Here is a 144,179-nt window from a genome sequence, read left to right as displayed (position 1 = left end):
AATGATGATAAAATGTCTCATTCCTGCCCCATATATGTGAGGTTTCCATAAACATTTACTGTGTGGTCAAGGTGGCTAAAATCATGTAAATGACCACAGTGCCATGGTCAAACAACCTTATGTATGCACGATGTAAAAGATTTTATCACAATTATCAACACTCTTCACCGATTATTGGTAGCTCATGCTGACATGATACTGACCAGCATTTGAGCCCTTTTTGACTCATCAAAGCATGCGAGGTCTCTCTCTTAGCTGATCTCTCCACTAATTGGAGATTCCTAGGGTCCATGGTCACTGGTCAATATTGAGGGAAACGTGGTCAAAATGACCACAGGGTCCAATAGTTATGGTCTGTGTGGAATAATTTCATTGATTTCCACCAAGAAGCTTTCAAACTTCCGCATTTAACAATAATTGATGCTAATATTAACGCAATCCAAAATTTCTCCTCACCATGTTCGATATCACCTGAATTAACATACACAATGAGCAGGGCTGGCCGGGGGGTCAAAGTGGCCAAAATGACCAAGGTAGTCAACTTTGGGGATGCTCAATTTTAAGGATTCATTCACCAGTGTTGGGTATTACAGCACACCCTTGTTAAGATTCTGGTAACATTCGAAGTATTTCTGGATAAATTGAACTGATGTTATTGGCCATTTTAAGGGCCATAAGTGGCCAAAATAACCTAAAGCTGTTAAATAGGGTCATTAAGACTGATATATTTGGAATCAGCATCACATTTTACACAAGATGAACTTTTGAATGCATTTCCATGTTATATGGAAAGAAGATAAAACACGCTGAAGTCCTCAAATTCCTGTCTATTTGCAGTTTATGCAAAACTGCGTGAATGGTCAGTTGTGGCTAAAGTACGCCAAGTGACCCTCATAGGTCAAAACTGATGGAATAAACAGCATGAGGTCAAAATACTTTTGAGATTTTCAATTTCAAGGATTTATACACCAATGCTAGGTGTCAGAGTATGCCCTTGTAACGATTCTGGTAACATTCAAAGTATTTTTGGATAAATTGAACTGATGTCATTGGTCATTTTAAGGGTCATAAGTGGCCAAAATGACCTTAAACTGTTAAATAGGGTCATTTAGACTGATACATTTGGAATCAGCATAAAATTCTACACATGGACATTTAAATGCATTCTCATTTTATAAGGGAAGAAGATAAAACATGTTGAAGACCTCAATTTCCTGCCTATTTGAACAGTTAATAATGCAAAACTGCGCATGGTCAGTTATGTCTAAAGTACCCAAAATGACCTTCACAAGTAAAAGCTGACGGAATAAATTACATGAGGTTGATGGTTATGATCCAGCGCACATTTTGAAAATAAATGTGGATTTCTAAAAATATCCAGTCGTAGCTCTGATCAATATTTGTAACACATTTCGGCCAAAAAATCATGAAAATTGTCATTTTTGGCCAAATTATGGCCAAAATGACCACTGCTAATGTGATTTGGCAAATGAAAACACTTTATCCGAAATCTGTGTGCATTTTTACTTAAGATAGACCCTTTTAATTGCATGTGGCTACAAAAGCAGTCTGTTAAGGGACCATTTTCCAAAGAGTGGTCAAAATGGTAATTTTTGGTCAAAATTTGGCCAAAATGACCAAAATGACGTGAGTACGGTCAATAAGAGTGACATTTTTGGAATCAGCGCACAATTTTACCCGGATAAGCTTGTCAAACCTTCCCCACCAAAAATTCTGAATAAAGCCCCCTGTTTCCTAGACTACATGCATATATATTGCAAACGAACTGACAGTGACCTGTGCGTGGCAGCGAGCTACTAGCTATAGGCATGATCGAAGCAGATTCTCAATAGTGCAAACAATCTCACATGATAAACAGTTATTCCACCAAAATAATAAAAAAAAAATCGGTGGGATTTTTTTTATAATTATCTTCCGGATTCTCAGATTGGTGATTTGGAAATGTAATCGGAGGAACAAGTTATTGAGTTTTCATAACTAGATCTAGTCGTTTCAGCTTTCGTTTTGAGACTTGGTGTGTATGATATTCCTTCTATCAATTCAATTTCAATTTTATTTATTTCATTTTCAACAGAACAAAGTAAGGTCAAAATAATTACATAAAGACAAAATAAATTCAGGTATGTACAGTATATGATATGTATCTAAATAAGAAGTAAAACAAAACATAGTAATATATATATATAAGCAAAATGTCATAACCATTATAAAATAAAATTCTGAGAAAATGGAGGGATCCACTAAAAAAGCAGTGCTTGTATTGTGTGGACCCCTCTAAATAATTATCTTAGAATTGCCTACGAAGACAAACACGAAGGTGACAAAATAGAGAACAGCAGAACAAACAAAACAAAGAACAAGAAACAAAAGGAAAAAAAGGAAACACACATAAGGAATACGAAAATAAAAAGGGAGAAAGAGATAAGGAAAGGTAATAGAGATAATGGAGCAGGACTTCAACGCGGGATAATAAAAAAAGAAAGAAAATAAGTTAAGGAGGCATGAAATGGTGAATCTAAAGATAAAATTATTTAGAATTGAGTAAATGATGACCTGTATGATTTCAGAAAATTATTTTTAAGTTTCATTTTAAAAGAACAGAGGGATGGGCTTTTAATTATATCTTCACTAAGGGAGTTCCAGAATCTCGGGCCATCGTATATAAATGTTTTTTTTAGCTAATAATGTTCTTAAAAGAGGTAAATGGAACTCATTATCCTTCCTGCTTGCCCCTTTTTGTTCCATTTATTTTTATTTCCTATCTTTCTTTCCGACCCTTTTTATCTCTCTCTCTATCTGTTCATTTTATTTCTTTCCTTCTTTCTCTTACTTTGCTTTTTTGTATTATAAATTTCCTTTTTTTTATTTCCTTCATTCTTTCTTTCCTTAAACTTTTCTTTGCTTCCTTCTCCCTTCCTCGATTTCCTTTTGTTTTCGTAGCTCCTTCCACTATTTTCTTCTTTCTTTCATTCTTTTCTGTTTATTTTTCCTTCTAATTCTTTCCCCTTATTCTTTCTTTCCCTTCCTTCCTTTCGGTCCTTCCAGCTTCTTTGTTTGTTTCTTTCTTTCTTTAAAAATGAAAGAAACAATTTTCTTTATTTCATTCTTTCTTTCCTCCCTTTTTCTTGCTTTCTTTTTTCCTGTCTCTCCTTTACTTTGTCTCTCACACATTTGTTCATCTTCCCTTCCTTTCTATTTCCTTTTTTCTATATTCATTTCAAAGCAACTATGACCGAAACATTTTATTCTCTCTTTTATTCTTTCCTTCATCCTCCTTTTATTCTAACTTTCTTTTATTTTTGTCCCTTAATTTTTCCTTTCTTTCTTCTCAATTCATTTATTTTCTTTCCGCATCTTTCTTCCTCTCCTTCGTTGTTTCGGCCAGCTCCCTTCCAAATCTTTATATATTTTTTTTTGCAAGTGTGTTTTTTCACACTGTAGACGTCTTTGTTGATCTTTGTTTGTCGATTGTCCCTTATTTTATTTTGTAAAATCTGGTCACCCTGCGTAGGGTGTTTGCGAGAACGGGGGTGAAGTTTCCTGCATGCGGCCGGCACTGTACTCTACGATTGGTATGAATAGGTCCTAATCTGCCTAGAATACTCCAAATGCCTCCCAAAATCCAACCGAATTCCATCGTATTATAATGTGGCCCGAATGAAATTTGTCGCGGCCACATTCGGGAGCCATATATTGGAGGGTATTCGGCTGGTTTTGAACATTTTCAAAACGAGCCGAATTCCTCCAAGAACGTTCTCTAATCCTTTCTGAACTTTCTTGCACTCGGGAAAAGAGAAGAGATTGCTCCCGAATCCATCCTAATAAGTGTATTCGGATGGATTTGCAGCTGAGTTGATTCCCGTGTAACCCATAAGGTAGGCAATCCGTTTCTAGACGACAAACCAGAATAGGATGTTACTGTGGTAAACACTGCAAAACATTCAGAGGATAACCGAAGTACATTCGCGAGAATTCATCACGTCAGTCCTGATTTAAACTAGGTTTACACCAAAACCGAATTTTTCCGAATAAATTGGAACTGATTCTGCCCGATTATGGCCTGATTCTGATGGATTCGGGGAGTTTCCCCAAATAGAGAAGAATCGGTCCGGGATAGGTCCCGATTCAGCGCAGAATTGCAAAAAATGGACCAAATTTTGGCCCCTGGCTATTGTTATAGAGTATCAGTCGTTGCACAAAATAATAATCATTGGTATTTCTGTTGGAATGAACTATTTCAAACAAGACATTTCCGTAATATATTAAAGAACAAAGAATAAGCCTATCACCAAAACAAATGATTACAGGCTATGATATGAAAAGTATGGTAGGGGAAACAGCATATTTTTCCGAGCTTGTTTTTTAATCAAAATAATACTTGGATAGTCGCGATTAGCTTTCACCACTTCCACTCATACTCTATAGGCAAGTTTAATAGCAGACGTATTTGCTGGTACGATAATGTCGTGAATTAGACATCCTCGTTCCTATTACATCCATTTCATGTCGATAGGGCATGGTAACGTGAAACTACCTGCACTTTGCCAGGGAACGGCGAAAGAAATACTTATCAATCTATAAAGCATATTATTGTAGCCTTTGAGCAAACGTGGAATGATTATAACACAGTCCTTGGTCCTTAGAATTAGCTGTACTGACGACGTGTTAACGATTATCTTTTCACTTTCGAATCCTGCACGAGGACCATGATAACTATATAAATAACGGAGAAGGAAAAGTTTAATGAAGGCAGAAGTCCGTGGCTTAAATGCATATACTACTTCAGAATATATACTCGAATTGAACGGGTAAGTTTTTAAATATGTTTTGTGGGTTAAGTCTGTCATGAGGTTCAAAATTCACGCTATAGTGAAACATTTTTTGTACTAAAACCGATTACAAAGATATCAAAAGCTTTAGAAAGTATAATACTATCTACTTTAAGCAAGATCATTATTTATACAGCGCGTCCCCCAAAAAGTCACTCTGATATGCGGCTAAATAACTTCCAAAAATAAAAATTATTCTCAATGAAATGTATGGATATAGGAAGCCCATCTTATGTTCTCGCTTCTATAAAAATTGCATTGGTCTCGCTTCAGTGGTTTTGAATACACAGCCTATTATGTAATAGTGGTGCTTTTCAGCCCATTCCAAGTTTGCATGCATGCAGCACTACTTTGTGTTCTGCACTTTCTTGCATATCAACCCCCTTTGACTATTCTGACCAAGGAGATATCACCTCTATCTCCTTGTTCTGACCAAGGAATTCCCTGATCTGACCAGGGAAATCTCCATGATCTAACCAGGCTCATCAAATTACAACCTTGAGCATGTTTAGAAGGGCAAAAACAGTATCTGACAGGACATTTCATGTTTGATAAACGGGAGATGCACAATGATTGAGACAACAGGTCATGTCTGTTTCATGCCTAATTCCAACAATACTGCATTATTGTTTTCATTACCTTTTTTTAGTTAATAAGCTACTGAGGTCAAGTTTAATAATTCAATGTAACTTTTTAAAAGAAAAAAGTCAAAATTTTCTTGGTTAAAGTTCCTTTTCGCAAAGGGTGATTAACTTGTGGATTCCCCTTTTTCCAGCTTATTTTATTCATCCATCATTCACATTTTCTTTCAAGTTGGTGCACTGATTCCCCTTATCAATTATCAAACAATCTTAATTTTTTATGTTTCTTGTCCTTCTGAACATGCTCAAGTTTATGATTTAACAAACCTGGATATGATTTGGGAAATATCCCTGCTCAGATCCTGGATGTAAGAATGGGGGTTAACGTGCCATAGACAATTAAGAAATGCATCAATGCTGCAAACTTCGAATGGGCTAAAATGCACAACAGAGTGTGTATTCAAAACCACTGAAGTGCGACTAAAGAAATTTTCATAGAAGTTAGATCATGAAATGAGCTTTCTACTCATGAATATTTATTTGAGAATCCTACCACATTTGGGAATTAATTCAGTCCTATGTCAGAGGGCCATTTTTGGGGACGCGCTGTTTGCACACACCATAGTGAGATCATTAAAAAAGATCGGTCTTAGAATGTGCCTGATTTGGTATAAACTGCATGGTATATTGTTCATGATCATGTTAAACACAATACGATACAAAGTCTAGGTAATGTAGATCGTGGGATATTAATATTGATGATTATTGTAACAAGAAACTTCGTGATATAACCATGATAATGATATCATTCAATTCAATTCATTTATTTGACATCCTTTAAAAAACATACAAACATAGGCCTATATACAAGTATACAACAAAGGAGTAAAAAGAATTTAAATTACAATATAAGCAATAATACGAAAATAAAAATGGTAGAAATATAAAAGAAATGGAAATAAAATGCAGCGGATGTAGGAAGTCAGAACGGCCATTGACCTGTCAAGCCGACTCCCTTGATTACTACATTATACGAATAAAAACACAAATAGAATAGTGGCCAAAAACAAAACAAACAATACTCGAACATATTGACATCAACCCCCCCCCCCACACACACACATTAGATAGGCAGTTGGAATTATTTACTATACGCAGACAGTTGGTTTTGTTTCAATCTCTGTTTCAATGATGAGAATGTAACAGATGATTTTAAAGTATCGGGTAAATTATTCCACAAGTTTGGCCCTTTATAACGAATTGTAGATTTAGAAAGCGTATAACGAAAGAACGGTATATATAATTTGTTTGAATTTCTCATTACATAATCATTTATACTGCTATTAAATATAAAATAACTATTAAAACAAGATGGAAAAGTAGAATTTAAATTGAAATATTGGTACATAAATAAGATAATTTGCGATTCATAAAGTTCATTTAGCTTTAAAATTTTTAGCTTAAAAAATGAAATCTGTGTATGAGCTCTAAAAATGAATTTGTTATTACCCTCATTGCACGTTTTTGAATCACATATATCCTTTGGAATAAATATGAGGCACAGCCACCCCAGATAATCAGACAATAATTCAAATGTGGCAAGATCAAGGTATTATATATATTTACAAGGATGCGTATTGGTAAATTTTTTTTTACTCTGTTCAATACTCCGATTACTCTAGAAATCTTTTTACAAAAGTAATCTATGTAATATTTCCATGTCATATTTTTGTCAAGAATTACTCCTAAGAATTTTACTTGATTAACCTGCTTTATTGCTTTATTGGCAATTGTTATTCGTATTGCACCGTTATCAATATGTTTATTGTGTGTTTTAAAAATAACATAATTTGTTTTTTCGAAATTAATAAAAAGTTTATTGGCAAGAAACCATCGTTGAATTTTGGCTATTTCAGTATTTAATATAAAATTCATATTAAAAGGATCATTACCAGATAAAAATATTGTTGTGTTGTCAGCAAAAGAATAAATGATAAAATACTGCTAACACTTGGCAAGTCATTTACATACAATAAAAATAACAATGGGCCTAGATTAGATCCCTAAGGTACACCCATTTGTATATTGCTATATGCTGATGAATTATTGCCAATGCTCACATATTGGTTACGATTCAATAAATAACTTTTCAATAATAACAATGGGGTCCCTCTAATTCCATAAAAATACAATTTATGGAATAAAATATCAAAATCAATACAATCAAAAGCTTTTGATAGATCTAAAAATATACTGATTAAAATTCATTGCACTCAAAAGCCTGAGATATGCTATCAACAAATTTTAAAAGTGCATGGCAAGTAGTTTGGTTTTTTCTAAATCCAAATGCTTTTCGAATAAAATGTTATTATTTTCAATAAAAACAATCAACTTATCATATATAATTTTTTCAAAGATCTTACTGAAAATTGATAATACTGATATTGGTCTATAATTATTTAGTGAAGAGGTATTACCACTTTTCATAGCATTATGAATATGAATGGTGAAATGGGTTATTGACGGTGTATGTATTCTACTTCATATATTTATACATATGGAAATTACATGGTTTATATTCCATATCACACGTAATTATGAATGCTGGAATGGAATATTGACCGTTTATGCATTCCACTACATATATTTACATATATGTGGTGGAATGCACATTGCATTCCATGTTATACATTTTCCTGAAAAAGGATACATGGTCGGACTGTTTATGCATGCTACTCTATACTTATACAAATTGAATGTTGACTAGTTGTATTCATATATTTTCGAAACAGTGATATGAATGCTGAATAGGGGTATTGGCTGTGTATGTATTATACTTACATGGATTTACATACATATATGGAAATTGAATGTTTTCTATTCTATACCATATATTTACATAACATTATGAATGCTTGAAAAGGATATTGACTGTGTATATATTTTACTTCATGTATTTACATAAACATAAACTGAGTATTGACTGTCTACATGGTTTGTGTTCAATATCACATATTTACATGATTGTGAATCCCTAAAAAGGATATTGACCATTCATGCATTCCGCAACATGTGTTTACATATATGGAAACTGAAAATTCGAAGCTTGTATCCCATATTACACATTTACTGAACAGGGATATTGACTGCTTATATGCTACTTCATACTTTGACATACTTATATTTACATATATGGAAATTGAATGTTTACTATTTGTATTCCATATCTCATCCGAATACTGCAAGATGGTCAATCTCCTTTTTTGATTATACAAAGTTTTTCTCCTCTATTGAGAGCTCAGCAGCATGTACACACATGTATCATTTTTATAGAAGAGCATTTACGAAAATCAACTCTTGTTCCACTATGTATGTATTCTGCTTCATATAAATACGCACGGAGACTGAATATTGACTCTTTGAATTCCATATTTTTCCATATACTTCTATATATGGAAATTGAATATTGACCATTTACATGGTTCGTATTCTATATCACATATCCACAGAATACTGAAAAGTATATTGTCAGTTTAAGCATTCCAATTAATATACCTACATGGAAAATTAATATTCGACAGTTTGTATTCCATATCATACATTTACTGAAAAGGGATATGAACTACTTATGCATGCTACTTCATACTTCTACATACTGAATGTTGACTGTTTGTAATCATAGATTTATTTACATAACAGTGATATGAATGCTGAAAAGGGTATTTGTTGTGTACATATTCTACTTCATATACATGTATTTATACATGTGCAAATTGAATATCGACCGTTTACATGAATTAAATTACATATCACACATTTACATTTCTACATATATACATATGTATTTATATATGTGCAAATTGAATATTGACCGTTTACATGAATTAAATTACATATCACACATTTACATTTCTACATATGGAAATTGAATATTGACTGTTTATAAAGTCTATACTCTATATCACATATTTACAGAATACTGAAAAGGGATATTATCTGTTCATGCATTCCTTACATATACAGAAACTGAATATAGAGTATTTGTATGCCATATCACACATCTACTGAAAAGGAACATGGACTGCTTTTTATGTATGCTAAGTTCATACCTTTACATGCATACATGTTAATTGAATGTTGACTTTTATTCCATATCATATATTTCATAGCATTATGAATATGAATGGTGAAATGGGTTATTGACGGTGTATGTATTCTACTTCATATATTTATACATATGGAAATTACATGGTTTATATTCCATATCACACGTAATTATGAATGCTGGAATGGAATATTGACCGTTTATGCATTCCACTACATATATTTATATATATGTGGTGGAATGCACATTGCATTCCATGTTATACATTTTCCTGAAAAAGGATACATGGTCGGACTGTTTATGCATGCTACTCTATACTTATACAAATTGAATGTTGACTAGTTGTATTCATATATTTTCGAAACAGTGATATGAATGCTGAATAGGGGTATTGGCTGTGTATGTATTATACTTACATGGATTTACATACATATATGGAAATTGAATGTTTTCTATTCTATACCATATATTTACATAACATTATGAATGCTTGAAAAGGATATTGACTGTGTATATATTTTACTTCATGTATTTACATAAACATAAACTGAGTATTGACTGTTTACATGGTTTGTGTTCAATATCACATATTTACATGATTGTGAATCCCTAAAAAGGATATTGACCATTCATGCATTCCGCAACATGTGTTTACATATATGGAAACTGAAAATTCGAAGCTTGTATCCCATATTACACATTTACTGAACAGGGATATTGACTGCTTATATACATGTATGCTACTTCATACTTTGACATACTTATATTTACATATATGGAATTTGAATGTTTACTATTTGTATTCCATATCTCATCCGAATACTGCAAGATGGTCAATCTCCTTTTTTGATTATACAAAGTTTATCTCCTCTATCGAGAGCTCAGCAGCATGTACACACATGTATCATTTTTATAGAAGAGCATTTACGAAAATCAACTCTTGTTCCACTATGTATAATATTACAGTTATGTAGCCATGTTCACTCACCCCCCCCCCCCCCCCCATTCTGATGCTGGTAACATTCCCCTCATGCCACTGATCATGTACAGATGTACAACTGCAATCGTATTCTCTTCTCCTTTTTCAACCATAGGGTTAAAGACTACCTTAACAAATACGTTTCATGATGATCATGTATTCAAATTCTCGTTTTTGTTATAGCTATCAACTGCTAAGCAAGCTACTGTACACTCAAACGTCAAGGGATGCTCTTTTCTTGTAGCTGCTCTTTGTTATTCAAATCTTTTCAAAATAACGTTTGCTTTCTCAATGATGTATTCGTTAACCATTCATGACAAATTTAATTGTCTCAATCTTGTATACATCATGAAATACCCTTCCTTGCGTATTCGTGCAAGTTCACCATTCACTTCACTTTTTCAATCTTGAATGTTATTGTTAGCAAAACTTAGCAATATCCAAGCAGGTGGAAATACCTATGATGTAACACTCGCAGAATAATATTCTCATACATAATGAGAAAAGTTGTTATAGTTGGAAATTCACAGATAAGTGGGATTGATCCTGATAAGTTTTCCCAAAATGTTAAGTTACATAAAGTAATTAAATACACAATGGATGATGTTGAGTCTTGGTTGAAATCTAGTGAGGCAAAGCAAACTCTAAGCGATGCAGAAACCGTGATAATCCACGAATTAACGAATGACGTTAAACGGTCTAGTGCACTAGATTGTGCTTGTAAAATGAACAATCTCATTGGTCTGATCAAAGTGTCCTTCAAATCAATTAAGATAGTTATATCTCTCGGCACGCCCCGAGATGATAACCAATTGTATCAGCAGCGTGTGGACATGGCCAATAGTATGCTGATGGCTGATGCATTATATGACAGAAGAGTTAAAACTGTTCATCACAGAAACCTGCTCTACCGTGGAACAATTAACACTAATCTGTATAGTGATGATCGTTATCACCTTAGCAAGAATGGAACTAGAGTTTTAGCAGGAAATCTCCGGTGGGCAATTGAAAGGAGCTCTTCACGAAATAAACGATAGACTTCTTGTTTAAGGTCTATCTGAGGACCGAGAAACGTGAATACACCTTATGACTGAAAGAAAAAATATTCAAATTTGTTATTGGAATGTAAATGGGATACATAAGAGATGGGACGGGGTTAAATCTTCCTCAAAATTGGAAGAAGAGGATTTTGTCAACGTTTTTAATTCATATGATATTGTTTGTCTGGCAGAAATAAAAATAGGGCCGAAGGAAAATATGTCTTTACAAGGATATGTCAATAAAGTAATATGCAGGAAGAAACATAAAAATGCTAAAGCTGACTCAGGGGGCTTGGCCCTGTACATCAAAGAATCTATTAAGCACCAGGTTGCAATTATCAATAATACCTCAAGCGAATTTTGTTGGATAAAGATAGGCAATAGTATCCACGACTCATTTGAGGAGCAGTATATCTGTTTTGTTTATTTAAGCCCAGAAAACTCCACCTTTTCGTCAAAAGTAGATTTAATCGATGCAATCATGAAAGATATCGCAACTTATAAGAACCGAGGTAAATGTATGATAATGGGTGATCTAAATGCTCATACTAATACCTTACCTGACGGCATTGAATACGATTCAGAACGTGATGGTAGGGTATTACCAGTGCCTTTCACGCTCGATTGTTCAGAGGCCTATACAAGGGTAAATCAAGACACAAGGCCCGTGAACAAAAGAGGCAAAGATGTGATTGAACTTTGTAAAGCATGTGATCTAAGAATAGTAAATGGACGTAAACTTGGAGATTTGACTGGGAAATTTACTTGCTATGAGGCGAATGCCAGAATTCCCAGTGTATTAGATTATGCTCTTGTTGAAAATGGTGCTTTGGATGATATATCATACTTCTATGTTGATGATCTCAATATATTTTCTGATCATTGCCCAATTGTCTTATCTTTAATGTCATCCACACTTGAACGTCAAAGACCGTGTGAAATAGAAAAACAAGCTTTGAACCCCCATCCTAAAGCTTATATATGGGAACCGCATGTAAGTGATGCAGCCTTTGCTAAAACGCTACAAACACCTGAGATATTGACCATAATAAAAGAAATAAAGGAAAAGGTATATTGTACAAATGACATTGATATTGAAAACGCAGTCAATGATGTAACAAACTGTATCTTAACTATCGCAGATAAAGCGAAAATAAGAGTCAAAATACCTCGGGTAAAAAACATAAAGAAAAAGAACAAAAAGAAAATATTTAAAGCTGGTGAATGCCTTGCTCTTCGGCGTCGCGTAAAACTATTGTGTAGACAAGTGTGTAAAAATCCATTTGATAGAGGCCTCAGGCAGCAATATTACACCATGAAGAAAAGATTGAAAAGAAGGTTAAAAGAAATTGTACGTAATAAGAGAAATCATATAATTGACAAACTAGACAATCTCCAAAGTGAGAACCCTAAACTTTATTGGGACCTGATTAACGACCTAGAAAAACTGCACACTGATAGAAAAAGTCCAGTTAATAACATACAACCAAAGCGATGGTTCGAGTATTTTAAAGAACTCATGAATCACAAACCCCTACTTTCGAAAGATCAAAATGAAATTAAGAATCATGTAAATAACCCAAAACTGCATGACACGTTTTCATCTCTTGATTTTAAGATCACTCCCAATGAAGTGTTAGAGTGTATTCAAACTTTGAAGAGAAAGAAAGCCCCAGGAAATGATGCTATTTTGAACGAAATGTTGAAAGCTGGAAAATTTGTGTTGTCACCAGTTTTGTCAAAGGTATTTAATTTAATCCTTATCAGTGGTCATTTTCCCGATAATTGGTCAGGAAGCCTTTTAAAGCCTCTTTACAAAAGTGGCTCAGTTTGCGATCCCTCAAATTATCGAGGAATATCCCTCTCAAGTTGTCTTGGAAAGGTTTTCTGCTCAGTTCTAAACCGTCGCTTGGTATCATTTCTAGAAGAATATAAATTCAATACAGCCAATCAAATTGCTTTTAGATCAGGTTATAGAACGTCAGACCACATGTTCGTTCTAAAAACTATTCTTGATAAATATATAAGATGTAAAATAGATGATAACTATAATAAATTATATGTATGCTTTGTAGACTTAAGAAAGGCTTTTGACAACGTTTGGAGAGATGGCCTCTGGTACAAACTACTAGAACATGGTATTGGTGGCAATTTCTTAAGAGTCATCCGTGACATGTATTCAAAATGTAAAGTATCGATCAAATTAGACGAAGGTGTTACCCCATATTTTTATACTAATGTTGGAGTAAAACAGGGTTGCGTAATTAGTCCAACTTTATTTAATTTATTTCTTAATGACATAACTAATATATTTGATACATCAGTAAGCGATCCAGTAACACTTTTTGATAAAGAACTAAATTGTATAATGTACGCTGATGATCTCGTTATTGTGTCGAAATCCCCTAAAGGTATGCAACACTGTTTAGATAAATTCACCACATACTGTAAATCCTGGATGCTAAACATAAATGTATCTAAGACTAAGATTATGGTGTGCTCAGGGAGATCAAACGAACAGGTTTCATTTGAAATTAATGGAGAAATACTATGCACTGTTAAGGAAATGAAATATCTTGGTATTGTTTTCGCAAATAATGGATCACTTAAAGTGGCCGCAAGGGATTTAGCTGATAAAGCGAGAAGAGCATTGTTCAAATTGTACAAATCTTTTGGTTCCTATACTCCAAGCACTAAAACCTTGTTGCATCTTTTCGATGCAACGATACAGCCGATATTACTTTATGGATCTGAAATATGGGGTACAAATGTTATAGACATGGAAAAAAATCTACAATTAATTGATGGGAAAACAGGGCTATATTTTAAACATGAATCTGAAAAGGTGCACATTCAATTTTGTAAATATATTCTTGGGGTAAACCGCAAATGCAGTAACTTAGCAGCGACAGCTGAAATTGGTAGATATCCAAAAGTCATCCAAATTGCAATAAATATACTTAAATATTGGATTCGAATACGTAATATGGACGAAGATAGTTTGGTTTACAAAGCTTTTGTAGAAAATGTAAGTCTATTGAATAACGGAAACAACTGCTGGCTTAAGACAATTCAGGATATTTTTAACATATTAGATATTTGTCGGAAAAATGACACCCCCATACTCGATCCAGAAAATATACCAATTTCCCAAAAAGAATTTATTACAATATGCAAAACATCCTTGGAACGGAGATTTGATGAACAGTTTAAATTAGATTTATTTAACGACAGGGACAGTAGGGAAGGAAATAAACTAAGAACTTTTAGGCAATTCAAACTCAATATAAGGCAAGAAAATTATTTATGTTCAATACACAATGTCAATTTGAGAAAAAATATAACCAAGCTCCGACTGAGCGCTCATAATCTACCAATAGAAACATGGAGGTACAAAAGACCGGAGAAGATACCATCTAACCTGAGATTTTGTGAGGATTGTAATTTGAATTTGGTGGGGGATGAGTTTCACATTATAATGAAATGTAATAAATATAATGATTTGCGCAAAGATTTTTTTGAAAAGATAAGTACCCTTAATATTAGGTTTTCTGAAATGGAGTACCAGGAAAAATTTATTTACATCATGAAATTGGAAACTGATGCATTAATTAAATTATTTTGTTCTTTTGTCCAAAACATAATTAATATTAGGGGGGAATTCTGAGTACTAAAAATATCAACCGGCAAACACTTTGAATTTATACACTCGCAATATTCTTACACAATAAGTTTACATGTGATGATGCCATTCTTCTCACTCTTCCTCTCTCCCGTCCTCTCTATTTTCGAACTTCTTTCCTCTTTATTTCCCTCTCCTCTCCCACTTTCCTTGTGTTTTCCTTGTCCTCTCTTGGACATCAGCTTTTTTTTCTTTTTTACTCATTGTTAAAATGAGTACCCGAATAATGCCTATGTTTATGGTGTATATTTTTATATATAAGTTGCTTTGTTATATTTTGTTTTAATTTTGTTTTTGTTTGACAAAAAATACTATTTTGTCTTTGTTTATCTGTTTATGTATATATTTTCTTCTTTTGAACAAAATGTTGGCAATTGCCGGTGACGTTCTGTAATAAATTCAATTCAATTCAATTCATAATCACTCATGTACCATAACCTACATTGCACCCATTCAATCTATCCATCCGCTAGATGAGAGCAGTTTTTCCCTTATGACAGATCACCTATTTATTAACCGGTGTTTTGTCCAGTATAGGCTATACCTATGCGTAGTATGTTGTGTGTGTTATGACACACGCGATTGCTCAGTTTGTCCTAATCTGACTGAGTTTTCTTTTATTTTGTTCTTAAACACACAGCGGGGATGGTTTATTCACTCTTTATTTTATTTTTTATTTTTTTTTCACGCTTTCCTTTTTTTTTTTTTTTTTTTTACTTCTTCTGAAATCTGGTATAGGAATGTACAGCCATTCCCATTTAATGTTATTTCTATGTTGATAACGGTTGGGCTCCGCTCAGTCAAGCTCGTCCTATGTGGGTCATGACAGGTGTTATCCATTCACAGATAACTCTTGCTTTTCATATTCGCATATGCACCTGCACGCAACTGCACAAGCACCTACACATGTTTTCTTATCTGCATTTCCCTTCTGGGGTTTCAATAATTTATCATGGCGATGAATAACAATCCTTTTATTTTTTACAACGCTACAAATGAATATCCTTTTGAGAGCAAATATTATACTCCTACTGAATTCAGTGAAACATTTCAAGATGATATAGAAGATGTTAAATTATTGCATATCAATGCCAGAAGCTTAAACAGGAATTTTGATGATCTTCAAAATCTTCTCGATTCATTGAAACATTTTAGATTCACTGCAATTGGAATAAGTGAAACTTGGTTACACCAATCTTCCCCACCATTGTTTAATTTACCTAACTATAATTTAGTCAGAGCTGATCGTATAGGAAAGAGAGGCGGTGGCGTCGCATTTTATGTAGCCAATCATTTAAATTTCAAAATTCGAAATGATATTAAATTTGATCAAACAGAAGTTCTCTTTATTGAAATTGACAATCTTCAATGCAAAAACTTAATTTTAGGTGTAATATATAGAGCTCCTGATACTCACTTTGATCTATTTTATGATAATTTCGAGCAATGCGTTAGCAAATTAGCAAACGAAAATAAGCAGATATATTTTCTTGGTGATTTTAATGTCAACTTTCTTCCATTGCATCAGAACAATCTCTCTAATAGGTTTCTGCAACTGATGAATTCATTTGGATTTTATTCTTTCATTAACAGACCAACTAGAATTAACATACACTCCTCAACCTTAATTGATAACATATTTTCTAATATACACGACAAAAAGATAACTGGAGGATTGCTGTATTCCGAAGTATCTGATCACTTGCCTATATTTACTGTGTGTGGAAAATCATTGACTCGTTTTAAACCACCACAGCATTTGATGTATCGGAAAGAAACCCCTCGTAATATTGAAATGTTAAAACAAGATTTATTATTCGAAGAATGGAATGATATCCTAAATACAAATGATGTGAATACTGCATATGAAAATTTTAATTCAAAGCTACAATTCTATTACAATAAAAACATTCCACTTGTAAGAAATAAACGTAAACGTAATACACCCATAAACCCATGGATAACGAAAGGTATACTTAAATCTATAAAAACAAGAAACCGACTTTATAAACAACATTTGAAAAACCCTACGGATACAAGTCTAGTTGTGTACAAAACGTATCGTAACAAATTAACAAAGTTAATTCGTTTTTCTCGCAAGTTACATTTCTCAAACAAATTACAAAAGGTAAAATCCAACTCAGGAGCTACATGGAAAGTTATAAAAGAAATTATGGGAACAAAAAACGAGACTATACCTAAAGATAACCTTACTTTCAATGGTAACAAAATCACAGATTCTAACAACTATGCCGATAGCTTTAATTCTTTCTTCACTAATATTGGTCCTCAACTTGCCACCCAAATTGCTACTCCGAATAATGCTCATTTTACTGAATTCTTTTCAGAACCGATTCAAGACTCTTTATTTTTAAGACCGACAAACCCGAATGAAATCATTAATATTGCTAAATCATTAAATTCTTCGAAATCCAAAGGTCATGATAACATTAACACTTCACTTTTAAAGGAAATAATCCATTTCATTGCTGATCCACTAACACACATATTTAACCAGTCTTTACAATCCGGTATTTTCCCAGACTTGTTAAAAATAGCCAAAGTAACCCCAATTTTCAAAAAAGATGACCAACATGAAATCACTAATTACCGTCCTATTTCCATTCTCCCTAGTATATCAAAAATTTTAGAAAAAATTGTTTATAATAGATTATATAATTTTCTAAACTTTCATAAAATATTAAATCCAAACCAGTATGGTTTTCGAAAAAATCATTCCACGGATCTAGCTCTGGTTCAGATATATGATAAAATTACAGAAGCCATGGCCAAAAAAAGAACACATTATTGGTATTTTCTTAGACCTTAGTAAAGCGTTCGACACTCTTAATCATGATATATTGTTTTCGAAATTGTATTCCTTTGGTGTTAGGGGCTCGGCGCTCGTATGGTTTAAAAGTTATTTAAGCAATCGAAAACAGTATGTGACTTTTAATGGTATTAACTCACGGTCTCTTCCAATCAAATGTGGTGTCCCCCAGGGATCTATCCTGGGTCCACTTCTGTTTTTATTATACGTCAATGACATAATCAATACATCATCACTGTTATCTTTTGTCCTATTTGCAGATGACACTAACATTTTTTATTCTCATAAGAGCCTTAAGTCTCTAGAAAATATCTTGAATGCCGAACTAATAAAAATTTCGAAATGGTTCAAATGCAATAAACTTTCTCTCAATATCCAGAAAACCCATTTTATACATTTCAAGCATAACAATATCCATGTGAATAATAATCCAATTAATATTAACATTGACAACAATACAATCGAAGAAACGAAGAGTTCGAAATTCCTGGGTGTCATTATTGACGAGAATTTAACTTGGAATAATCACATAAATCATGTTACACTATGTATTTCTCGAGGCGTGGGAATTATTAATAAGTTAAAGTTTATGTTACCACGAGCAACTCTGTTTTTACTATACAATACACTAGTACTTCCTTACATAACATATTGTAATATTGTTTGGGCCAATTGTGGAACTACCAAACTCAACCCTATTCTCACCTTACAAAAGCGAGCTCTTCGTATCTGTACAGGATCGTCTTATTTTTCTCATTCTGATCCACTATTCTGTAAGCTCAAAACATTGAAGGTTTCTGATTTGAATGTCATGCAAGTTGCAGTTTTTATGTTCAAATACAAAAAACATCAACTTCCCTCCTCCTTTCAAAATTTATTTAATCTAAACAGTACAATTCACACATACCCTACCCGTATTTCTGGAAATTTTCACCTAACAAACCCAAAGTTATTAATAACTCATAAATCAATTAGACACCATGGCCCCGACTTATGGAATAATTTACCCGAAACTACAAAAATGTGTTCCTCACTTTATTCCTTTAAAGCCACTATGAAGCGCAACCTAATATCATTGTATTCAAATCCGCCACATTGACTATACTTGTATTTTTTTTAATGATGAATTTTGACCCCTCCTCTTCTAATGTAATTGCACTACACTTGCACTTGCACTACACATGCACTTGCACTACACCCTCATGACCTCTTGTTAAAAAATGTGTAAGTTTTACATGTCGCTTTTTTTACCTTGAGGCCGTCGTCAACATCAAGCAGGTCGCTCATGACGACGGTCTCCTGCGTTCTGAAATTGAGTTAAATAATATTTTCATATGCTTTTTTTTATATTCAGAAAGAGATTGTAAACATGATACGTGTGTCTAAAATGTATATATATGTAAAATCTATGTAATAATTGATTATGTTGTATTATGTTGAACATGTTGAACGCAGAAATAAATTTCAAGCAAACAAAAAAAACAAAAACTTTTAAAAACCGGAGTTACTCGGGCGATTTTGAGTGCATCAGGAAATATACCACGTTCTATGGCCAAATTAGTGATATTACAAAGAGAAGTGAAGACTATATGAATAGATTTCTTCAAGACTTTGGGGTGAACGTTATCATACCCTGGACCTTTACTTACATCAAGTTTCAGGACAACGTTTAAAATATCCCTCTCCGTAGCAGGATGTAAAACAACGACTTTTCAAAATGACCAGTCATACCCTCTCTAAATGAGTTTTCTGTGCTATTACTGTTGATGTTTTCTCTTAGCTTCACACCTACTGAAGTGAAATGGTCATTGAACTCATTGACTATTTCCTGTTGATCAGTTATTGTACTAGTACTACCATTTATTTCTAACTCGCTTACAATTGTTTTCGATATATTTCTGTTTAAAGTCTGGTTTATGACATTCCATGTCCCTTTCATATTACCTTGTAGTTTGGCAAATTTTGTGTGAAAATACTCGCGTTTCTTTTCTCTTATCAAGCTACCGAGATCATAACGGCACCTTTTATAGGCGTTTTCACATGAATTAGATTCTCTCATGAATTAGATACTCTTCAGGTATTTTTTGTACAAAGCATGTTTTTGTTTACTTAGGTTTATGATATCTTTCGTTATCCATGGTTTTCTTGTTGCGTTTACTTTCTTTTTCTTTATCCTTGTACTAAAATATATATTATAAGCATCTCTATACAGCTTCAGAAAACAATCATACCTTGTATTTACATTGTCAATTGCGTTCAAAACATCCCAATTTACTTTGCTTAGTTCACTACAAAATAAATTTATATTTTCATCACTGTAGTCTATTTTTTTTAATTTCAATATCCTTTTCCTTATTAAAGCTATTTTCCAGAACAATAAATGGTGTCAGATGATCACTAACGTCCGTATAACAATACCACTTTGAATAACCTTTTCAGGAAAGTTATAAAATATATTATCGACAGTTGTCGCACTAGTGTTGGTAATTCTTGTTGGGTTATGAATAAAAGGTAAGTATGAGAAAGTTACGAAGCTATTGAAAAAGTCTGCAGTGTGAATGTTTTCATTTCTTTTCAGAAAATCGACATTAAAGTCTCCCATTATTATGCATTCTTTACTTTCTCCTGCAATTTTACCCATACTTACACTAATATCGTTTAAAGCGTCTACAATTTTCCGACTTGGCGGACGATACATCACAGCTACAATGTAATTCTTGATCTTATTTGGAATTTCAATAATCAGGCTTTCGATATTTTCAGTAAATGTGACCAAGTCTGGGCTTCTAATATATTTTATGTTATCATTTATATATATGCCTACGCCTCCTCCTCTTTTGTTATATCTGTGTTTGCCTACAAATGTATAACCTGGAATCATACATTCATGTTCTTCCTCATTATTGAGCCACGTTTCACAAGTACCAATAAATGACAATTTCTGACCCATTTCATGAAGACAATTAGTAAATGTCTCAAAATTACACTTCAAACTACGGCAATTAAAATTTGCCAAAATCAGATTTTTCTCACCATGTAATTTCAAGGCATTTCCGAATTCCGTAGGGGTATAATATTTATTATTTATCAAATTTTCAAAGTACCCATCATTTTCATCAAAACTAGTTTCAGATTCTTCTTCATATCTTAAAGGTCTACATTAGAAACAATCATTACACGTTAAGTTACATTGCCTGCTACATAATACACAGCTACAGTTAGAAGACATTGGCATTACTGAAGGAAAAATATACAAAAAAAATATATGTATAACAAAGAAAAAATAAAAGTCTATGGAGTATTCTGTTCAAATTCAACAACTTCCAGAGTTAATTGCATTTCATCTGTCATACCAAATCTCTATTTTGATCTAGTAGATGATGAGAGTTGCTTCGCTTCCTCTAGTGATCTAACAAGTTCATAAAACTTGCAATGTTCAAGACAATACAACACTATAAATTGCATGCATGTTATTTCTTGAATATGAATTTACATAGTTCAGTCAATTTTATATAATGATAATAATATGGAGTATTTTTAAAGCGCCATATCCACATGGATTATGTGCTCAAGGCGCTGCGAAAAGGAAATAAGAGATAAAAATTACATGGAACAGGAAGGGACAACGATGCAAGGAAACTACTAGAAGGCAATTTTAAACAAGTGGGGTTTTAGAGTGATTTTGAAATTATCGATATTTGAAATACTACAAATGGAGTAAATATTGATATTTTTGCAGATATTTGATTGGCATAAGAAATTTATTCCGTATATGTCATTGCAGTTTACCATGAAAATCGACAAATAGTTATTTTTAAATTTGTAAATAAAAAATACAATAATTGTGAGGTGGTTTTGAAAAACAGAATATATATATATATATATATATATATATATATAGAAGCATAATGTTTTGAATTTCATCAAACTCGGATGTAATTCAATTCAATTAGGTTTATTGCCCCCCCAAAAAAAAAAAAAAAAAAACAAGATTCACAGACTGACTTGTTCATGTTCACACAATGCTAGTAAAATATGATTAAAAAATTATTAAGATTCACAATTAATATACAATGAAAATTGCATATGTGCAGTTAAAATAGAATTAAAAAGGATATAAAGATAGATAGCACAATATTGTTAGAGTTATCTCACAAATTATTTTCACAAAGCGAACACAGGCGTTTTGGAAATGACAGAACCGGCGAAATCACACACTAACTATATAATTGTGTGTGCTATTACGTAAAATATGAACCGTCCACAATTAAAAAACCATAATGTAATTCATCTGATGAACATGTAAATATTATATGAAGGTAAATGTGAGAAAAATATATATTCAGTAAAGGATTGTGTGGGGGGGGGGGTGTCTGTGAAAAAGCCCAGCTGGACGGTCCCTATTCTAATGTTATTTTGCAGTTATTCCCACGTGAGGAAATACACGACCGTCTCTGAACCGGACTTAACTCCTACACAGGTACATTGGTAATTTCAAACCCCTGGTTGATCAATCATAGCATGACGTAATTTGAGCGGGTAAGAAAAAGGGAAAGGTGATGTAAAGTGCCATTAAATGAGGGATTTTCCATGTATAGTACAAAAGATAAATGATATGATTACTTTGCGATAAAGTTCTTTTGTTTTGAATGATAATTTCCATACTCTTAATCTAGGACTTATGAAATTAAAAAAAAACAACATATTATGTTTATTATGTCATGACAATGTATCACATGAATCGCATGAATAAAAAGAAAAAAAAACTAGTCCAATCAAATGTAATAGTAATTAATCTGCTGAACAGCGATGCAAGATGAACAAACTAGGAAGCCTGTTGTTTAGAATGTGATGTTGATTCGAGGTACAAGCAAGGCTAGTACACATTTAAAACGTTGGGCAACATATATTGTCCACTGTGCTATATATTCTGGGCAATTATTATCCAATCGAGCAAATTTATTACCCAATTATAAGTTTTTATTACCCAATTTGGACAGACTTTAATCAATAGTTGTGTGGACAGTATGTTTCTTAGAATTGATTAGAAGCTAGGCATTTTCCCCAACTATTTTAAGAGTGCTTTTAAAATGAACCACGGGCCTTTATCAGTGGAAGTATAGACCGATCAATGATTTTAATAATTACAAACTGGCATGATTCAATTACCCTACCCAAGTTACCTGCCTTAACCCTAAAAAGACGGGGGGGGGCTGATTCAGCCCCCCTCGACATTTTTCGCGATAAATCCACCGCGCGAATTTTTTTGACCGCGTCGCTCACTGACATTTTACTTTCAAGTCTCGCGCAACTTTTGAGACCAAAATTGTTACCCCCGGGTACGCGGTTCCAAAATTACGCAACATTTCGTAAGTGCATGCAGACCCCAAATTACTCAAAAACGTGAATTTGTGTACAAATCCAATGCAAATAGTGTTCTTAGCCAAAATTCATAAATGTATCATTATTTTTCCTTTTACTGCTTAAAATCAATCGATTTCATCTTTTTTATGCTCAAAATAAATTCCCCAACAATTTCCATTGAAAAAACAAAGTAAAAAAACAAAGAAATACATAAGAAATTTAGAAAACAATAGAATACATAAGAAAATAAATGTGATTTTGAAATTTTTTTAAAATCAATTTGATCAGATGCCTATCTAGAGTATGTGAAAGAAAAATTAGCATTACAGGGGCATTATTTTATTAATTAGAGCAAACTTATAATTTTACGCATAAATTAGCATAATTAATGAGACATGGGATTTTTTGCAGAATTTGATGTTATAGTTTTGTAGATAATGCCATGGGTAACGCGTGTGCCAATTTTCGTCGCGATCGCGCGATCGACGGCCGAGATCATAAGGGGGGGGGGCTGGATCAGCACCCCCCCCCAGTCTTTCTTAGGCGTCGAAATAGCCCAGTCTATTTAGGGTTAAATTGACTAGAACTTGGTATATAATGTATGACCATGTCCCGTCTTACAAAAAGTTACGATAGAGCTAATCAATCTCAACTGTATGGAAATCCATACAAAAAAGTAAGTCCCCCTAAATCAAAATAACTTTAGAACGGAATTATTTTGAGATATGATATTTTGTAGGTGGTTTGCTACATTCATTAAGCAACTTCTGGGGGAAAATGAGATTGATTGGTTGAGTCACGCATGAGTAAATAAAGATTGAATTGAAAATGACAATTTTTTAAAGTCACAAGAGTCGATTTTCAGATTGTGCAAACACATAAATGGGCAAAAGTTGTTTTAGGTGAATTTTATGGTGTTCATGCTGCTTTACTATCCATCATTTAGCCACTCCACACACAATTTTGATATCGTATGTTTATGGTTGAGTGAGCACAATGTATTGCAGGTGCCGCGGGGGGGGGGGAGGGGGTTCACCCCTCCACTGAAAACTGCTCCGCGGCCCCTGTATTGTGACGCATTCTCATAGGGGTTTATGGTAGTATCCACTACAACTTGCTAGATAATGTTACAATTTGACAATGTTGGTGGCTCCCCCGATAATAGGCCCCTCCCCCATTCAAAAATTCTGGATCCATGCAAAGATTTGTCCATTAATTAAACTGATCCTGAGAAATTGTTAGGAAAAGAATACTAAAAGAGTATTCATTCCTAAGTGTTCGAATGTGCTCGCTCAACCATGAAAATGTTAAAAGTTCGGAGAGTGTGTGGTGATAGAAATGATGGGTGATAAACACAACAGCAATTAAAGTCACATTTGAAACCAAATTTGCCCCCTAATATTCACTTTAATACCCTTTAAAGTGAGTCTGTGACATTGAAAATACCCCTTTATTCATTCGTAAGTGTTCGAATGTGCTCGCTCAACCATGAAAATGTTAAAAGTTCGGAGAGTGTGTGGTAATAGGAATGATGGGTGATAAACACAACAGCAATTAAAGTCACATTTGAAACCAGATTTGCCCCCTAATATTCACTTTAATACCCTTTAAAGTGAGTCTGTGACATTGAAAATACCCCTTTATCCACTTTGATGCGTGCTCATTCATCCAAAAAAACAAATCGATTTCATTTTTGCACAGAATTCTGCCCATAGGTTGACATACATTACTGCCAAATGACATTGCAAAAGACAGCCTTGCAAAAAGTTCCACCATATTGAATATTGCTCTGCCAACTGTATTTCATGAAACTTCGCACATTGCTTCGGAGTAACACTATCCAAAAGAGACGCACACTAAAATAACTATTTGATACGGCAGAGAGTGAGGCAAAGGCCTTGAAGTTTCTTCTCATTTGCATAATTATTCAATATTGTGTGATCACTGATGCATTAAACATCGGGATTTTCATAAAAATCAAATCAAATTAACTGTGCAAGGAGGATTGTGACAGAAGGCCTTGAACTTTCTTCTCATTTGCATAATTATTGAATATTGTGTGATCACTGATGCATTAAACATCGGGATTTTCATAAAAATCAAATCAAATTAACTGTGCAAGGAGGATTGTGACAGATATCCATAGTTACAAATTGCATTTTTCCAATAACGTAAAAAAGAGCTTATCACATTCCACATGTTCATTTAAGCATGAATGTTAAATTAAACGCCTTTGAATCATTCAAGCATGTTAATTGGTCATGAACATAACAAAACAGTTGAGAAAATATCATTTTAAGTCACCAAAATGAAATAATATCTGCCTATGATATTTGAAAATCAGATTTTTGTTTTCAATAAATGTTCATTTAACCGTGAAACGATGAATATTGTTGAAGATACTCTTCTCCACATAACTTTCATCCATTCGATCATTTTTTTAGAAATGTGTACAGAATAAAATCCTAGCAAATTTGGACTTGTGTTTATTCAACCGTGAAATTTAGCAAAAAGGTTGTATCTTATTTTAGAATGTACCTTTTACAAGCCTTCTGACTATTTTTCATGATTAGAATGTAGAATTGGTTCCAATAAAATGGAATCAAAGTCATGATATTTGGCTTGTGACTTTTGAAAAGTGAAATTTTTGCCTTCTGACAGTGCTCACTGAAGCATGATGTAAAATACTTCCATAACATTTACTCAAATGGTAGCTTATAAAATTATCTACAGGCTCATGTAAAAATATATTAAAAGTTCGGAAATTATTGATGTTTGTTTAAGGGGGGACTTTTTGTTGTGTCTACATACCATACCATTTTTACAAAGGAAATTTGTGCAATTTGTACAATCTCCTCAGTAAAAAAAGAGAATTACTCTGAACTTCCAAGAGAATGATCAATGTATGCATACACATCACCGTATCAGGACAACTACCCCCTGGACAATTACCCCCCCGTAAAACTTCCCACGGACAATTCCCCGAGGACAATTACCCCGGACAATTACTCCCCGAGGACAATCACCCCCGAGGACAATAACTCCCCGGACAATCACCCCCTGGGGCGGTATTCTGAAAGCTCAATTAGCGGTCAATTAGCGCTCAATTAGCAATTTGGTATTCTGAAAAGTCACTTAAGTGCCCTATTCCTTATTTGGCAGGGTTGCGTTGCGCGCACTTGCAATAGTACGCGTTATGACCGCGCGAAGACTTATACCCTTTTTACACAGGCTAAAATTTCCTTAACCCCGTACTATAGGTGCGGCTAAATTGCCATTTAAGCTTAGCCCACTTTCTTTTTACACATCATTTTTGCAAAGTGGGTAACCCCACCTATAGTACGGGATTATTTGGCCCTGCAAAAAGGCAGGGTTATCCCAGCAATTGCGGTGCTAAGAGCGATAGTACGGGGTTAAGATCGCTAGTGTAAAACGAAAGTGGGCTAAGCTTAACCCCGTACTATAGGTGGGGCTAAATGGAAATTTAGCCCCACCTATAGTACGGGGTTAAAAAAATTTTAGCGTGTGTAAAAAGTGTACGAGTGAAGTACTTGTACTACGAATGATCGAAAAAAACCACTCGTCCGGGGTTAGCGAGTTTCGTGTGTGAAAAGCAAGCATTCCTTATCCGGGGTTAGCAACAACAATTTGGCATGTGTGAAAAGGAAAAAAAATAGTACGGGGTTAAGGATAGTACGGGGTTAGCGATAGTCCGGGGCTAAGAAAATCCTGTGTAAAAAGGGTATTAATTATTGAGTAGTTACGAGACTTTTGGTATTCTGAAAAGTCTCATAGCGCTCAATTAGCGGACTTTCCAGTGGGGAAAGATAATGGTGATAAGAGGTCTATTAAGTCTCATCATATCTTGCTAAATGTGGCTTTCATTTCGTATAAATATCGTCAAATCGGTTTAATACTAGGAGGGAGGAAGGAGGAAGGAAGAGAATAAAGGAGAGAGCTAAAAATGGAATAGAATAAAGGGTGAAAAGGGGGTGTATAGAAACAAGTAAAAGAAGGAATATAGCCTAGGGACTATATTTGGTAATGAATAAATTAGAAAAGGGGGAAAAAGGAGACAGAAATATTTGTGTTCTTATAAGGGAAAATATGACTATTATTTTTCTACATTTTCTTTTATTATTAGCATCATGAAATATTTTGTTTTTGCACACTTTTTTTTGACAATAATGAAATTGCCAACTCACGGTAAAGGCAGCAATGTGCAGGGATGAATTAAACCTTGTTTTTGACATTGAAAAAATGAGCATAGGCCCCTTTAGTATTTAAAAAAATGTAGAATAAAATACAAAAGAAAAAAATAGAGTGATGCCATCGTTTTGCCCACCTATAAAAACCTATAAATGTCATAACGTTTGTGTGATGGTGGGCCCCAAGTCTGCGCACCTAACAATTTGAGTTAAGATTTAACATGAATTTCTTCTTATTTCACAAAATATTTTGGTTAAAAGTGTTCCTTACATTATTAAGAGTAAGTGTACCAAATTTCTCATTAAAAAAAGAAAGAAAATATAAGATTTTCTTGAAAAAAACTCGGGCAGTCATTTTCAGATTGAAAAAAAAATGGTACCCAATGTCTGCGCACTCATTCACTTTGCACACGATTCGGGGATTTTGATGACAAAAGCTGCATTTTGAGGCTGTCACATGAAATGCCATGAATTCATTATTTTTCCACCATTTTGAGTCGAATTTTTTAATGAATACCTGCCTATGTATTGCATGTGTAAAGTTCGTGCCCGTTGCGTATCTTCTTTTACTAATCGCGCAGATACGCGGGTGCGCAGACTTGGGAGACCGCGCAGACATGGGGGAACTGACCATACATCAAATTTCAATAAAATTTCGGCTTTTTTTAAATTATGCTTGTTTGATTTTTAAAATATCATATGTTTATTAAAATTTTGTTGGAGAAGATTTCTCATATAAGTGAAAGTCATTTTTAAAATAAGTAGGAATTAAGTTAAAGAAGAACCCCCCCCCCCCCCGCTATCATGGCCCGAGACAGAGGCAAATAAAATATTGTAAAAAAAAGAAAAAGAAAGCTACAAATGGATTCAAATAGGAGGTTGTGAAAATCAGAACGCGTTCGAAAAAAAGAGAAAGGCACAAAGGTAAAATAAATGAGAGAGAAAGGGAAAAGACAACAGTTAATTTCAACAACACAACAAAGCTCTAATCTCAGATTGCAAAAATTCTTTTTATCAAGATCGTGGTGCAGTGCACCTGCAGCAGCCGGGCGCTGCGCTGCAAGGCAGCAAAGTGAAGAGGAGACAATTTTACGTTGTAAGAGCGCATTTGATTGGCTAATTGGGCTCAGTAGATGAGTTGCCTAAAGGGACTTAATTGAGCGCTAATAGAAATTTCAAAATACGAATTTGGAGGTACACTAGCGCTCCATTAAATGGGTTACTTAAAAGGAAATTTAAGTGGAAACTTACGAGACTTTTCAGAATACCACCCTGGACAATTACCCCCGAAAACATTTGCCATGGGGAACAATCCCCCCCCCCCCGGCACTCTTCGCAGTAGCGTAGCTACGTGGGCCAGGGGGCACGTGCCCCTCATGGAATTTGATGTGTGCCCCCCCCCCCGAAATAATTGACGGAGCCAAAAAGGGGGAGAGAAAGATGAGATTCATATCTTGCTCAATATAAGCTGATAGAGAGCTTAAAGTCAAATTTTAAAGTCAATATACAAAACTCATTTTAAGGTCGGATATCGAGCTTTCATTATTTTTTTCACTTACAAATTGATTTTTTTTCAAGTGCTCTGTAAAATGTCCGTTTTATGGTCTGAATATTAATATTTTCAGCTCACGCTGGGCGGTCGCATTATTTGATCATGCCAAGTTCCTATTGTTTAGTACATGTATATGTATATATTAGATAGCCAAGACAGATAGCCAAGCGCGATTGGTCCATAGCGCGTCACGTGATATGATCGAAATCAATGTATTTTCCCAGCCGGTCCACCTTCGATGAATATATTGACCAATCGGTCCCTGAATATATTTTTCTATGTATATGGCGCCCTCTTGTGGATTAGATGTTACCATGCATCATCGGCCTGCCTTGGGACCTGGACCGAGCTCGAACTTAGATTTAGATCTAGGGCTAGGCCTAAACAAAGTTGATTTCAATAGAATAGGGTCATTCACTGCGTTAGACTAACGTTACTTAGAAATCTATAGATCAAGATCTAACGTTAGATCTATACCAGTTCAATCTATACCAGTTCAATCAATCACTGTGAATATCATAAACATGCTGCACGCATCGTTAGGCCTAACTTTATCTTCATCATTAGAGGCTATCTAATATAACATATATTGACTGATGGGATGTGTAAAAAAAACATTCTTTGGACCACCGAAATCCGGCGGTCCAAAGAATGTTTATATTACACACCCTATTAGTCAATATCTGTATAATACTTCTTTATACTGTACATTCTCACAAACCACCCTTAACATTCACCTTAAGCGAATGGTATACTATCATGATTGCCAATTTGTATGGAAAACACTGTATTTGATTATGTCATATTGTTTACAATTTAGTAATTTTGGTACTTTCCTTCTTTGACGTTCAATCCCTTCACCCTAAAATAATACACACAAAAACACCAATTTCATTACTACCATGTGTTTCTAAGTTACTTGAAAGGGTCATTCAAAAACAGCTATTGCATTATCTGAATAAAAACCAAATCCTCATTTCTGAACAATCAGGATTTAGACCTAAACACTCAACTACGACAGCCCTATCAAAGGTTACTGATGAATGGATTATTGCCATGGATAATGGGGATTATACGGGAGCCGTCCTTTTAGATTTACAAAAAGCCTTTGACCTAGTCAATCACCAAATACTTTTATCTATACTATCTCTTCTTGGAGTTACTGGTAAATCACTCGATTGGTTCTTAATACCTTGGTCACATTTGTTCTACGGCGCACAGTGGGCCGGGGCGAAACAAAAGTGCGCCCAAAGTCATTTTGGGCAATTTCAGATTTTTAATTTTTGTCATGCCCAGCTGAAAGACAATTTTATTCTGGAATTTACATAAAGATTGTTAATTTCCTACCTCAAATCGTAATATGTGAAATTTTGCGAAATGTCGCGTATAATGGCATCCTAGTTGAAAAACAGGTCATTTCACAGGAGGTTTTTCATGTAGGAATCTCAAATGGCTCTCACATAATTTTGATATATTCTTTTTTCGTGTGAAAGGCTTCAAAGTAGATAAAAAAAACACCTTTTAGGAGGTTTATAGGATGATTTTTCCTCGAAATAGGCTGGAAAATTCATGTTCTTTGCACTTACAATAGAATTGTCAGGAAAATGCTTGGACACAAACAGAGTACAGAGTCGAGGAGGTTTAAGTTTAGACTCCGTTTATTATCAGAGTACTCATGATGCAATTAATGAAATCATAATTAATTAAAATTGGATGTCAATCAGAATATAATTAAATATTACAAATATATAACCAGGAAATTATGTACAGTAACCAGTCTTGCATAAATCAAATCGTTTAAATGAAATTGTGTGTGACTTCTATGGAAGCTGGCTAGAGTTCAAGGTCCGGAGATTTTGAAGTAAATGTTCCTTGCTTTAGGCAAAGCAAGTAGTGCGGACATGTAATGGCCAGATGGTACTGTTCTTACTTTCCTTTTGAAGATTAACGAGTTGCAAATGGGTACAGCACGAAGATTCCATAACAGTTCCCCACCACACATAGGCTTGACGCCATCATCTCTCACTCAGTATTGCGAGATTCACGAAGTTATAAATTCATCACACAGGAGGGGGAAGTTCTGTCACACGCTGTCTAACCCTTCAGTTGGCTTTATACTCTGTCCTAGTCCCCAAAGGGAGGAGCCACCTGTAATTACAATCCAAACTTCCATAGATAGCGACATGCAAATAATACCTTACCTCTATATAATACAATTGTAACGGTTTATTTCTGTTTGACACCCACAATTACTTTAGATCAAATAACAATAGAATCACAAGCAAATCATCATTTAGAAATATCTATGTGAAAAAGATTAAGGTAAATACTTGTTATACTGAATGAAATGTTAACTAATTTACATGCAATAACGAGACCACTATAAATCAGGATTAATCCTGGGCGGCAATTATTAATCAGTCATCGATCTATCTTCACACATTATGCCTGATACAACTCCATGCAGTCTTTATGCTAAAACATCCTTAAAATTCAATATCAAATTCGTCAGAGAATAACACATCATAGTATATCAGTGTGAAAACAAGACAATTTATAACTTACAATTCAGCTTTGGTAGTGCTTGGCTTCAAAATAAATTCAGTAACATGGCTGATAAGGAATGGACATGCTAGAAGTCTTTCCTCTATGACCACCTAAATAGTCCAGGATAGAAGAGGCATAACCTTGTTTTATTATATATACAATATTTTTTGATGGTTTCTTGTCAATTCGAGGGTGCTGATTACGAATCTGGATGATGCCACTCGTGTAACCTTGAGCATTTTCCGCAAATTGGCAAAATCCAATATGGCCGCCAAAATATGCAAATTACCCATGAAAATCATAAAATTGTACACACATTGACTGTGAAATGCATGAAATTGCATGGCAGGAGTGAAATACAATCTTAAGAAATAATTTTTGACAAGATATTTATCTTCCTGATATTCAAAATGGCCGCCATAGGCCATTGTATACACTATCATGTACAATACGAATAGGGAAAACTAATTTTCACAAAAATTAGCACTAAACTGCAAAAATCGCGATGTATGAACGAAGTAATATATGCAAATCATTATTACTAAAGAGATATATCATTTATAATGTCATATATGAGAACATTGCTGTATTTTGATATCTAAAATAGCCGCCACTGGCCCAAACAGTATTGCGCACAATGGCGATGGGGGCCAAAAATTCACAATAGTGATCACAGAAATGCTTATTATAAAGATTAAACAGGTGGAATACTGACTACAAACATAATTATTAACGAAATATATTATTTATATGCCATGTTTGTGGTGAATGTTGTATTTTGATATTCAAAATGGCTGCCATAGACCCTAAAAGTATAATGCACAATGAGAAATGGTAGAAAGGAAATCACAAGAGTGAGCGCTAAAATGCATATATATGTGATAAATTCATTGGATACTGTCTAAAAACGTATTTTCTAACGAAATATATCATTCAGGTTTCAAGTTTGTGTAAAATACTGTATTTCGACTTTCAAAATGGCCGCCATCAACATTAACTCTATTATGTACAATGCAAAGTGGGAAACCAATATTCACAGGAGTGAGCACCATAATGCACGTAACAGTGATCTATGAGTAAAATATTGTCTGAAAGCATAATTTCTATTAAGATATATCATTTATTCTGCCAGTTAGCTGATAAATACGGTTATTTTAAAGTCAAAATGGCTGCTACAGTCCCTTACGGTATTATGCACAATATGAATGGGAACAAATCATTTCAACAGAATTTAGCTTTGCTTGGTCAAATGGTGATGTATGATTGGAATGTTGTCTGAAAACATGATTTATAACAAAATATATAATATCTTGTGTAATTTAGGTGATAAATACTGTATTTCAACATTCAAAATGGCTGCCATATGCCCATTTTGTGAACATTATTTGTCTCCACCCAAATTGTATATTATACGATAAGTGCCTATGGTGGCCATTTTCAATTTAAAAAATGCAGCATTTATCACCTTAATTACACAACATTATGATATACCTCGTTAGAAACCATGGTTTTAGACAATAATTCACCCTTACATCACAATTAACAATTATATGCAATATTTAGAGTCGAGCAAAGCCAAATTCTGTCAAAATTATATGTCCCATGTTACAATGTACACAATAATATTTTAGGACCTATGGCAGTCATTTTGGATTTCAAAGTACAGCATTTATCATACCTCCACCATGTCCATGACCCATATGTGAAATAATGTTTAAGACAATATCTTTACTCGTACATCACAGTTATATGCATTTAATGATTCTCACTCTTGTGAAAATTAGTTTCCCTGTTCGCATGTTACGTATTTTAGTTAGGGCTAGTAGAGGTTATTTTGAATGTCAAAAAAAGTATTTATCATCTATATGGAAGAAGAAATGCGATGATTAAAAATAAAAGGTTTTCAAATAACGTGTTACTCATACAACACGATTATATGGATGTCATAGTCTAGCATAATCCAAATTATATGTCCCAATTCACATTTTAAATTATACTGTTAGGGCATATATGGGCCATTTTGAATTTCATAATACAGTATTTATCACATGTATGACTAAAGAAATGATATATCTTGCTATAAAACATGTTGGCAGGCAATATTTTACTCATAGATCACAATTACATGCATTTTATGTTTCTTACTCGTGTGAAAATTAGTTTCTCCATTCGCATTGTACATGATGAATATAGGGGCTATGGCGGCCATTTTGAATTTCAAAATACACCATTTATCACATGAATGGCATATTTACAATAATGTTTTTAGTCAGTATTCCACTCGTTTATCTTAATAATATGCATTTTAATGCTCAATCTTGTCATTTTTTTGGCCCCGGCCATTGCCATTGTACATAATAGTCTTTGGGCCAGAAAATACAGCAATGTTCCAATATTTGACATAATAATTAATATATCTCATTAGTAATGATGATTTGCATATATTACTTCGTTCATACATCTGTACATCGCGATTTTCGCAGTTTAGTGTTAATTTTTGTGAAAATTAGTTTTTCCTATTCGTATTGTACATGATAGTGTGTGGCGGCCATTTTGAATATCAGGAAAATAAATATTTCTTCAAAAATTATTTCTTAAGATTGTATTTCACTCCTGTCATGCAATTTCATGCATTTCACAGCCAATGTGTGGACAATTTTATGATTTTCATGGGTTAATTGCATATTTTGGCGGCCATATTGGATTTTGCCAATTTGCGGGAAATGCTCAAGGTTACACGAGTGGCATCATCCAGATTCGTAATCAGCACCCTCGAATTGACAAGAAACCATCAAAAAATATTGTATATATAAAAAAACAAGGTTTGGTCAATTTTCTATGGGGCCTATCCTGGACTAAAATGGTTTCCTCAATTAGCAGTGAGACAAACTGAGAAACCCCTCACATACAACCCATTCACTTGTACACACTCATTCAAATCCGCTCAACCATCCTAGAGTCGGTTACACTTCGTAATTCCGAAGGTTCTTTATTCCGAAGGTTCGTAATTCCGAAACACGTAAATTGCCTATACCTCGATGTTCGTTAATCCGAAAACGAAAAAGGGTTCGTTAATCCGAACATTTGTGGCGTAATTCCGACGATTCGTTATTCCGAAGGTTCGATAATCCGAAAACGAAATAAGGTTCGTTGTTCCGAAGGTTCGTTAATCCGAAAACGAAATGAGGTTCGTTGTTCCGAAGGTTCGTTAATCCGAAAACGAAAAAAGGTTCGTTTTTCCGAAGGTTCGTTGATCCGAAAACGAAATAAGGTTCGTTTTTCCGAAGGTTCGTTAATCCGAAAACGAAATAAGGTTCGTTTTTCCGAAGGTTCGTTAATCCGAAAACGAAATAAGGTTCGTTAATCCGAAAACAACATAAGGTTCGTTAATCCGAAAACAAAATAAGGTTCGTTAATCCGAAAACAACATAAGGTTCGTTAATCCGAAAACAAAATAAGGTTCGTTAATCCGAAAAAATGAAAACCGGGAAACCAGAGGCAGAGGCAAGGAGAGGGGGGCGGGGGACACTGTTGCCGTTCAATTATCATATGAGGATGGGAAGGCAAGGGCGGCCGAACGAATTTTCGTTAGGGGTAAAGCCAACAAATGAAACTCATACGTCAAAATGGGCACTTTGGTCATATTTTCACCTTAAGACTATCATCTGCTTGAAGTCATTGTGTGTTTGATAGTGATTAAGTAGAGAAAAACTTTTTCGAAGTGACTTCTTATTATGGCAAAATGTATATTTAGGCTTTATTTTTCGGGAGAGATTATAATGAGCGAGCGGCTTGGTAAAACAAATTCAAAGGTGAAGTTGTATAACGTTTTTTTGTGGTCAATTATTCTTTAAATGGCATTATTGCGAGGTGTTGCTAGCGTGAATCACAAGCTAAAACTTTAGGTTATTTCAATAAAAAATGAAAATTAGTTTTTTTAAATCCGAGCAGATTTCTGCTGTCATTAAAAAGATGTGCATCTAACTAAAAAATTAACACGAGCGCAAAACGCGAGCTTAAACATACTGACCAGAAAAGGAACCTGTTAAAGAAAGCATTTAGTGACCTCTTTAGGATGCATATTTCACCAATCGAATGAGAGTGCGAAGCGCAAGCTGAAATTTTTCAAAATTCCAGCGTGAAAACTTAACTTGTATACTTTAAAAAGAGTATTTTATTTCGAAAAAACATGAAAAACGGCATATTTATTTTTGAAAAAGGTACTTTCCCATTTTGGAAAATATTAATTCCCCAGTTTTTTTTTATTTCATTTTGATGCCCCCTGCCTCCCTCTCGGCGGATCCAACTTTCCTCAAATAGAGGGGGGGGGGGCAATTTTTTTAAGCCATATTTTCCTTGATCGGCAGTTTAAAGTTGATATTTTTTGTTTCTTTGAAAGGGTAGTCCTACACTCTAAAAAATGAAGTGCTAATTTAGCTCTTAAAGAGCGTGTATAGTGACCGCACTTCGAAGTGCTGATTTGTCTAGTTCAAATTTGAACTAGACAAATCAGCACTCCGAAGTGCAGTCACTATACATTTGTGATCTTCAAAGCGAGATGCCTATGTAACTAAATTTAGATAATAACTGCTAGCAAGAAGCGCGAACAGAATTTTTAAATATATAAGCTCTGACCTGATCTAAAGGGGACATTTTAAGAACTTTTTGCAGTTAGCCATGAAGACGATGCGTGTTTTAACCAATGGCGGCGGAACGTATTATTTTTTTTTTTGGGGGGGGGGCAAAGCAAAAAAAAGGGGGCCAATAGGGGCAATTTGGTGCAAACGGATATTTTCACCATTAGATTATCATCTGTGTAAAGAGGTTGTGTGTTTTGTAGTAACTAAATTGAGCACAATTTTTTAAGTGATCACTAAAGTTATATATTTACGTTTCATTTCTGCGAGCGTAGAGAGCAAGCGGTTTGGGGGAAAAGTCAAATCTGAAGATGTAAAATTCGCCTTTTTGGTCAATTACTGTTAAAAGGGCATCCTTGTGAGATGTTGCGAGCGAATCACGTGCTCAAACTTTTGGAAATTTCATGTGGGCCTAGAATGATAATATTGATATAGATATCATTTGCCCAGGGAAGCCACTTCAGTTCTGAAAACTATTCTCCCAGCTATTATTATTTTTTTACAAGAATTCTTAGAACACGTAGAATGTCCAGTTTTCAGGTTTGAAAATCGGAAAAATTTGGCTCACGTTTCTCGCTCGCATCAAGTATTGTTTATTGAGGAACTCATTCTATTCCTGGTTACAAAAAAAAGAAGTATGAAATGTCCAGTTTTCAGGTTGGAATATCACAAATTTTAAGCTTGCGGTTCGCGCTCTCATTATTTAGTTCGTGAGATATCTATATTCTGTTCATGATTCACTAAATGCAGTCCTTAAAAGATTACTTTCTGAAGCCTGTTGCATAAAACTTTTTACCTGAGAAAACTCTGGTAAAAACTAAAAACTATAAGGTTAGTCTGATTTCCGCCATTGACTTTAGCACAGGGCAAAAACTTCTGTAAAAACAACCTGAGTTTTCTCAGGGAAAAGTTTCATGCAACGGGCCCCAGGTCAGTATTTCAACAAATTACAGCTCGCCCTCGCATTAATTCTTTAGAAAGATACACATCTTTCTCACGATTACAAAAAAAATGCTCCGAATGCTCACTTCACGTCTTGTTACATGAAATGTCTACTAGTTTTAGCTTGCTTGTGATTCGCGCTTTCAACATCTCACAAGGATCATTATTAGTATTATTTTTATTACCAGCAGAAGCTGTTATTAAAAATGACATCCCCTCCAATACAAATCCTATTATCTAGAGGTTGCTCGCGCGCTTCCAACACACTTGATCCCCTGCATCTTTAATTAAACCATTTGCTTATAGGCAGCAATTGCTCAGATAAAATCGAAATTAGCCTATGCTTGATCAGGGCGCCATTCTTAATGAAATACATGTTTTGGCCCCAACACACGCATGTATCATCGATCATTATTACTATCATTGCATAATATCGTGTAATCTTGTAATGACAACATCGTTTGTGTTACCAAAATGAATTGTTTTCATTTTCGGAAATCGCCCTTATTTAATTTTCGGATTAACGAACCTTATTTCGTTTTCGGATTAACGAACCTTATTCCGTTTTCGGATTAACGAACCTTCGGAATTACGAACCTTATTTCGTTTTCGGATTAACGAACCTTCGGAATTACGAACCTTATTTCGTTTTCGGATTAACGAACCTTCGGAATTACGAACCTTATTTTGTTTTCGGATTAACGAACCTTCGGAATTACGAACCTTATTTCGTTTTCGGATTAACGAACCTTCGGAATTACGAACCTTATTTCGTTTTCGGATTGACGAACCTTCGGAATTACGAACCTTCGGAAATACGAACCTTCGGAATAACCGAACCTTCGGAATTACGAAGCTTCGGAATTACGAATGTATGCGCCTAGAGTCACTCTCACTACCACTCACACTCCTGCTCTAGCAACTTATTTGCATTACAAAGAAAAGCGAATTGCAGCTCCTGTATATCTGAAATGAAGAAAAAGTATTTGGTTACAAAGAAGGGTAGTTTTCTGACAAGAATAGTTTAGATTTCCGTGGATTTCCGTCTAAATTCTATAAACATCGTTTTTCCCGATGTCAGAGCTTTAAATCGATACCAAATTTAGCTGCCCGTTTTTGCCCGTTTTTATATTAGAGCCGATTTAACTTGACACAACACCCCAAAAACCTGTTAAAAACGGTCGTTTTTTACGCATACATTCGTAATTCCGAAGCTTCGTAATTCCGAAGGTTCGGTTATTCCGAAGGTTCGTATTTCCGAAGGTTCGTATTTCCGATGGTTCGTAATTCCGAAGGTTCGTCAATCCGAAAACGAAATAAGGTTCGTAATTCCGAAGGTTCGTCAATCCGAAAACGAAATAAGGTTCGTAATTCCGAAGGTTCGTTAATCCGAAAACGAAATAAGGTTCGTAATTCCGAAGGTTCGTTAATCCGAAAACAAAATAAGGTTCGTTAATCCGAAAACGAAATAAGGTTCGTTAATCCGAAAATTGAATAAGGTTTGTATTTCCGAAAATGAAAATTATTCATTTTGGTAACAAACACGGATAATAGTAATAATAGCTGGGAGAACAGTTTTCAGAACTGAAGTGGCTTCCCTGGGTAAATAATATAATTTTTATCATTTTAGGCCTGCATGAAATTTCCAAAAGTTTGAGCACGTGATTCGCTGGCAACTTCCCACAAGGATGCCCTTTTAACAGTAATTGACCAAAATAGGCGAATTTTACATTTTCCCCAAAACCGCTTGCTCGCTACGCTCGCAGAAATGAAACGTAATATATACCAATCAGAGATCACTTAATTTTTTTTGCTCAACTTAATTACTACAAAACACACAACCTCTTTACACAGATGATAATCTTATGGCGAAAATATCCGTTTGCACCAAAATGCCCCTATTGGCCCCTTTTTTGGCCCCCCCAAAGGAAAATACGTTCCGCCGCCACTGCATGGTTGAAACACGCATCGTCTTCATCATGTTCATGGCTAACTGCAAAAAGTTCTTAAAATGTCCCCTTTAGATCAGGTCAGAGCTTATATTTAAAATTTCTGTTCGCGCTTCTTGCTCGCAGATATTATCTAGTTACATAGGCATCTCGTTTTGAAGATCACAAACATATTGCCCATCATATTAAAAAAAAAATATAGCTCGCGCTCGCATTAGTCAAAAAGGGTTTATCATGTTATTACATATTTACTTTATTTTATAAGTATAAAGCTAATTATTGACTGTTAGGACTACCCTTTCAAAAAACAAACAAAAATCAACTTTAAGCTGCCGATCGAGGAAAATATGGCCGAAAAAAATTGCTCCCCCCCCATTTGACAAAAGTTGGATCCGCCGGGAGGCAGGGGGCACTTGCACCCCAAAAATGATATAAAAAAACAGGGAAATGCATGTTTTATCCAAAAATGGGAAAGATCTTTTTTCAAAAATAAATATGCTGTTTTTCATGTTTTCGAAATAAAATACCCTTTTTAAAGTAAAGTTTTCAGGCTGGAATATTGCAAATTTTCAGCTTGCGCTTCGCATGCACTCTCACTTATTCGATTGGTGAAATATGTATCCTAAAGAGGTTACTAAATTCTTTCTTTAAGATTCCTTTTCTGGTCAGTATGTTTAAGCTCGCGTATTGCGTTCGTGTTAATTATTTAGTTAGATGTACAGAAATGCAGAAATCTGCTCGGATTTTTAAAAACTTATTTCCATTTTTATTGAAATACCCTTAGGTTTTAGCTTGTGATTCACGCTCGCAACACCTCGCAATAATGCCATTTAATGAATAATTGACCCCCAAAACGAGTTTTACAACTTCGCATTTGATTTTTTTTACCAAGCCGCTCGCTCATTATACTCTCTCCCGAAAAATAAAGGCTAAATGTACATTTTGCCATAATAAGAAGTCATTTCAAATAAGTTTTTTTTGATAATCTTAAGGTGAAAATATCACCAAAGTGCCCATTTTGACGTATGAGTTTCATTTTTTGGCTTTACCCCCCAAACGAAAATTCGTTTGGCCGCCCTTGCCTTCCCATCCTCATAACAATTGAACGGCAAGTGTCCACCCCCCCTTGCCTCTGCTTTCCCGGTTTTCATTTTTGGGATTAACGAACCTTATTTTGTTTTCGGATTAACGAACCTTATTTTGTTTTCGGATTAACGAACCTTGTTTCGATTTCGGATTAACGAACCTTATTTCGTTTTCGGATTATCGAACCTTCGGAAAAACGAACCTTATTTCGTTTTCGGATTAACGAACCTTCGGAACAGCGAACCCTATTTCGTTTTCGGATTATCGAACCTTCGGAACAACGAACCTTATTTCGTTTTCGGATTATCGAACCTTCGGAATAACGAACCGTCGGAATAACGCCACAAATGTTCGGATTAACGAACCCTTTTTCGTTTTCGGATTAACGAACATCGAGGTATAGGCAATTTACGTGTTTCGGAATTACGAACCTTCGGAATAAAGAACCTTCGGAATTACGAAGCTTCGGAATTACGAAGTGTAACCGTTTTTTATACCGCGCAGTCATCGTAGCTCACCGCGTGGGTGTACATTGCCGTTCGCTTGTGCACGGCGAGGACGATTCCCCTTCCATTCCATGAAAATTACATGAATTACGGGCTTAATGTAAACAAAATAAATGTTGCTAAAGCAAATAAGGGCTATACCCACAAGCCTCCAGGGATAAATCTTACTTGTAGAATAATTTCAGTCCAAAACCCTCGTCATAGTGATACATTCGTGGTGTTACTTTGCGTTTTACACAAGTCAACACAGCTTGATAAAGCACGGTTAATATTTTTCAGATTTTTTTTTTTTTAATAAATGTAATCAATAATCATTTTGATGCAGCAAAAATTATTTTCGGCATCTCTTAAATCACTTTTAGGCATAAACTAATATTCACTCTGGCCAACTTTAAAGTAGCACATAACGCAAAGTTTATATACTACACAATTTACTTAGTGTAATTTGTCTTTTCACAGATATTTCAAGTAGCCAATCAAAATTTGGCATTAAGGTGACGTCATATCGGCTTAAAATTATGTTCCGTCAATTCTACGCCCAAAATTACCCATAATCAAATTGTTAAAGTAAATATCTAACATGGAATATAATTTTGGCGCACTTTCAACGCATTCTGGCCCACTGTGCGGCGGCCGTACGGCGAGTCGAAAACAGCCGTTTTAATTTTTTTTGTACCAACTACATATAGGTGGTTTGAATAAAAATGAATAAAACGACTGTTTTCGACTCGCCGTACGGCCGCCGTAGAACAAAATGTGACCAAGGTATTAGCTATCTTTCCGATCGCAAAATTAAAACTTGTTTGAATAATGTCTTTTCTTATGAATATGTAATTTCAAATGGTGTACCCCAGGGGTCTATATTGGGTCCGCTTCTCTTTGTTATAATCATAAATTATTTGTCATGCTCTCTTCATAAATGTTCTTTTCATTTATATACATGTATGCTGATGACTCTGTTTTATATTTCTCGGATAAAAATCCACTTGTAGTTGAAAGAACACTTAAGGTGACAGGTGCCCTAAACAATTTTTTTTTATGATTTTGATTTTTTTGTCTCCTTTGCTAGTTTCATGTGTGTATATTCATCATGCAACTTGTTTTATCTCAATATTCTACCTCTTTTTTTAATAAGAGGGGGTTAAAACATATATTTATAAAATTCTCAAACCGGAAGTACTATTTTACACACCAGAAATGATTAAATCCGCCCCAAAACCTTTGATACTGCCATAAAAAAATCAGAAAATCCCCAGATTTTTTTTGGCTGAACCCCCAGATATTCCATGTAGCAAAGTTGACTACCACCCTCTGTTAGCCAAATAGGGAACTCTTATATTGTGTCTTAACATCAAAGGATTCCTAGCTGTATACGCTAGGAGTGTCACTATGTGACAGACATGGCACGTTACAAATGTCCGTTATTATTAGTATTATAGCCATTTCTTTATCGTGTTTTTGTACAAAATTGCGTTTTTTATGAAAAATGTAATAACTTGAGTTATAATCATTGGGTTTGCATGAAATTTTGTAGAATTGTGTATCTTGAATTGTACAACAAGATAATGATAGTGATGCATGGTACCCCCACAGGTGGAATTGTGTATAAAAGTCCTTCCTGAATTTCTCATTATCTGACTGCTTGTTTAATCCATAAATTTTACAATTCTACTCTGAATATTTTTTAAAGCCATCATAAATTCATCACAAAGAAGTCAGAGAATTAAATTAATCCATCCAAACTTAAATTACACTTTATGTTGTGAAGTTATAACCATAGAAAGTTCATATAGAGAAAAATCATGATTTTTAAAGTCATGACTTTGAATGACCATATTTTGCTTATGCCTAAAGCTAATATGCCACAGTGCAAATTTCTGTGTAGATCAGCTCATAAGCTTTCCAAAAATATATAGTTTGTTGGGGTACAGGTACTTAGTAAAAATCCTATTCTTGATTATATACCAGCAGTCGTTTCCGCACGATAATAGGGCACCTGTCACCTTAATAATGAACTGAAAAATGTTGCAAATCGGATGAACAAAAATCGATTAAAAATTAATTGTAATAAAACCGTAAGTATGTTTTTAGATAATCGGCATATGTTGGCAAGACATAAAAATCTTCACTTACGCATTCGCGAAACAGATATTCAAATGGTAGAAAGTAATGAATATCTTAGAGTGTTTATTGATAGAGAACTTAAATGGAATGTTCATTTTTATCACATGTGTTCAAAAATTGGTAAATGATTGGTTTCCTTGGCAGACTTAGGCGATTTGTTAATGAATCTAGTTTAAATTTAATATATTTTTCGGTTATCCTTCCACATTTTGATTATGCTGATATTGTTTGGCAATCTGCATCTAAGAAGTATTTGGATTTATTGCAAAAACTTCAAAATCGTGCAGGAAGAATTATTCTAAAAATCGATCCATATTTGCATACTTCATCCTCATACATCCATGATATCTTGAAATGGAAGACTTTAAATACCCGGCAAAAGGAACATATGTACGTAATGATGTTTAAAATTTTGAATAATTTTGCACCTGATTATATGAAAACACAACTTTCTCGTTAATCATACCCTTACTCTCTGCGTACAGAAAATCAACTCAGTCTCCCAAAACCAAAGTCAAACAGCTGTAAACGGACATTTTTGTATAGGGGGCTACACTTTATAACAAATTACCAATTCATTTATCGTCTAGTTCAACGATTCATTCCTTTAAATCAAATATTCAATTGTATCTCGATTTTCCATAATGATTTTGCCTGTTGTTGCATTTTCTTTTTTTTTTTGGGGGGGGGGGGTGGGTAGTGATTTTTCATTCTTTTCATGCATTCGATTAAGTTTTGTGTATATTTTGTATATTTGTTTTATATGCATGTATTTATGTTTTTAAGGACCCCATGGAAGAACAGTGATATCTTATTGATACCGCTGAAATGGGCCATCCTCCATCTCTATGTTATGTTAAATAGATCATGTATATGTTTTATCTTTTTATATGGAAATAAATACAAACATACAAACAAACAAGGTCTAAATGGTAAAATTATAAGGTGTTCTTGTGTGTATTATCTTTGCATAATTTTTTTAGCTTACTGTATTAAGTTATAAAGCCACATCTTAATCTGGAATGTGCACTATTTGTTTCATAATTAGCTCAGCTTCTTGTTATAGTTGAATTGTTTTTAAAATATCAGAATTTTAGGTCCTACTTGACAGGGTTAGTGTTGATAGTTGCGTTATCGACTTTCAATATTTCTACCTATGAAGGTGTATTTTTTTCGTTTTATCTATACGTCTGATATCTTTCCTGAAATGAAACCCAAAATAAAAATAAAAAAAAATCAGATCAGTTGGAATCAGATATATTCACCATTTGTGATTATTACATCTAATTGTGTTTAATTGTTATATGAAAACTTAGTATGAGGGCCAGTTTACATATTTCCTGATGCAAATATGCGTAGCCTAACTGAGGTTTGGGGTTCAAGCCCCTTCCCCATTTGTCATGATGCAGAAAGTGCTGCCAAACAAAAACAGGGAATAAAAAAGCGGTAAAGGAAAAAAAAAATGAAAAAGCAAGGAAAAAAGAAGAAAGCGAGAAAGATCAATATAGAAAAGAAATAGAAAGTTATTAATGTTAGTATACAAATAGCGAATAGGCATGAGTGCGATGGTGCGAGATTTCGCACGAGGTGAAAGAAAGATGCTTTATTCAACGAGGCGTTAGCCGAGTTGAATAGAGCGTTTCTTTCACCGAATGCCAAATCTCGCATCATTGCACGAATAAGAATATTCGCTATTCATGCTATTTGTGTTGTACAACGCCTCGGAATCTTGCGAAAATATGAAAAAACAAGAGTTTTTCCCTCCAGTAATCTATGAAAAGGGAGCAAAAATATCGAAAGCGAAAAGCAAAATCCCACATGCCGGGCCCACAAGCGCACATGATCTTGGACAGCATTGCGCATTTAGCCAGCGGGCTGCACGCCCATTGCATTGTCACCTTATTCGATGAAATCGCATTGTGACGTCACCTCCTAAAGCCGTGCAATGGTACATTTTGGATGGTACGTCTTGTGTGCAACGGTACAAATGTGTGACATTCAGCCTCCCATTTGATCGCGTACAACAAGCTAAGTAGGCGTTGTACAATATGGAAAAAACAAGAGTTTTTTTCTCTCCAGTAATCTATGAAAAGGGAGCAAAAATATTGAAAGCGAAAAGCAAAATCCCACAAGCCGGGCACACAAGCGCATATGATCTTGGATATAGCATTGCGCATTTAGCCAGCGGGCTGTACGCGCATTGTCACCTTATTCAGTGAAATGGCATTGTGACGTCACCTCCTACAGCCGTGCAATGGTACATTTTGGATGGTATGGTTGGAACTACCCCTTATCGACCACCTAATATTCTAAGCATCATATCTGCGAAAATATTCACCAATTTTACCCAGTTTTCGTCTCATTTGTGCAGAAAATTGAGCAGATCAGATTTCCATGTTTTGCTCGACGACTCCGATTCAATTCGCGTATATATCGACGAACAAGGAATGCGACGATTTTACATTTGCTCATTTGCAGCCGTATTTTGAAACCGACCACTAGCGATACACTAAGTTTACGGTCGATTCCTGTCGCGGTGGCGAAATATTTTTACTCTTTCAAATCAGTTACATGACGTCAACATGCTAAATGATCGCCTCACTACTTCCACTGTGAGCTCCGGCGCATGATTCGACGATTGACGACGGATATTTGTTCTAAAGCCGTTTCCTATCGGATTTCTTGGTTTTTCAGCGGGGATTGGGTTTAGTCAATACAATTTTGATTAATTCTACTACATTTCTACTTTTTGTTGCTTCTTTTTTTCTTGTGAAATCGATTTTTACCGTTTCTATGGACACTGCGCCTACTCTCCCGCGCGTATCGTTTGTAATACGCAATAATTTTAACACGCGCAATGTGGTCGGTTTCAAAAGAGGTGGTCGATATGTGGTAGTCTCACCATACGTCTTGTGTGCAACGGTACGAATGTGTGACATTCAGCCTCCCATTTGATCCCGTACAACAAGCTAAGTAGGCGTTGTACAATAGAAAACATTTTGAAAACCTGTGTCACCGGCCAAGACCGGCCGGGGAGAATGGAGGATTTCTGGGGGTAATCGTCCTGGGTTACATGTCCTTAGAGGTAATTGTTTGAGGGTGATTTTCCGGGGGTAATTATCGGGGGGGGGGGGGTTAATTGTCCTCGCGGATAACTGTCCTCGAGGGTAATTGTCCTCAGGGGTTAATTTTCCGGGGGGGGGGGGGTAATTGTCCTAGAACCATACATCACATCATTTTAGATTAGATGTTTTCGTTGCTGGCTTACCATAGTTGTGGTTGATCGAATCAATGGCAACTCTTTGTAAGATGCCCAGATCGCCTGTAGCATGAAATCGACTGTAATAAAAATCAAGGACTTATACGGGGAGTGAGTATACCACCGGATGGCAAAGTTCCCAAAAAAGTTTGTTTTATGCAACGGGCACAGGATTTAATTCTTATACATGTTGCTTATAATTTTGATTGGTATCATTTACTTTTTTCTTTTTCCAACATATGTTGATTCCTTTTGACACCAAGGTTCTTTAATTTCTGGCGATTAAAAAAGATATTCAATTATTCAAGTTTCTATATTTCCACTGTTTCTTAATTGAGTTTTTTTCTCAAGAATAGTTAAAATTATCGGGCTCGAAAATAAGCTTTTTACTTACCTCATTTACCTATCATTATTTGTGCGTTTTTGAGAAAAGGGGTAATTTTTTTATTTGACAAATAAATCAAAATGAAACAAGCATAACTCTGACAATGTCATCAAAGTAAGATGTCAAAGAAGAGAGTTATGACAATTTAAAGTTTTACTTTACCTTATTTCACAAAACGGCGCAGCTCAATTAACTTTATGACTTCACACACAATTTCTTTTGTAATATTTCATTAGATGAAATACTTTTCAAATACTGATAAAAAAACTCCTCGTAGATTCATACCTAAATACAATGGTGGTTATTTTGTACACATTTATGGAGCCGTCAAATAATTCTAAAACATTTTTTTTTAAGAGAAGAGACATTGAACCAATAAAAATGAAAGTTATATCGACACTATAATCGAATTCGACACTTAAAAAAAATCATTATAGGTAAGTGCCAGAACCACTATGAGCCAGCACTATTCTTGTCAAAACTGAATCAAATCGAATAGAAATCGACTACCTCTTAACCTTGTACTATCTTCATTAATTAGATTGACGGAATTTGAGAAGATGCCTAAAGCTAAGCAACCTAGAACTCGCCACTTGACCTTCAATGCTAGTCATGAACTGAATGAGGAAGATCTGTCATTCCTTAGGGTCGTATCGATGGGTAATCTCCCAAAGGTAGGTGATTTCTTTCCTATTTTCTATTTCCCCTTTTCTATTTGAATATGATCCATGTTAGCAAGTATACATGAATACATTACCCTACCATAAGAAGTGCTCACCTATAGATGTTAAATATAATATAACCTAGTTTAATAACCTTGTTGACATTGGAGAAAGTAATCAATGAATTTGCTTATCTTAACCCGGTTATATGATAGGAACTCATTGAAACGTTTTTGTATGTTGGGGCAAGTTTATTGAACATATATGTTTCCTTAATATTTCCGAAATTTCAGATAATTGCTATAAATTCACCTAATGCATGTGCTATTTTAAACACTGCTATGACTTCTTTAAAAGTAATATTATATTTATTGTCATGTTCAAAGTGTAGATTGCATTGTTCTTGCTACATTGTGTATAGATTTATATAATTTTTTTTCAATTTGTTTCCCCTCCACAGGGATTTTATTATTATTCAAACATAACAAGATATCTTTTCAATGACAAATCAAGTTAATGACAACGAAATACAGTACAACAGTAATTGCAACAAATATATAAATTGGACTGTCAGGTTCACTTACATGTAATAGTAAACAATTTAAGAAACAAGCAAGGAGTAAATGAACAATAATATTCATATGTAAAATTGTACATACGAAAAGGAACTGAACAGATCACCTCATGTAAACATGGCAAGTAATTGAAACCATTTCTTTGTAAACTTTACCATTTTACAATTTGACTCTGTGATATATTTTTCATTCTTGAAATAATTCTGAAGTGCAAATTTGATATTATCAAAAACAGGTAATTGATGTTTTACTCTGGAAGTGTAAATCATTAGCCGTATCACTATCAATAAACAATTTAATGCATGATTACTTGAACCTCTTAAGCCAAATAATTTTTCTTTATTAGAGAAAAATATTTTATTTCCAGTTTTAAGAAATATCCATTGCTCAAACCTGTCCCATGTATGTTTAATACATGTACATTCACAAAGTAGATGAGTGACTGTTTCACGGTGTACATTACAAAAAGTACATTCTTTATGTTGAGCTAACTTAATTTTAAACAATATTTAATTTGTATATAAAATGCGTTGCATTATTTTGAACTGAAACCAACGTAAATTCACATCGGTAGTACAACTGAATCCAATAGAGCAATATGACTGCAATTGCTTGTCATTCATATCGAATATACACTTCCACTTATGAAAACTTTTACACTCCACTTTCCTTTTCTTTTTAAGAATCGTATAGATGTGTGAACAACCTTTATCATATTTTATTACAAGTGCTATTGTATCAGGGATAATAGGTTCTTGGAACTTGCTAAAGTGTGTGCCATTGCTAAAACCGTCTCTTAAAGCATCACATAATCCACGGTAAAAAAGAAAATTTATTTGAACATTGTATTTTTTCCTGAAGGTCATTCAAAGAGAGGAAATTGCCATGTACATCTAAAATATCATTTACAAAACGAACACCCCTATTTTTTAGAGATCTACTGTGAATTGAGATATTACCTATTTTTATAAAATCATTGTTCCATAGGGGTTGGCAAGGTATATCATTAAAGTGCATAGATAACAGTGTGCTATATGCTAAGAACATTTCTTTCCAAGAAGTATTTTTAATTTCGTGTGCCAGTCTAAAAAATAGCTATTTCCCATATAAATATCCAAGTTTTGAGTTTTATGCAAAAAAGACTGGAGAAGATAAAGAATATTACCGTCAATGGAACCGTTTTTCCATCCAAGAAATTTTCAATGACTGGCAATGCAGATTTATGTCTATCATTTTTACTCCACCTTCAGAATAACTCTGAGACATTTGATTTCTACTTACTTTATCTGGTTTCTCTCCCCATATGAATCTATGAAATTGGGGGATTTACACCTTTTAGAAATAACTCACTTGGATTCGGGAGAGAAAGAATTAAGTAGTTCAATTTAGACACAAACAATGACTTGACAACCGTAACTCTTCCAAGGACCGTCAGGTAACGTCTTAACCATGAAGTCATTTGACTTTTGATTTCTTCAAACTTTTCATTGTAATTATGCACTGTCATTTTCTGAAGATCTGTACAAAAATCTATACCCAAATATCTGAAGTATTCATCAAATACCCAATTCAAATTCCTGTTGGCAAGAATACAGTCTTTCTTGTTCTTGTATCCTCCAATCCATATTGCATGTGTCTTTGTTATATTAACAGTCAAAAAACCTGATATTGTTTTATATTTTTCCAAGATGTCAAAAGCACTACTCAATTCTCTTTCTGAACCGTTTAATGTCAGAAGAGTGTCATCTGCATACTGTAATATTTTATGACATTTACCAGAGGGCATCCTCAAACCATCTATTGACGTTGATTGTCGAAACAAAACGCCAAGTATTTCAGCACATAATAGAAAAATATATGGAGACAATGGATCTCCTTGGCGACAGCCTCGCTCTATTGAAAATCTGGGAGACAGGTGTCTATTGATTAAACCACAAGATTGAGCATTTGCATAAAACACATCTTTGCATAAAACACATCAAACCATTTAACAATGGTCGGACCGAATTTAAAGAAGTGTAGTACATTGCGAATAAAGTCATGAGAAATTGAATCGAATGCCTTCTCAAAATCTATAAGTAACAATAAACCGGGAATATCGTTTAATTCAGTATATAATAATATATCATATAACAAGCGGATGTTTTCTCCGATAAAGCGTCCGGACATAAACCCTTTCTGATTCTCATGAATAAGAAGCGGGAGTACATTCTTCAATCTATTAGCTATGCAAGCAGATCCTATTTTGTATACGACATTTAATAATGATATGGGTCTCCAATTTTTTAAATAGTGTCTATCTTTATTTCCTTTGGGGATTAAAGTAATAACTCCCAACTTCTGTATGTAAGGCATACCAGATAAAAATGTAGAGTTAAAATATCTAACTAAAAATATATGGATTCCCTTCCAAAAATGTTTAAAAAATTCAACAGTGAATCCATCTAGACCAGGAGATTTATTGTTTTTCATATTTGTTAGGGCATAATAAACCTCGTCGGTGGAGAGCTCTCCTTCTAAATTCCGTGACATAGCATTTGTTAATTTATTTAGTTAATCATTGTTTATCATTGCATTTTAATCAGTATTTATAACAGGGTGCCTTTCATATAGTTGCGAATAAAAAGAAACAATTTCTGATGTAATATCCTCATGTGTTGTTACTTCCTTATATTCATAGGTCATCAATTTGCATATTCTTTTATTAAAAACATTTTTTTATTTTCTAAATTAAAAAAAATGTTTGGATGGTTTCTCTCCGAACTCCATCCATTTAGTTCTGGATCTCATCTTTATTTCTTCATTATTTTTTTTCTCATTGACTCTGAGCTTTCTTCTCATTCAAAACAGTTAACCCCCTTTCTATATTTGTATTTAAAACCAAATTCTTTTCTAAATTTACAATTTCTTTCTCTAAATCATTTTCTAGATTAACGTTTTTTTTGCAGCAGCATATGAAATTGTTTCACCTCTAACAACTGTTAACAGCGTATCAAAAAACAGCTGATCACTTACATTAAACTCATACAAAGGATTTTGACCATCGACTACATTTCCACCGAATCTTACTGGTCGGGTTGAGTAGGTATCAATTGTTTGTTGAATAACATCTTTAATCAGTTCTATATAAATATCATCTTTTAACAATGAATTGTTAAATTTCCAGTAACTCGGTCCTGTCTTACAATGATTTAGATTCAATGATAACTTCACCAACGAATGATCAGTTCTATATCCCGGTAGAATTCCTATTCTGTTGACAAGAGACATTAATTCATGAGATACAAGAAAATAATCCAATCTGGCTGCCTTAAATGGAGTGGATTGTAAATATCTTTTCATGTTCATGTAATTCTCTCCATGGATCCACCAAACTTTAGTTAGTTTTCATTTCATCAACTCTTTTCTTTGCGTTTGGATTATTCAAACGAACATAATTAAATGTGTCTTTATCAAAATTTTGGACCAAATTCCAATCACCACAAAAAATTGTTAAAGGGTTTTCAAATTCTAATGCAACATTTTCAACATCTGAATAAAAGTTAACATTGTCTTGGTTAGGGCCATATAGAGATATTAATGTTATATTATAATCATATATCTGGAGATCTAAAGCAACAAAATTCCCTTCGGTTGACCTTTTGATTTGATTTATATTAAAAATAACACCCTCCGCAAAGAGAATGGCTACACCCCTAGCATTAGACGTTTTATGACTAAAAAACAATTATCTCCCCAAATACGTTTTATTGAAACTTCGTCTTCACTTACAAAATGAGTGTCCTGCAAGCAGCAGATATGAAACTTTTTTGCCTTAATATATTCTAAGACATCAATTTTTTTTTACTATTTCCTAAACCTCGACAGTTCAAAGAAATTATACTGAAACTACCCATCATACATTGAATCTAGCATTGAGTTATGAACAATAATTCCTGTGGAGGCTTTTTTATTTTTTTAACACTGACAACACAAACACAAAACAACAAACATAAACAAACATAAACACTTGACACACAAACAAGACAACACTAAACATGGTTTCACGCGAAACGAACAAGAAAAACATGGCGCATACCATCGCGCTTAGGTCCTTATCCAGGCCTTCAATATTATGCCAAGAATAGAAACTGAAATCCACTACTTTTTAGGCACTGTAAAAATGTCTATGTACATTTCGTGAAAAAATTTCGTGCGCAAGGCAACCAGAAATAATCTACATAAAACAACCAGTATCTGAGTGAACGAAGTATGCGTTGTTGAAATGCCAGGACTCATTCTGCATTATCAAAATTATAAAGATTATTTAGTCAATTGAATGCACAGCCTTGATTATACATGAAAGTCCTATTTTTTAACAGCATTTCAAAAATATCATCCAATAAATAAAACAATCTGAAACCGTTGGTACATGTATATACTTATTTCTTATTTTCTCGCATTTACTACTTTTTCCATAGATATGCAAACAACATTGATGAAAACTATACCAGTTTACTTGAGCTACACGTTATTTACGTTCTTTCTTTTATATTACTTTCTTTCTTTTATATTACTTTCTTTCTTTTATATTACTTTCTTTCTTTTATATTACTTTCTTTCCTTTGTTTTTTTCCATATTATTACAAAGTACCCCATAATAGAAAAAAACAAAGAGAAAAAAATCATTAATAATAAAAGAAACTTTAAAGTACAGCCACATTTTTTTCATGTCAAATACATAACTGAAAAACTTAAATCATTAGGTCTTGAACATGTTGAAAGGTTTAACGAACTCTAAAGGCCGTTAAAAACATGAAATTAAAATTTCCTTCAAAGGTTTATTTGATATCTCTATTATTTGGAGATGCATAAAAAATATATATTATATACATGTATATACAGGCAGCAACTAAGTCTTTATCATCCATGCTATGAATAAAAGCCATGACATAAAAACACTCAATTTTCTTTATTTGAGCAGTACAAAAGAAGCAGAAAGGATTTTTTAAAATTTTAATACCGGGTCTCATAAAAAACTAAAGTATTCTCTATGCCCTTTCCATTTTGGCACAAAATCCCCCTACAAGTTCTTTTCTATTTTTTCCAAAACATTTTGTTATCATCCAGGTAAATTGTTATCTTGTACTGGAAAATAGGCCTATTCATTTTGTTTCTTGTAATAAACAACAACAAAAACATTCCATTGCCCATCAGTTCATTTAGGCAAAAATCAGAAACATGTGCTTACTTTCTTTAGTATGACATGGAAAAAGCAATGTATTAAGAACTTAGAAAATGAAAACTAAGCAGTAGAAATGGAATGGATGTAGTCCAAAGTTAAATGAAGGTAATATAAACCGCTAGGGATGATTTTTTTTTCAGGAAAGTCCGAAAGTCAAAAGTATAATGATCCAAACTTGATGATGGTGAGTAAATCTGCAAAGCTAGCCATTCACAGTTTTCCATTCTGAGTGGATTGAGCCCCTGTCTCTGGTTTGTAGATATAACTTGACTCCAATCAGCCTGATTCTAGTCGACTTATTTTCCTCTTTACGGATCTGCAGGCCTCTTTCTCGAGTAGGTATCGATGCTTTTTTAATTGAGGAGGTAAATCTACGACGAATCTCCATGGGAATTGTTGTGACTGCGTAGGCGTCTTGTCTCCTCTTCTTGATGTCCGTTGCTGGTAGGCGTTCAAGACTTTGTTTCGATCCATCATCGAGACAAATCTGATGATGACTGGTTCTGGCGATTGTTGGATGCCGCCTTGAGCACGGCGGGGTAGGCGGTGAGCATTACTGAGGAGTATATCTTGCTGGATACCCATTTCTTTGAAGACGTTTCCCACCACATGGACAATGTTCTCATCAGATTCTCGTTTTGCCCCATATAGCAACAGATTCATTTTTCTATCGTAGATTTCAAGTGCACTAAGCTTCACATTCAAGTCAGACTCTATTCTTTGTGCTTGGCAATGATTCATTTTCAATTTTTGTTAGCCTATCAGAAGAGTCAGTAGCAAATTTCTCTAAATCAGCTATTGATTTCTTGATGTCTATGATATCCTTTCTGAGAGAAGAAACATTCGAGTTCATATTATCAATTTTGTCAATAATTGTGTTTGTGACCTTTAGAAATTCAGCATGACTCACCGGTTCGTTTTTGTCCGCCACGTTTGATTCTTGCGTATGTGCGTGTGAAGTTACGGGATGAGCAAACGTCGCCTTTTCAGTCTGCGGTGTTTTCTGGTGTAATGCTGCCTGTAGATGGGGCGTCTGTGTGTTGCGGGCGGGTGCACGTGGTCGAGTAGTTGAGTCCCTATTTAAGTCACCTTTATCACCTTTTTTCTCTTTTGACGAAGAAAATATGGGTCACGTCCTGGATTATGCTTTGCAGAGTCACTCATACTAGATTAGTTTCCAAAGTTTGAGGTGTATTACATCCTGAATTTTGGTCCTAGGCGAGATTTTCTAGTCAGAAGACAACGGGTTGCGGCCGTACGTCCTCCATGACGTTGCGCGACTTTTCAAGCCGAGTGATCATTAACCCACAATGCTGCCTGAGATATGAACCTTTATATCCAGAGTCTCTATTAAGTATTTGGTTAATCACAAACGAAATATTTAAGAATGAACGCTTTTTATTAGGACATTTTCGGTGTGAATACCTTCCCAAAATATTAAACTTTGGTATTTTATTTGCATTAAATCGGAAGTTTATTAAGTTTATGGATAATTACAATAATGAAACTCGAGGTGCTAACAGAAGGAACATAAATGAACTCCGCTAGGGTTATTTTTCTACTTCTACTACTACTACTACTACTACTACTACTACTACTACTACTACTACTACTACTACTACTACTACCACTGGCGTAAATCCCGGGGGGATGGGGGGATATACCCCCCCCCCACTTTTCGAGGACGGGGGGATGGCCTGTACAATCATCCCTCCACTTTTTACGAAAGAAATGAAAAAAAAAAAGATCAAAGAGATAATTGTTTTATTGGTGAAAATTCTTCCTGAAATACCGCTTAACAAATAAAACAATATTATTGAATCATACAATGTAGATAAAGAGCCAGTTCACCATTTCCAAACGAAATACTTATGTCCTTATTATTACATTGAAGAGAAACCCCCGTTTCTTCCCATTCATTAATGTTGGGGTCTTTGAGAAGGGGTTAAGATGGAATGTCAATTTTTTTATGTTATCTCTAATAAAACCATTAAACCATCATGGGGTAAAAAAGACAATAATTTTGGAGGGGTATTTGCCATATGGACATACAGTGAGGTAACTACGGGGGGGATGGGAGCACGCCCCCCCCCCCCCATCGTCTGACAAAAAACGGGGAAAAGGCGGGAAAGGAGAAAAGAGGGAGAAAGGAAGTGAAACGCAGTGGGAAAAAGAAAATATTATTCATTATAATATTATATTATAATATAATTATGTTATGTTGCATTACATAAGAAACATTTTTATCATAACTGGGTCATTCTCAGAAAAATGCACCAACTGATGGGGGGAAAATCGTAAAAATGAAGTCTACAGAATGGGTTGAAAGATGCATATTGTGAAAGTACCATGTATGAGAAAATGGAAACAGAAAAGGGGCAAGTCGCTCTTGCGTCAATTTGAAGTACTGACCGGATTAACTCGAGCACTGTATATCAACGTTACGGAGGTTAATCGTTAGCATTGCCCACTTACGTTACTCGATTAAATCACTTTTGAAATGATTGGAATTGAAATGCACACAATTTAATTTCAGTGTGGTATCAACAATTTTATCTCTGAAGCCAAAATGTTTGAAAGATGGAAAAATATTCAATATTGTTTTTCAGAACTAGGATTTTACCAAATAACATATAACAAAAAGTACCATAAAAATCATTGCACATCTTTCGTTCAGTATAATGTTCATAATTTGAATGAGTGAACCTTAAAATAACCTGAGATCCTAAGCAATGCATGACCAATGCTGGGAATCCAAAGATAGTCTACCATTAAATTCTCTCGATGGCATTTAACTCTGTCAATCTTCGTTACGAAAGTTAAAATTAAGTTACAAGTTGCAATACTTATTTTGTTAGCTTACGAACATTCATATCAAGGTATTCGTATATCATTTTTTTTAAAGATTAATGTGGAACGCATTTCTTGATTTTCCCACCCCCAAATAAAAAAATTTAAAAATAGAACAGGAAACAGAAAACTGTCATTTTTGTTGTCGTTCTTGATCACAGTTAAAATGAGAAAACAGAATAACCGGGCCACAGAATTGTAGTTCGTCTTAGAAGTTTCTGGCCTCAAGTAATCCTAAGCAAGATCCTAAGAAATGCATAACCAATTCTGGGAATCCCAAGATACTTTACCATCAAATCATCGAGTGGCCTTTACCCTTGTCAATCTTCGTTACGGAAGTTAAATCAAGTTACAAATTGCAATATCTATTGTTAGCTTAGGAAAATCCATATTTAGGTATTCGTATTACCTTTTTTTAATAAATAAAGATAAATGTGGCGCGCATAGCTTACTTTTGCCACCCCCAAAAATGTGAAAACATAACATGAAACGGAAACTGTAACTTTATTGTCGTTCTTGTTCAAAGTTGGAATGAGAAAACCGAATAACAGGGCCACAGAATTGCAGTTCATCTTAAAAGTTTCTGGCAATAAACAAAATATAACAATCGTAGTCCCGTAACCAGGATGAGTTCTCTGGGTTACGAGGAATCCCGCCGCTTGCCAATAGCCAAAAAAGATAGAGAGAGAAAAAAAACGTTTAAAAGGACATGGGGAAACGAATAATAATAAAGTGACGTGAATGAAACAAGAGGATATCAGAAATACATAAATTATTAATGGAATCTATATGATGTAATCGCGATTTTCGTTTCATTATTTTGTTTCATCGAGATACCCAATTACGCATCCTGTTACAAAAATGATTTACAAAAATTATGAATAGCCAAAATGTTTGATTATCGAAATACGTATTTCATTAATAAATTCAAACAGACCTTGAGTGTTTGAATACCCCTTTCCACAATTTCACGTAGGTAGACCTATATCAAATATTTCAGCTCTTTTCATGCACATTAAAGGGGTCATCCAGGCTCAAAAAATATGTTCTGAACAGATAATAATCTGAAAAAATAAAATACTGCAAATATGATCAAAATCGAGCAAGGAATAACGAAGTTATGCCATTTTAAAGATTTGCATTATTTTAGGGGAACAGTTTGGTCTATGCATATCTTCATGAATATCTAAAGAGTTGATTGATGGTGTACATACATGTAACCCCACTTGTTCTTTTGTATTCTATTGCATGAAATTATTTTTTTATTCAATTTATATCCTCTTTATTTGAAAGTGTGCTTAAAATGACTGTATTTTATATTGGAATGACACATTTTCAGCTAGCGCTTTGCACTCGCTGCGCATCAGTTCCTTAGCAAGACACCCATCCTTTTTATGATTACAAAAAGTTAATAGAATGTCCCGTTTTGGGTTCTAAACTTCAAAAAGCGCGCGTTTTACCTTTTCAATAATTGTTTATTGGATATATATCTTGTTCTCAAATTAAAACGTCCAAAAATGATTGTTTTCAGATCAAAACTTAACAAATTTACAGTCGCATCAATTAAGATACCCATCCTTGTAATTGGTACAAACACTGTTTAGAATGTCAAGGTTTCAGTCGGAATACTAAAAAAAATCAGCTAGCACTTTGTACTTACATTAATAGTTTATTCAGATATCCTCCTGATCATTTTTACAAAAAATGCTTAGAATCCCAAGTTTTCAGGTAAGACTATACACAAGTTTTAGCTCGCGCTTTGCGCTCACATTTTTGATCGGTGAAATAACCCTCCTCATCATTGCTCATGAGTCATTGCAAATAGTTTTCCGTTCTGTTTCCTTGTCTATGAAAGTTTTATTGTTTCTCCTTATTCCCTTTCTTTCCACCGTTTCTGCCGACTTCAGCATTAGACAAAGCCATGTCACATGTTCTGGAACTAGAATCGTACTATCAATCTCAGCAAAGTACATCAAAGAAGTGTATTAACTTCCATAACAATAATTGTTACGGAAGTTAATGCACTTTATATAGCAAAGGAAGTTAGAATTGTTAAGTTATAAAGAAGATGCCAATATTCCAAATTTGTAGTATGAATTATTTAAAATTCCAAAAGCATTAAATATCGTATATAATTCGCGGGAAATTGTTTTCGCTGGCAATTTTCCCTCTTTACAAAGTGATGTCGAAAATAAGGTGTGTAATAATAATTTTACAAGGATGAATAGCTATCATTTTTATGGGTGAGTAGGTGGAGGGTACCTTATATGATTTATATCTGTATGATCCGGAGTGATTCATTATAGCATAAATTTGTAGCATATTCAAGAAAAAATGTTACGGAAGTTAATGCGTTACGGAAGTTAATGTCTTTATGCTTTAAGGTCCAACGTGGTCCTTATGTAGCAGCCCTAACTTTGCAAACTGTATTTATTATGAAAGGTGTCTCTTATTCTATATAATGCTGAATTCTCAACAGAACTGCTAAAGTGCATATCTTCTTAAGGTGCGTTACGGATGTTAAATCTGTTTAGTCATGCATTTCATTTTGTAAGAACAGTCCTTTATTTTCGTGTAAAACAGGAAACACATATGATAATTCCCTATCAATTATTTATTATTGATTATAACTCTACTTGCAGACACATTATCATGTAATATAATTCAGTTTGAAAGGGAGAAAAAACTTGTGGCAGTATTCGTTACGGAGGTTAAAATAAATTTGGGACAAAGTTAAAAGTGAAATTAATCACAAAGTGATCATCAAATACTAGGATAAGCGCAGTATGTCAGACGTTTACACCATGCTGCCCTCACCAGACATCAATGTAGGTAAGAAATACAGAGTACTAATAAAAGAGAATGATAGTAAAATCTAAAACTGACCCGAGACAGTGTCTATTCTAACAAAAAGCAAAAATAAAAGGCTTTTGTAATAAAATTAGAGCTTTACAAGTCACTGGTCGCATATGCTTTGTGAAACTAGTCTATTATTGTCATTTTCTTGATAAAAATTTTGTAGAAAATGTTCAGGGTTGTGAAGCTAGCGGCCATAAGATAGTCGAGACACGTTTTTTGTGAATTGTATCATTTTTTTGAGATTGACCCAACTTCATGAAACATAATTTGCCCAGGGCCTACGTCTTCATTGTTCCTGGTGCTCGCATTTTCTGTTTACGAGATATATAATCCCGTTGTACTAAAACATCCCGTTTTCAAGTCAATATAAACCAAATATATTTCCTAGCACTTGAGTTATTATTGTTTTATGTAGTGACATATGCTTCTTTTTAATGACTCAAAAAGTGAATGACCCATGTTAAGGTCTTCGTACATATGAAACATTTCCTGTCCATGATTACGTTTGCATTAATTAGTGAGATATGTCTGCTCTTCATGAATTCCTTAAAATCAGTCCTCAAAATGTCCCTTCTTCTGATCAGAATATACAAAATTTTCAGCTCGCGTTTCGCGCTCGCATCATTTTTTTAATGAAATACGTATGGTCCTAGTTAATTCCTACAAAGAAACCTTAGAATGCCCCACTTCAGGTTTGAATTATCTAAATTTTCAGCTCGCGCTTCGCGCTCGCAATATTTGATTAGTGAGATGGTATGATAATCATGATTGCAATGACTACAAAAAGTGTTTCATGTGTTCAGATGTAATTCTAATAAAATCAGCAAGCCCTTGGCACTCGCATTAGATGACTATAGTGAGATATGCATACTCTTAATGGATTCCTAAAATATATTCCTTAAAATATCGCTGTTTGGGGTCAAAATATACGAAAACTTCAGCTCGCGCTTCGCGCTCGCATTGTTTCTGTTTAGTAAGACAGGTACCTATCATGATTAAATTTGATTATAATGTCCCTTTTCAGTTGTAAATATAAAAAAAATCAGCTCGCGCTTTGCGCTCGCATTATATGATCAGTGAGATGCATATCCCTTTAATGACATTGTCAGTATACCTGGCAACTGAGCGCGCTCACTCATGTAGTGATTTAAAAAAATTATTGGTGCCCCCCCCCCCATGCCATGACCCACGTTACGCCACTGTGGACATTATATCAATGACAATTCCTTGCATTTCTAAAAGCATGATTGCAAAAATAATGCCAAAGTATTTCAATCATCCCCCCACCCATCAACACGGATTTACGCCAGTGACTACTACTACTACTACTACCACTGCTACTACGACTACTATTACTACTACTACTACTACTACCATTACATGCATTACGGTACTTACAGCTCGCACCGCTAGTAGTAGTAGTAGTAGTTAGTAGTAGCATTAGTGGTAGTAGAAGTAGTAGTTGAAGTAGTACTGCTACAATTACGACTACTGTACTGCAATCACGTTAAAAACTAGAAACTGTAAATTGCAGCATTGTTCTTTTTTCATCATAGGTACGGGAAATTATGGAGTCTAGCGATGATCCAAAAAAATTGATGAACATGACAGATTTCAAAGACTGCACAGCGCTCGAAATTGCGACCGAGGTGGAGCACTCTGAGATCGTAGAATACCTGGTGAAAAATTTCGGTAAACTCATGGACGAAATGCACTTCCACGAATGTCTCATGCTGGCCATCAGCAAAGGTTACCTTCGTATCACTCAAGTTATCCTTGATCATCCTCTTTCCGATGTTAAACATAGAGGTATGTAGCAGGCGCGGATCCAGGATTTCGTAGAGAGGGGGGGGGGCCCAAATTCGACCTGATTTTGGCGCCCCTTCGCCAATAAAGGGGCCCGGAATTTTTTTTCAGCCATATTTTCCCCGATCGGCCGCTCAAAGATGTTTTTTTCGTTTGTTTTTTTGAAGGGGGTAGTCCTATAAGTCACTTCTTAGCTTTATTCTTTAAATCAACATAAATGTATAATTAATCCAATAATTACTGCGAACGCGAAGTGCGAGTAGAAATTTTTGATAAACGTTTTGAACTGATCAGAAAGGTAGGCCTACCAGTCCTGTTAAAGACTACATACAGTTAGCCATGAAGACGTTATATATTTCAACAATCAAATAATGCGAGCGCGAAGCGCGAGCTGAAAATTTTTGACACTTCTACATAAAGAATGGAAAACTTTAATCAGTATTTGTAATCATGAACAGGATAGCTATACAGTATAACTAAACAATTGATGCGAGCGCGAAGTGCGAGCGGAAAAATTCTAGATTTAGACCCAGAACATGCAGAACGGGACACTCTATTCATGTTTCCTAAATCATGAAAAAGATGAGTAAAAGGGGATCTTCCTACATTAATAATGCGAGCGCAAAGCGCGAGCAGAAAATGTTTGTATACGTTTTGAACTAATCGAAAAGTGCCTTTTAAGGACTGCTTGCATTTAGCCATGAAGACATTAAATATCTCATCAATCAAATAATGCGAGCGCGAAGCGCGAGCTGAAAATTGTTGACATTTCTACATAAAGAATGGAAAAATTTAATCAGTTTTTGTAATCATGAACAGGATAGCTATACAGCATAACTAAACAATTAATGCGAGCTCGAAGTGCGAGCGGAAAAAATTCTAGATTTAGACCGAGAACGGGACACTCTATTCATGTTCCCTAAATCATGAAAAAGATGAGTAAGAGGCGATCTTCCTACATTAATAATGCGAGCGGAAAGCGCGAGCAGAAAATGTTTGTATACGTTTTGAACTGATCGAAAAGTGCCTTTTAAGGACTGCTTGCATTTAGCCATGAAGACATTAAATATTCCATCAATTAAATAATGCGAGCGCGAAGCGCGAGCTGAAAATTTTTGACATTTCTACATAAAGAATGGAAAAAATTAATCAGTTTGTGTAATCATGAACAGGATAGCTATACAGTATAACTAAACAATTGATGCGAGCGCGAAGTGCGAGCGGAAAAATTCTAGATTTAGACCGAGAACGGGACACTCTCTTCATGTTTCCTTAATCATGAAAAATATGAGTAAGAGGGGATCTTCCTACATTAATAATGCGAGCGCAAAGCGCGAGCAGAAAATGTTTGTATACGTTTTGAACTGATCGAAAAGTGCCTTTTAAGGACTGCTTGCCTTTAGCCATGAAGACATTACATATTCCATCAATTAAATAATGCGAGCGCGAAGCGCGAGTTGAAAATTTTTGACATTTCTACATACAGAATGGAAAACGTTAATACAATTTACTTAATTACAGAAAAAACAATTCGAATCTGTACTGATTCCCAATATTTATCACACACAAATCCATTATTCCATAAACTAAAGACTCTAACCGTATTTGACATAAATACACTTCAAAGTTTACTACTTATGTTTAAGTACGTAAATAACATGCTCCCACCTACCTTCATTCCACAATTTTTATTCTCTGAATACATCTATTCGTTCATACCCTACCCGTAACTCTTCAAATTTCCATTTTTCAACCCCAAACTGCTTATTGCGCAGAGATCCATAAGACACCATGGTCCAGATTTGTTGACCTCTCTACCAGCAGAGTCTGTAAAACAATCTTCGTCTCTTCACTCATTTAAGGCAAACGTTAAATCTATGTTATTATCAGAATATTTTAAGTAAAATTTCTGTGTCGTATCCTTTTTATCGTGAATTTATTCCTCCTTCGATTTAGTCATTACCAATATCTTCATCATGACCACCATCATCTCCATGGCCTTCATCATCATCATAATCATCATCATCATCATCAACATCATCGTATCACCGTCACCCTCAGCTTATCATCTTCATCTTCATACTATAATATTGCATGAATTCATGTTTCGTATTTGAAAATATATGCCAATTCTGCTTTATAAATGTATTAATTCAATTAGTATAAGTTTGGGATTGTCATTTTTTTCAAGCAATCTGCTAATGATTACAATCCTCCTGCAAATTGTGAATATCATATAGTTAATAATTTTTGTCTGGAATTATTTTTTTGGTACTCTTTATTTATGATTCATGCCAAAAATGCTAATATATTATGTTTATTATGTTGTAAAAAATGTATTATACGAATGTTATGGATGCAGAAGAAAACATCAAATCAAATCAATTGATGCGAGCGCGAAGTGCGAGCGGAAAAATTCTAGATTTAGACCTAGAACGGGACACTCTATTCATGTTTCCTTAATCATGAAAAAGATGAGTAAGAGGGGATCTTCCTACATTAATAATGCGAGCGCAAAGCGTGAGCAGAAAATGCTTGTACACGTTTTGAACTGATCGAAAAGTGCATTTTAGGGACTGCTTTCAATTAGCCATGAAGACATTACATATTTCACATTTAAATAATACGAGCGCGAAGCGCGAGCTGAAAATTTTTGACATTTCTACATAAAGAATGGAAAACTTTAAATCAGTTTTTGTAATCACGAACAAGATAGCTATATAATTAAACAATTGATGCGGGCGCGAAGTGCGAGCGGAAAAATTCTAGTTTTAACCTAAAACGGGACACTCTATTCATGTTTCCTAAATCATGAAAAAGATGAGTAAGAGGGGATCTTCCTAAATTAATAATGCGAACGCAAAGCGCGAGCAGAAAATGTTTATATACGTTTTGAACTGATCGAAAAGTGCCTTTAAGGACTGCTTGCATTTAGCCATGAAGACATTACATATTTCACATTTAAATAATACGAGCTCGAAGCGTGAGCAGAACATTTTTGACATTTCTACATAAAGAATGGAAAACTTTAAATCAGTTTTTGTAATCATGAACAAGATAGCTATATAACTAAACAATTGATGCGGGCGCGAAGTGCGAGCGGAAAAATTCTAGTTTTAACCTAAAACGGGACACTCTATCCATGTTTCCTAAATCATGAAAAAAATGAGTAAGAGGGGATCTTCCTAAATTAATAATGCGAACGCAAAGCGCGAGCAGAAAATGTTTATATACGTTTTGAACTGATCGAAAAGTGCCTTTTAAGGACTGCTTGCATTTAGCCATGAAGACATTACATTTTTCACAATCAAATCGAGATTTCGAGATTTCGACCTTGAACGGGATACTCTATTCATGTTTTTTTAATCATGAAAGGGATGAGAAAGGGGATCTTCCGAAATTAATAATACGGGCACAAAGGGCGAGCAGAATTTTTGATATTGTGATCTGAAACTGGATAACTGAATGAAAATGCGCCCGCGTGTTTCAGATTTAGACCTAGAATTTAGGTTTTCTAAACAATCTTTTATCATGAAAATAAAAGCGAGCGAGAAGCGCGAGCTTAAAATATTTGATATTCCGATCTGATATTTCAAACACTTTGTAGGAAACTTGTAAGGTGGATATAAATCGCACTTGATAAAGAGCTGATATGTTTAATTTTGAGACATAGGACCTTGACATCCTTAGGACATGTTATCATATGAATATGATGACTATATATCTTCCTATTCATCTTGCTACGCGCGAGATAAAACAAAAGTGACAATTTAATTATTAAATTGATGTCTTAGTATTAATGCATAACGAGGGCGCGGAATCTGATGATATTATGGCCTGAACACTGAACATTTCAAGCACCCTTTTATTTATGAATAGGATGCATCATTAATTAGTTGATATATTTTTAACCATTAATGCGAGCGCAAATCGCGAGCCGAAATTTTTAATAAACTGTCATGAAAAGGGGATTTTAAGTAGTTTGTTATACAATTAATATTGAGACATACATAATCCGCCAATCAAAAATGCAAGCATAGCAGCGCTAGCTCATGCGTTTTGACAATCAGACCTGAAGAGGGATATTTTGAACATTTTATGGAATACATGAAAATAATAGGTACCTGATAAATCAAAATTCGCGAACGTGCAGCGCAATTGGAAAATGTTAATATTCAGACCATAAAACTGACATTTTTACAGAGCACTTTTTAAAAATCAATATGTAAATCACAAAAATTAATGAAAGTTCGATTTCCAAGGAGAAATATGTTTTGTATACTGACTTCCAAACTTGATATTTAAGCTCCGTGTTGAACAAGATATGTGGATCACTTAACAGGCAATGCGAGCGCGAAGCGCGAGCGAAAATTTTATATAGTGACATAAAATATTTTGTCCAAGTCTTCCTCTCATCTTATTTTATACATTCGTCTTCCTCCTTTTCTTTTTTCTCTTTTCTTTTCCTTCCTTTTTGTTTCTTTCCCCTTTTTTGCTCTACCAATAGGGCCCCTCAGGTCCCCACCTGGATCCGCCCTATGCATGAAGAAGAGGCAATTGAATAATGGTTTTATAATGATGTATTCATGAATAAATGTAATATCAATTTAAAATATAATCAATGCGTGCGGGAAACTCGAGCAATTTCTATTTTAACCATTTGATGCTTTCAATTTCGTTTAACTTCTCATCAGAGTAGGCCCTGCTAGAATTATGTGAGCGGGAGCCAGGTGCGGATCCAGGATTTCTTAGGGGGCCCTAATTTCAAGTCAAGTAATAATCGTGCCGAAATATTGATTCCCATTGCCGAATGGGTAATGTCTAGTTCAGTTACTTCTCACAGAAACCACTAGGCATGCTTCGTTCTTGTGGGTACTCCATTTTTATTTTACTTTTCTACTTTTTGCTTCAGGGGTTGAAAAATCTTACGGGGATATGACGCCCCTGTATCGCCGCGTATGAAAACTGGTTGTGCAATAACTAAATTGCATATTCTGCATGAAAGAAAATTAATATTTTATTTTGGGTAAGATATTCTTGAAAAGATATAAATTTACATGCTTTTTATTATATAGTTGAAGTAGATTCAGTAGTCAGCCCCCAGCATTTACTAATTGGGAGTGCACTTCCTACTAAGATCTGTAAGTGTTTGGATATATTATATAATATTTTGTTATTCGCTTGAAATCCATTCAAAACAGTGAGTTGTCTTGTCAATCCTAATCAACAAACATTGGCTCTTCCGCTCTTGCAACAATCATATAAATTATCAAAAGGTTATTTATCTTATAATCTTGCTCAAATTTTATATACTACAAATAGATTTTCAAAAGAAACAGAATGCGTTTAAACGGTGTATATAAAAGAATATAAGATACTAAAGATAAATGTACTGTAAAAATATACGTTATTGTCAGTGTCCTTATATATGAAAACAATGCTCTTAAGTTCGCATCATTTTGGACGATAAGTTCTTATCTCTCTCTTTCATACAATACTAGTGAAACATGAATTCCAAGGTCCCATGTATCTTGTATACATCAACTATTTCAAGATGTAACAATAAATGTAAATGATAGCAATGCAGTTTAGGCCTGAGTAAATCCACGTAATAGTTTGAGTGGAATTCGTTTAAAAAAATAAAACGTGATTTCCACATGTAGGTTGGAAACGAAAAGGTGTCGTATCATCAACTGTATATAGCTGTCTTTTACGCATTACTTCATTAAACAAAAATATAGGAACGATATAAACCATAGAGTTATTTCAGTTATTTGAGCATTTGACGATTCGTCAAAAAATAAAAAACGCATCCGAAACTTTCACCATTACAATGAAAGTTTCATTTATTCTATTACATATTGCACACTAAGAAATAAAGGTTCAAAATTGAACCCCGAAAGATCCATGCAAAATCAGCACCCTATGGGTTCAAAAATTGAACCCTGCGGTTGGGGTTCATCTTTGCACCCTGCGGGTTCAAAACTGCACCCCTAAATTTCAAATTGAACCCCTAGGGGTGCAATTTTGAACCCGCAGGGTGCAAAAATGAACCCCAACTCATAGGGTGCTGATTTTGCATCAACCTTTCGGGGTTCAATTCTGAACATTTATTTCTTAGTGTGTGCAAGTAAACTTCAAAATTTCTGTAAATAATATCTATCAATATATCCATCAGTGTTGTAGTCAAGTCTCAAACCTCCAAGGCCAAGGCTTTAATACCCAAGACCAAGGCTTCATCCCTTCGAACTCAATTTGCCTTCCCTAGTTCGAATATCATTTCGTCCCCTAGCTCGAGTATCAATTTTGCGCCCCCTAGTTTTAACATCAATTCGACGCCCCCTAGTTTGAGTATCAATTGGCGCCCCCATTTCGAACATCACTTCGGCGCCCTCCTAGTTCGAAAATCAATTCGGCGCCCCTTCATGTAGGTCCAACATCAATTTGACGCCCCTAGTTGAATATTAATTTGGCGCCCCTACATATAGGTCGATCATCAATTTGCCCCCCCCCCCGTTCGAACATAAATTTTGCCCCCAGTTCGAACATCATTTTGGCATCCCTTCGAACTCAATTTGTCTTTCCTAGTTCGAATATCATTCCCCCTAGCTCGAGTATCAATTTTGCGCCCCCATAGTTTGAAAATCAATTCAGCACCCCCTAGTTTGAGTATCAATTTGGCGCCCCTTACCTCGAACATCGATTCGGCCCCCCTCCCTAGTTCGAGTATCAATTTGGCGCCCCCAGTTCGAACATCATTTCGGCGCCCTCCTAGTTCGAATATCAATTCGGCGCCCCTACATGTAGGTCCAACATCAATTTGGCGCCCCTAGTTCGAATATCAGTTCGGCACCCCTACATGTAGGTCGATCATCACTTCGGCCCCCCTCCCCCGTTCGAACATAAATTTTGCCCCCAGTTCGAATATCATTTTCGCATCCCTTCGAAAATCATTTCGGCGCCTTCCTAGTTCGAATATCGATTCGGCGCCCCTACATGTAGGTCCAACATCAATTTGGCGGCCCTAGTTCGAATACCATTTCGCCCCCCCCCATAGACCTAAATTTGTTGTTGATGACCTTTTTTTTTTTTTTTTGGTTGTCAAAATTTTTTTCTACGTCCCCCCTAAAATTTTGGGGTTGAGAACCTTTTTTTTTTTTGCTTGTCAAAATTTTTTTTTTGTCCCCTCCTAAAATGTTTGGCTTCCGCCGCCAATCCCCCCCCCATCTAGCTTGAGTATCAATTTGGCGCCTCCTAGTTCCAACATCAATTTGGCGCCCCTACGTCGGACATCAATTCGCCCCCCCCCCCCCCCTTCAAACATTAATTCTGCCCCCAGTTCGAACAGCATTTTGACATTCATTCGAACATCATTTTAGCGCCCTTTTGGTTCGAACATCATTTTCTTTCCTCCTCTTCCTCTTTTTTCCTTCTCGTCATTCCCCTCTTCCTCTCCACTTTTCTTCTCTTTTTTCTCCTCCTCTCCTCCTCCCCTCCCTTTTCTTCTCTTCCTTCCCCTCTTCCTCTTTTTTCTCTTTCTTTTCCCTCTTCTTTTCCATTTTTTCTTTCTTTCTTTCCCCTCTTTTTTTTCTTTCCTCCCTCTTCATCTCTCTCCTTTTTTTCCTTTTCTTTCCCCTCTTCCTCTTTTTCCCCCTCTCCCCCTCCCTTTTCTTGTCTTCCTTTCCCCTTTTCTTCCACCTTCTCTCTCTTTTTTCCTCTTCTTTCTTCCCTCTTCCTCTCTTTCCTTTTTTCTCCTTTTCCTCTCTGTTCCCCCCTCTTCCTCTTTTTTTCTTCTCCCTCCCCCTCCCTTTTTCTTCTCTTCCTTCCCCCTCTTTTTTCTCTTTCTTTCCCCTCTATTTCTCTTTTGTTCTTTTTTCTTTCCCTTCTTCTTTTCTTTCCCCTCTCTTTTTTCTTCTCTTCTTTCCTCCTCTCCCTCCCCCTTTCTTTTCTTCTCTTCCTCCTTTTCTTTCCTCTTTTTCCTCTCTCTCTTTTTCTTCTCTTCCTTTCCCCTCTTCCCCTCTCTCTCTTTTTTCTCCTTTTCCTTTCCCTCTCTTTTTCCTTCTCTTTCTTTCCCCTTTTCCTCTCTCTTTTCCTTCCCTTCCTTCCCCCTCTTCCCTTTTTCTTCTTTTCTTTCCCCCTTTCCTCTCTCTTTTTTCCCTCTTCTTCCTTCCCCCTCTTCCTCTCTCTTTTCCCCCTCTCCTCTCTCTCCTTTCCTTTCTTCTTCCCCCATTTTCCTCTCTTTTTTCTTCTCTTCTTTCTTTCTTCTTTTTCTTCTTTTCTTTCCCCTCTTCTCCTCTTTCTTTCCCTCTCTATTTTTTTAGCCGAGGGGGGGGGGGGCAAGGCCCCCTTGGCCCCCCATGGATCCGCGCCAGGTATGTAGATCGACACTTCTAGCTCTGGCTTTGAATAGGACTTCCTATTAATCGGGGTCACAAAATATAAGAAAGAAAAAGAAATTAGTAAGACCAGAAAGAGAATAGACAAAGAATGAAACAAGGAAACAAACAGGAAAATAATGGGAAAAGATTTGACGGAATAAAATAGTAGGAAATTAAACAAATTATGGTAATAATAAGAATGGAAAACAATAAATATAATGACCCTGTCTTCTTCTTTTTCTTTTTCTCAGAGGAAAAGAAAAAAAGAAGACAAAGGAGGGGAGGAGAAAAAAGAGAATAGGATGAAGAGGCTCGGTGTAAAAATGGCAGAGGTAAAAATGGCAGAGGTAAAAATGGCAGAGGTAAAAATGGCAAAGGTAAAAATGTACAGTAGATTAAATACGAAAGGTTTTGAGAAGAAAATAAGAATTTTAATGTTGGACTAAAGGCCCGGGGGGGGGGGGCACTTACATTGACGAGTGGATACCATGCGCGACCAAAAACACGAAAAGGATGTCATTTTCACGATAGGGCACGTTACGTACGTAACGTGATAAGGGTGTCAAAAACACAAAATAACGAAAAAAGGGTATCTATTATTTCGCTAGGAAAATTACGTGTTTGGGGTCGAATTTGCGGGGATGATAAAACAAAATTAAAATGTTTTATAAAGGATGTCCTTTTTGCCCCAACACTTCGTGTTTAGAGTCCGATTTGCGCGAGGTGTAGAAGGGGGGTCGTATTAAACCAAATAAGGTAAAGCCGACGACCGAAGGACCCGTAACAATAAAACATTCCTGTACTTGTTTAGGGGTTCGTTTCGGGGAATATTTGCCACGAGTATCGTTTTGTTTCCAATACTTGTTAAGGGGTGCATTTTCAGAATATGGAAATTACGTGTTTAGGGTGCTTTTCGAGACCCCATGGTCGCGCATGGTATCCACTCGTGAATGGAAGTGCCCCCCGGGACTAAAGGGTATCATTTTAAATCATATGGATATACACCGAATTGATAATCTGCACCGAATTGAAAACACTTGAGTTGGTTGCTTTTTTCCTGGACTTACATGCACGGCCTTCTCATGGCAAATCGTTCCTCTAATATTCAAATTTGAAGCACACTTTGGATCCCAAATATTGTACTTAATTCATTAAAGGGGAAATTCAAACTGACATAAAGTTCATTGTAAAAATACCACAAAATAATTAAATGATATTGGTGAGGGTTTTAGGGAATCCATCAAAGATTTAAAAAGTTTATAGAATTTTAATGGTGACGTCATTTCGAGCAGATTTTTTGCCAGATATGGTGTCATAAAAAATATCAATGAAATGTCATTTTCTTTCAAAAAAAATTAACGTTTTTTATTGTACCGTAAGTATATCAATATACAAATAATTTCACATCCGTTCCTAAAATATTTTTTAGCAATCACGAACCACTGATTAAAAAATTGAAAAGTATACATTTTGTTGCATAAAATACGGGGTAGCCGCTCGTATATGACGTAACAGGTCAAAAACTCTAATTTCTAATAACTTTCTTAATCTTTGATTTGGTTTCTGCAAACTTTCACTTCATTTGTTTTCTTCTATTTTTACGTAAATCATTTGAGGGTGAACTTCCCCTTCAAAAAATATCGATAGAATAGTACCTGAGAAACGCCTATAAATTTAAATCCCCGATTCGCTACACATTTCCAAATTCATCCGGTAACCGTTACCATAGAAACTAGTTAAGGAACCTGACATTCACTTGGACTAGCTGCAATGAGGATATTGCTCTGAAAAAAATTATCACTAATTGCTATCATTATACATTTACCGTAAAATTATATACGTATGATATCAACATCTATTCGGATCCATTATGATGTTGAAATGGGAAAATTACTTTTATTACAGAACGTTTTGTTATTTTCTGTTATCAAGTTATGCAAGTGGTTCGAAGAAATCTCGAACTTGTCAAATTTAGTGTGTTAATGGTAGCGCACATTGTTGTTTACATTAAAATCCGTTTGGTATGTGATGAAGTGCTGTTCTATCTTACGAACTGGCCAAGATAAATCCTTTCATCACTCACTTATTGAAATCATTTTGGGATGAAAATGATTTAGTTTAATCATATCCACGATAAAGTATTGACCTAAAATGATGATAAAAATTCAAATAATATCTAATCAGTTCATAATACTCATTTCGTCGATAGGAGTCCAACTGTCTTTTCCTTGTTGATGCAACATGTCATGATCTTTACCTCTGTCATCTTTGCCTCTGCCATCTTTACCTCTGCCAGTTTTAACTCCGTCATTTTACCTCTACCATTAATACCTCCCGGGGAGGGGGGGGGGGGGTAATATCAATTGCTGTACACATGCGTGACCAAATTATTTCCAGACACCCCCAACACGATGTTTTTCTCTGTGTGCCAGATTACCCCCTAAACAAGTTTCGCCAGAATATGACCCCTAAAAATGACCCCGTGATTGACCAGTCTTTCTAAACCGCCCTTTTTGTTTAAAATCGGTGTTTTTGATATCCCTAACGAGTGCTCGCACGGCCTGCGTCTAAAATTGAAAAAAACACACCTTTTTTAAACGCATTTTTTGGTACGCATGACTGGCCATCCCCCCTGGATTACCTCTCCCATTCTTACCTCTGTCATTTTTACCTCTGTCATTATTACCTCTGTCATTTTTACCTCTGCCATTATTACCTCTTCCATTTTTACCTCTGCCATTATTTCGTCTGCCATTTTACCTCTGCCATTTTTACCTCTGCCATTTTTGCCTCTGCCATTATTACCTCTGCCATTTTTACCTCTGCCATTTTTACCTCTGCCATTATTACCTCTGCCATTTTTACCTCTGCCATTTTTACCTCTGCCATTTTTACCTCTGCCATTATTACCTCTGCCTTTTTTACCTCTGCCATTATTACCTCTGCCATTTTTACCTCTGCCATTTTTACCTCTGCCATTATTACCTCCGCCATCTTTACCTCTGCTATTTTTACCTCTGCCATTATTACCTCTGCCATTTTTACCTCTGCCATTTTTACCTATGCCATTTTTACCTCCGCCATCTTTACCTCTGCCATTTTTACCTCTGCCATTTTTACCTCTGCCATTTTTACCTCTGCCATTTTTACCTCTGCCATTATTACCTCCGCCATCTTTACCTCTGCCATTTTTACCTCTGCCATTATTACCTCTGCCATTTTTACCTCTGCCATTTTTACCTGGCACCGATGAAGAAGAGGCCAAAGAAGAAGGAGGAGGTAGAAGAGTAGGAGTGGGAGAAGGAGAAGGAACAGAAGAAGAAGAAGAAGGAGGACGTATCGTACACGTCAAATTCATCTTGTAACTAGTAAATTGAAAATTAAGTGATCTGTAATAGATCAACTTCTTGAGTGATTGAATTTATCAATGCGGGAATTATTATTATTTTGTTTTCATCTTCTTCAATAAATAGGTACGTGTTCACACCAGGATAAATTCTATTTCTACTCAACGAAAAGCAATTCAAAGTTTGATCGTGATTTGACGCCCCTGATGCTTGCCGCACAATGCAATGAAGTAGAAATCATACGACTTTTACTCGCTCGAGGCGAGTACATTACCGAACCCCACGCTATCCTATGTAGCTGTAGAGACTGTCAAGATGCCAAAGGTATGTCAAACAAATTTCTTTGAATGTTTTAGCTGAATGATTAAAAGTCCCCCAATTTTTTTTTTTTGCTTAATTTTTAAAAATCAGTTAGGTTGAGATTTTGTATTGTTAATACTGTTGTTCAGGAGAAACGGGAATCGTTGGCGCGAAAATTCCTTAATGAAAATTTGTGGCACCAAAAAACTAATATTTGGCACCACATTCAAACATTAGAGCTCATATAACTGAAAAAGTGAATACAGTTTACCAATAATTTCTTTAGGAATGAAAAGGTATGTATTTTCACATCTTCACACGATAACCAATAATGTCATCTTACTTAGATGTGTAAATACTGCACTGCATAATCGGATCCTAATTTTCATCAAAAAGTACTTTTATTGAAAATTTAAAGGGGAATCCAACCCAAATAAAAACTTGTTTTTATAAGAAAAAGAAAAATCAGACAAGTTAATAGGTGAAAGTTTGAACAATATTGGACAAACAACAAGAAAGTTATGAATTTTTAAAAGTTGTAAATATTGGTAATCACTATATCCATGGAGACTTCAAATTGGCCGCATATGGGATGTCATAGTGATGTAAGGCAAGGACTACTCTTTCATGTATACTCCAACACATATTATGGCTAAAATGTCATTTTTCCTAAAAGTTTTATTTCAAATTATATTTTTTTTTCATGAGGACATAAAGCAATATACTACATGGGTTATATTTAGATTACTGCCCCAGGGGAATAGGTACTTAGGAGAAAACCACAAATCCCTGATAATAAAGTACATGGCCTATGGGAAAGTTGTCCTTGCCCCTTGTCATAATTTACTTACCCAGTTGCCAATTTGAAATCTACATACTTTTAGTGATCTCAATTTTAAAGCAGCTATAACTTTTTTTATCGCTTGTCCGATTTCTTTCAAACTTTCGCCATTCTGTTTAATTTATTTTTCTTCTTCCCAACACAACATTTTATGGCCAAGGCTGGATTCCCCTTTAAGTAATTATTCTATACGCAAAGTTCATTCACATGACAAAAAGGATAATAGTAGCCTAAGTTTAAATGAACCGGAACCCTTACGTTGATTATGAATGTTTAAAAGACGCTTTAGTATATGCATAAGGATACATAGGACAAGTTACTGTCTTATTTTGGTATAAAAAGAGACCACGGTTTTGGAGAAATTTTTTTTTTTTTTGGGGGGGAGGCTGAAGCTCAACCTGCCTCCTCCGCCGTTTTTCGCGGCCCCTGCGTTAATTAGACCCTCAACACCATTTATTACAACACATTTGTTTCTTACTGGGGTTACACTTCGTAATTCCGAAGGTTCGTAATTCCGAAACACGTAAATTGCCTATACCTCGATGTTCGTTAATCCGAAAACGAAAAAGGGTTCGTTAATCCGAACATTTGTGGCGTTATTCCGAAAACGAAAAAAGGTTCGTTGTTGCGAAGGTTCGTTAATCCGAAAATAAAAAATAAGGTTCATTGTTCCGAAGGTTTGTTAATCTGAAAACGAAATAAGGTTCGTTGTTCCGAAGGTTCGATAATCCGAAAACTATATAAGGTTCGTTAATCCGAAAACAAAATAAGGTTCGTTGTTCCGAAGGTTCGATAATCCGAAAACTATATAAGGTTCGTTCCGAAGGTTTGTCAATCTGAAAACGAAATAAGATTCGTTATTCTGAAGGTTCGTTAATCCGAAAAATGAAAACCGAGAAAGCAGAAAAAGGGCAAATGTTGGGGGGGGGGGGGGGGAGAAACACCGTTACCGTTCAATTGTTATGAGGATGGGAAGGCAAGGACTGCCGAATGAATTTTCTTTGGGGAGCAAAGCCAAAAAGACACTCGTACGTCAAATTGGGCACTTTGTGTTTATAGCAATTAAAGGACAAGTCCACCCCAACAAAAACTTGATTTGAATAAAGAGAGAAAAATTCAACAAGCATAACACTGAAAATTTCATCAAAACCGGATGTAAAATAAGAAAGTTATGGCATTTTAAAGTTTCGATTATTTTCAACAAAATAGTTATATTAGTCTGGTCTGTTAGCGTAAAAAATGCCCTACTTGTGGACACGGTGGACAAAAGCATGATTTTTTCTCCAGACCTTTGTTTATGTATAAGAATTAAGAATGGGGTATGCTCCAAAAAATCTGGCTGCAGGAACAGTGAAAAAATGGGTGAAAATGTCAGAATTTATGAGTTCAGATTTGTCTGATATATAGACTAGCGCTAGTGCAAAACTCAATAGCAGTGCATTATTTTGCATTGGATTAGTTCTTGAATTCAGACCCTTTTTGAACAGATCTTCTGTTTGTCCTCGCATCTCAATGCACCAAATATCTGAATGAAGATGCTAACCAAGCCGAAGGGTGACGGTGGAGGGGGTTGAATGTTGGTGTGTGTGTACATATTTTGGTCTTGGGGTAAAGGTGTGCAAGACACATTTTTTGCATGTGTTGGAAATTGTGTTGCCATGGTAACAGTGTATTATTGCAAAAATAAGGTAAAAATCTTGCAGTTAGAACCACTTCCTCTGTTTTTAACCGATTCTCATGGAATTTGGCACAGACATTGGTCTTGAGGTGAAGATGTCTAAGACACACTTTTGTGTGTCTTTCAGAAATCTTGTTGCCATGGTAACAACATATTATCTGGTGAAAATTGGGGGAAAAAACCTTACAATTCAAACTGTTTCATCAGTTTTCAATCAATTTTCATGGAATTTGGCACACACATTGGTATTGAAGTAAAGATGTACAAAGCACTTTTTGTGTGTGTTTCCAAAATTGTGTTGCCATGGGAACAACATATTATATGGCAAAATTTAGGTAAAAACCTTGCAATTTGAACTACTTCATCAGTTTTTTTTTTTTAGTTCCACCTCCCCAAGATGTGCACCCCTCCCCATACCACTTTTAGTTCTACTTCCCCATGCTCAAACCAGTCTACATCTTTGTCCCTCAGGGGTCAATGCATTTTTAAAGCTAGACATTACTCTTTTTTTGGGGGGGTGGGGTCTTTAGAAAATGACCTCATTAAAATTACAGTTAAAGGATTATGACCAGGAACTTACCCCCCCTCCCGAAAAAATAGGGGGCTGACAATACTTTTTAGCAGAAAATGCCCCCCCCCCTTCAAAGGTAAGAAGAGTCCTTTGCACTTCAGACCATTCATTTGAAGCTTAATGCATTCTGATATGATAAAAAAAAATTGTTTACAGTACCCAATTAACCATTGTTTATTTATATTCTCCTACTCAGTCTTTTATTCATATTCATATTCCGTTCCTATTCTTTCTTTTTAACTTTCACATCACTCTTGATTTTGAGCTTCACCATGCCATCTCCTTCTGTTTCCTGTCTCTCTCTAAGTATATTTTTTCTGACATATTTTAAAGTGTACCTTTAATCATGCAACTAATTATTATAGAAATATAAATATATACAAAAATATCTGCACTTGTTTTAGAAATTCACTTGCAAATCCATGACTCAGTAACATACCATATCAAAAATACACCTATGTGCACAATAGATTTCAGCCTTATATTTTCTTTCATTTAATTTTTTCAGTATATTTCTGTGACAGCCCCTGCTTCATGCTTTAAATAAAACATTGATTAATTGGACACCGAAAACTTTTTTTTTGAAAGCAGAATGTTTGAGGCTTTAAATTAATATGCTGAAGTGTAAAGGATTTCCCTTTTTTTTGGGGGGGGGGGGGGTTAAGTTCCTAGTCGTTATAATTTCATTTTAATCTTTATGTGGCAATTTTCTAAAGCCCCCCCCCAAAAAAAAATAAAAAATGTAAGGGGTGTTTTTTTAAGAGTGTTTAAGTTCCTCATGGTCATGGCCTTTAACCTTCTATATTTTTATGTTGTCAGTTTTTAAGGACCTTCTCTGCCCCCCCTCCAACAAAAGCCTATAAATATTATTGAAGGTGATTAATACCCTGCGCTATTATATGACGTTATAAAGGGGAATCAAACCCAAATAAACACTTGTTTTTAGAGGAAAATGAAAAATCAGACAAGTTTGTAGGTCAAAGTTGTGAACATATTAAAGTTATAAACATTGGTAATCACTATACCCATGAAGACTTCAAATTGACCGCTATGATGTCACAGTGATTTAAGAAGGCAAGGACCACTCTTCCATGTACTGGAATAATTAATTAGCTAAAATTTCTTTTTTTCAAAAGTTTTACTTCAAATTATATCTTTCTTTCATGAGGACATAAAACATAGTACCTGGGTTTATATTACGGCCCCAATGGAATAGGGATTTAGGAGAAAACCAAAAATCCTGATAACTACTAGTCTTATGGGAAAGTTGTCCTTGCGGCCCCACCCCTTGTCATAATTTACTTACCCAGTTGCCAATTTGAATTCTACATACTAGTAGCCTTAGGGATCTTGATTTTAAAGCAGCCATAACTATATTTTGCTTGTCCGATTTCTTTAAAACTTTCACATTCTTATTTTTCTCCTTTTCCATGCACACAACATTATGACCAAGGCTTGATTCCCTTTTAATATTGAATATGAATCTTTACCCAAAATGAATATTTGTGTCAACTTTTATGAGCACAGGCTGAAAACTGAGAAATAGACTGATCCACAATGAGTTTTCCCCATATTTCTGGCTAAATGTGGTTACCAAGGCAATGCACTCTCTGACAAAAGGTTCTTGCACATCTTTACTTCAAGGCCAATGTGTGAGCCATAATTATTTCAGGAGAATTGGTTCAAAACAACAACAACAAAAAAACTGATGAAGTAGTTCAAATTGCAAGGTTTTTCCTTAAATTTTGCCATATAATATGTTGTTCCCATGGCAACACAATTTTGGAAACACACACAAAAAGTGCTTTGTACATCTTTACTTCAATACCAATGTGTGCGCCAAATTCCATGAAAATTGATTGAAAACTGATGAAACAGTTTGAATTGTAAGGTTTTTTCCCCAATTTTCACCAGATAATATGTTGTTACCATGGCAACAAGATTTCTGAAAGACACACAAAAGTGTGTCTTAGACATCTTCACCTCAAGACCAATGTCTGTGCCAAATTCCATGAGAATCGGTTAAAAACAGAGGAAGTGGTTCTAACTGCAAGATTTTCACCTTATTTTTGCAATAATACACTGTTACCATGGCAACACAATTTCCAACACATGCAAAAAATGTGTCTTGCACACCTTTACCCCAAGACCAAAATATGTACACACACACCAACATTCAACCCCCTACACCGTCACCCTTCGGCTTGGTTAGCATCTTCATTCAGATATTTGGTGCATTGAGATGCGAGGACAAACAGAAGATCTGTTCAAAAAGGGTCTGAATTTAAGAACTAATCCAATGCAAAATAATGCACTGCTATTGAGTTTTGCACTAGCGCTAGTCTATATATCAGACAAATCTGAACTCATAAATTCTGACATTTTCACCCATTTTTTCACTGTTCCTGCAGCCAGATTTTTTGGAGCATACCCCATTCTTAATTCTTATACATAAACAAAGGTCTGGAGAAAAAATCATGCTTTTGTCCACCGTGTCCACATAATTCCGCTAACTGACCAGACTATATGAACGAGCCAGTTACATCTAAATGAGGGAACTGATGACATCACTCACTCACTGTTTCTTTTGTATTTTATTATATGAAATATTTTTATTTTCTCATCATTGTCATTTGAAATGAAGTTTCATTCCTTCCTGAACACGCGGAATTCCATTATTTTAACATTTTGTGCTTCAGGCAAGGAGGTCCTAATCGTCAAATTCGTATTGAAATATTGTATAATTCAAACAATAAAAAACAAAAGAAATAGTGAGTGAGTGACATCATCGACTCTCTCATTTTGATGTAACTGGCTCGTTCATATAACTATTTTGTTGAAAATAAGCAAAACTTTGAAATGTCATAACTTTCTTATTTTACATCCGATTTTGATGAAACTTTCAGCATTGTGCTTGTCTGATTTTTCTCTATTCATTCAAATCAACATTTTTCTGAGGTGGACTTGACCTTTAAGTAGAGAAAGGTCTTTTTGAAGTGACTTCTGATTATAGGAAGACGCATATTTAGGCTTTATTTTTTGAGTGGTTTGGAAAAAAACATCAAAGCTGAAGTTGTAAAACTCGTTTTGGGGTCAATTACTGTTAAAGATATAATGCGAGATGTTGCGAGCGCGAATCACGAGCTCAAACTTTGAAAATTTCATGTAGGCCGAATAAAACATCGTAATAATAATGATGATGATTATAATAACAATGATAATAATGACAATATACTACTAATAATATAACAACAGAAGCCACTTCATTTCTGAAAACTGTTCTCCCAGCGGGCCCTGCTATTATTAACCCGGCTTTAGCTGGGCTGCCTATAGGCGCCCAAAGGAAGGCATTTAAGTACCCATTCACCTCACACGGGTTGAGTGCAGCACAGTGTGGACAAATTTCTAACCCTAAGGAAATTACGCGGTTGGGATTCGAACCTACGACCCTCTGTTTCATAGTCAGAAGACTAATCCACTGGGCCATTACTTGGCGTTGTGGCAAGCACCTTTAACCCAAGGTATGTGGGGAAGTTACAAATTGATGCAGAGGTTCGAGTTTCGAGTCCTGGTCACGTCTTTCGGATGGTGACGTTAAAGGTCGGTCCCAGGCGTAAATAATCATATCTGATTGAAACACGTCTGACAAAACTCAAATGCACACACACACGCACACGCCCCACATAAAAAGTAAACATTCCGAGCAGGGATGAACATTGTTAACACTAGGCGTAACGATCAATAAAATTTTATTAACATTTATATTGTGTATTACCATTTTTATCATCGTTTGGGATTATCATGATCATCATTGGTATTATTATATTTTTATTACCGGCAGAAGCTCTCATTAAAAATGACATCCCCCAATACAAACTCTATTATCTGGAGGTTACTCGCACGCGACCTACACACTGAATCCCCAGAATATCTATACCATTTGCTTTGGCAGCAATTGCTCAGATAAAATCGAAATTAAGCGTATGCTTGATCCGGCCGCCTGTTCTTTATGCAATACATGCTTTGGTCACAACACACCTTTATCATCGTTCGTTATTTTATCATTGCATAATAATATCATGTGATAGCAGAACGGATAAACTAAAAAAGATCACAACAATTGTGCAAATTTTGACTAAAGCATGAAACTTTCATAAGTATTAGTATATGCCGTAAGATTTATTTAAAGATGGGAGGTAAATTTATAAATGCCATTTTCGGCCGTTACCATGGAAACGGAATAATTTATCGAAAATAACATACATTCCCATGTAAATGGTAAATAAACATGATATAGATGACCAATATGATAATTTTCAGGCTCCCAATTGAATACATATAAAATTTAGAAATATTCAAGACCACCAAGATTGGTCCGTTGCCATGGCAACGGCTTGTTTTTCCCCAGCGGGTCGTGTGGTCCACTGGTTAGAGCATTGGACTCATAATCGCAAGGTTGTGAGTTCGAACCCCAACTCTGCCATTGTCTCCACTTTGATAAAAAGGCCCGAGAGTGATATCTGTCGTCTATAACGTCAGCCACTATGACTGATAAACCTAGACGTAAAACGTTTCATAGGTCATGTAGGTAATTGGTTATATACCAGCTTGGCGTTTACCAGCAATTACTAGCAAAATGCTGTCCTGCCGAGTTCCTACGGGAGTTACCACAAACAGAAACAGAAAAATAGACATTTTGATTAAAAAAAAATGTTGAGGAATATGATTCATCTTTAATTTCCCTAATTCTACACTGTTAAACAAAGATATTTTGGTTGCTACATGTATAAATTACACCTCAAGCCATTGCCATGACCACATCTAATTCACAAAAATAACATGGCTGCCAACACAATGGACAGGTCGAAAATACAATTGGAATTGACTTAATCTGTATGCTTAAGTTTTTACCCCCTCATTTGAACAAAAAATACAAAAAGTGTTCTGCAAAGAGTACTTTATGAAGATAAAAAAATCATGTTGCCTTGGCAATGCTTGAATTAAGTAAAATAAAACAATGTTGCAAAGGGCTCGTTATCATGGCAGCAGCTTATTTCTCTCTAGAAAGATAAAAAAATATTGATAAAAAGTAGAATACATGTATGATCATCATTCCATTTTTGTCTCACCTGCATAGCAGAGTGAGACTATAGGCGCCGCTTTTCCGATGGCGGTGCACAGTGGGCCAGAATGAGTTGAAAGTGCGCCAAAATTATATTCCGTGTTAGATTTTTACTTTAACATGTTGATTATGGGTAATTTTGGGCGTAAAAAGGACTCGCCATAATTTAAAGCCGATATGACGTCACCTTGATACCAAATTTTGATTGACTACTTGAAATATCTGTTAAAAGACAAATTACACTAAGTAAATTGTGTAGTATATAAACTTTGTGTTATGTGCTACTTTAAAGTTGGCCAGAGTGAATGTTAGTTTATGCCTAAAATGTGTTTTAAGAGATGCCGAAAATAATTTTTACTGCATCAAAATGATTATTGATTACATTTATAAACAAAAAAACTTTTAAATTTGAAAAATATTAACCGTGCTTATCAAGCTGTGTTGACTTGTGTAAAACGCAAAGTACATGTATATAACACCACGAATGTATCACTATGACGAGGGTTTTGGGCTGAAATTATTCTACAAGTAAGTTTTTTTCCCTGGAAGAGTTGTGGGTATAGCCCTTATTTGCTTTAGCAACATTTATTTTGTTTAAATTAAGCCCGGAATTCATGTCATTTTCATGGAATGGAAGGGGAATCGTCCACGTCGTGCAAAAGCGAACGGCAATGTACCCCCATGCGGTGCGCTGAACAGGTTTTTGGGGTGTTGTGTCAAGTTAAATCGGCTCTAATATAAAAACGGGCACTTAAATTTGGTATCGACTTAAAGCTTAGACATCGGAAAAATGATGTTTATAGAATTTAGACGGAAATCCACGGAAATCTAAACTATTCTATTGTAAATGCAAAAAACATGGATTTTTCAGTCTATTTCGAAGAAAAATCATCCTATAAACCTCTTAAAATGTGTCTTTTATATACTTTGAACCCGTTCACACGAAAAAAGAATATACCAGGATTATGTGGGAGCCATTTCAGATTCCTGCATGAAAAACCTCCTGTGAAATGGCCTGTTTTTCAACTAGGATGTCATATACGCGACATTTCGCAAAATGTCACATTTTACGATTTGAGGTAGGAAATTAACAACCTTTATGCAAATTTCGGAATGAAATATTTTGCTGAAATATTCTTCAAAGTATTGTCTTTCAGCTGGGCATGACAAAAATTAAAAATCTGAAATTGCCCAAAATGACTTTTGGCGCACTTTTGTTTCGCCCCGGCCCACTGTGCGGCGGCGTCAACATCAAATCTTAACCTAAGGTTAAGTTTTTGAAATGACATCATAACTTAGAAAGTGTATAGACCTAGTTCATGAAACTTGACCATAAGGTTAATCAAGTATCACTAAATATCCTTTAAGAGTTTAATGTCACATGACCATGGTAAAAGGTCATTTAGGGTCAATGAACTTAGACCGTGTTGGGGGAATCAACACCAAAATCTTAACCTGAGGTTAAGTTTTTTAAATGTCATCATAACTTAGAAAATATATGGACCTAGTTTATTAAACTTGAATCATAAGGTCAATCAAGTATCATCGAACATCCTGCATGAGTTTTACGTCACATGATTAAGGTCAAAGGTCATTTAGGGTCAATGAACTTTGGCTGATTTGAGGGTATCTGTTGAATTACCATCATAACTTTGAAAGTATGTTGGTCTAGTTCATAAAACTTGGACATAAGAGTAATCAAGTATCGTTGAACATCCTGTGCGCATTTTAGGTCACATGACAAAGGTCGAAGGTCAATGAACTTTGGCCATAATGGGGGTATCTGTTGAATTACCATCATAACTTTGCAAGTTTATTGATCTGACTTTTGAAACTTGGACATAAGAGTAATCAAGTATCACTGAACATCTTGTGCGAGTTAGAGTAGTTTTCAAAGTCAGCACTGCTGCTATGTTGAATCGCGTGATCCAGGTGAGACGACCAGAGGCATTCCACTTGTTGATCATTTTAAGGTACTAATCGAGATATGATTGTGACTAAATCTAAAAATATAACATCTTAAGCCATTGCCATGGCGAACAGATAACATCTGATTAAAAAAATAATATGGATGACAAGGTAATGGACAGGTGAAAAATACAGTGAAAATTAACTTAAAGTACAATGCATAAGGTTTGACCTAGTACTCAATTAATTTAGGGGAGAAAATGCAATGAGTGCTCTGCATTAACTAATTACACAGTAAAAACGCTGTACAAAATATCGCTGTATAAGAGGTGCTGTATAATTTTTTGAACAGCACATGTTTAAGCTTTGATAAATATCGGTATAAAACAGGGCGAATTGACCTGTTTAAGGTCCGTAGACAGAAGGCTTGAACAGGGAGTTGTACAAGATACCGGCACATGTAAAGCGCATGCGTACGCGTGCGCAGTGCTATGCTAGTGGTCGGAAGATGGCGTTGAGTATGTTCGACTCGGAGACTGCTGCAGTGCACTGGAAAAATCGTGTTTAATCTCCGTTTTAGAAAATGAAAGATTTGGGGGTGACAAACCTGCTTCAAGAGTGAGACTTCCCACATTTAGTTCCAATCTTTAGAGGTAAATTCAGTGCTTGATTTCGAGTGAATGTTCATGAATAATCTCAAAAGTCAATGCATTGTTACCGTTGTTGCAGTGGTTTTATTGTGTGTGCATGTACGTGTGTAACTCTATATGATGGTCGCCAAGTCAGAAATATAGGCCTATGATTTTATTGGAAAAACCTCGGCTCGGCCGGCAGTCATTTTGAGATTGAAAAAAAAAATGGTGCCCCAGTCTGCGCACCCATTCACTTTTGCACGTGATTTGGAGATTTTGATGAGAAAGGCTGCATTTTGAGGCTGTCATAAGAAATACCCAAATTTCATTATTTTTCCACCTTTGTGAGTCGGATTTTGCAATAAATATCTGTCTATGCATTAGATGTGTAAAGTTTGCATTGCGTATCTTATCGATTCTACTAGAATTGCGCAGATACGCATGTGCGCAGATACGCATGTGCGCAGACTATGGTACCTTGAGCGAAGTTCGTGCAGGATCCACTCCACTTATAATTAATTACCACTAGGGCCTACACCATGCTCCACTTACAGTTACACGAACTTCGAGACCATGAACTCGATCTGATATTCTGAGTGACAAAAGGTGGGATTTTATGGGGGTGAAATATGAAATTCATGCAACATCACGATCTTTACACAAAGTTTCACTTCTTTCCATGCTTCTATTAGTATTAGTCTCAAAATTGGTGATTTGAATTATAGCCTACATGAACTGTGATGAAGATCCTCACACATAAATAATTCACTGCCGATGATCGCATGCGGATGCGATATGCGCGAGGTACCGGGTCCGGTACAAGCTCGGACCGGGCCGTCCTCAAGCACATAGCCTACGTGTAATGTAGGCCTGGCTAGATCTATTTCTAGTCAACTTTATTCAATTTTGTACGTCTACATATGTGTATGTTAAACCCCATTAAAATCTAGGTCTATACTATAGGTCCAAACCTAGATCTAAATCCTGGCCTAGCTTGGCCAATAGTCCCTTATTATTGGCCAGCCTAGCGAGGACAGGCCTACATGCAAATAGCAACAGATCTAAATGTTACATTGTAATTGCAGATGTATGTACAGTTTGTGAATGATCAGAAACTAATTTTGAATCTGAGATACAGGAATTACATTTAGGTTGACTTCATGTAAATTCCCCACTGTGCACAGGGGAATTTTTTATTGAGAATTTCTACAATTTATCCACTTATTCCATCAGTTCTCTATAGAATAGTCAGATAACTTGTGTAATAATTAATGTTACTATTCTTGATCTTTGATTCATGTTTATCACAGTTAAATGTTGCAGAAGATGAGCACGAAGAAGACACCTACTGGATGCAATATTACTCATCACCTGACAACATTGTTGTTAATGTGACGAACCTCGGTACCGAGATATGAGTTGACTAGAGGAAACCCGCGACCAAGCACAGCAGAAATTCTTGACAAATATCTACAGCTTTTGGGAATGGTAAAATAACTTGATTACTTAGTGCAGTGGATTCGCATTATGAAAAAAAAATTAAATTTAATTGTTCGAAGTTGAACGAAGCATTTTTGGTTATGAATTTCCAAAATTATTCTCTTTCTTGCTTGAGAATATAGTGCAAGATCATAGGATCACTTACTCTGCCTCAGTGTTAAAAGTTCAGTTGCATCTTAGTTGTCATAATTCTATGATTAGTGGAAAAGTTGTTCTGAAATCCGATTGGAAAGATTAAGTTATGTCTTCTTCCCATGAATGTCAATCTCTGGCGGGGGGGGGGGGGGATATTAATTTCCCCACCTAACTCCCCCCCCCTCATTTTGCAAATACTAAGTATTTTTCTCCAGTGGTTAATTACTCCAATAGTGATCAATATTTAAAAAAATGTGATAAATGGTTAGAAATAGAAAGGTCAATGTCAAAGCTCACTAGACTTTACTTGATTTGTGCAGTGTGTGCATGTGACCTAGGGTTTTTGTTACAAACATTGATAAGTTTTATTTTTTTATTTAATGAGCAATATTTAGCATGACTTTAATTACAATGTACCGGTAATGTATGAAAACATGGTATTGCTGGTACTTGTATTATGTGTTATACAGCTTATATATAAATACTTATTTCATTTTCAGATTGATCAAGACTTTGATTTAACAATTGATGCAGCTCCTGGTGCCCTTTTCACAATGTGGCCAAAGTTGTCCAGGCAGACTTTGGAATTTGCGGAGATTAATCCAGGGTATAGAAAGATCCTAGGGGCTGGAGTGGACCAGAAAATGACGCAGAGTAAGTTTTAGTCTTATAGTTATACTCAATTCAAACTTACAGTAGCAGTGCGAAGACTTTTACAAAGCTGCATCAATTAGCATTTAAACTGCAAAAGAGGATATTTCCTCTCCAGGTGTGTAAGAATAACAATGCTTACAATTTAAAGTGAAATCAGTGTTCTTATGTACACCGAATCCTGTCCAACATAATTAGTATAGTTAATGGACCTCATCGAAACAAGCAAGTGATGTTCTACAGTAACATACACCAATTCAGAGTAATGATTTCTGAAGAGGAAGTAACACAGACCCTTTTTTTTTACTATCGTGTTGCACAAGCCATTAAAGAGAGATAATTGACTCTCAACATAATACCAGCTGAACACTGCGCACAGCATTATCAGCATTATTGCATTATTGTGTAGGGGGGGGGGGGGCACTCAGTATATAATGCATAGTGGGTATGTGCAGCGGAGGGGACCCCCATTTTTACACTCAAATTTCCGTTCCAAGGCATAGCATTTTTAGCCTATTAAGAAAAAGAACAAAGAAAGCCACTCCAAGGCATATTATTTTCTTCTCGTGAAAAAGGAATCCGCTCCAAAGCTTCGCATATTTTCTGTTATGCCGTTCCGATCGATCTGCTACAATGAGTCGTAATTTTGAAAAAGCAGCCGCTGTTGAACGCTGTCTGACCATTGCATCTGTGCTAGCGCACCCGCCGCCCATGCTGCCGGTCTAGCTGCATGCACGTATGCCCGTTCCATAGGGATGCATGAAGGCACTCACATGCAGGCGACTCGTTCCAAGGACCCCCGATTTCACAAACATTTGTAGTTCTGAAGCCCGTTCCGAGGACCCTCCTTTTTACAATAAGCCCACTCCAAGGCCCCCGTTTTTTGTCTCGCCCGCGGCACACCCCCACCAATTTTTGGGTCGAGTGCCCCCCCCCCCCCCCGATTGTGTAGCAGTAATGCATTGCAGGAATTTCAAATGGGAACACTGACAAAACTTGAATAACTTTGTACTCAAGGCTTTTAATCAAACTTGGAGAGAAGCATGGTTATATGCAAATTTATTTCAATTTTACCAAACATGAGGGTCACCTCATGGGTCAGGCTGATGATGAGCATGGGTCAAAGTTAAGCCTATTAGGGCAAGTTTTGTATTACAGCTCATAACGTTTGATCCATGTACAGTGTATGCCCATTTTTTTACCAAACTTGGATGGTAGATGTCCCCGGGGGAGTGGAGGGGGGGGGGGGGGGGTTGAAGGTCACCTCCAGGTCAAATGTTACAGCAGGGGTTGAAGAACTTTTGGAGCTCATTGTTAGGATTTTGGTTTGTTTGTTTGTTTAAATTTCTATCATCACTCATTAATTGTTACCAATCTAAGAGAGATGATGTTCTTCAGAGATTTGAAGGTCACCTCCAGTTCCAAGGTCACAGGCAGGGGTCAACAAGCCTTTTGAATATAAAATGATTTTGTTGTATATTAATGGGTGATACACATTTTGGCTGAAATCACCATGGTGAATCCCTTTATTACCTTCAATCCTTATAATATCTCAATTATATACTTGTACCCATTTCACTTGTAAGATTGAATCTCACTTGCAGGAAAACACATTTAGTTTGAAAATGCTCATATCTCCTCACCTTCATCTTTCTTTCCTATTTTCTTTGCTCCCATTCTTATTTTGTTTTCCCTTCCTTCACCGGTCACTTCTTTGCTCAAACCGTATTTTCATTTATACAGGTCAACAATGAAGAAAATTTGGCTTTCAGTACTTCCTGGGATTTTGATCGGCAGAACGAAAGGGGAATGAGGCAAATTAAATGTGCCGTACTTCAAAGTCTTGAATCTTTCATCAATCTCCAATTAGTAAGTATTGATTATCATCTTACTTTTTCAAAGTTTTTATTTATTTATTTATATATTTATCTATTTTTTGGCCAATTTAGGTTAAAGCTCTGATTTTCCTGAACAATATTAGAACGTTACTGTTGGCAATCTTTGAGAGCACTTAGGTTTGACTGTAGCGCATGCTCACTTGACCAAGGCAAGTGAAAATATCAAAGTGCTTAAGTTGCTTACCCAAAAAGGTAAAAAAAAAAAAATTTAATGTGGGCAAGTAAAATTTTGACCCCAACATTGAAATCTGTTCAAGGCAGCTATCTGACTGTATTTGTTCTATCTAATAATCCTGATACTAAATTAAGTATCTCAATTCTGTAGCGCAAATCATAACAACGGAATAAGTTCACACAATGACTTAGTCAATACCTATTCTGCATGTATGTCATGGTTGTTGGATGTCTATGCAAAACTGCACATCTTGCGAAGACTTGAAATCTCCTTAAATGCAGTTCTCTAAACTCAGAAAAATACCTCCTATGGTTTTACCTCAATAATGTAATGAGATCAACGCTGATTCATGTTATTTATTTTGTGGGGGGAGCAATAGAAGTCCTTCTTAAAGGGATGGTCCGGGCTGAAAATATTTATAGAGTAGAATTCACTGAGCAAACTGCCAAAAATTTCATCAAATTGGATAACAAAGTTATTGAATTTTAAAGTTTAGCAATATTTTGTGAAAATAGTCGTCATGAATATTCATTAAGTGGGCTAATGACGTCACATCTCCACTTGTTCTTTTGTATTTTATTGTATGAAAATAGGTTTATTCAATTTTTTTCCTCCAAGAACTAGAAAAATTGGATTGACATATCATTTAGTGCATTAGATATTGATTGCTGCAACTTATTTCATTATAAAGTAGACATACATTGTATTATTCACACAAGTATGAAATAATGAAAAAATATGGTTTTATGTAATAACATAAAACAGAAAGTGGAGATGTGACATCATCAGCCCACCTAATGAATATTCATGATGACTGTTTTCACAAAATATTGCATAACTTTATTATTTGTTATCCGATTTTGATGAAACTTTCGGCATTTTGTTCAGTGAATTCTACTCTGTATTTAAGACATGAATATTTTCAGCTGTTGACCATCCCTTTGAAGATATTGGCTAACAATACCACAATTAAAAAATCTGAGCCGCATGATTTCCCATGCTGAAATTCGTAAGTTGACCAGATTCACTTGCCCATTTCATTATACATGATGGCCCAAAAAGAATAGAACAATTTAGATCTTTAATTTCAGTGATATAGCCAAAGTGTCATTGTATTGGATATTTCTTTTTTTTTGGTAGAATGATGTAATTGTCATGTTTTGTGAACTCTTGTCATTATGATTTTCGAAATATCATGTATTTCCCACCCCTGTATTACCAAACCTGCTCTTAGTATGTAAGGTATAATACAGATTATCCAACTAGATGTCTGTGTGATTGGTCTTCTACCCCTTCGATTCTTTGTTTTGCACTTTATTTAGGAAGGAGCATGAAGAAAAAGAAGATGAACAGGAATTGACAATGGCGCGTTCCATACCTGGGAGTGATTGCACAGTGGCACCCTTGGACCTAATTTCACCCTGACATCAAGTTGGTTTTAAGGAGAACCATGAGAGAAATTAATAAATTAAAGTTTGCCGAATATCAAAGAATAACAGAGTTATGAGGCTTCAAAGTTTTAAATTTGTGACATGACATGCGAGCAGCTCCCAATATGTCAATCATGTAATATAAATTCCATAAATTGCCATTTTTTAATGGTTTTCATGATAATTAAATGGGTTTTTATCAGAAGCTTGTATGAAATAATGTTTCTGATAACATTGAATCCACAGGTAAAATCATTTTCCAATTTCCCTAGAAAAGGCACTTGTATAGAATTGATATCACATAAAATATGGGGAGCTGCTCGCATGTGAAGTCACAAATTTAAAACTTCATAACTCTTATTCTTGGTGGATTTTCACCAACTAACATGCAATGTCAGGATGAACCTTGCCTTTAAACCTTATATTGGCAGCCTTTCATTGACATTTACATACAGTATTTTAGGTTTTGTGAGCAAGTATATGAAAAAGGTGCTAATTAACACCTACTTCCCCTTAACCCTAAACAGGCTGGGGGGGGGTTAAAACAACCTTCCCCCAACATTATCTGCGATCATTCCTCTGCGGGAGATTTGTTGACCCTGCCACTCTCAGAGTTTATACTAAGTCTCGCGCATCTTTTGAGACCAAATTTACGATGCCCAGGTACGTTGTCCCGAAATTATGCAACATTTCGTAAGTTCATGTCTGACCAAAAATTGTTCCAAAACGTGATTTCGTCCACAAAGTCAATGCAAATTGAGTTTTCTCATCTTATTCATAAAGCTATGATTTTTACTTTAAACAGCAGAAGTCAATTGATTTTAGCATAATTATATGCTTCAAACAGGCTGTGCTATAATATAAATCTGGTGAAAAAAAGGTTGAAAAACAAAGAAATCCCTAAAACAATAAAATACATAAGAAATTGATTTCCAAACTGAAGTTTTTTTCAATTGCGATTGTTAAGAATGCTACAAAGAATATTTTTACCAAAAATTAGCATTCTGGGAGCTTTATGGTATGAAGTGAATTAGAGCAAAAAAATATGATTTACCCATAAATTAATTCATATAAAATAATATTATTTGGAAAATTTTACCATACAGCCTTGTAGATTACATCGCACACTACCAGCGTGCAAATTGCTCGCGTGATCGGCAGGGGGGGGGGGCACTACCATTCACGAGTGGATACCATGCGCGACCATGGGGTCTCGAAAAGCACCCTATAACACGTAATTTCCATATTCGGAACATGCACCCCTTTACAAGTATTGGCGTGTGAAACCCTATCCTTAACAACTATTGGAAACAAAACGATACTCTTGGCAAATATTCCCTGAAATGAACCCCTAAACAAGTACAGGAATGTTTTATTGTTACGGGTCCTTCGGTTGTCTGCTTTACCTTAGTTGGTTTGGTACGACCCCATCTTCTACTCTACGTGCAAATCAGACTGTAAACACGAAGTGTTAGGGCAAAAAGGACATCCTTTATGAAACATTTTTATTTTGTTTTATCGTCCCCGCAAATTTGACCCTAAACACGTGATTTTCCTAGCGAAATAGATACCCTTTTTTCATTATATTTGTGTTTTTTACACCATTATCACGTTACGTACGCAACGTGCCATGTCGTTAAAAAGACATCCTTTTTACCTGTTTTTTAGGTCGCGCATGGTATCCACTCGTCAATGTAAGTGGCTCCCGGGGCACCCCCCCCCCCTCACAGACCAGCCCAAAAAGCCTGGTCTAGTTGGGGTTAAGAGGAGTGCTCGTTTGTTATTCTATTGATCACATGTAAATATTTTTAGGTCAAATGGCATTTTTTATGACGGTTGGCTAATTTAAAGAGTTGTTTGAATAATTTCACCTTTTGGTGCAGAAGAACAGTTCTTGTTATCTTTGTTGTAAGAACTTTAAGTCCAGTACACATCATCTTTCCAGATTTCATGCAAATACAAGAAAGAATCTTCTAAGGCATGTCTGAAACATTTAGATGACAATCTTTATTCCAACTTGTTGTGCCAGGATAAATTTGACTCATTTCGATACTTTCTCAATGCTAATTATTATGTTCCATCGTTGAATTTATTTAAAGGTCAAGTCCACCTCAGTAAAATGTTGATTTCAATCAATAAAGAAAAATCAGACAAGCACAATGCTGAAAATTTCATCAAAATCAGATGTAAAATAGGAAAATTATGACACTTCAAAGTTTCACTTATTTTCAACAAAATAGTTATATGAACGAGCCAGTAAAATCCAAATGAGAGTCGATGATGTCACTCACTATTTCTTTTGTTTTTATTGTTTGAATTATACAATATGTCAATTTTTACGAATTTGGCAATTAGGACCTCCTTGCCTGAAGCACAAAATGTTAAAATAATGGAATTCCACGTGTTCAGGGAGGAATGAAACTTCATTTCACATGACAATGATGAGAAAATGTAATATTTCATATAATAAAATACAAAAGAAATTGTGAGTGATGTCAGGGCTCCACACTAACCCATTTTTTCTACTGGTCCAACCTATTCATGTCGGACCAGTAGATACCCAGTTTTTCAAATTTTTACTGGTCCGAACCTAAAATCTACTGGTCCCAAAAAGTAAAGAAAACATTAAAAAAAGGCGCAAGTTTATTTTTCTAGCCTTTCGTGACCCCCCCCCCCGTAAACGAAGGAATGAAGGACAAAAAGAAAGCAAGACAGAAACGAAGAGAGTAAGACAGAAAGAAGAAGGAAGGAAAGTCAGAAAGAAAGGATGGAAGGAAAGCAGGAAGGAAGGAAAGAAGTAAGAAAAGAAGGAAGGAAGGAAAGAAGGAAGGAAAGTAAGAAAGAAAGAAAGGATGGAAGGAAGGAAGGAAAGTAAGAAAGAAAGGATGGAAGGAAGGAGGGAGGAAGGGAGGAAAGAAGGAAGCAAAGAAGGAAGGAAAGTAAGAAAGGATGGAAGGAAAGAAGGAAGGAAAGCAGGAAGGAAGGAAAGAAGGAAGGAAAGAAGGAAGGAAAGTAAGAAAGAAAGGATGGAAGGAAGGAAGGAAAGTAAGAAAGGATGGAAGGAAGGAAGGGAGGAAAGAAGGGAGGAAAGAAGGAAGGAAGAAAAGTAAGAAAGGATGGAAGGAAAGAAGGAAGGAAAGGAGGAAGGAAGGAAGGAAAGAAGGAAGGAAAGAAAGGACGGAAAGAAAGAAGGAAGGAAAGTCAGAAAGATAGGATGGAAGGAAGGAAGGAAAGAAGGAAGGAAGAAAGGATGGAAGGAAGGAAAGAAGTAAGGAAAGAAGGAAGGAAAGTAAGAAAGAAAGAAAGGATGGAAGGAAAGAAGGAGGGAGGAAGGGAGGAAAGAAGGAAGGAAAGTAAGAAAGAAAGGATGGAAGGAAGGAAAGAAGGAAGGGATGAAAGGAGGAAGGAAGGAAGGAAAGAAGGAAGGAAAGAAGGAAGGAAAGTAAGAAAGAAAGAAAGGATGTAAGGAAGGAAGGAATGAAAGAAGGAAGGAAAGATGGGAGGAAGGAAAGAAGGAAGGAAAGAAGGAAGGAAAGAAGGAAGGAAGAAAACAGGAAGAAAACAGAGGAAGAAAGCTAAAACTATTATCATAAATAATTTATGTTTCTTTTTTGGCTCAATTAAAATAGCTACGAAAGAAAGTCAGAAACCAAGTGTATCAACACACACATAAATGCATATGTGGGGCTAATATGTATTCAGACGATACCACCCGAGACCCGATCTGTTTGAACCAAACAGAAGTGAAAATTTACCCTTTTACTGCTTACAGATGACAGAGTTACTCCAATTTTTAGGAAATATGGACATTATAAGAGCCTTTCATGAGTATGAACCGTGAATTTTGACAGTTCTGTAAGAGATTTCTGCCAGAGTTTAGCCAGGCTTCGTTCGTGCGGCCAGTGGAGAATTCACCATGTGGATTGTGTGGCTGACTACATGTACACGTATGCATGCTGTACAGTACTCTAGTAACACGTGCGATTCATTCTGTGTGTGAATTGCAGAATTTAACGGGGGGAATTTGCTGTGAATTTGACCATTTCTGGAAAAGTTATTGGCCCAACAATGGTTTTTATTACTGGTCATGTCGGACCCTTAAATCTTGCTATTTTTTGGAAAAATTACTGGCCCGACAATGATATTTTTTACTGGTCATGTCGGACCAGTAAATCTTCCAATTTCTGAAAATCTACTGGCCCAACAGCGATTTTTACCGGTCTGGGACCGTCGGACCGCCGCTAGTGTCGAGCCCTGGTGATGTCATCAACTCTCATTTGGATGCAACTAGCTCGTTCATATAACTATTTTGTTGAAACTTTAAAATGCCATAACTTTCTTATTTTACATCCGATTTTGTTGAAATTTTCAGTGTTATGCTTTTTGAATTTTTCTCTTTTTATTCAAATCAAGTTTTTGTTGGGGTGGACCTGTCCTTTAAATATTCAGCAACTGAACATTTGCTCAATGCATTAAAACCGAAGGATCTTTTGTACCATAATTGGATACCACCCTCTAATTTTTCATCCATTGCACACTTATTTCACTTTGGCCTGCAGTAATGCTGAGCTTGGGTCTGTAATAGGACATATATTTGCTTTGCTCACATAGTATTCAGTGGCTACACCCTAAGTAGACTGGGCTATTTCGACGCCTAAGAAGACGGGGAGGGGGGGGGCTAATTCAGCCCCCCCCTACGATCTCCGCCGTGGATGGCGCGATCGAGACGAAAATTGGCACACGTGTTACCCATGGCATTATCACAAAACTATATAACATCAAATTCTGCAAAAAATTGCATGTCTCACTAATTATGCTAATTTATGCGTAAAATCATAGATTGCTCTAATTAATAAAATAATGCCCTTGAATTGCTAATTTTTGTTTCACATACTCTAGATAGGCATCTGATCAAATTTATTTAAAAAAAATTTCAACATCACATTTATTTTCTTATGTATTCTATTTTCTAAATTTCTTTTGTTTTTCTTTGTTTATCTACTTTTTTTCAATGGAAATTGTCGGAGACTTTTGACCATAAAAAAGATAAAATTAATAGGTTTTAAGCAGTAAAAGGAAAAATATTGATACATTTATGAATTTTGGCTAAAAACACTATTTGCATTGGATTTGTACACAAATTCACGTTTTTGATTAATTTTGGGTCTGCATGCACTTACGAAATGTTGCGTAATTTCGGAACGGTGTACCCGGGGGTCACAATTTTGGTCTCAAGAGTTGCGCCAGACTTGAAAGTAAAAAGTTAGTGAGCGACATGGTCAAAAAATTTTGAGGGGAGCTGAATCGGTCCCCCCCCCCCTCGACATTTTTTTCGTAATAAAGCTGCCGTGTAAAGTTTTTTGACCGCGTCGCTCACCGACTCTTTACATTCAAGTCTCGCGCAACTTTTGAGACCAAATTTCCGACCCCCGGATACGCGGTTCCGAAATAACGCATTTCGTAAGTGCTTGCAGACCCAAAATTTAACAAAAATGTGAATTTGTGTACAAATCCAATGCAAATAGAGTTTTTAGGCAAATGTATCATTATTTTTCCTTTTACTGATTGAAATTTATTAATTCCATCTTATTTATGGTCCAAATAAGTCCCCGACAATTTCCATTGAAAAACAATAAAAAATTGAGAAATACATAAGAAATTTAGAAAACAATAAAATACATAAAAAAAATTAAATGTGATTTTGAATTTTTTTTTGTACATTTGCTCAGATTCATATAAAGTGTCTGTGTACCTCAAATTTGCAATTTAGGGGCATTATTTAGTTAGTTAATGCAAAATTTTGATTCTACGCATAAATTAGCATAATTAATTAGCAATGAGCTTGTTTGCAGAAAATGATCTTGTAGTTTTGTAGATTATGCGACGGGTAACACTCGTACCAAGTTTTGTTGCGATCGAGATCATAAGAGGGGCTGTATCAGACTATCAGCCCCCCCCCCGTCTTAGGCATCCAAATAGGTTGAAATAGATGTAATATTTATGAGTCTTGTTATTTGCAATGTTTCATGAAATTGTAATGACATTTTTGTCTAAAGTTATCATGCCAATATTCAATGTAATTTTCATTAATTTATGTATCAAATAGCTATTTGAAATATGAAAAAATGTGAATTCTTCACTGTTGCAAGTTAGTTATCAGAGTACTTCTTAGATATAATGCCTGGATTGAGATTTTCTGCATACTTAAGATCACTACAAGGATTCCCATCTTTTTAGGATAATGTTAATCTTTCGCATTTGTGAAAGCACACAGGTGTCTGATTTTCTTGTAAAAAAAGCGGGGGGGGGGGAATAAAATAAATTACTGTTACTGAAACAAGTAAGAAAATTTCTGCTTTTTAAAAATATATATTGATAACAAGAGGGCAGCAAATACGTCAATGATAAGTTATGGACATTTCTTCATATTTTGTACACATTTCAAAATTTTCTATCTTTCCCTGTGCAGGATTGAATCTACTCGTCCGTGTTCCGATATAGTATGTCAGAGTCTTCCACAGTGTTACATAGTGTTTTAAGTGATACCTTGTAAAAAAACGTTTTGGGAGTATTGCCTCCTATGTATGTAATGTAAAACATGCATACTTTACTGTGCAGGTGTGAAATGCAAGAATAAATATCTTGAATGAAACTGAAAGCATAAAAGTTTCTCCTTTGCCTTCTTCTTTGCCTCCTTCTTTTATACAACCATTTTTGAACAGTTTTTTTTTATACAACCATAGTTTATACAGTTGCACAAAATTTAATCAGTATTGCATAAAAATCTTTTTACAACCCGCTGTATAAAACCAAGTTTTAAACATAATTTGTATAAAAAATTTATACAACCTGCTGTTTAAATTTTGAACAACCGAGGGTTGTATAATTTTCAAACAACAGTTGTAAGGTTCATATAGTAAACAGCGGTTGTATAAAATTTTATACAAGTTGTATAATTTTGTTTTTTCTGTGTAGAATGAGAAACAGTGATGTTGCCTTGGTAATACTTGAATTCAACGATAAATATCGATGTTGCAAATGGCCTGTTGTCAAAGCAACGACTCATTTACCAAAGAAAAGTACCAGTTTTGGTTAGAAAAAGGTCTGTAGAATCTGAATTTTCTTTCATTTCCCCTAATTTTAGGGTAAGAATGGATATGTCTGCTGTTAACATACAAATAAAATCTCAAGCCATTGTCATGGCAACCAAATAACATCTAATTTGGAAAAATAACATGGCTGATAGACAGGTGGAAATGCAATCTATAACAATTAACTCAAAGTTTGACCCAGTCGATTAAGTTCGAACAATGATTACAGTGTTTCGCATTAGTTTATTAGAATCAGTTGCCTTGGTAATGCTTGAATTCAAGGATAAATATCAATGTTGCATATGGCCCGTTTCCATGGCAGCGACTCCTTTTTTCCCAAGAAAAGTACAAAATTTGATCGAAAAACATTTTAGAATCTGCAATTTGTCATCTTTTAATAATATGACGAGGAGATGTGTACTAATATTCTGATACTTGTGAAAGTTTAATGCTTTAGTCATAATTTGCGCAATTGTTCGGCTTATCCGCTCTACTATATCTTGTAAGGACAACATCGTTCTTGTCGCCAAAATTAATTAATTTCATTTTCGGAAATACGAACCTTATTTAATTTTCGGATTCACGAACCTTCTTTCGTTTTCGGACTAACGAACCTTCGGATTAACGATCCTTGTTTAGTTTTCGGACTAACGATCCTTCGGAATTACGAACCTCATTTCGTTGTCGGATTTACGAACCTTCGGAATTACGAACCTCATTTCGCTTTCGGATTTACGAATCTTCGGAATAACGAACCTCATTTCGTTTTCGGACTTACGAACCTTCGGAATTACGAACCTCATTTCATTTTCGGACTTACGAACCTTCAGAATTACGAACCTCATTTCGTTTTCGGACTAAAGAACCTTCGGAATTACGAACCTCATTTCGTTTTCGGACTAACGAACCTTCGGAATTACGAATGTATGCGCTTACCGGTACTCTTTGGTGGCTATGTTCAATATCTAGGGTGTAATTTTAACACCTTTTGGTGTTTCCCTCTATGAACACCGACAGGTGTATGATTTAACGACCTAGTTTGAGGTGTAGATATTACACTCTAAAAATGAAGTGCTAATTCAGCTCTTAAAGAGCGTGTATAGTGACTGCACTTCGGAGTGCTGATTTTTCTCGTTCAAATTTGAACTAGACAAATCAGCACTCCGAAGTGCAGTCACTATACACGCTCTTTAAGAGCTGAATTAGCACTTCATTTTTTAGAGTGTACCACCCTTAATGACGAATTTAATATAGTTCCAAAAGTATAAGTAGATAATGGGTAAAGATGGCATGCAAAAATATTCTGGATGAAAATATAATGAAACTGCTTAAATGTAACTATTTCGTTACATATATTATGCTTTAAAATTGATTTATATTTTTATATTGGTTTAATAAATTGGAATGAATGGAATGTCTAACTCTAACAATGCAGATGAAAAACCTACCGGGATAATTCGTATCGAATGCAATTTACTTTCTTTTTCTCCATTGTTCGTGATATCAGACACATACTATATTGTTAATTTGGAACAAAGGTGAGATTAACTTAAGATAACACTACTCACACTCTATCTAAAAAAAAAAACAAAATTATTTATCTGAAAGATTTGATTTTCTGGACGTAACCAAGGAATAATTTTGGTTATTTCCTGGTTTATGGTATATAGCAAATGACCCATTGCTTAGGTCGTTAGCCGGTCTGCACACCTACCAAGCCCTCGCCGGTGAGGCGTATATCTGCCTGACGAGCCCCGATCCAATACTCACTGCTTTCCTTCTCAGTGAAAAACTCACCAAATTGGCCTCTATCGAGAAGGAATTCAAGGTATGTATATCAATGAAAATCGACATTGTTAACAATAAAATTTATAGCATATTTATTAATTTTAACAAAAATGATTTTGATCACATTAATATAAGACGGATGTGTGTAATTTCAAGGACTACCATCTCAATGAACGGTTAATGATCCTTTATGTCTTGCATGAGCTACTATGTCTTACATACCAACTCTCACTTTTCAAAAGTATCTAGGTTTATTTTTTTATGGTAAAATAAAATTTATATAAATTCCCCCTTATTCAGGAAGAAACTACACTGTCCCATATTCGTATACAATGTGAAGCTATATGATATATTTTGCTCAAACAGCTATTATTTTTGTTGTATTCAGTGTTGTACGTTTGCGCTGCTTTTTGTATTGGAGTTGATGTAATCACATGTTTATGCTAACCGTTAACATTCAGCCCTTCTCTTGTAAACGAATCAAACACCAAAATGACTTTGATTATGGTAGTCCTAAAATAGGACGAGGGATTACACGAAAAACTTTTAAACTTTTCCTAGTAAAATGACCGAAACTTTTTTCTCCTTATATGATTTTTTTTTGTGTAGCTAGTGGTTTAAATATTCATTTTTTTTTTAGTATGGCATACTTTCGTAAGTTGTTTTTTTTATTAGGGTTTAGCCTAGGTCTGGTGTGTACGGATACAGGGTTCTCAACTTTTCAAGAAAAAAATTTCCCTGATTTTTTCCTAAAGAAGTTTAAACATTCTCTGATAATTATATAAATCCATTCCCAGTTTCGTATTTTTTTAAAGTTGTTGCAGAGATTTGAATATATTTTCAATATAAAAACAATAATGCAAAAAAAGTTAGTATCATCATAACAAGTCATTCAATGCAACAAAATATAACAGACTGGCTCCCGCGTGCTTTTGACTTTTGGGCCGATCAGAATTCCCTGATTTCTCTCTGACTGGAAAAAGGTAAAATAATTTTCCCTGACTTCCCTGATTTTTTTTATTTGATTTATTGATTTATTTCATTTCTTTTCTTTCCATTTTTCACATATACAAGTCAAAAATACATAAATACAATTACAAAAATGAACAAAAGTAACGACTTTACATTTGCAAAGATTGGGCAATTATACAAACAAAATACGATACTTACAGTCGTCCTCAAAATTATTCATACCCTTGTTGATATTTGTGATTTTTCATGTTTGTGATGAAATAAATGCATTTTATCAAGTTTCTCTATGATTTATGTGTGACCTACTAGTGAAAGAATAACAACAATGCACAATTCAAGAAATTTCTCTTTTCAGGGGTATTTTATTCATAGATATTCAAACAATGTCATGTTCAAAATTATTCATACCCTAGGTTTTCTGAGTCCAATGTCTTTCATTAATAGTCGATAGCATAGCCTTTGTTCTTTACGACTGCTTCTAGACGATTCCTGTAAGTGTCCACAAGCTTTCTGCACGTCTCCTGCGGGATGTTGGCCCATTCTTCCTTGGCGTAGGCCTCAAGCTGGGTCAGGTTGGTCGGGTTCCTAGCCATCACTCTGACTTTCAGGTCTCGTCACAAGTTCTCGATCGGATTCAGGTCAGGACTCTGACTTGGCCATTCTAGGACGTTGACATCATGGTCCTTGAACCATTTCTTCACCAGCTTGGCGGTATGCTTTGGGTCATTGTCTTGTTGGTACTTCCAGTTGGGGCCAAGCTGGAGTTTTTCGGCAGATTCCTTCAAGTTCTCATCAAGGATCTGGATGTAATCCTTTTTCATGATTCCTTTGACTCTAACGAGGTTGCCTGTGCCACTGGAAGAGAAACATCCCCATAGCATTATGTGCCCACCACCATGCTTGACGGTTGGCACAGTGTTCTTTGGATTGTATGCTTCCCCTTTCTTCCTCCAGACGTATTCAACATCCACATGGCCAAATAACTCCAACTTCGTCTCATCAGACCACAGGATGGTTGACCAAAAGCTTGAATTTTGCTTCAGATGACCTCTAGCAAAGGCCAGTCGAGCCTTCAGGTGTTTCTTCCTGAGCAACGGTGTCTTCCGAGGCCTGCGTCCATGGAGACCTCCTTTGTGCAAGACTCGCTCGATGGTGGACCGGGACACCTTCGTCCCTGACCGGTCAAGCGTTTCAAGTAGGGCCTTGGTTGTGGTCCGGGGGTTGTTGTTGACCTCTCTGCAGATTTTCCTGGCAAGTTTAGGGGACACCTTGCACTTCCTGCCACGCCCACTAAGGTTCTTCACAGTGCTGTACCACTTGTGCTTCTTGATTACGCTCTGGACTGTTGCCACAGGGACGTCATACTGCTTTGAAATGGCCTTGTAACCTTTCCCTCAATGTACGTGGGCATTCACAAGACGTTGCCGTAGGTCATCACTGAGCTCCTTCTACTTGGCCATGATTATCAGAGACTGAGAATAACCAGAATGCTTTCCTCTATTTATACCCTTTTAGAAAGATGCTATTTTCCATCATTGTTCAATGGCTTGTTTAACAAAGAGGGTATTTAATTCATTGGAACATCTTGAAATAACTATAGAACAAAGGATAGCACATTCCCAGACAGTGAAAATAATGCGCATTGTCATAAAAGGACATTTTTGTTGAGGTATTGGCAAGGGTATGAATAATTCTGAACAAGTGCAAAAAATAACTTTCGACCCTATCTATTATTATGCTAATGAAGACTTGCCAGCTCATATGTCAAATCATGCATAGCAACAAGCAGACAAAAGATACAAAGAAAGTTACATCATAATAGCTTTTACAAGTAAAGAATCTACCGAAGAATGTTTTTCCACAAGGGGCATGAATAATTTTGAGGACAACTGTATATCATCATTTTTATAAAAATTTAATATTCTTAAAACCATGGGTATTCGTGTGTATGTTAAAAAAAGAAAGGGATGAAATGAAAAGAGAGACCAGCTTAGAAGCTTGGCTTGTCGGACGTTGATCTCTCAAATAATGTAAATAACATAATGTAATGTGAACTTGGAAAATGATCATTCAAATCAAGGGAACGTAAATACATGTAGTAGGAAAATCGCTGAACATATGGAATATAAATGCATGGTCATGGATGCTAAAACAAATAACAATAAACAAACAAAACAAAGCAAAAAAAACACAGAAAAATGGACAGGGGACAAGGAGAAAGAATAAGATAAAAAAAAGATAAGCAAAAACAAGGAAAAGGGAGTGAGGAAAGGGGGTCGGTGGGAGGTGGGATCTGTATGATTATTATCAAGTAATTGAGGTTTGTTGTGAGTAGGGGGCAAGTAGTGATTTTTTTAACTTTAAATTTAAATGTGCCTATACTTAAGCTCTCTCTCGTATTCGGGGAAGGGAATTCCAAATTTGGGGGCTGTAAATATAAAAGTGTTCTGTGTAAATGCTGTACGAGTCGTTGGTAGGTGATACAAATTGATTTGTCTAGTTGGGTAACGGTGAATTTCATTATTGACTTGAAATATGTTGTTAAAAATGGAGGGTAACCCTTGGTTGTTATACTGATACATGAGAATCGCAAGATTCAATCGATAAATATCGTAAATTTTTAGAATATTGCTTGAGTGGGCTGGGAACCCTGGGATATGCGGTTGTGTGAGAGTGTATAGGGAAATGTGTGTGGGGGATGTGTTAAAGGGATGCTCTCAGCTGAAAATATTTATATTTTAATACATACAGTAGAATTTACTGAGCAAAATGCAGAAAATTTCATCAAAATCGGATAAAAAATAATAATGTTATTGAAATTTAAAGTTTAGCAATATTTTGTTCAGTTCAATTCAAAATGGTTTATTAAAAATCCTTTCTTTGCGACAAAAGCCGAATTCCGAAAGTTTACATTTTAATCAAAATCATCAATAACAAGGTAAAAATAACTTATAGCGCTCCGAACAAATTTCAATATCGACATATAAAAAGTATATCATAAATAAATTTAAATCGATACTCACTGATCAATAAAAAAAATGAAAAATATTCAGAATACATGTTAATATGAATGGATACAGGAAATGAAATGGAAAGCAGAAAGGAATAGAAATAGTGGAAGAGAGAACAGAGGCAGAGAGAGAGAGAGAGAAGATAAAAAAATGATGGTGGAAGGGAAACAGAGAGAATAGGGCGAAAAAGTAATTAGGTCACATTTTTTCATACATACTGCAATAATACATATTTTGGCCATTTTTGTGATTTCAATTAAAATATTAAGTTTACGACTAGATCAAAGGGGAATGATTGCTCATATGAAAGAAAACTATTTTGATTATCAAAGTAAAATGAATATGAAAGGAAACTTGAGTTCGCCATTATAAAGAGAACTCAACATTAGAATTATTATGTAATCTGCATTTTACAAAAAAAACAATCTTTTAATGATATCACATTTAAAGAGTCGAATGAATGATGAGTTCTTGAATTATCAGCCATTCTTATTTTGATGTTTTTATACATGTAATGATAGGGGAAGATATATACAAACAAAACTACTCCTTGTAATCAATTTTTTTGGAGTTAAGGTGCCGAATAAACGAGGGCAAGTGGCTATTTCTATATCGTGAAGTTCGACATCGCATCTCTACTATTCCGGTCGAGCTTCTAGTGTGATATTGACAAGTCCTATTTTAAGGTAGAAGGTGATACAGTTAAGACGTGGGGATTTGCATAGACTTCGCAAACGCAAGTCAGAGTTTGATCCGTCTATCTTCAAGAGACATCAGTTTTGACTGGTGTAAAGCATGCTCATATGAAGAATATGCTGCTCAAAAAATGATTCTAAGGGCACGTTTCTGAATACTATTACTATTATTATTTTATTCGCCATTTGAACAAAAAAAGTTTACAATCAATTTACAGGAGAATATACAATTACAAAGTGAAAAGGGATGTTTGCAGAACAAGTCCAGGTTGCCAGGAAAAGGAAAAAATTAACTAAATAACTGTAGCCCGCAGGCTATCTTTCCCGACCTGGACTTGTATGTTAACACCCCAAGAATAAAAACATGTATATAGATTATTATATGAATACAAACAATCATTCATATAGAAAACGCATATTGAAATTGATATGTATAAGAACAATCCAATATAGTGTGATTGAAACGTAATTACAGGACAACTTAAAGAATGATTTGTACTTGTTGTTTTGTTAGTGCTCCTGACCATACAGGTACAGCATATTCAACAACTGGTCTGACTCGCGAAACTAGTAAAAAAAACAATAAGGTCCAGACTATGATATTTCAAAGTGCAAAGAACATATAAACGACTATTTCCGCGCTTGACCATATATTCAACATGTGTAGACAGTAGACCATTTCAAATCCGACTGGATATATGCAGAGACACATCATGGATTGAGAGCACCGTCGAGTTTGGTACATTTCTACAAAAAAATTATGTCCATTGTAGAACACTTCTGTAAATTCAAACGCATCCCATTTGCGGTTGACCATTCACATGTAGTTCAGTAAGTGCAGACAAGAGTGTTGACGGTGTGTGGAGCCGTGATATGTGCAAACGCCGGGATATGTGCAAACAACGGTATACGTGCAAAATTTCGCCGGGATTTGTGCAAACAACGGGATTTGTGCAAACGCCACGCCGGGAAATGTGCAAATCTGTCAAAATTTATCAACGGCATCTGTGCAAACGTGACGACGGGATATGTGCAAATGAACAATTTTCACGGGAAAAGTGCAAACCTCCGGGATATGTGCAAATCACTGCATTTATCCATATAAATGCTATTTCTCATGAAATGTTTCATAAAATTAGAAACATGCCTGCATAAGGTAGAAGCTACAGTGACATCGGCAATGAAACGCTTTTCAGAGAGGCAGAGGGGGGGGGGGGCACCAACCTTAAATTGAAGACCCACTATCGTTTGGAACAACATGGATGTAGAGTGTAGTCTTTTAATGCTCTAGACCGGGTCATTTAATAATTTGAAGATCCTTCTGACATGTCTGAACTAAGATCCTGTACTAAAACATACATAAGGAGCATAGCCATTCAAAAAAAAAAATGCAACACCTCACCGTCTACCAAATTAAGATCTTGTAGAAATGAATATAGAATGTAGTCTTTACCCTAGACCTTGTTGTATCAATAACAAAAAAAAATCAAATTTTATACCTCACCGTCTAATTCCTATAGAATAAGTTGTTGTTGTTGTTTTAGCTTATACGGCGCGTGTCATTCAGTAGTGAATATTTGCGCAAAAAAAACCACATCCACCGAGCCGGATTCGAACAAGCGACAAAAGGTTAACAGTTGTCAATCATCTACAGTCTTCCGCTCTACCAACTGAGCTATCGGTGGTTACTGGGTTTAAAGTGTAGTCTGAACTCCAAACCGGGTGATTGAACAAATTCAAAATTAAGCCCCGCCATGCATCACTACTAAGACTTTGTTATAAAGAACGTGTATGTAACGTATTCTCAATTCCCCAGACCCGTTTATTTAAACAAATATTCAAGACCCCACAGTCTCATTCCTGTGAAAAAAGATGGATATAAAGCGTTGTCTTTTTCCAGACCTTTGATTAAAAAACCTTCAGTATTATAAGACCCAAGACTAAGACTCCTTATAAAGCGTGTGTGCGTGTGTGTGTGTTTGAGTTTTGTCAGACGTGTCTCAATCAGATATGAATATTTACGTCTGGGACCGACCTTTAACGTCACCATCCGAAAGACGTGACCAGGGCTCGAACCTCGAACCTCTGCATCAATTTGTAACTTCCCCACATAGCTTGGATTACAGGCGCACGCCACAACGCCTAGTGTGGCAAGGGTACATATCGTAGTCTTTACTCCAAACCCGTTTTAAAAAATTATGTTATAATCTTAAAAAATAAGACCCTGTAAGAAAGCATGGATATAAGAGCAGTCTTTAACCCAGACGCTGTTATTTAAAAAAAAAATAGGAGATCTTCAATTTGACGACCCCACCGTCTCATCTCTGTGGGAAAAATGCATATAGAGTGTAGTCTTTACTCCAAACCTGGTGATTAAAAGAAAATCTAAATACTAAGACCCCATCATCTTCTAAACTAATAGTCTATAGCAAAGCACGGGTACCTATAGCATAGCCTTTACTCCATACCCATTTATTAAAAAAACTACACTGTACAATGTACAGCCACTATAATTACGCTATATACCCATGTGCTACATTGCAGGGTCTTAGTACTGAAGATGACGGGATTGAAGTTTCGAAGATTCTTGATTTTTTTTTCAAATGACTGGGTCTGGAGAAAATAATAACTCTATATGCTTGATTACATGGCAATGGTTTAGAAGATGTTGAGGTCCAAATTTTAAAGTTTAATTCTCTTTTGACCACTGGGTTTTGAGTAAAGACTACGCTTAGCTAGTCGAGGTATAGCGTTAATCCTGTTGTTTGGAAGAACATATGGCCAAGACTGAGTATTAAAAAGTAGACTAAAAACCTTCATCTTGTAGGGTAAGGTCGCACTGGGTCTGGAAAAGGAGACTACCAGCATGGGTCGGCAGAGCAAAATTGATAGGGGGAGGGGAGGGCACAGCGAAAAAGGGCACTTCCTCTTTTGAAAAGGGCACTTGAAACAAAAGACTTTTTTTAAAACAAAATAGCATATATACCCTAGTAGGGCAATGAGCAAAATTATTGAGGGGGGCAAACATGGCGTATGGGGCAAAATTTCTTTAAAGCTGCGAGCGAGCAAAAATGTTGAAACTTTTAATAAAAAAAAACATTTGTGATAGATTTTGACATAGAGAACACTATCATATTTCACCACTTTTCTTTCCTTTTATTATTTTCTTTTTCTTGGTCTTGAGAACTTTTGGGGTCCATAGAACAAGGTCAATTTCTTAAGGGGGCAAGTTCCCCCCCTCCCCCGGCTCAGATGCCCCTGCTAAAGAAAGGACGCTAATTGCAATACTTATATTAGCAAATTGGACATTTGATTAAACCAGAAGAGAAGGGGCATTTATCAGATTATTCTTATATGGGGCACTTGATCAAAGGTGAATATGTACACACTATACAGAAGAAAAATTTCACTCTGAAAAGGAGTGATTGGTTAACATTGGTTTGACTTTTAAAAAAATCTGAGCGAGAAGGTCACACTTGTCACCTGTGTCTGTGATATGTTACAAAAATGAAGCCCAGAAAAAATTGCATTCGAAAATCATTATTTAGTGCTTCAAAAATTGAAATATATAAAGTGACCGGAAATACCATCTTAATTTCATCTCATACACTTATGTGTACTATTTAGGCGTCTATAAGACGCCTATTTACATAATAGTGGTTTGCCTTGTAGTTTGAGCTTTTCATTGTCAATGGTTGTTTTCAGGGTTTATTAGTTCTAATTCGTGCACTTGCACACATGTTTCATCTTGGTTTGATAATTTTTTTTAAATCGGCTGCTCACAAAGTTAAACAATAACTTTAACCCTATCTAGGCCGGGGTATTTTTAGTTCATATGGCCGGGGGGGGGGGGGGGGCGAGAGGCCCCCCTTGAGATCTCGGCTGTCAACCAAGCGATCACACATAAAATTGGCAAGCATGTTGTCTGGGATATAATCTAAAAAATTGTATAGTAATTTATTTCATGCAATTCGTTATTACGTAATTATGCTAATTTATGCGTAATTAGTATGGGAAATCATACTTTTTCCTCTAACTCCATAAATAAAGCTCCAAATGTTTTACTTTTTGGCGTAGAAATCCTTTGTGATGTTCTTAGCAAGTGTACATAACAAATTGTGATATCAGATCAATTTCTTATGTATTGTATTATTTTTTGCAATTTCTTATATATTTCTTTGTTTTTGGACCTTTTGTTTTTCATTGTTTTTTCAATGGAATTCGTTGGGGACTCTTCTAAGTTAATAAACAGCATAAAACACATACATTTAGGCCAGCAAAACTAAAAATAATCATACATTTATGATTTTTGGTTGAAACCACAATTTACATTGACTTTGTACACGATATCACGTTTTTGAGCAATTTTTGGTCTAACATGCACTTAAATAACATTGCGTAACTTCGGAACCGCGTACCTGGGTGAAGATGCAAACTTGGTCTCAAAGTTTGCGCAAGACTTGAAACTAAAAAGTCAGCGAGCAGCGCGGTCAAAAAAAATTGCGCGACGAAAATATCGCGCGACTCGTTGAGGGAGGAGGGGGCCTCCGAGCCCCCCTGTTGCACCCACAAATGAAATAACGCCCACAAATGTAATAACACTTTACCCACAAATGTAATAACGCCCACAAATGTAATAACACTTTACCCACAAATGTAATAATTTTTGATCGCCCACAAATGTAATAATGACTTCACCCACGATAAATTTGAAGGGATTTTTGGCGAATCCGTTCTAAACTAAAATCCTATAGTAATGCGTTCATATAGCACAAAAGTGCAAAGTCTTTTTTCAGACCGGGTTAATAAAACATCAAAGTACAAGTCCAAAGTCTTTCTTCCAGACCCGGTTGTTTCAAAAATTATAATATAAGTCCAAAGTCTTTTTTACAGACCCGGTTGTTTAAAAAATTATAATATAAATCCAAAGTCTTTTTTCCAGACCCGGTTGTTTAAAAAATTACAATATAAATCCAAAGTCTTTTTCCAGACCCGGTTGTTTCAAGAATTTTAATAAGTCCAAAGTCTTTTTTCCTGACCCAGTTATTTCAAAATTTATAATATAAGTCCAAACTAAGATACGATAATGAAATTCCTGTGGAAAAAATGGGAAGCGAGCTTAGTCTTTTCTCCAGACCCAGTTAATTAAAACTGGTGGAATTAATGTCTTTGTTGTTGTTTCAACTTATACGGTGTATATTGTGAATATATGCACTAAGAGTAAATTGAGAATCAAGCGTAGTCTTTTCTCCAGACCCGGTTACCTGTTATTTAAACATTATGAATAACAGTTTAAAAACAGTATAAAGACCCCACAATCTTATTAATGCTGGATATATAGCGTAGTCTTTCAGCCCGATCATTTTTTTCTTCAAAAAAAAAAACGCTAATAGTAAGAATAAAAAAAAAAATCAAAGTTTAAGACCAAACAAACCTTCAACCTAAGAACCTGTTTTAAAAGAAGTTTAGAGTGTTGTCTTTATTCCAGACCTAAAACAGTTACGAAAAAAAATCTTCTAACATAAGACCTTATATTCTTATTCTCGTGGAATAACACGAGTTTTAAAACGTACTCTTTCCTCAAGACCCGGCTATTAAAAAAAGTAACTGAAAAACTTCGAATCTAAGACCAAATTTCCAAAGTTTCACCCAGTAAAAATATGTCTTTTTTAAATAATACTACTACCCCTACAAAACATTGTAATAACGCGTGGCTAAAGCAGACATCCTTTCTCCAGACTTGGCTACTATTTGAAAAATAAAATAGTTTTTACAAATATTCTAAAACGAATACCCGATAATCTAATTACTGTGGAACAACATGAAGACCGATTGTCGAAGATCGACTTTCCTCCAGACACAATTATTTCAGGAATAAAAAAATCAATAAAAATCAACCCCCAACAACGAATCTAAGAACCAACAATCCTCCAAATTAAGACCATGCATGTAGAAAAGCACTCGTTTAGAGCGTTGTCTTTATTCCAGACCCGGTGATTTAAAAATGATTTAAACAATCCTAAAAGAAAAGACTCATATTCTTATTCTTGTGGAATAACACGAGTATTATGCTTAGTCTTTCGTCTGGACCCAGTTACTTAAAAGATAAAGAAATATTGAAAAAAAATGACAGCTGAGACCAATCTTCAAAATTAAACCCACTTCAAATGCTTGGGCTTAGAGTGTTGTCTTTACCCCTCACCGACGTATATTATAACTTTTGAAACGACGGGTCTGAAAAAAGACTTTGGACGTATATTATAATTTTGATAAACCGGGTCTGGAAAAAGACTTGGACTTGTACTGTAATATTTCATTAACCGGGTCTGGAAAAAAGACTTTGAACTTTTGTGCTATATGAACGCATTACTATAGGATATTAGTTTAGAACGAATGCGCCAAAAATCACTTCAAATTTATTACATTTGTAGGAAAAGTCATTATTACATTAGTGGGTAAAGTGCACTGTTACACAGGGCCGTCACCAGCTTTTTTCTAGGGGGGGGGGTGCTTTTTATGAAAAAAAAACACAAAAACACAAAAAACAACGTATTAACTCAATTTCATGCAGTTATATAGCCCGCCGGCCAGATCTTTTTCAAAAGAGCCCTCAAGTATCCCTACCCCCCCCTCCGGTTGTTTTTTTTATTTATTTTTTATTTTTATTTTTTTTAATTTTTTTTTTGGTTCTGAAGGGGGGTGCGTTCGCACCCTCCGCACCCCCCCTGGCGACGGCCCTGTTACATTTGTGGGTAAAGTGTTATTACATCTGTGGGCTTTATTACATTTGTGGGTAAAGTGTTATTACATTTGTGGGTGATCAAAAATTATTACATTTGTGGGTAAAGTGTTATTACATTTGTGGGCGTTATTACATTTGTGGGTAAAGTGTTATTACATTTGTGGGCGTTATTACATTTGTGGGTGAAGTGTTATTACATTTGTGGGCGTTATTACATTTGTGGGCGATTATTACATTTGTGTTTGTAACACCCCCCCCCCCCGGCCTAGATAGGGTTAAAGGGGCGAGAGGAACATTTTAAAAGGATATTTATGCACTTTTAGAAGGGATAATAATGCGAAATAAGGAAAACGGGCTATGATAGGTCATGAAATGAGCGGTTTTAAGGAATGGAAACTTATCAGATACGAGAATGAGCACTTATATCTATAAAAAGGTAAAGGGGCGCACTTTAACACATAAAACGGGTCCTTCTAAGATGAAAGGGGCAAAGTTATTGGTTTAAAAGGGAAAACAATTTATTGCTTCAAAAAGTGGGGGCACTGTGAACCCCCTGCCCCCCCCCCCCCGGGGGATCGCAGCCCCTGCATTCATATCATATGGAACATTCGTTGTAGAATCGAGGTGTATGAATTGCAAACTAAAAATATTGAATTTAGAGAGTAAAGTGTATCGCATTTGTGGGTATATAGTTCAAAATGAATGCCTCTTGTTGTTAAAGTGCGCTAGTATGACATGATTGTGTGGGAAATATTTTTATATACGTTATTGGGTACAGTCTTTTTACACATGTGGCTGATTACACAAGCTGGCGTCGGTACACCACTTTGGGGGTGTTAAAAGAGATATGAAACAATGTCTTGTTTGAATGTTCATAGATTCATAAAAATCAACATCAAATGCCATAGTAATCAAGACATTTTGGGTTTATAATTAAATTCTAGAGAAATTCGACAACTTGAATTAATTGCCCCATGCAGTGTTCGAAATAGTAGGGGAAGGCGGGGTAAGTTGAGCATAGGGGCAAGTTGAGCCACCAGCCCCAGGCCAATAATGAATGAGTCAGACATTGTGGTGGTGTCATGTATTGATGTCCCATAGCATAACCCCTAACCCCACCATATTGTTTCCAACTTTGAAACAAAAACTAGTTTTTTAGAGGGAAAAATATGAATTTCAGCCAAAAAAGTAAAAAAGAGTGTGAAATAGATAAGTGCTTTTATAAACACACAAGTCTTTAAATATAATAAAGACATGATAACAACACTATTAGTCCAGGTATGGATCTTCATTCTTGTCATAGTCTTTTATATGATGGATGCATAATAAATGTGTGGATACAAAATTATCGCACTAAGTTTGGACTGGGGTAAGTTGAGCAAAAGAGTATGGGGCAAGTTGAGCCATGGTTATTCATATGGCAATGTATTTTAAAAAACAAACAAACCATAAAAATCGATTGAAATGCAGGCTGAAAGGAGCAAATTTACTTGACTGCTCTTTTCCTTTTACAGGATGTTAGTATTCATAGAGAATTAGCAAGTGAAAAGACTTTAAACAAAAAATTGACATGCTGGTTCTCCCCATACATATTGTACATAGTTTTTGTGGCTCAACTTACCCTAGAAGGTGGCTCAAACTTACCCCATATATCGGGCAAGTTGAGCCATTTGACATCGTTTTTTTCAAAGGTCACAATGACTTTCAGTGTGGGGATAGAAAGTTATATATAGGTGGAAAATATTCCAGAAGAATTGAATTTCAAGGCAAGGTACTTATTTCGACAAGATTATTAATCATATCAATTCTAACATGCCAAAAGCAAAAACTGTCACAACTTACCCCGCCTTCCCCTACTAAATGTCCCTCTAAGGTGACACGACATATACTCCTGCGACAGTTAATATCACAGAAGGCATAGTATTAGTGTTAGGATTGTGATAGAGTTTTTGGTTCAGAATATTGTCATGATTCAGATTAGGGTGTATTTAGTTTTGGAGGTTAGCTTTTATGTTTCGCTTAATGTTTAGATTTTCCATCGGAGCAATTGTCGCCAGAGTAAATGTCCACTAAGCCTGGTGCCCCCCCCCACTGCCTCTCTGAAAAGCGTTTCATTGCCGATGACACTAGCTGTAGCTTCTCCCTTATGCAGGCATGTTTCTCATTTTCACAGTAATGTTATGAAACATTTCATGAGAAATATCCTTAATATGGATGAAAACTGATTTGCACATATCCCGGAGGTTTGCACTTTTCCCGTGAAAATTGTTCAATTGCACATATCCCGTCGTCACGTTTGCACAGATGCCGTTGATAAATTTTGACAGATTTGCACATTTCCCGGCGTGGCGTTTGCACAAATTCCGTTGTTTGCACAAATTCCGGCGAAATTTTGCACATATACCGTTGTTTGCACATATACCGTTGTTTGCACATATCCCGGCGTTTGCACATATCACGGCTCCACACGGTGCTCTCACAGGACGGGTCTCAACGAAGGTAAGGTCATCCACGTATTTGAAATGATCCACACATATGTCATTGGTCCTTGATAAACTGGTTGCAGCGTCCTTTACCAAGGCCAGAAACACAACCGGGCCTAATTTCGTGCCCTGGGGTACGCCCGCTGAAGTGATACACCAATTCGACAGAGCTCCTTTGTATTTCACCCTTTGATGGCACTCTGACAGAAAGCTCTCGATTCACGCCACATGTCTGCCCTGCACGCCTATGTCTAGCAGTTTGTTGATCGCTACTGTATGATCCACTCGATCGAAAGCTTTAGAAAAATCGGTGACGAGGACTGTAGAGGTTGAACCACCCTTATCAGCATGACTGCATGTGGAGGATATGCAGAATGTCAATCAAACAGTGACTAGTGAAAACATCCTTTAGCTTACCAAACTGAGCAGGATCAATCCTTGATTTAAGAACATCCCTAGCAACAAAGTGCTCTGCTACCTTGGCAAAGGTGTCTGTCAGTGCAACTGGTCGTAGACTGTCTACGTGAGCAAGTGTTGTCTTTGAAAGAGGCGTAATGTGTGCTCGCTTCCACATTGGCGGAATAGACAGTTGGGTGTAGGATACATTGATGATGTGGGTCAGAGGTTTAGTAAGTTCATATGCAAATAGCCTGATGAACCTTGATGAGATCCCGTCTGGACCGCAAGATTTCCTAACCTTGACTTTGCACAGCTCCATGAAGACTTCCCATATAGTGACATGTCGAATAGGTTGTGATGGGAGATAAGCTGGCAAGCGTTCTCTATCGATTGGATCGAGATCATCTGCCACGGAGGAAAACTTGTGAAAACAGTTGTCATGAACAATCATTAAGTGGACTGATGATGTCACATCCCCACTTTCCGGTTTCTTGTGTTATTACATAAAATCATATTTTTTCATTTTTTCATACTTGCGTGAATAATATGTCTCCCTTATAATGAAATAAGTTGCAGCAATAAATATATAATACACTAAATCAGTTGTCAATCCATTTTTACTTGTTCTTGGAGGAAAAAATTTAAATAAACCTGATTATTCCATATGATAAAATACAAAAGAATAAGTGGGGATATAAAATCATCAGCCCACCTAATGAATATTCATTATGACTGTTTTCACTAAATATTGCTAAACTTTAAAATTCAATAACGTTGTTATTTATCCGATTTTGATGAAATTTTCAGCATTTTGCTCAGTAAATTCTACTCTATTTATTACGCTACAAATACTTTCAGCCCGGATCATCCCTTTACGGTAATGTGCATGAGGCTGTGAGAGGGAGTTTGTTGGGGATGTATTGTTGTGTGAGTGTGTAAGGGATGTGAGATCAAGGAGAGAGGTGATATCTCCATGGTAAGATTATGGGAGGATACATGGGGGAATGAAATTGTGTGTACGCGTGTGTGGGTGGGTGGATGCCGCGTATGTGTTAGGATGTGTTGAGGTTGTATGAAGATGTGAGTGGGTGAATCTTTGTGTGTGGGTATGTGTATGGATGTTTCCGATTGCGTTTTGCTTGTTTGTTTGTTTTATTTCCGTAATCAGATAAAAAATATACAGTATACAAGAGAGATACATACATCCAATTCAGCTGTATTTGCAAAATACGCTGCTGTTCTTCCTTGGGGTCCTTCTGGGCGGTGGCAAGAGCTCACGTGGAAGATTTTACTCTTCTACCTCGATTTATTTTAGTTGGAATTATCACTAAAGCCCAGGCGCGTACGCAGGATTTTTGAAAGGGGGGGGGGGGGGTTTCGAGCTGATTTTTTTTTTAAAATCTCCCGCCCAGTCTCTAAAAAGTGATGAGCGGGGGGGGGGGGGGGGGGGAGGTGATGATTTTTTTTTTTCAGCGCTGCAAATAAGACAATAACATTTAAGTGGGGATGGGTATGTTACAGTGCGGTCATGACCCGCGAGCGAGCAGAAATGTTCTCGTTTTTGCGTTGAAAACATAACCTTTTTGTCAATAGTTTGTTGGTATCATAGTCGATGCTACATGTCCTTCGGATCGTAGCACTCATGATATGGCCAACCGCGTAGCCAGGATTTCATTTTGGAGGGGGCGGTAAATGCACGCGAAGCGTGCCAACACTTACAGAGCGCGCGAAGCGCGCTCCCTAGGGGGTGGGCGCAGGGAGGGGGAGTTTCCCCCTCCCGCGCGAAGCACGAAGCTTTTAGTGTTTCATAAATTAAAATGAAAAGGAGCCGTTTCTCTTGTCTCTAGTACCTCCAATTCGGTTGACTATATTGCGATTTTGAACCTTGTTTTCAAAAGTGATTGTAAACGCACAAAAGAGGTATACAATGGAGGAAATTAAAATGATAATAACTCCGCGCGAAGCGCGGAAGCTAAAGTGATTTATCAATTTTTCTTGCCATAAAAAGGGTCCCGAGAAAAGGGTATTCTCAAAGATATATTGAAACTTTCTTTGGAAAGATCAGATTTGATTACAAACAATTTAGCATCAGTGCATATTTTTAACTCGCAAAACAGAGGAGAAGATTGGTAGAGGAAGATATTCCTCCCCGCGATGAGCAATGAAACTCTGAAATTTCAAAGGGCGGACGTTTCATCAAATGTAGATATCTCTAATACCCAATCGTCTCTAATTCAATTGATTTTCTAAGATTATTGAACTTCATTACAAGGAAAATAGTGCGCATAAAGTTGAAACTTCTGTGATTTATTGAAATTATCTATCTATATAATAAAGGATGATTAATTTTTTTGACTTATCCTGAAGCGCTTCATTTTGAATATAAAGAAACTTAAGTGTCATTCAAAATTTCAAACTGAGGGCGCAAAACAGGACAGGAGATGAATGTATACAGGGAAATGACATGAAGTTTAATACAATTTGATAAAAGAAATATTGTACTTTTTTATTTAATACGACACGAATTCCATACCTTCCTCTTTTTAAAGTAGGAACCTGTTTGCCCCCAAATTATGGTTGTTTATAGTAATGAGCTGAAAAACGGGAGAAGCTGACTTTATGGAGGTGACGGCAGAAACTGATATAAAGATTTTACCCGCTCGGAGCCGACCAGACCAGAAGTTGCGCGATCAATTGTAAAAAAAAGATAACTACATATATTTACTTCGGCCTAACCTTACTCAAATTCATGCCCTAATGTATACAATTTTAACTTTAACTGGCGAGAAGCACATAGCTGAGGTGGAAAAACAGGGTTAGAGAAAAGGTGGGGGAACAATGGAGAACTTCAATATTGTCATTTAACCGCTCGCAGAGCGGAAGCATAATTCATATATCAATTTAAACCAAGAAGAGTGAAGGAGTTTCTCTTTTGAGAAAAAAATAAAGAATAAATAGAAAGAACACAAAGCTACCTTTCTTCCCTTTCCTTCCTTCCCTTTTCTCCCCTCCTTTTCCCCTTCTTTTTTTTTTTCTTTTTGGGGACTTTTTTTTTGGGGGGGGGCGACCGCCCCCCTGGCTACGCGCCTGGATATGGCCTTGATCAGAACACTAGAAACTTGAGAAATGTCATGAATAATTACGAGCGAGCGGAGCAAGCGAGCCGAAATGTTTGCGTTCTTCCGTCAAAACATACGATTCTTCTCAATAGCTTGTTGATAATGATTACATATTAGTTGATGATACATGTCCTTCTGCTCGTAAGTCTCATGATATGGCCTTGATCAAGAGACTAGAAACTTAAGAAATTTCATAAATGATTACGAGTGAGCGAGCCGAAATTTTCGCGTTTTCCCGTCAAAACATACATTTCTTGTCAATAGTTTGTTAGTAAATCAAGTATTAGTCGATGCTACATGTCCTTCTATTCGTAACACTCATAATACGGTCTTGAACAGGAGACTAGATACTTATGGAATTTCATAAATTATTACGAGCGAGCGGAGCGAGCTAACCGACATTTTAGCATTTTCCGTCATTTTGGTTTTCATATTGGTAAAACATATTTTGTAAGAAAACGTATGTCTTTGTCTTGGTTCACTTGTATTCATAAGTATACATCATGATAATCATGTATGGCCTTGTTAATGGCGATACCGTGATCATGTCGGCGACATGCGGAAATAAAAGATATAATAAAATGGAGCGAGCGAAGCGAGCGGAAATTTTTTCTGTGTTTTTCGTCGGAAACATGAGATTCTGTTCATTATTGCTGTCATATACATTATTGGGTAGGGGAACTGTCCGTAACCAGACCAAGGAGTTATCAGGCTCTTGCCCGATAACTCCTTGACCAGACCGACCTCTGGGGAGACAAGCAAAAAAAAAAAAAAAGGAAACGAAAGGGGGGGGGGGGGTTGAACCCCCGAACCGCCCCCCTCTTGCGTACGCGCCTGCTAAAGCCTATCAATCGATATATTCATTTTATCTCATTGTCTTTCATTTTACATCACAAATTTGAATTTGAAAAGCTTATACAAACTTTTAACCGTCATCCAAATGCCGAAAATAAATTCAATTGATTTGATTGATGGGCTTGATGATTCATTCAAGAAAGCATGCCTATATTCGAATGGGCGTCATGAATGCAGGATATGTTTTTTTTCTTCATTAACTTGCTATATATATATATATATATATATATATATATATACATATATAGGGGGCGGATTATCGTGTTGACGACAAAGCTTCACATCGTTTGTACTTCTAAATCGGAATACAAATATATATTGATATACTCTAATAGAACGAATACCGTGAGCTTGTGAAGCGATGTAAACAGTTTGCTTCCGACTTGCTCGACATGTGCCAGACAACTGCAGAGGTTCAGACTATACTCAAACAAGAAGCCACAACACAAGGAGAGGTCTATGCGGCAGAAGGCGCCAATACCCTCCGGAAGAACAGAGGAGCAAAACCAGAAATCCCCGGCGACGACTCGGATTTCTCACTCCCGAGGCTGGAACTGGCTATCAAATTTCGCCAAAAGCAAGTAAGATTTTCAGGCGGATTCGTTGACGATAGGGAAAGTTCCCAAATTTTGTTGTCTCCATGATTATTATTTGATTCTTGTGCGTATATGCCTTCGAACTATACAGTCATCCCATCTTAACCAGGTTCAGAACTTACTTCAGAATATTTAGGAACAAACGTTGGGTTAAAAAAAAGTTTGAAATTACGCTGGACTTAAATTGAGTACAACTACAATTGATTTTATTATCATATTGAAATATTATTATATTAAAATATTATCGAATACTTGTTCAACCCTATATATCCCTGTCAACCACACTACCTTACATTTCTTCATTATTTTAGCAACAAAGATCTACATACTCTCGTCGTTCTGCAGCTGCTCCTTCCTATGTCATTCCAAAAAAAAAGAAACAGCCGGTTTCAATTCCCTTCAATCTCTTGCCCCCCCCTTCCTTGGAACAAACTCCCTCCATCTCTTCGAAACCTCTCTTCTCTTGACCTTTTCAAAAAACATCTCAAAACACACTTATATCATCATAAACCTTAACTTACGCTATCAACAGCGCTTTGTATCCTTTTCACTTTTCTTAAGTAGAAAACAACTTGTTTAAAAAAATGTTAACACTACTTTTTGACGATTCGGGTAATGTAATATTCAAATATGTTTCAGTTTTTGTTCAGCAATACTGACATCTCTTGCCTCATGTGCATATCCATCTTCCGTCCATTTCTTCCTAAAGGTGTGCAATTATTATGATTTTTTATTGATGTTAGATGACTTGTTTTGTTTATCAAGTTCGTAGCCCATCCTCACTGTCAGCATCACTTGTCGACATTATGGTATAAAGGTTTTCCCATTCGGACCCGCCAGTGGCATCCCCTGGTCAAATGCTTGGCAACAGTTGTTATGATCGCTGCTCTACCATTCCTTACCCTGGCTTACTGGTTCTTTCCAAAGAGTAAGGTAGGTACACACATATATCTTGAAAGTGTAGACTTAAGTTGTGATGTAATACTGTAATTATCAGGGGCCGCGGAACCGGGGGGCTGTGGGGGAGGGGCTTCAGTCCCCCACTTTTTCCCAAAACCGTGTACAAAAACGTTAAAATTACCATATGATTGTGATTTTTAGCATGGTCAGCCCCCCTCCCACTTTGAATTTTTTTTCCAAAACCGTGTACAAAAACGTGAAAATGACCATATGATTGTGATTTTTAGCATGGTCAGCCCCCCTCCCACTTTGAAAACTATTCCGCGGCCCCCGATTATGTTTTGTTTATTTGCTTTGTATAATATTGTATTTCGTAAATGCTGTGTATTGAAGATGTAGATAAGAGCTGCTGGTCTCTATGAATATACCAATAAAGAAAAATATGAATAGTAATAATAATAACAATAACAGTTATCGATACTATTTCAGTATCATTTTGTTACATACCATTCAAAATTAATTGTATTCAATAATTTGTTATACCATGTTTACCTTGTGATGTTTTCCTCAAATGTTCCTCATATACATATTTGGGGTTACACTTAGTAATTCGTAAGGTTCTTTATTCTAAAGGTTCGTAATTTCGAAACACGTAAATTGCCTATACCTCGATGTTCGTGAATCCGAAAACGAAAAAGGGTTCGTTAATCAGAACATTTGTGGCGTTATTACGAAGGTTCGATAATCCGAAAACGAAATAAGATTCGTTGTTCTATAGGTTCGTTTATACGAAAACGAAATAAGGTTCGTTGTTCCGAAGGTTCGATAATTCGAAAACGAGATAAGGTTTGTTGTTCCGAAGGTTCGTTAATCCGAAAACGAAATAAAGTTCGTTGTTCCGAAGGATTGATAATCCGGAAACGAAATAAGGTTCGTTGTTCTAAAGGTTCGTCAATCCGAAAACGAAATAAGGTTCGTTGTTCCGAAGGTTGGTTAATCCGAAAAATGAAAACCGGGAAAGTAGAGGAAGGGCAAGTGTGGTGTTGGGGCGCATACATTCGTAATTCCGAAGCTTCGTTATTCCGAAGGTTCGGATATTCCAAAGGTTCGTATTTCCGAAGGTTCGTTAGTTCGATGGTTCGTTAGTCCGAAAACGAAATGAGGTTCGTAACTCCAAAAATCCGAAAACAAAGTGAGGTTCGTAATTCCTAAGCTTAGTTAGTCCGAAAACGTAATGATTAACGTGATTAACCTTATTTCGTTTTCGGATTATCGAACCTTCGGAATAACGCCACAAATGTTTGGATTAACGAACCCTTTTAAGTTTTCGGATTAACGAACATCGAGGTATAGGCAATTTACGTGTTTCGGAATTACGAACCTTCGAAATTAAAGGAGAATGAAACCATTGGAACAAGATAGCTTGTGTGAAAACAGAAAAATCAAAGAAACAGATCAACGAAAGTTTGAGAAAAATCGGACAAATAATGAGAAAGTTATGAACATTTGAATATTGAATAGGCGCCCTCTCTATATTCTTTTAAATGTAGGCTGAAAACATTTCTTTTACAATCGTATGCTAGCGGTTAAGCGCCTTGCTCGAGTGACTATATCTTGTAGATCTCTTTATAATGTATTGAGTATTTTCATTTTATTGATGTCGCTTCATTGCGTTAGGAGTTTTTAATCCTTGATTATTTTCTTCTGGGAACCTATATGTTTACAAGCTTTGCTTTTAAATAGGTTCCTCATATTTCACGTAATTGTATTTTCTTGTTAAATAGTACAACTATGTATTTTTTGTCATCATGTATTCATAATTGTGTTCATTTTTGTGGAATGTGAAACAATAAATCAAATCAAATCAATATTGCGATCACAAATGCTATGGAGATAGCAAATTGGCAATGCGACAAAGATGTGTGATGTCACTTGTGAACAACTCTCCCCATTACTTTAGTATATATTTCACTAAAATTGCCTCTTTTATCACATCTATCCATACATCATGTGTTCTGTCTACATGAGGGCATGTAATACATATTTTTTTTTAGAATACATCATGGATAAAGAGTTTGTATCATTATAAGAAAAAGGAAAAAAGAGACATTTTGAGGGTATTTTATAGTCCACCAAAGGGAAAGTTGTTCATCAGTGACATCACACATCCTTCAGGGGCGGATCCAGGATTTTGAAATAGGGGGGGGGGGGCGCCAGCGGCGAGGGAGCGAAGCGACCGAGTGAAGCGACCGAGCGGGGAGAGGGTGTGGGAGGGGGGATACCCCCTCCCACGGCAAGGACTTTCAAAAAATCATGTCCAAAAGTCGTATTTTGAGAGCACCTTTAGAAGAAAAATGCACACTTAAATCACTGTAACTTCATGAATAAAAGACACATACTGACTCATTTAGGAGCTGGTTTCCAGTCACACACCGTATAAGCGGTCATTCAAAACATACATTTGGCAAAGGCTCTTCACTTGCTTGCATCGTGTGATTGAAACGTCAAATTTAAATGATACGAAACTGAGACTTGTAATCGATAAGTTCCGAATAATCCATTCTGTTTATTGTCATTTGTGTATTTACATTGTGTGTTTCAAACGAGAATTGTTTAGTCGTATGGCAACATGCATAAAATTTGGTTCTTTTTTCCCCAAAATGCACAGTAAATTGTTACAAACTACAGAAAAAACGACATCATCTTGTGGTAATCAACCTTTTCCCTCGTATTATTTTTAAATCATCTTCAATAATCCAGTCATTCTGCACAACCTCAAAGTAATATAAAGCTTCTTAAGGGGATTCTCATCATTAATACAAATTTGCTCCTTGATAATTCGTTGGAATGATTGCTCCGGCGAAACTTAGTTTGGGCGCCCTGGATAATATGCCTCTGAATCTACCAGAAAGTGTAAAAGTTAGTTTACATTAAATACAAATATGTCTGACCTATACATTTCAGTGAAAACGTACATGACCAAGGCAGAATGATAATGCTGCGCACGTGGCGCCCGATATAGGGCTTCATCTTTGAGTGAAGAATAATCTCGGGGATAGACATTATCATTCGCATCGTTGACACTTTCTCTCGCGATCTGTTACTTACAATTTACATGTATTTGCCATAAAGACGGACAAACGCATGTTACAAAAAACACAAAATTTCGGGAAAAAATGATATCCAATCCAACATCTTCACACTGGTCACTGCACTGCAACTCCCGATTACAAGTGGTGCAACTTTCCAACCAATCGACTTGCGCGCCCTGGAATTCCGGAATTTACATATTGCAATACAGTATGACAGAGGTGCATTTGTGCGAACACAAAGGCCATGAGCGTAAGTTAAAATATAGTTTTGACTAGATCTAGCCCTTGAAATTGACTACATTGTACCAATCCAGTAAATATAACCATCAAAAAAAAAAAAAAAAAAAAAATCCGGCGAAAATAGGGGGGGGGGGGGGTACGCGCCCGGGGCGCCCCCCTCTGGATCCGCCACTGTCCTTGTCACATTGCCAATGTGAGGATCTCCATAGCATTAGTGATTGCAAATTTCAAATGCTCATAACTTTCTCACTATTTGTCCGATTTTTCTCAAACTTTCTTTATTCTTATTCTTTGATTTTTTCTGTTTCTACACAAGCCTATTTGTTCCAAAGGTTTCATTCCCCTTTAAGAGGTGTAACCGTGTGGGGGGGGGGGGGACAAAGCCAAAAATGACACTCGTACGTCAAAATGGGCACTTAAGTGATATTTTCACCATGCAATATCATCTGCGTGAAGTCATTGTGTAGAGAAAAGCCTTTTTGAAGTGATTATGGAAAGATGTATATTTAGGCTTTATTTTTCGCGAAAGAGTATTATGATCGAGCGGTTTTGAAAAATTTCAAAGCTGAAGTTGTAAAACTTGTTTTGGGAGTCAACTACTGTTACAATGACATGATTGATAGGTGTTGTGGGCGTAAATCACAAGCTCAAACTTTAAGGCATTTCAATAAGAAATGAAAATGAAAAATTCAGAGCAGGTTTCTGCTATCATTAAAAAGACGTGCGTCTAACCATGGACCCTAGGATCCATGGTCGAACTAAAAAATTCACACGAGCGCAAAGCGCGAGCTTGAATATATATTGATCAGAAAAGGAACCCGTTCATCAATCGAATAATGCGAGTGCGAAGCGCGAGCTGAAAAATTGTAATATTCCGGCCTGAAAAATAATCTAAAATGTACTTTAAAAAGTATTTATTTTGAAAAGAAGGGAATTTCTCATTTAGGAAAAAATAGCATTTCCCTGTTATTTCTTTTGGAGGTGCAAGTGCCCCCTTCCCCCCGTCGGATCCAACTTCAGCCAATGGGGGGGGGGGCGAAATTTTTTCACCCATAATTTCCCCGATCGGCAGCTCAAAGTTTAATTTTGTTTCTTGAAAGGGTAGTCCTGACAGTCAATAATTAGCTTTATTCTTATAAAGTAAAGTAAATATGTCATAATATCATAAGCCTTTTTATAAATAATGCGAGCGCGAGCTACAGTTTTTATAGAAATATGATGGGCAATGTGTTTGTGATCTTCAAAATAAGATGCTTATGTAATCTAGATAACAGCTGCGAGCAAGAAGCGCGAGCAGAAATTTTAAATATTAGCTCTGACCTGATCTAAAATGGACATGTTAAGGAATTTTTGCAGTTACCCATGAAGCGATGCATGTTTCAACCAGAGGTGGCGGAACGTATTTTCTTAAGGGGGGGGGGGGGGCAGAGCTAAAAAGGTGCAATTACATGCCAAAAAGGGGCATTTTGGTGCAAACGGATATTTTCACCATCAGATTATCATTTGTGTAAGGAAGTGTGTTTTGTAGTAATTAAGTTGAGCGAAGTTTTTTTACTTGATTTCTGATTGATAAGTTATATATTTAGATTTCATTTTTTGCTAGCAAGCGTAGCGAACAAGCGGTTTGGAAAAATTCTTTCAACTCTGAAGTTCTAAAACTCGCTTTTTCATCAAGTATGGACCTAATTACTGTTAAAAGGGCATCCTTGTGAGATGTTGCGAGCGAATCACGAGCTCAAAATTTCATGTAGGCCTAATAAGACATAATATTAATAATAATTGTTATTATTTCCCCGGCTTATATTTTAGCTGGGCTGCCTGGGCGCCCAAAGGAAGGCATTTAATGAATTTCTTCCTACCGGGTACCCATTCACTTCACCTGGGTTGAGTGCAGCACAGTGTGGATAAGTATCTTGCTGAAGGAAATTACGCTATGGCTGGGATTCGAACCTACGACCCTCTGTTCCATAGTCAGAAGACTAATCCAATGGGCCATAACGCCCCACAAACAAGTTAACATGTCGATCATTTTTTTTATAATCATGAAAAAAAGGATTAACATTGTTAACACTAGGCGTAACGATAATAGAATTGTATTTAGCATTTTATATTCTTTATTATCATATTTATTATGATAATCGTTTGCATTATTAAGATCATCATATATCTCACTTTTTACTACCAGCAGAAGCTGTTATTAAAAATGACATCCCCTCCAATACAAATCCTATTATCTAGAGGTTACTCGCACGCGACCAACACACGTCCCCTGCATCCTAAATCATTTTTGCTGAGGCAGCAACTGCTCAGATAAAATCGAAATAATGCCTATTAGTATCCCATAATTAGAAACCATCTGGAATAAAACTATTGGAAATGTTTTCTTTGACTGATTTGGGTGTCAACATTTACCAAAAGAAAGTTAGGAAGAATACGGGTTTTATAGGCAAAGTGTTTTTTTTCAAGGTCAAAGGTCAATGACCTTTTTAAATATACTGTATCATGGTGTCAAAGTGCACAGATTCTTCCAAGTAGATCAAATAAAATCAAATCAAGTAAGTACCTACAATGCTCATTCATCGATGAAATCGAAGGTCAAAGCCTTTCAAATGTCAATTACCTTTTTTTAAATTATATACCATATACGGTATAATGGTATCTCTGAGATTAAAAGGCACAGGTTCGTGATCTTGGTGTCAAAATGAAGAGGTTCTTACAGGAAGATCAAATAAAACGAAATTAAGTCCCCAGAATGCACATTAAGCAAAAACGTTCGAGGTCAAATCCTTTCAAAGGTCATTGACCTTTTTTAAAAATTATATACCATATACGGTATAATGGTAAATCTGGGATGAAAAGGCGCAGGTTGGTGATCTTGGTGTCAAAATGCACAAATTCTTACATTAAGATCAAATCAAGTACCTACAATGCTCATTTATAAATGAAATTCAAGGCCAAAGCCTTTCAAAGGTCAATGACCCGTTTTACATTATATACCATATACGGTACAATGGTATCTCTGAGATAAAATGGCGCAGGTTGGTGATCTTGGTGTCAAAATGCACAGATTCTTACAAGAAAATCAAATAAAGTACCTACAGTGCTCATTTACCAATGAAATTCAAGGTCAAAGCCTTTCAAAGGTCATTGAACTTTCTTTAATTTATATACCATATACGGTATAATGGTATATTCGAGATGAAAAGGCGCAGGTTGGTGATCTTGGTGTCAAAATGCACAGATCAAAGATCAAATCAAGTACCTACAATGCTCATTTACCAATGAAATTCAAGGCCAAAGCCTTTCAAAAGTCAATGACCCTTTTTACATTATATACCATATTCGGTACAATGGTATCTCGGAGATGAAATGGCGCAGGTTGGTGATCTTGGTGTCAAAATGCACAGATTCTTACAAGAAGATCAAATAAAATCAAACAAAGTACCTACAGTGCTCATTTACCAATGAAATTCAAGGTCAAAGCCTTTCAAAGGTCATATGACCTGTTTACATTATATACAGTATAATGGTATCTCTGAGATGAAAAGGCGCAGGTTGGTGGTCTTGGTGTCAAAATGCAGAGGTTCTTATACAGGAAGATCAAATGAAATGAAATTAAGTACCCATAATGCATATTAATCCATTAAGTTCAAGGTCAATGACCTATTTCCATAGGCTATATATCGTATAATGTATCTCTGAAATAAAACGCTGCATGTTGGTGATTTTGGTGTGAAAAAACAATTTTTGCAAGAAGATGAATAGGCACAAAATAATCATAAAGAATAATCCTTCACTTTTGATATCCAAAGTCAAAGGCCAAAAGTTAATATTTATACATCCATGCATGATTCCCCCCCCCAAAAAAAAGTAATTCATTATATTCACATTTTATTTGTGAATTATAGAAAGAAAGATACCTATTTGTAATGAAAACTTGGATGTTTAATAATTTCAATCTAAAATAAGGATAAATAATGGCCATAGAAAATATATTTAGGGGTTAGAACTTTATCAATCAACTATATCAATAACGTCAGGGAATTTAAGTAAATAGGTCGATAACTTGATTGTGGCATGTAGGTATATAGTGATTCTGATTGGAAAAAAGACTGACCTGCATGGAAAATGAACACAAACTTAATAAGTTGATTACTTGACCAATGATGACGTCAAAATACAAGCTCGAGGTGAAATCGAGATCAAATTGCACTTTCTAATATATGTTGTAGTAATGCATTGCCAAAAGTATAAAAAAAAATCATGTATGATATAATTTAAAATGGTAAGTTGTCTAAAGTAGCAGCATTTACATAAGCATTTTATAAATCTAATTCAAGGTACTAATTTCTCTGTAGCAATAGGTCACTAACCTCAAATGATATAGTCAATACTATAAACTACATGTATAACTTAATCTGTAAATGGAAAGGATAGGCCTTACTCTAATGGAAAGCATCATCCAAGAACATTTTTAAATAGCCAGGGACAATGATGAAGAATTCAAATAAGGCAATCATTAGAGCTGCAGCTTTTGTCATAGTAAATGAAGTTAAGTGTCTCAACTTCAACAAAGAGTAATTAAACTCTTGAAAACCTTCTGACTTCAGGACTTTGAGCTGGCCCATTCAATGAAAGCCTAATAACGTTCTGTCAAGGAATATCAGAACAGGGTCTATATTACTACTGATATGTTGCATAGCTTGATTCTCAAGAACTGGACGTGGTGCTGTAGGAGTTTTGTTAGGTCGATGGATGTGTACTTTTAAGCTATTATCTCCTTTTGAATTTCATTATCATATGCCTAATTTGTGCATGATAACACTCTGTTATTCTGGACTAAATATATGATCCTTGTACAAACTGATACGTAGTAGAAATAGCATCATGGGTGACGTACGGCAGAGAGCAGATATGAAGTTTTGTCCTGCAGCATTATAACATCTCAAGGGACTCTGGCAGCTTGCAATGAGAGGTAATTAATGATAATACGGGAATTCATCTTTGTTGATGAGATACATGCAGCTCTAATGATGGCCTTCACTTCATCATCATCCATCTGCTGTTTGGAAATGCTCTCAGATGATGCTAGCTGTGACATGAGAGTTAGACCTATCCTACCAATTTTCAGAAGGTTAAGTTAATAGTATTTATTATAGCATTGAGGTGAGTGGCCTATCGCTGGAAAGAAAAAGACACAACAACCTTGATTTAGATATTATGATGCATTAAATGCTCCTACTTAAGACAAAAATCATATATATATATATATATATATATATATATAAATATATATATATATATACATCTATATATTTCATCTGATCTTGGATTTCAAGGGTGAAATTTTATTTTTTATATTTATTTTGGTGTTGTTTAATCTTCTTACACAAATCTTTGCAGTTTGGCACCAAGATCACTAACCTGTGGTGTTTTATCTCAGAGATACCATTATTATTATCTAATGTAAAAAATGGCATTGGCCATTGTCTTTGAATTTTAAGGATGAATGTGCATTGTCGATACTTAATTTCATTTTATTTAATCTTCCTGTAAGAATCTGTGTACTCTGACACCAAGAACACCAACATGCGCTGTTTTATTTTTGAGATACCATTATATAATATGGCATATAATGCATAAAAGGTCATTGACCTTTGGCTTTAAATTTTATGGGTGAATGTGCATTCTATGTCCTTAATTTTATTTTATTTGATCTTCTGATCAGAATCTGTGCATTTTGACATCATGATCACCAATTTGTGCCTTTTCATCTCAGAGATGCCATTATACAGTATGATATATATCATGTAAAAAGGTCATTGACCTTTTGAAAGATTTGACCTTGAATTTTAATGGAGAATGTCCATTCTAGGTACTCACATTTATTCTATTTTTTTCTTCTTGTAAGAATCTGTACATTTTGACACCATGATCACCAGTCTGTACCTTATCATCCCAGAGATACCATTATACAGTATGGTATATAATGTAAAAAAAGTCATTGACCTTTGAAAGGCTTTGACCTTGAATTTTATCGGTAAATGTGCATGCTAGGTACTTAATTTTTTTATATTCTGGTAAAAATTTGTGCATTTTGACACCATTATCACCAACTTGCGCCTTTCCATCTCAGGGATTCCATTATACAGTATATATGAAAAGGTCATTGACCTTTGACCTTGAAAAAAACACCTTTCCAACCCGTATTCTTCCTAACTTTTTTGGTAAATGTTGACACCCATACCTACTCAAATCAGTTGAAAAACCACTTCCAATAATTTTATTCCAGATTGGCTATTTTGAGGTCTAATTTAGGGATACTATATGCTTGATCCGGGTGCATATTCTTAATGCAATGCAATGCTTTGGCCACAACATACACATGTATCATTGTTCGTTATTACTATTTTTGCATAATATCCTGTTATCTTGCATGGACAACACCGGTATCACTATTTCCGGCGTAGGCGTCGTCTTTGTCGTCGTCGTCGTCGTCAACAATTGCGTTGTACACCCAGTGACTTTCTATAGCTTCGAGGTGGGATCACCAATTCATACCAGAGGTCCATCTCCTGAAGGCACAGGTCAAGTTCGAATATGAGTCGAATTTGACTAAGGTCAAAGGTCAATGAATTTTCCATGACTGGCACTGCTGTGTTGTACACCCAATAACTTTCTATAGCTTCGAGGTGGGATCACCAAATTCATACCAGAGGTCCATCTCCTGAAGGAACAGGTCAAGTTCGAATATGAGTCGAATTTGAATAAGGTCAAAGGTCAATGAACTTTCCATGACTGTCACTGTGCTATGTTGTACACCCAATAACTTTTTATAGCTTCGAGGTGGGATCACCAAATTCATACCAGAGTTCCATCTCCTGAAGGAACAGGTCAAGTTCGAATATGAGTCGAATTTGAATAAGGTCAAAGGTCAATGAACTTTCCATGACTGGCACTGCTGTGTTGTACACCCAATAACTTTCTATAGCTTCGAGATGGGATCACCAAATTCATACCAGAGGTCCATATCCGGAAGGCACAGGTCAAGTTCGAATATGAGTCGAATTTGACTAAGGTCAAAGGTCAATGAATTTTCCGTGACTGTCACTGTGCTATGTTGTACACCCAATAACTTTCTATAGCTTCGAGATGGGATCACCAAATTCATACCAGAGGTCCATCTCCTGAAGGCACAGGTCAAGTTCGAATATGAGTCGAATTTGACTAAGGTCAAAGGTCAATGAATTTTCCGTGACTGTCACTGTGCTATGTTGTACACCCAATAACTTTCTATAGCTTCGAGATGGGATCACCAAATTCATAGCAGAGGTCCATCTCCTGAAGGAACAGGTCAAGTTGGAATATGAGTCGAATTTGAATAAGGTCAAAGGTCAATGAACTTTCCATGACTGGCACTGTGCTATGTTGTACACACAATAACTTTCTATAGCTTGTAGTACTTCACTCTTGCATCATTTACTTATCATATGCACACAGATCAATTTAGAAAACCCTACTGCTAAAGTGAAGGCAAGATGGCTAAAATTCACACATAATAAGTTTTTATATTTATCTTTCATGCACAACCTTTCCTTCATTTTTTCAAACAATAAGTTTGCCATAACACCTTAATAATTAATTCAATTTTACAATATTGCTCACATTATTATCAATTACATTCTTTTTTACGAACATTAACTTCCTTATAATAATTATAGCGTCATAGTATTAATAGCATTCTTAGTGTTATCTGATTTTCTAGGGATAAAGTAGGCTTATACCATTAATGCATATGTAAACTGTCAGAACCACAATTCACCCCCTAAACTGCTGACAGCCTCAGAAGTCATATAGCATAGTTTTGACATGCAGTCTCTTCATGACTGCAATATGCAGGCGAGACGACGCTTGGCGTTTGCCTTGTTGTTACTAAAATGAATTAATTTCTTTATCGGAAATACAAACCTTATTTAATTTTCGGAAATACGAACCGCATTTCCGGATTAACGAACCTTCGGAATTCGGAATTACGAACCTCATTTCGTTTTCGGATCAACGAACCTTCGGAATTACAAACCTCATTCGTTTTTGGACTAACGAATCATTGGAATTACTCATTTCGTTTTCCGAACCTCATTTCATTTTCGGATTAACGAACCTTTGGAAAATCCGACCCTTCGGAATAACGAAGCTTCGGAATTATGATTGTATGCGCATATTTTGTATACTTAATATTATTTGTATTTTGTTTTGAACAGAATATTGGCAGATGCCAATGATGTTCCAAAGAACAGTTCAATTCATTTAGAAATAGGGTTTTTTTAATGTGAATTTTATAGTGTTGGTACAATATCAACATCCTAAGGGGTGCCAATGAGCGTACCTTGGTCACATTTGCTCTACGGCGGCCGTACGGCGAGTCGAAAACAGTCGTATTAACATTTTTTGTACCAGCTGCATATAGGTGGTTTGAATTAAAATCAATAAAACGGCTGTTTTCGACTCGCCGTACGGCCGCCGTAGAGCAAATGTGACCAAGGTATTATTCATATTCTTCACCTTTAAAGACATTAATCACCCTAGGGTATAGGGATGAACCTTATAACAAGGTGCCAATTGAACCTGTCGTAACGTCAAGTATTATGTACATTAAAAAATGAAAGGTATAATTTGCTCCTTGTGGGTTAGACAATACCAATATGGGGAGAATTTGAGTTCAAGAAGCATTTTGGGGTAAAAGTTGGGAACCGGTTTATTTCACCTAATATGAATGTGCTGAATCTGATAAGACCGGTTCACACCTGTTAATTGTACTCAGGAATAAATGATAAATAATAATAATGTATGATATTGCGCACATATCCACCTTGTTAGGTGCTCAAGGCGCTCCTTTATTACCCGGCTAAGCTAGGCGTTCAGAGCGCACATGCACTGCTTCTTAAGGAATTATTTCATACCGGTACCCATTTACCTCACCTGGCTTGATTGCAGCACATTTTGGATCAGTTTCTTGCTGAAGGAAATTACGCCATAGCTGGGATTCGAACCCACGATCCTCTGTTTCAAAGTCCGGAGACTAATTCACTGATCACAAATACATACACATGTATATAGAAATTAATATACTTGCAAGGTATAGTACACACGCCCAATATAAAAACACATTGATGCTGATCCTAAAATCATGGCAATTACCAAATTAAATAAACCCGTAAGAAAAGAAGAGTTTAGAAGTTGGAAAACCCGTAATCCTGAAATTAAATTTCTTGAAATAGAGACATTAAAATGGTTTATTGCAGATCTAATAATCAATTAAACATTATATCTTTGATTCAGCTCCATCAGAGTTGCAATGGCTGTTAACCAAAGAACGATAAATGCAAAGAGTCTGTATTACTGGATCACTAATGATTTATTTTTGGTCATTACCGACTTATTTATTTATTCATTTGGCAACGATACATTTTCCCCAAGTCAACCATCAAAGTGATAACTGAAAACCACAGCTTCTATCCAATCCTTGCCTCGGAAGATTCTTTGACGAACGATATTGAATACAGAAGAGGAAATGATAAAAAAATGGGCTAAACACAGATTAGCTCCATGGTAAAAAAGCATGGGCAAAACACGAAGGTTTCCAACCAAGTGCACTGCCCAGTGCAGAACAATTTTTCACACTGCGTGCTATGGTTAAAAAATGCTAGGGATGCCTGACGAAGGTAAACCAGCATGGAGACAGTTGCAGAAGTCCAGTCTAGAGGTTATCCGGTCATGGATATTTTCTGCACCACCTCATGTAAGACAATGTCTGATCACAGCAATTCTGTGGAGCTGGTAACATGCAGATTGACAGACATGTGATGTGTGTTTTTTCATGATCATTGTTCTATCAAATACTACGCCAAGACATCTAGCCTTGCATACTGGAGATATATGGCTTCCTCACCTATTAAGACTGGAGTTGTAGTCATAATAATTGCGCATATATGGAGATGGCAGAACAAGATACTTCGCTTTTTATCGTTAAGCTCCAGGAAGTTGACCTTTATCCAACATCGAATCCTTAATGGCAGCACCAAAAACAGCAGCTGCACAAACCTCTGTATCATTAACTTTTTGATCAAAGTGAGGTATACAGCTGGATGTCATCAGCATAGAAGTGTATACAAAGACCATGTTGCCACATTATAGAGCCAAGAGGAGTGATGTACAGTTTGAAGAACAAGGGTCCAATGACAGACTCCCAAGGAACTCCATAGCAAAGGGTTGTTACAGGAGAGTAGGAGACTGCATGCCAGTGATAAATACTGCTTTTATACACCTCTGTTTTCAAGGTAAGAGGAAAGCCATTGGAGTGCAGAATCATCAATTCCAAAACAGACTGTCAGTCTCCCAAGAAAAATGATATGTTCAGTGGTATCAAAACCTGTTGACAAGTCACACATAACTTAGGCTGCTTTCCTCTTACAAAGAGATACCCTGGCTCTACAATCGAAGAAATTCTCGACCCGGCTAGACTTTGATGGTGATATCTCAGACTCGCATGCAGCCTATCAGAGTTGGTAAAGCTACTGGATGCTGTTGGGTTTAATACCGATCAAAAGAAGTGGATTAATAATCTCATACAGGAACACCAAACATATAAGGAGCCCACCATCCTCTGAAAGATATATTCGTTATCAATTAGAAATAGTCTATCTTATGAAGATATGAAGAAGTGTGAATATTAGAAGTTCGATAAATAGCCGAAGGGACATTACACAATTCATGCCGTATTGAAAAGGTGCACTCCGAGCATTTTAACACCTGAAACAAGATCTGGTCAGACAGCAGATTCTCTCTCAAGACAAAGTTAAGGTTTTCTCTATGGATCTGTGACATTAGAATGGGACATAATCTCAAGAACACAAACACGATGATTTCGATACGAACTGCCTCCGCCGAATACTTGTACTAAATTGGTTTGATTTCAACAATTAGCCATGACTTATATAATATGAGGCCGCCCTATCAATCAAACCATCCAATGGAGCACTAAATCGGTGACATTGATCATTCAACACTCCGAAGGTGAAGGTGTATATCAAGCTGGGTGAAGCTGGGTGCCTCTAAGTTGGATGAAGCGGCAATCCTTGATAGGACGGGTGCAGTACTGCATTGGAAAAGATATATTATTGAAATGCACATGTAATCCGTTAATGAAGTCCAATGATCAAAATTTGTTATTAAAATGATATACAGTGACTTATTTGTTTTGGAACTTTAGAACGTCACAGTCTGGCTTTTAAAACATGAAAAACGGTCTAATTGATAGGCAAAACGAGAAATTAGATGGTTTATATGTGGGTTCAGTTCTGCGATTTTTTTTCAAAATTGGGACAATTTGACAAGCACAATGGAGAAACACACAGGACATCTCATTTTCAGCAGACTGTTTTCACTTCATTTTGCTAAAGAAAAACACACTAAATATATGTGTGATCAGATTCCGTTGGTCGGGGAAAATAACTAATCCAAAGGATATTTTATGCAACTGATTGACTATTATGAGTTGAGAATTACAGTACTGTCATGATTCAAATTTAATAATTCATCATCTAAAATTGTATATATGAATTAATCGATTGATATCATTATTCAATATACCATTTTATGATAAAAATTTAAGATATTAATAGTGACATTCGCTTGAATACAGATAGGTTCATGAAATTCGTTGGATCTCCACCAGTGTGCTTTTAAATGGGAAGGCACTCCCTGCAGGAATTTACCTTTGTATGCAGTTGGGGGGGTGGGAGTGGGTGTATCTGTTTATGCCCATGGAAATATACGAATAAAAAATGTAAAAAAGTGATTACATAATTCAATCATTGAAGCTAATTATTTTCTGGCATTGATAATCAATACTTTGACAGATCCGAAAATAAAACATGTACAAAACAAAAGGTACAAATTACAAAGAAATGCATAAGAATAAAAAAAAAATAAACTACATCATTATTAACTGTGATATTATATTGTAAGGGTCGTACAATTATTCATAATGGTGCAAATGATATTTGTACTAAAAAACATAAACATATGAGATGAAATTATCAAATTATAGCATAATGATCCAAAATATGCATAAATTTGCACAATTAATTAGCCGCAATAAAAATAACAAATTTTACAGAAAGGTACACATATGCAGAATTTTGCAGTATTCATGTCTGTGAAAGAGAATATAATTAAAGAACATTGTCGGAATAATATTTTGAATTGTCAATTTTGCAGCCATTTCGTTTATGCAAATTAGGTGGTCAAAACATGAAAAATTAGCTTGGAAACAGATCTTATCAGATTCAGCATATTTGAATTGTGTGAAATAGTCCGGTTCCAAACTTATACCCCAAAATGCTTCTTAAAGTTTATATAGGCCTCTTTTTCCAGAATGGGTCTAGTCTATAGGTTGCAAACGAGCATTTCTTGGTGTAAAAAAAATAGAAAAGGTAATCTTTTGCACTTTTTCCTATTCAAACTAAACTGAGTCTTACATTATATAAGAGGAATGAAATAAAATTTCAAATAATGAGATAAAAAGATATATTGAGTCCCTCATTTGCATAACTTACAATGCATATTCATGTAGTTGCGTTGAGAAAATAAATGAATGTTGAAAATGCTATATAACTTATTTTGCATCCGATTTGTTATTCAATTCAAAATGTTGGTTACAGTCGAGAAATCTTTTATCAGTATTAATTATTTTTATGAACGGAATGATTGAACAATGCAACCTCTTTCAACTGCCTCCAAGACAGAATATTTCAGTTGGTATCAACCATGTCAATTCGACCTCATTATCAATTATGCATCCTATGCCTCTATTTAACCTAGGTGGGAAATTTCATGCGAAGTCCGAGGACCAAGTTCATGCTACACGCCGCCATGTATGTGACATTCTTGATCATCCTTTTCCTTGAGTCAGTGGCCTCTAAAGGATTCCAAAACAATTCCCACCAGGAAGACTTCATCCAAGAAAATGAAAATTGTACTTACTTTGCACAAGCCGTCAAGAATCAAACTTTCCACAAAGATGATGATGTAAGACTTCGACCAAACTGCTTTTCACCGCTTCAGATTCTGATCATCGTTTTTGTGATGGGTAGGTATACATTTTCAATTTTGACCTGACTGTTCTAGCCTATCATTAATATGTCACCCTCTTGTGCACTGCACAATCTTTAGGTGATATCAGGACTTTGATATCTGTCTTTGACGACTTGTGTATTCAGTCACAAAGCATGGAGAGAGAGGCTATGTATTTGGAATTATATTCGTCACACTGCTCTCTTGACCATAAAAGAGATTACGATCATTTCTTCTCAGATTCGTCAGATTATCCTATTTGTTCTCTAAACATAATTTATAGTTGAAATGCAGACATTGGCGTACCGTGGGTCACGGCATTGGGGGAGGCAGCAGTAAAAAATTCGGGTTACTTATAGGGAGCGCACGAAGCGTCAGGTATACTGACCTAATATAAATATTTTAAGGATATGTGTCTCACTGATTAAATAATGCAAGCGCGAAGCGCGAGCTGATTTTTTTTTTCATATTTAGAGCTAAAAAGGGACATTATAAGCATTTTTTTTGAAATCATGATACGTAACTGTCTCGCTGAACAAACAATGCCAGCACGAAGCGCGAGCTAATATTTTTTGATATATTGACCCTAAACGGGGAAATTTTAAGGACATATTTTAGAATCCATTAAAGTATAAATATCTCACCATAGTCATCTAATGCTAGTGCCATCCTTTGCTGATTTTGTTAGAATTACATCTAAACACAGTCATGAAGCACCTTTTGTAGTCATTGTAATCATGATTATCATTACTAATCAACTACTTCAAGCGCGAAGCGTGAGCTGAAAGTTTAGGAAAGTCAGACCTGAAGAGGGGCATTCTAAGGCTTGTTTGTAGGAATTCCCTAATATCATAAGTATTTCACTAACCGAATGATGCGAGCGCGAAGCGCGAGATTAAATTTTTTGTATATAGGCCTATTGACCCAAAACATGGATATTTAAGGACTATATTTTTTGGAATCCATTAAGAGTATACATATCTCAGAATTACATCTAAACACGTGAAGGACTTTTTGAAGTCATTGTAATGATTATCATATGTATCCCACTGATCAAATACTGCGAGCGCGAGCTGAAAATTTAGGAAATTCAGACCTGAAGATGGGCATTCTAAGGCTTGTTTGTAGGAATTTACTAAGACCCTACGTAATTCACTTACCAAATGATGCGAGTGCGAAGCGCGAGCTGAAAATTTTTTGTATTCAGAGTAGAAAAATTGACATTTTAAGGACTGATTTTAGGAGTTCATGAAGAGCAGAAGTCTCACCAATCGACTAATGCAAACGTTAGCACGAACAGGAAATGTTGTATATTAACACCTCAAAATAAGTAGTCATGAAAAAGAAGAATCTGTCACTACATAAAGCAATAAAATTGCGAGGAAATATATTTTTTGTATATTGATTTGAAAACGGGAGGTTTTAGAACAACAGGATTATATATTTCGTTAAACAGTGAATAATGAACAATAATTTCTTTTTTTCTCACTACGTTTCTCTTCTTTTCTCCCTCTTTTTTTCTTTTTCCTCGTTTTTTTTTTTTTGGGGGGGGGGGGGCCAGCCGATGGGGGGGGGGGCATGGGGGCACGTGCCCCCCATGCCCCCCCATAGTTACGCCATCGAATGCAGATATTAGTTGCTGTATCACTATTGCTCACATTCTACAATCACATTCGTTTTACATCGACCCTTCGGTACATGAATGACATCTTATGCTGCATGCAGCCATACTAGTGAGAAATGCAGTAAGAGAATCATGTTATCAATTTAAATTCTCCATGTTAGAGACTTGGTTATACATGTACTTTGTTTGGACAGGTATGCTCTGGACAGAGATCAAACAGATCTTCCGAGAAGGGTATAAGATTTATCTCCAATCATTGTGGAACTGGATCGACATCGCAATGCTAAACATTCTCATATCTTCCATCTTCATTCGAGCCGTTGTCGTTCACATGGTCAACGTGTCGATGGATTTCTTCGAGGAAAATGCTGATGGGTGTAAAGTGGGCGGAAATTACACTATCAAAGAAAATCACCTACGTTGGCTCCTTGCAGGTACTATTATCATTATTATGTCCAATATACTACTTTGCATGAATTAACGATGATAGCTCGAAAACCATAAAGGTATCCCTAATCCTTGTAAAACCGAGAGGAATCATTGTTCCTTGAAAAGCCTATAGAGCAATCATAGTTCCTTGAAAAACATACATGAAACTTTGTTTCTCGGAAAACCAATAGTAATCCTTGTTCCTTGACAGACCTATGGGAATCCTTTTCCTTGAAAAACCAACGGGAATCCTATACTTGAAATGAATACCCCTACGTCAATTATTCATAAATCTTGTATAGGTTTGCGATTGACTGTTGGCCTGCCTCTTGTGTTGACGGAAATGGACTCGCCTTGGTTGAGGTTTATATCTGTCACATGTGAACCTTACAATTGAAATTTGCATTTCATAAATCAAAGTGCCTTTGTGTAACTTGTACCCTTTGACATGGATTTAAATTACCTCAGTGTGTTCAACCTTTAATAGACTTTACGTAACATCATTTATATGTATATTTAAAGTGTATTTTTTCAGGTATTATGCATCTGCGGTTCCTGGCATGTACGCGCCGTTGGACGGAGCTAGCTCAGGGGCGGGTAGGCTCGGCCGTTGAAGTGCTGCGTTTTGCTGTCTCGCTTGGCACTGTCTTGGATCGGTCCGGCGTCGCCCTCCTGTCCGGCTTTGCAGGGTTCCCCATGGCGATAATTCTTTTTCGGAGTCCCGATGCTTAGGCCTAACGAGGGCTGTGGGTGATGTATACCTACGGTTGTCGGTGGGGTCTGGGGTCCGGGCGGGAGTGTGTCGTTGTTGGGGGTTCTGTTCGGTCGGCTGGGGGCGCCGGTGTTGGTCTGGTGGAGGCAGTGGTCGGTGTGGGCTGTTGGGACGTGGTGCTTGGCGGGCCGGGGTTGCCTTAGGCGCCGTGTATCGACCGCACAGAAACGCTGTTAGCGTAACATTTCACTAACACTGCGCTATCAAAGGGCCCGTCACAACCGGTATCTCGCCGCGATGGCTATAATGCATTTACATCTGAGATCAACGCTTGACATCACAATCTGTAGTCAGCTTTTAACATGGGTAGAATTACCGCACAAAAGGCAGAGGAAGCTGTTGTTAGGGGATTAGAGTTAGGCAAAATCTTTAATATGTGCGTAGTCTTGGTAGTGATCTAGATTTAACTTAGATTTAGTTATGATTATTTGCACATCCTACAAGTTTAAAATCTTGTTTAGGAAATTAGGGTAAAGGAATATAATTCATTATCATATATAAGGCCTACAAAATTGAATTATTGTTACGTTTTAAACATGAAACAGCAGCAGGTAGTATGAATTTATTAAAAATATTGAATAAGCTTTAAAAAATAAAAAAAGTTGCCTATCACGATATTACGATGGAGATGTACAAAAAAAATGCAATCCCACTTTTCATTAGTTTCATTTGTTTGAAAATGCTCTTCACAGACTTCACTCATCATGCTCATGATAGAGTATTTGCTAATGATGGTTATCATGCGATAAATTTCATCAGCTATTTTTCTTTCTAATGTAGGGTCTATTCATAAAAATGTCTTCAAACACCTAAATAAATTATATATCTTGGAAGAAAAATCTTATGAAAAGGATATCTTGGCACTAATCAACATCCCCCGCTATATACCTATTCCTACAGGGGTACTCCAGGCTGAAGAAAATAATACGATTCGAACAGTGAAGTGAGACAAACAAAACACTGACAAATTAATAAAAATTTGAAATGAGTAGAAAAATATGGTTTCTTAACATTTTGCATTAGGCCATATTTCGGTGAAAGTTATATTCATGTCTCCAGGTCTGTTGTATCATATAAAATTAGGTTACGAGAATTACGAGTTCATTTCAAATTTTTAATAAAATCAGAAAAAGGGGAAAGAGCTACAAAATATAGCATTATCGTTCCATTTATTGCATATTCATGGCCACATGCTACTCAGTAATATCAGTTGCAAAGTGAGTGTTTAATTTTTAATATTCAAGAATTTTGTTATTTTTTTATCAGATTTTGAGCAATTTGCTCATCTAATTTTACTCAATATATTCATAATTGTTGGGCCCAGGATACCCCTTTAATTCGGTCGAGATATTGTAAATTACTTGGTATAAGAAACGGAGAAAAGTTTTAAAAAGAGAAATTATATCATCATTATTGGTGTCCTTGGCGCTGTTAGTGATTTGTATTAATTAACAGCGCCACTGTTAGCTTCTGCTAATCTATTTATTGTTAGATTATTAGGAATTCGACTAAGCTTCTGTGAGTTTATCGATACCGGTAGGCCTTCTTTTAGGCTCCGTTAGTGGAAACAACGCGTCTATACCGGTGGTCACCCGTAAAAGGTGCATGTGACTGGCCCTAATAGCGTTCTGGTACGCTAACAACGCTTCTGTGTGCTCGCCACTGGTCTCCGCGCCGTGGGCGCTTTTCCGTTTTACACCCTGGCGAAGGCAATCTCCGCAAAAATAGCTACAAAGCTACTAGTGAAGAGTCTACGTTTGTGTATATCAGCTGGGCGCGCGATGTAAAAGTCCACCGAACATGCCGAAGATATCTGCCGAACATGTGCTAATACATGTACAACACGAATGTTTGCCTAAATCATTCGCATTTGCCGAATTGCTGGTAATTTGCCCTCTCACTGTCACATGGAAGAAGAATAACATATTCCGTTACCGTTGTTGGTATGACACTGCCTTTCTTATATGAGTAGGATGCCCGGGGGGGGGGACACTCGACCAAAAAAGTGGTCGGTGTGCCGCGGGCGAGACAAAAAAAACGGGGGCCTTGGAGCGGGCTTATTGTAAAAAGGAGGGTCCTCGGAACGGGCTTCGGAACTACAATTTTGTGAAAACAGGGGCCCTTGGAACGGATCGCCAGCGTGAGAGTACGTGCGCGTGCACCCCTATGGAACGGGCATGCGTGCATGATGCAGCTAGCGCTCACGCAGAGACGATGGTCAGACAGCGCTCGGCGGCCGCTTTTCACCAAATTTGCAGCAGATCAATGCGACCGGAACGGCGTAACGAAATATATGCGAAGCTTTGGAGCGTATTTCTTTCTTCTTTTTCTCGATAAGAACAAGATGTTATGCCTTGGAGCGGCTTTCTTTGTTTTTTTTTTCTCAATAAGAGAACAATGCGATGCCTTGGAACGGAAATGGGTGTAAAAATGGGGGTCCCCTTATGGAACAAACACAGTGTTACCACAGTGTGTACCACAGTGTGTACCACAGTGTGTAACACAGTGTGTAACACAGTGTGTACCACAGTGTGTACCACAGTGTGTTCACAGCGTGTACCACATGTGTTTAATATATTATTTTGGGACGTGTGGTAACACTGTGTTTACAACACTGTGTTTACAACACTGTGTAACACAGTGTTGCCACGCAGTCGCCACACAGTCCGAAACACATATTAAACACACTGTGTACCACACGTTTATAACCACATAGTCCTTTACACTGTGGCATTCACCACATAGTCAACCACACTATGACATACACCACATAGTCCACCACACTATGACATACACCACATAGTCCACCACACTATGACATCAACCACATAGTCCACCACACTATGACATATACCACACAGTCCACCACACTATGACATATACCACAGAGTCCACCACACTATGACATGCACCACATAGTCCACCACACTATGACATATACCACATAGTCCACCACACTATGACATATACCACATAGTCCACCACACTATGACATATACCACAGAGTCCACCACACTATGACATATACCACAGAGTCCACCACACTATGACATACACCACATAGTCCACCACACTATGACATACACCACATAGTCTCCCACACTATGACATACACCACATAGTCCCCCACACTAAGGTGCTCATCTTACTGTGATGTCTACCACAGTCCACCACACGGACATTGACTACACAGTCCACCACACTGTGGTATGCATGTGCCACTAGCTCATTTACCACATGCAGTCCACTACATACCCATGCAGCACATACCATGTAGACCACTGCAACACAGGCCAACTGGAACGAAGCACAGTGTCCTGCAATCTTGACCACAAAAGTATACCATCATTGCCAATTAGTGCTGATCTCAATAGGAGTGGAAGCTAATAATAGTGTCACCAATTCAAATCAAATTTTAGAATATATCTTTCATCATTTTGCATACCCACTTGTAAAAAAAAAAAAAATCAACACTAAAAACTTCCATCCTCCTGATCACAACAAAATTGATTTGAGAATTTGTCTGTTGTCACTGGCTATAGGTACTTGGGTGGTTGTATCATGGTAGACACTGTGCTTTGGTCCCAATCTGAAGAGTAGGGAGAGCAATCTACAAGACACAAGAAAATATAATTAGAAATAAAAAATGAAAAAATTCATTTTGTTCAGTTTAATAAACAGTAATATAATAAAAGCAACATGAAAATAACTGGGTCATAAATACAAGCACTGTGAATACAAACATGAATTTTTCTCCTCGATTTTCACAAGTAAACATACGTTGTGGAATGAAATTGTTTGGGAAAACAAGCCTGGTATGAAATATTTCTTAAATGTAAACATATTAACGGGGTACTCCAGGCTGACATAATACAATTTTAACAAATAAAGTAAAAAGAGACAAATAAAATACTGCAAATTTCATCAAAATCTGACAAGGATGACAAAGTCATTACATTTTTAACTTTTGCATTACTAGGGCAAAACAGTGCTATGCATGTCTTCATGAATATGCAATGAGCAAGCTGATGATATCCCCACGTAATCTTTTGTATTTTATTTCAAAAAATTATATTTAGTCAAATTTTGTCACCAGATATAATAAAAAATGGGATTGACAACTGATTTAGTTTGTAAGAAAATCATTGTGCCAACTTATTTTGTTACAAGGGAGACATGTTGTGTACACATGTAGGAAAATGACATGACATCATTAGTCAACCTATTGCACATTCATGATGACTTGCATATGACTATTTTCACAAAATAATGCTAAGCTTGAAATACTATAACTTCGCTATTTGCTATCAGATTTTCAGCGTTTGCTCGGTGGATTTTACTATATTTATTTTGATATGATTATTTTCAGCCTGGAGTACCCCTTTAAGGTATCTAACATGTATGAGTCTATATTCTGACAAATTTATCGTTGAGGTTGTTCTTTCATTCAAATGCAAGTATCTTCATTCGAAACAAGACTTGCAAGGTTACAAGTGATGAAAACACCGAACTAAAATAACCTGTTTAAAAGAAAAGGTTACTTGAAAAAAAAACAAGTTGAACGCCTCTGACAGTCTCGCCTGTGTCATGCAATTCAATATAGCAACAATGCTGACTTTGAATAAAAAACAGTGATACTTGATTACCCTAATGTTCAAGTTTACTTTCAAAGTTATGAAGACATTTCCAAAATTATTACCAACATAGTCAAAGTTCTTTGACGCTAAATGACATTTGACCTTAATCATTTGACTAAAAACTAGTGCAAGACTATCAATGATACTTGATTACCCTTATATCCAAGTTTCATGAACCAGATCCATAAACTTTCAAAGTTATGACATTTAAAAAAATATCTCGAGCATGCATGGTCACAGTTCATTGACCCTAAGTGACCTTTGACCTTTATCATGTGACCTAAAACTCATGCAAGATGATAAGTGAAACTTAAATACTCATGTCCAATTTTCCTGAACTAGGTCGATAAAATTCCAAAGTTAAGATGACATCTCAAAAACTTTGGTTAAGATTTTGATAACCAAACATGGTCAAATTTTATTCACCATAAATGACCATTGGCCTTGACAATGTGACCTGAAACTCATTGTCAGTGGTACTTGATTACCCTTATGTTCAAGTTCATGAAATAGGATCATGATGATGACACTTAAAAAAATTAACAGTTCAGATTTCAGTGCTGTGACCTTTGACTTTGATCATGTGACCTGACAGGCTGACACTAATGTAAGATTATCAGCAACTTTTGTACAAGTTTCATAAAATAGGCCCTTATATTTTTAAAGTTATGACATAAAAAAAAATTAGACCCTAAATGACCTTGATCATGCAACCTGGACACTCATGCAAGATGGTCAGTGATACTTAGTTACACTTATGTCCAAGTTTCATGAACTAGGCCCATATACTTCCTAAGTTATGACGACATTTCAAAAACTTAACCTTAGTTAAGATTTCAATGTTGACGACGACGCCGCCGTAGTCGGAAAAGCAACGTCTACACATGTAGTAAAGCAAATCCCTACCATCACAGAGAGTTGTGAAATTTCGAAACAGGAAGAAGTAACCAACATTTATTTTTCAAAAATAAGAACACTTTGCATATATTTTGCCTTTTCACACCTATAGACAAATATCAGAAAAATATGAACAAGAGCCAAAAAATGTCCACAAATCTCTTGCATGAAGTGCATATACTAGCGTCCATATAGCTGCATATAAGTATTCCTTTGTATTAGTTGGAACTTGGAAACAGTATCAAACGGAAGGTACATGGCAAGAAAATGATTTGTCATAGTATAAATATAAAAATATATCAATCTGAGTTTGATGAATAGCACAAGGTGATAAAGCAGGAGTTGGAATATCATGATAAATTTTGAAAGCACACACTATATAAACCTGAGTTTGCTGTATTAGCAGACATGTCATAATACATGAAAGACATTTTCGTGTAATATATACCCATGATCAGAATGAAATGGGTTTTATAATGACTTGTATGAGGCAATATTAAGGCTTATTTCCAAACAAAAAAAGGTATCACAGTTAAACCTGCTTTTCTGCACGTCTTCGAGATGAACGGACATCTTTCAGCTTCTGGCCCATGCGTGCACGTACTTGGCCCATGGAAGTGCAGGGAAATTAGCTTGTTGTGTGTGCTGAAAATAAGAAAATGAAAGGACACAAAAACTGGCTCAAAGTCTCAAACTTTTATCAAAGACTCTACATCATTTATAAATATTAATTAAAGCCAAGTCAAGTTCCGTCTGTTTGTGACTGTTGGTTACTCAGCTGCAGTGGAGTATCTAAGAGTCACAAACATAACAAAAAACCATGCATACCCATGAAACAGGATTATAATATTAGGGGCAGATAAGTTAAAGCAAGAAAATCAAGATTTCAGGCTCGGTAATCTTATTTCTATAGTCCTACTTGATTGAAAATATCTTATGAAATGACAAGGAAGTGACTTAAAGGAAATTAAGTTCTTAAACTGGTTGATTGTCTAAGCCTTTGACTCTAATTTCTTTGGTCTGCCGTTCTGGAAGAAATTGTACTGGTGACAGGCAGCATCGTTGTAAAATGTAAAATGACAAGACATTTGTGAAGATCAATCACTTACTTAAAAAATTAAAGGTATTATTTAACTTTGTGAGCAGCCGATTTAAAAAATTCTCAAACCAAGATGAAACATGTGTACAAGTGCATGTATTAGAACTAATAAACCCTGAAAACAACCATTATTGAGAATGAAAAGCTAAAACTAAGGGGCAAACCCCGATTTTGTAAATAGGCGTCTTATAGACACCTAAATAGTACACATAAGTGTATGGGATGAAATCAAGATGGTGTTTCCGGTCACTTTATATTCCGATTTTTGAATCACTAAATAATCATTTTCAAACGCAATTTTTTCTGGGCTTCATTTTTGGAACAAATCACAGACACAGGTGACAAGTGTGACCCTCTAGCTCAGATTTTTTTAAAGTCAAACCAATGTTAACCAATCACTTTAAAATGTTTTCTATGGTTACGTAGATTCAAATCA

General features: G+C 35.9%; 1 protein-coding gene and 2 long non-coding RNA genes across 3 annotated transcripts; 2 read left to right on the top strand and 1 right to left on the bottom strand.

Moving 5' to 3' along the window:
• Positions 1-30,782: 30,782 nt before the first annotated feature.
• LOC121406462 lies at positions 30,783-31,851 on the bottom strand. Its single transcript, XR_005968816.1, has 2 exons — positions 31,757-31,851; positions 30,783-31,339 (listed from the first exon to the last, which is right to left on the bottom strand). It is a non-coding gene; the product is annotated as an uncharacterized LOC121406462 (long non-coding RNA).
• Positions 31,852-47,077: 15,226 nt separating this feature from the next.
• LOC121430844 (short transient receptor potential channel 6-like) lies at positions 47,078-137,070 on the top strand. Its single transcript, XM_041628271.1, has 9 exons — positions 47,078-47,300; positions 60,353-60,605; positions 72,454-72,651; positions 97,930-98,087; positions 116,659-116,904; positions 117,685-117,852; positions 134,034-134,301; positions 136,104-136,343; positions 136,874-137,070. The coding sequence occupies exons 1-9, from the start codon at positions 47,187-47,189 to the stop codon at positions 137,068-137,070; spliced, it is 1,842 nt and encodes a 613-aa protein (XP_041484205.1). The 5' UTR covers positions 47,078-47,186.
• Positions 83,181-89,867, top strand: LOC121415505. Its single transcript, XR_005970014.1, has 5 exons — positions 83,181-83,400; positions 84,690-84,867; positions 85,515-85,668; positions 87,409-87,534; positions 89,061-89,867. It is a non-coding gene; the product is annotated as an uncharacterized LOC121415505 (long non-coding RNA).
• Positions 137,071-144,179: the final 7,109 nt, after the last annotated feature.

This window comes from Lytechinus variegatus, chromosome 1, assembly GCF_018143015.1.
Source record: "Lytechinus variegatus isolate NC3 chromosome 1, Lvar_3.0, whole genome shotgun sequence".
NCBI lineage: Eukaryota > Metazoa > Echinodermata > Echinoidea > Temnopleuroida > Toxopneustidae > Lytechinus > Lytechinus variegatus.
The sequence above is the reverse complement of the archived record's forward strand: the minus strand, read 5'-3'. Positions and strand labels throughout refer to the sequence as shown.

Bases quoted from the DNA above. Each gene is read 5' to 3' on its own strand.
- LOC121430844 (XM_041628271.1), top strand. From the start codon at position 47,187: ATGCCTAAAGCTAAGCAACCTAGAACTCGCCACTTGACCTTCAATGCT. The intron at 98,088-116,658 runs GTATGTATATCA...ATACTCTAATAG, and splicing joins CTATCGAGAAGGAATTCAAG to AACGAATACCGTGAGCTTGT. The intron at 134,302-136,103 runs GTAGGTATACAT...TTGTTTGGACAG, and splicing joins GATCATCGTTTTTGTGATGG to GTATGCTCTGGACAGAGATC.